The sequence below is a fragment of the Hypanus sabinus genome, chromosome 20 (assembly GCF_030144855.1).
Source record: "Hypanus sabinus isolate sHypSab1 chromosome 20, sHypSab1.hap1, whole genome shotgun sequence".
Taxonomy (NCBI): domain Eukaryota; kingdom Metazoa; phylum Chordata; class Chondrichthyes; order Myliobatiformes; family Dasyatidae; genus Hypanus; species Hypanus sabinus.
In genome coordinates, this window is record NC_082725.1 from 63,327,202 (window position 1) to 63,467,350 (window position 140,149).

The window sequence follows — 140,149 nt, forward strand, 5'->3', positions numbered from 1 at the left end:
TACAGTGACCCGGTACAGTGACCCGGTACAGTGACTTAGTACAGTGACCTGGAATGGTGACCAGTTCAGTGACCCGGTACAGTGACCTGGAATGGTGACCAGTACAGTGACCCGGAATGGTGACCAGTACAGTGATCGGTACAGTGACCCAGTATGGTGATCGGTACAGTGAAATGGTACGGTGACCCGGTACAGTGACCCGGTACAGTGACCAGTACAGTGACCTAGTACAGTGACCAGGTACAGTGACCCAGTACAGTGACCCAGTACAGTGACCCTGTACAGTGACCCAGTACAGTGACCTTGTACAGTGACCAGGTACGGTGACCCGGTACAGTGACCTGGTACAGTGACCAGTACAGTGACCTAGTACAGTGACCAGGTACAGTGACCCAGTACAGTTATCCGGAATGGTGACCAGTACTGTACAGTGACCCGGTACAGTGACCAGTACAGTGACCCGGTGCAGTGACCTGGTACAGTAACCCGGTAGGGTGATTATTACAGTGACCCGGTACGGTGACCAGTACAGTGATCGGTACAGTGACTAGTACAGTGACCTGGTACAGTGATCGGTACAGTGACACGGAATGGTGACCTGGTACAGTAACCCGTTACGGTGATCGTTACAGTGACCCGGTTCAGTGATCGGTACAGTGACCCAGAATGGTGACCAGTACAGTGACCCGGTACAGTGACCTGGTACAGTGACCAGAACAGTGACCTGGTACAGTGACCCGGTACAGTGACCCAGTACGGTGATCGTTACAGTGACCCGGAATGGTGACCAGTACAGTGACCCGGAATGGTGACCAGTACAATGACCCGGTACAATGACCCGGTACAGTGACCCAGTACAGTGACCCGGTACAATGACCCAGTACAGTGACCCAGTACAGTGATCCGGTACAATGACCCGGTACAGTGACCCGATACAGTGACCTGGTACAGTGACCCGGTACAGTGACCCAGTACGGTGATCGTTACAGTGACCCGGAATGGTGACCAGTACAATGACCCGGTACAATGACCCGGTACAGTGACCCAGTACAGTGACCCGGTACAATGACCCAGTACAGTGACCCAGTACAGTGACCCGGTACAATGACCCTGTACAGTGACCCGGTACAGTGACCCGGTACGGTGACCTGGTACAGTGACCCGGTACAGTGACCCGGTACGGTGATCGTTACAGTGACCCGGAATGGTGACCAGTACAGTGACCCGGTACAATGACCCAGTACAGTGACCCGGTACAATGACCCTGTACAGTGACCTGCTACAGTGACCCAGTACAATGACCCGGTACAGTGACCAGTACAGTGACCCGGTACAGTGACCTGGTACAGTGACCCGGTACAATGACCCGGTACGGTGACTTGGTACAGTGACCCGGAATGGTGACCAGTACAGTGACCCAGAATGGTGACCAGCTCAGTGACCCAGAATGGTGACCTGGTACAGTGACCAGTACAGTGACCAGGTACAGTGACCCGAAATAGTGACCAGTACAGTGACCTGGAATGGTCACCTGGTACAGTGTCCAGTACAGTGACCCGGTACAGTGACCAGGTACAATGACCCAGTACAGTGACCCAGTACAGTGACCCGGTACAATGACCCGGTACAGTGACCCAGTACAGTGATCCGGTACAATGACCCGGTACAGTGACCCAGTACAGTGACCCGGTACAGTGACCTGGTACAGTGACCCGGTACAATGACCCGGTACGGTGACTTGGTACAGTGACCCGGAATGGTGACCAGTACAGTGACCCAGAATGGTGACCAGCTCAGTGACCCAGAATGGTGACCTGGTACAGTGACCAGTACAGTGACCAGGTACAGTGACCGTAAATAGTGACCAGTACAGTGACCTGGAATGGTCACCTGGTACAGTGTCCAGTACAGTGACCTGGTACAGTGACCAGGTACAGTGACCAGTACGGTGACCCGGTACAGTGATCGTTACAGTGACCCGGTACGGTGATCGGTACAGTGACCCGGTACGGTGATCGTTACAGTGACCAGTACAGTGACCCGGTACAGTGACCAGTACAGTGATCAGTATAGTGACCCGGTACAGTGACCCGGTATGGTGATCATTACAGTGACCCGGTACAGTGATTGTTACAGTGACCAGTACAGTGACCCAGTACAGTGATCGTTACAGTGACCCGGTTCAGTGATCGGTACAGTGACCCAGAATGGTGACCAGTACGGTGACCCGGTTCAGTGACCCAGTATGGTGATCGGTACAGTGAAATGGTACAGTGACCCGGTACAGTGACCCTGTACAGTGACCAGTACAGTGACCTTGTACAGTGACCCAGTACAGTGACCCGGTACCGTGACCCGGTACGGTGACCTGGTACAGTGACCCAGTACAGTGACCAGGTACAGTGACCAGTACAGTGAACCGGTACAGTGACCCGGTACAGTGAAATGGTATGGTGATCTGTACAGTGACCCGGTACAGTGACCAGGTACAGTGACCCAGTACAGTGACCCGGTACAGTGATCAGTACAGTGACCTGGTACAATGATCGGTACAGTGACCTGGTACAGTGACCCGGTACAGTGACCCGGTATGGTGATCGGTACAGTGACCCAGTACAGTGACCAGTACAGTGACCCGGTACAGTGACCAGTACAGTGACCCGGTATGGTGATCGTTACAGTGACCCAGTACAGTGACATTGTACAGTGATCGGTACAGTGACCCAGTACGGTGATCGGTACAGTGAAATGGTACAGTGACCCAGTACAGTGACCCAGTACAGTTACCCAGTACAGTGACCCGGTACAGTGACCAGTACAGTGACCCAGTACAGTGACCAGGTACAGTGACCCAGTACAGTGACCAGTACAGTGACCTTGTACAGTGACCCAGTACAGTGATCGGTACAGTGAACCAGTACAGTGACCCGATATGGTGACCCAGTACAGTGACCCGGTACAGTAACCTGGTACAGTGACTTGGTATGGTGATTGTTACAGTGACCCGGTACAATGACCTGGTACAGTGACCTGTACAGTGACCTGGTACAGTGACCCGGTACAGTGACCCGGTACAGTGACTTGGTACAGTGACCTGGAATGGTGACCAGTTCAGTGACCCGGTACAGTGACCTGGAATGGTGACCAGTACAGTGACCCGGAATGGTGACCAGTACAGTGATCGGTACAGTGACCCAGTATGGTGATCGGTACAGTGAAATGGTACGGTGACCCGGTACAGTGACCAGTACAGTGACCTAGTACAGTGACCAGGTACAGTGACCCAGTACAGTGACCCAGTACAGTGACCCTGTACAGTGACCCAGTACAGTGACCTTGTACAGTGACCAGGTACGGTGACCCGGTACAGTGACCTGGTACAGTGACCAGTACAGTGACCTAGTACAGTGACCAGGTACAGTGACCCAGTACAGTTATCCGGAATGGTGACCAGTACTGTACAGTGACCCGGTACAGTGACCAGTACAGTGACCCGGTGCAGTGACCTGGTACAGTAACCCGGTAGGGTGATTATTACAGTGACCCGGTACGGTGACCAGTACAGTGATCGGTACAGTGACTAGTACAGTGACCTGGTACAGTGATCGGTACAGTGACACGGAATGGTGACCTGGTACAGTAACCCGTTACGGTGATCGTTACAGTGACCCGGTTCAGTGATCGGTACAGTGACCCAGAATGGTGACCAGTACAGTGACCCGGTACAGTGACCTGGTACAGTGACCAGAACAGTGACCTGGTACAGTGACCCGGTACAGTGACCCAGTACGGTGATCGTTACAGTGACCCGGAATGGTGACCAGTACAGTGACCCGGAATGGTGACCAGTACAATGACCCGGTACAATGACCCGGTACAGTGACTCAGTACAGTGACCCGGTACAATGACCCAGTACAGTGACCCAGTACAGTGATCCGGTACAATGACCCGGTACAGTGACCCGATACAGTGACCTGGTACAGTGACCCGGTACAGTGACCCAGTACGGTGATCGTTACAGTGACCCGGAATGGTGACCAGTACAGTGACCCGGAATGGTGACCAGTACAATGACCCGGTACAATGACCCGGTACAGTGACCCAGTACAGTGACCCGGTACAATGACCCAGTACAGTGACCCAGTACAGTGACCCGGTACAATGACCCTGTACAGTGACCCGGTACAGTGACCCGGTACGGTGACCTGGTACAGTGACCCGGTACAGTGACCCAGTACAGTGACCCGGTACAATGACCCTGTACAGTGACCTGCTACAGTGACCCAGTACAATGACCCGGTACAGTGACCAGTACAGTGACCCGGTACAGTGACCTGGTACAGTGACCCGGTACAATGACCCGGTACGGTGACTTGGTACAGTGACCCGGAATGGTGACCAGTACAGTGACCCAGAATGGTGACCAGCTCAGTGACCCAGAATGGTGACCTGGTACAGTGACCAGTACAGTGACCAGGTACAGTGACCCGAAATAGTGACCAGTACAGTGACCTGGAATGGTCACCTGGTACAGTGTCCAGTACAGTGACCCGGTACAGTGACCAGGTACAATGACCCAGTACAGTGACCCAGTACAGTGACCCGGTACAATGACCCGGTACAGTGACCCAGTACAGTGATCCGGTACAATGACCCGGTACAGTGACCCAGTACAGTGACCCGGTACAGTGACCTGGTACAGTGACCCGGTACAATGACCCGGTACGGTGACTTGGTACAGTGACCCGGAATGGTGACCAGTACAGTGACCCAGAATGGTGACCAGCTCAGTGACCCAGAATGGTGACCTGGTACAGTGACCAGTACAGTGACCAGGTACAGTGACCGTAAATAGTGACCAGTACAGTGACCTGGAATGGTCACCTGGTACAGTGTCCAGTACAGTGACCTGGTACAGTGACCAGGTACAGTGACCAGTACGGTGACCCGGTACAGTGATCGTTACAGTGACCCGGTACGGTGATCGGTACAGTGACCCGGTACGGTGATCGTTACAGTGACCAGTACAGTGACCCGGTACAGTGACCAGTACAGTGATCAGTATAGTGACCCGGTACAGTGACCCGGTATGGTGATCATTACAGTGACCCGGTACAGTGATTGTTACAGTGACCAGTACAGTGACCCAGTACAGTGATCGTTACAGTGACCCGGTTCAGTGATCGGTACAGTGACCCAGAATGGTGACCAGTACGGTGACCCGGTTCAGTGACCCAGTATGGTGATCGGTACAGTGAAATGGTACAGTGACCCGGTACAGTGACCCTGTACAGTGACCAGTACAGTGACCTTGTACAGTGACCCAGTACAGTGACCCGGTACCGTGACCCGGTACGGTGACCTGGTACAGTGACCCAGTACAGTGACCAGGTACAGTGACCAGTACAGTGAAATGGTATGGTGATCTGTACAGTGACCCGGTACAGTGACCAGGTACAGTGACCCAGTACAGTGACCCGGTACAGTGATCAGTACAGTGACCTGGTACAATGATCGGTACAGTGACCTGGTACAGTGACCCGGTACAGTGACCCGGTATGGTGATCGGTACAGTGACCCAGTACAGTGACCAGTACAGTGACCTGGTACAGTGACCAGTACAGTGACCCGGTATGGTGATCGTTACAGTGACCCAGTACAGTGACATTGTACAGTGATCGGTACAGTGACCCGGTACGGTGATCAGTACAGTGACCTGGTACAGTGACCCAGTACAGTGACCAGTACAGTGACCCGGTACAGTGACCAGGTACAGTGACCCGGTACAGTGACCCGGTATGGTGATCGTTACAGTGATCAGTACAGTGACCCGGTACAGTGTCCCGGTACGGTGATCAGTACAGTGACCTGGTACAGTGACCCAGTACAGTGACCAGTACAGTGACCCGGTACAGTGACCAGGTACAGTGACCCGGTACAGTGACCCGGTATGGTGATCGTTACAGTGATCAGTACAGTGACCTGGTACAGTGTCCCGGTACAGTGACCAGTACAGTGACCCGGTACAGTGACCCGGTATGGTGATCGTTACAGTGATCAGTACAGTGACCCGGTACAATGATCGTTACAGTGACCTGGTACAGTGACCAGTACAGTGACCTGGTACAGTGACCCGGTACAGTGACCTGGTATGGTGATCGTTACAGTGACCCAGTACAGTGACCCGGTACAGTGACCCAGTACAGTGACCAGTACAGTGACCCGGTACAGTGACCCGGTACAGTGACCCGAAATAGTGACCAGTACAGTGACCTGGAATGGTCACCTGGTACAGTGTCCAGTACAGTGACCCGGTACAGTGACCAGGTACAATGACCCAGTACAGTGACCCAGTACAGTGACCCGGTACAATGACCCGGTACAGTGACCCAGTACAGTGATCCGGTACAATGACCCGGTACAGTGACCCAGTACAGTGACCCGGTACAGTGACCTGGTACAGTGACCCGGTACAATGACCCGGTACGGTGACTTGGTACAGTGACCCGGAATGGTGACCAGTACAGTGACCCAGAATGGTGACCAGCTCAGTGACCCAGAATGGTGACCTGGTACAGTGACCAGTACAGTGACCAGGTACAGTGACCGTAAATAGTGACCAGTACAGTGACCTGGAATGGTCACCTGGTACAGTGTCCAGTACAGTGACCTGGTACAGTGACCAGGTACAGTGACCAGTACGGTGACCCGGTACAGTGATCGTTACAGTGACCCGGTACGGTGATCGGTACAGTGACCCGGTACGGTGATCGTTACAGTGACCAGTACAGTGACCCGGTACAGTGACCAGTACAGTGATCAGTATAGTGACCCGGTACAGTGACCCGGTATGGTGATCATTACAGTGACCCGGTACAGTGATTGTTACAGTGACCAGTACAGTGACCCAGTACAGTGATCGTTACAGTGACCCGGTTCAGTGATCGGTACAGTGACCCAGAATGGTGACCAGTACGGTGACCCGGTTCAGTGACCCAGTATGGTGATCGGTACAGTGAAATGGTACAGTGACCCGGTACAGTGACCCTGTACAGTGACCAGTACAGTGACCTTGTACAGTGACCCAGTACAGTGACCCGGTACCGTGACCCGGTACGGTGACCTGGTACAGTGACCCAGTACAGTGACCAGGTACAGTGACCAGTACAGTGAACCGGTACAGTGACCCGGTACAGTGAAATGGTATGGTGATCTGTACAGTGACCCGGTACAGTGACCAGGTACAGTGACCCAGTACAGTGACCCGGTACAGTGATCAGTACAGTGACCTGGTACAATGATCGGTACAGTGACCTGGTACAGTGACCCGGTACAGTGACCCGGTATGGTGATCGGTACAGTGACCCAGTACAGTGACCAGTACAGTGACCCGGTACAGTGACCAGTACAGTGACCCGGTATGGTGATCGTTACAGTGACCCAGTACAGTGACATTGTACAGTGATCGGTACAGTGACCCGGTACGGTGATCAGTACAGTGACCTGGTACAGTGACCCAGTACAGTGACCAGTACAGTGACCCGGTACAGTGACCAGGTACAGTGACCCGGTACAGTGACCCGGTATGGTGATCGTTACAGTGATCAGTACAGTGACCCGGTACAGTGTCCCGGTACGGTGATCAGTACAGTGACCTGGTACAGTGACCCAGTACAGTGACCAGTACAGTGACCCGGTACAGTGACCAGGTACAGTGACCCGGTACAGTGACCCGGTATGGTGATCGTTACAGTGACCAGTACAGTGACCCGGTACAGTGACCCGGTACAGTGACCCGGTATGGTGATCGTTACAGTGATCAGTACAGTGACCCGGTACAATGATCGTTACAGTGACCTGGTACAGTGACCAGTACAGTGACCTGGTACAGTGACCCGGTACAGTGACCTGGTATGGTGATCGTTACAGTGACCCAGTACAGTGACCCGGTACAGTGACCCGGTACAGTGACCAGTACAGTGACCCGGTACAGTGACCAGGTACAGTGACCCGGTACAGTGACCCGGTTTGGTGATCGTTACAGTGATCAGTACAGTGACCCGGTACAATGATCGTTACAGTGACCTGGTACAGTGACCCGGTACAGTGACCAGTACGGTGACCCGGTACAGTGACCAGGTACAGTGACCAGTACGGTGACCCGGTACAGTGATCGTTACAGTGACCCGGTACGGTGATCGGTACAGTGACCCGGTACGGTGATCGTTACAGTGACCAGTACAGTGACCCGGTACAGTGACCAGTACAGTGATCAGTATAGTGACCCGGTACAGTGACCCGGTATGGTGATCATTACAGTGACCCGGTACAGTGATTGTTACAGTGACCAGTACAGTGACCCAGTACAGTGATCGTTACAGTGACCCGGTTCAGTGATCGGTACAGTGACCCAGAATGGTGACCAGTACGGTGACCCGGTTCAGTGACCCAGTATGGTGATCGGTACAGTGAAATGGTACAGTGACCCGGTACAGTGACCCTGTACAGTGACCAGTACAGTGACCTTGTACAGTGACCCAGTACAGTGACCCGGTACCGTGACCCGGTACGGTGACCTGGTACAGTGACCCAGTACAGTGACCAGGTACAGTGACCAGTACAGTGAACCGGTACAGTGACCCGGTACAGTGAAATGGTATGGTGATCTGTACAGTGACCCGGTACAGTGACCAGGTACAGTGACCCAGTACAGTGACCCGGTACAGTGATCAGTACAGTGACCTGGTACAATGATCGGTACAGTGACCTGGTACAGTGACCCGGTACAGTGACCCGGTATGGTGATCGGTACAGTGACCCAGTACAGTGACCAGTACAGTGACCCGGTACAGTGACCAGTACAGTGACCCGGTATGGTGATCGTTACAGTGACCCAGTACAGTGACATTGTACAGTGATCGGTACAGTGACCCGGTACGGTGATCAGTACAGTGACCTGGTACAGTGACCCAGTACAGTGACCAGTACAGTGACCCGGTACAGTGACCAGGTACAGTGACCCGGTACAGTGACCCGGTATGGTGATCGTTACAGTGATCAGTACAGTGACCCGGTACAGTGTCCCGGTACGGTGATCAGTACAGTGACCTGGTACAGTGACCCAGTACAGTGACCAGTACAGTGACCCGGTACAGTGACCAGGTACAGTGACCCGGTACAGTGACCCGGTATGGTGATCGTTACAGTGACCAGTACAGTGACCCGGTACAGTGACCCGGTACAGTGACCCGGTATGGTGATCGTTACAGTGATCAGTACAGTGACCCGGTACAATGATCGTTACAGTGACCTGGTACAGTGACCAGTACAGTGACCTGGTACAGTGACCCGGTACAGTGACCTGGTATGGTGATCGTTACAGTGACCCAGTACAGTGACCCGGTACAGTGACCCGGTACAGTGACCAGTACAGTGACCCGGTACAGTGACCAGGTACAGTGACCCGGTACAGTGACCCGGTTTGGTGATCGTTACAGTGATCAGTACAGTGACCCGGTACAATGATCGTTACAGTGACCTGGTACAGTGACCAGTACAGTGACCTGGTACAGTGACCCGGTACAGTGACCTGGTATGGTGATCGTTACAGTGACCCAGTACAGTGACCCGGTACAGTGACCCAGTACAGTGACCAGTACAGTGACCCGGTACAGTGACCAGGTACAGTGACCCGGTACAGTGACCCGGTTTGGTGATCGTTACAGTGATCAGTACAGTGACCCGGTACAATGATCATTACAGTGACCAGTACAGTGACCCAGTACAGTGACCCGGTATGGTGATCGTTACAGTGACCCGGTATGGTGATCGTTACAGTGACCCAGTACAGTGACATTGTACAGTGATCGGTACAGTGACCCGGTACGGTGATCGGTACAGTGACCTGGTACAGTGACCCGGTACAGTGACCCAGTACAGTGACCCGGTACAGTGACCCAGTACAGTGACCCGGTACGGTGACCCGGTACAGTGACCCAGTACAGTGACCCAGTACAGTGACCTGGTACGGTGATTGTTACAGTGAAATGGTACGGTGAGCTGGCACAGTGGCTCTGGACAGGGCAGTTGGAGAAGTTGGGTAGTTACAGGACTGAGTTCGTTGTAGCACTGTGTGTTTACATCACTGTGACTGTTACATTGCTACAGTCATTGCATTCTAGTAATTACAATGAAGTGTTAGTTCCAACACTCCACTAATTCAACTCATTTATGTTCACAACACTGTCTATTTGGGCACTTGGGTCATTACAGAATTGTGCATACAGAAAATGCTGGAAGAACTCAGCCAGACGGATTGTGTCTATGGAGAGAATGTTCTGGACTGAGATACTTCATCAGGACTGGAGGTGAGGCCAGAAGCCAGAATAGGAAGGTTGGGAGAAGGGATGAGTAGAAACTGGTAGGTGAAGGGGAAGGGGAAGGTGGGTGGGTGGGTGGGTGGAAGAGGAGGATTAGGTAGGAATCTGGAGGTGATGGGAGGGGGAGGAGGATGAGGTAGGAATCTGGAGGTGATGGGAGGGGGAGGAGGATGAGGTAGGAATCTGGAGGTGATGGGTGGGGGAGGAGGATGAGGTAGGAATCTGGAGGAGATGGGTGGGGAGGATGAGGTAGGAATGTGGAGGTGATGGGTGGGGGAGGAGGATGAGGTAGGAATCTGGAGGAGATGGGTGGGGAGGAGGATGAGGCAGGAATCTGGAGGAGATGGGTGGGGGAGGAGGATGAGGTAGTGATCTGGAGGTGATAGTTGGGGACGAGGATGAGGTAGGAATCTGGAGGAGATGGGTGGGGGAGGAGGATGAGGTAGGAATCTGGAGGTGATGGGTGGGGGAGATGTAGGAATCTGGAGGTGATGGGTGGGGGAGGAGGATGAGGTAGGACTCTGGAGGTGATGGGTGGGGAGGAGAATGAGGTAGGAATCTGGAGGTGATGGTTGGGTGGAGGATGAGGTAGGAATCTGGAAGTGATGGGTGGGGAGGATGAGGTAGGAATGTGGAGGTGATGGGTGGGGGAGGAGGATGAGGTAGGAATCTGGAGGAGATGGGTGGGGAGGAGGATGAGGTAGGAATCTGGAGGAGATGGGTGGGGGAGGAGGATGAGGTAGGAATCTGGAGGTGATAGTTGGGGACGAGGATGAGGTAGGAATCTGGAGGAGATGGGTGGGGGAGGAGGATGAGGTAGGAATCTGGAGGTGATGGGTGGGGGAGGAGGATGAGGTAGGAAGCTGGAGGTGATGGTTGGGGAGGAGGATGAGGTAGGAATCTGTGAGGTGATGGTGGGGGAGGAGGATGAGGTAGGAATCTGGAGGTGATGGTTGGGTGGAGGATGAGGTAGGAATCTGGAAGTGATGGGTGGGGAGGATGAGGTAGGAATGTGGAGGTGATGGTTGGGGTGGAGGATGAGGTAGGAATCGAGGTGATGGGTGGGGGACGAGGATGAGGTAGGAATCTGGAGGTGATGGGTGGGGGGAGGAGGATGAGGTAGGAATCTGGAGGTGATGGGTGGGGGAGGAGGATGAGGTAGGAATCTGGAGGTGATGGGTGGGGGAGGAGGATGAGGTAGGAATCTGGAGGTGATGGGTGGGGGAGGAGGATGAGGTAGGAATCTGGAGGTGATGGGTGGGGGAGGAGGATGAGGTAGGAATCTGGAGGTGATGGGTGGGGGAGGAGGATGAGGTAGGAATCTGGAGGTGATGGGTGGGGGAGGAGGATGAGGTAGGAATCTGGAGGTGATGGGTGGGGGAGGAGGATGAGGTAGGGATCTGGAGGTGATGGGTGGGGGAGGAGGATGAGGTAGGAATCTGGAGGTGATGGGTGGGGGGAGGAGGATGAGGTAGGAATCTGGAGGTGATGGGTGGGGGAGGAGGATGAGGTAGGAATCTGGAGGTGATGGGTGAGGGAGGAGGATGAGGTAGGAATCTGGAGGTGATGGGTGGGGGAGGAATCTGATGGTGAGGACAGTAGACCATGGAGGAAAGGGAAAGAAGAGGGGCACTAGGGGGAGGAAATAGGCAGGTGAGAAGTGGTGAGAGAGGAACCTGAATGGACAAAGTGAAGGGGGGGAGGAAAATTTACTAGGAGTTATAGAGGTTTATGCTCATGCCATCAGGTTGGAGGGTACCAGATAGAATATGAGGTGTTGGTCCTTTATCCTGAGTTTGGTCTCATCACGGCAGTAGGATAGCCCTGGTCTGACATGTTGGAATGGGAATGGGAAGTTGAATTGAAATGGCTGGCCACGGGGAAATCCCATCTTCTGAGGTGGACAGAGCAAAGGTCTCTGACAAAGCAGTCCGAGGAGGCCGCATCATATACAGTAGGTGACTCTGACAGACTCCAAATTGAAGGGAGGACTGTTTGGGGCCTTGAATGGTAGTGAGGGAGGAGGTGTAGCACTTGTTCTTCTGTGGAGATGTGCCAGTAGGGATATTAGTGGGGAGGGAAGAGTGGACAATGGAGTCATATAGAGAGCGATCCCTGCAGAAAAAAAAGGGTGAGTGCAGGGGTGGGAGTAAAAGATGGGCTTAGTGGTAGGATTCTGTTGCAGATAGTGCAAGTTACAGAGAATGGCGAGGTAGGTAGGTCATACGAGAAAACCTTGTAGTCCAGAACTATCAAAGACTTGAGTATGCTGGATTATCAAAGGTTTGAAGGTGACAGGTGTAAAATTAAGTGCAGCTCTGTTAATAGTTTGCATCAAAATGTGGCTCTGTATTCATCCGTTATTCTGAAATAAATGGCCACCATTTGGTTATTGCATTGATTAAAATATTTTAATGATTAATACTGCTGCCAATAAAATACATTTGCAGATACGCGCTATAAAACAATCTTGATTTAATAATTTACTATTTACATGTCAAAAATAGTAAGTTAGTGGAGATTTGTTTAAAAGGTCCTATAACAGGGATCATGTGCAGTCCATGGGGATGCAGTGAAGAACACAGTTTAGACAGCATTATCAAAGTCTTTAGTAGCTTCATGAACCTTCAGTGTTCAAAGCCACACAGGAGGGGTGAAGATGGAACATTCTGAGATGAGCATTGCCTCAAATACCTCCCTGTTTCTGAATCCATCTGTGTGGGGATGATCTCAAGACCAGCCCCCACCACAGGATAGGGTCTCCTCCTCCCCAGGTCTACCTCTGCATGTAAACACAAAATACTGAGATACATTACAACCCAGAACAATCCACACCAACTCTTCTGCAAGATGAATGGATCCCACCTGTACTGTCAAGGTGCCCTGTTTTATAGATAATTGCTTATCCTGCTGATTATTATCTATTTTTAACAAGGAGACATTTTGTGCTTTCCAAAAATTAGCAAACCAGCTTGTGAATTCTCCTGCCAGAGCTGAGGCTCACTGGCAACTGATCCTTTCATGAACAGCTGGGTAAGAAGCTGCAATCAGAGAATAATGCAAGTATTTGGATTCCTTCATAAACTGACCCAGCCTGCAAACTGAATATTGTTATCCACTTCACATCTCGCTGTTGGAAACAAGAGGATAGATGAATAAGGCAAGGTGCAAGTCAGCCTCTTTTTAAATGTGCCTGGTGTCGCAATCACTCCAAGATGTCTGTTTCAAAGGGAACAAGCTGATAATAGGATAAGTTTGTAACGTAGGCGCTGGGATCATCGTCATTAAGCTCTTCAGTAAAGTCACTTCCGTTCTGTAGTCTGCAAGAGAGACAGGTTTACTCAGTGGGGTTGATGCGGACCCGATGCATGTAACAAGAACACAAAAATACAGCGATGTCAGCTAAATAACAGATCAATTTATAATTCCCCTGCAGCAGTTGCATATTTCATATAAAGATTTACATTGTACTAAGAAACAATTTCTTTCTTTCTTCCGTATATCGTACTCTGTATGACCTTTCAGACAATATAAATCTGTGCGAACCAGAACTGTGGTTTTATTCCCTTTCCCTCCTATCTGCCTCTTTAACTTGTAAACCTCTGCCACAGTAACTCAGTGATAAACCTTTTTCCTGCTGCCATGCTTCTAAGTGTCCCTCAAAGTCTTTCCATATTGTGATTAGCAAAAGAGATGTGGTGCTGGGTGAGCCCAGCACCCCCAGGGTTTTGTGTTTAGTTCGGCCGAAGTCTTTGATAGCCTCATCTGCTAACTGAGATTTTTAAAATCCCTCAGGAATTTCCAGAAGTGCGGGTTTCATTGAACCACAAGTGATAGCCACCGAGGTGAATTTAATGAACAAATACTAAATGGCTGAAATGCAGCTGGCCTCTCCATGTCAGAGCTGAACAAATCTCAAAAAATGACACACAAGTGACAGCAGATGCTGGAATCTGGAGCAGAAAACAAACGGCTGGAGGAACTTAGCGATTTCTCAATGCTTTGGGTCAAAACACTACAAGTTGAAGTCCTGATGCAGGGTTTCGACATGAAACGTCAACAGCTCCATTCCCGACAGATGCTTTTTCCTGCTGAATTCGTCCAGCAGATCGTTGTTCTAAAGACTCTGGGTGCCTGGTGGGTTAGGAGGTCTCTGATGTACCGAAAGGCTGACACCTTGGCTTCAGGATTCATTTGCTTTCCACCTAACGGAAAATTGACAGGACATGGTGGATGGTGGACAGTCTGTGAGAGTACAACCCTGCCAAAACAGGCTGTGACACTAATATCAATCGAGAATAAAAACTTCTACCAGTTGACAACCTAATTAAACAAACTAAAAAAAATCCCAATATGATGAAAATGAGTAATGTGCTTTCCACTCGGAGAAGGTATTTCATATCATAATATTAGCAGGTAAATCCAAAATATCTAATATTCTTCCTCCAGAGTTTACTTTCATCCTTCTCTCCTTTAATACACCAAAATAACTTTTGATCTCCTAATCGACCTTGTCATGCCCACCTGCACAGCACTTTAACTCCATATTGTGCACGCTTCCCTTTTTGTTGCTTTGATTTACTTAAGGATGGAATGATCTGTCTGGAAGGCAGACCAAAGCTTTTCCCTGTATCTTGTGACAAACACAAACCAATCCTAGTGAGCATATCACCAGTAGTTGGTGTCAGTGACAACCATACTGTTTGGCCCTGGCATCTCACAGGTCCAGGCAGCACCAGGAGAGAACGTGCCTTGTCCCTGCACTTTGAATGACTGTGTGCCTGCATTGTCCTCATCCACACATCCTTCTTACCTTGGTCCAGCAGTCCAAGTTCAGTTGTACAGGAATTAGTAATGGCACTAACAACTACCATCTCTATCATGCCATGGGCACAACACTTCTCACCATCATGGACACTTCTGCGAGGCAATGCCTCAAGAAAACAGCTTCATCACCAAGAACCTTCACAATCTGAGACAGGTCCTCTTCTCGTTGCTACTTTCAGGGAGCAGGTATGGCTGTCAGAAGACCCATACTCAATGATTCAGGAACAGCTCTCCTCCTCCACGAGCACTTCACTCCAATAACAGCACTCCACTTTTGGTACTTTATCTATTCGTGTAACTTATAGTAATTTTGTGTCTTTGCTCCACAATACAACAAATTTCACATCACATGTCAGTGATGATAAATCTGATTCTGTTACATCATCAACTGCCCAAAGGCCTTTCACTGAGTGTTTGCAATAAAGAGATCAAGAGATTCTAGCATCAAGTGCCTTAGTGTCCTAGTCAAGAGGGTATGAGATCAACTTACACTGAGAGAATTTGAACACAGTTCAGGCACATTGCACTGCTCAGCGCTCCCTCTGTACCACCTCTCCCATAGGGAATTTTCTCAGTATTGCCCCTCCCAGTGTGTTCCCTCAGTACTGCCCCTCCCACAGTGTGGTGCTCCCTCACTACTGCCCCTCCCACAGAGTGGTGCTCCCTCAGTCCTGCCCCTCACACAGTGTGGTGCTCCCTTAGTAATGCCTCTCCCACAGTGTGGTCCTCCCTCACTACTGTCCTACAGTGTGGTGCTCCCTCACTACTGCCCCTCCCACAGTGTGGTGCTCCCTCACTACTGCCCCTCCCACAATGTGGTGCTCCCTCACTACTGCCCCTCCCACAATGTGGTGCTCCCTCACTACTGACCCTCCCATAGTGTGGTCCTCCCTCACTACTGCCCCTCCGACAATGCCATGCACCTGTCAATCTCAGCATTTCCCCTGTAGGACCAGTGTGAACTTGCTCAACTCTGAGTTGGTACATGGGAATGGCATCCTTTTCTCTTTTTTATGACCAACCTCTGATGTACATATGAACATTGATAACAAATTCTCAGATCAGCAATGGTCTGTGAGCACTCTATTGTGACTCAGTGACCTCAAAGATGAAGGATAATTGGGCCCTGACACTTGCTGAGAGATGGCAAAATGGTGTGCAACTGCAGAGAAATACCCCTGAGCAATGGGACACTTTCCTGTTATGCACGGTCGAGTTAGCAATCAATAACAGACCAGCTTCAGCTGAGTGACCACCCGGAGCCTTTGGAGTTTATCACTCTCCTCCCACGGCTGTCTGCTGTGACAAGGATGGAATAAGTTGCAAAGCTCAGCCCCAGCCTGGGTGAATTACAACTGCAGTTTATCAGTGCACTAATGGATGGGGCAGTGAACTGGCTCCTGGGTACTGCCAGTGTTGTGGTGAGTGAGTGTCACTCCAGGGCAGAGTCACTTTGTAGCTGAGATATCATCGAGAACACGAGTAACAACCCAGACCCGACACAAAACTCACACCCACCAGGCAGTAATGATCCCTGCCCTCCTACCTGAGACCTGGGACCTGGTCTCCCTGCAGCAGGTACAGTGAGGCACCAGATAACACCAGCAACCCTGTCTCTGTAAAACCCTCCCAATTTAAACTCAGTACTGAGGCCCAGCTACTTTGGTCCACTTTGTTGATCTAAGGTCTCAATTCAAAGTGTCAACCATCATTCTGCCCTGCCAAGATGGCTCTGTCTGCCCACCATCTGCCCCCTCAGACTCTCCAGTCCTCTCCTTATACTCTGCACCAGTGGCTCTCAATATGGGCTTGCCAGATTTCATAGGGGCTACAAGTAACAAAAGAAACTGGGGGCCACAGGAGTACTGTTATAACAAAATATTACTAAACTATTTCAATAAAAAATACGTAATTTAATTGGAACCCTGATTGAAATGAAAGGGAAAATATGCTGGATGATGCACATGAGGCAACAAAGCAGGTTGTGTGTGTGTGTGTGTGTGTGTGTGTGTGTGTGGTGCAGCATATCAGTTGTTCTCTCTGCTCCCACACACATCACTGTTCACACTTTGCAGGGTGGCCTGCTGAGTCCACTGCACAACTACCCCCAGATCACAAACTGCAGACTGGGGGGGTCTGCAGCAAGGCCAGTCAGCAAGTATGGTTCTGTTTGCCTTCCAGCGATACTTGTAATATTTATAAAACGTGGCACGAAGACTGCAGTTACTGCAGTGGGGTCATCTGTCAGAAACTGCGGAGAGGTGAGAAGGTGTGATTCGTTTAAATCTATTTACAACTTCCATTAAATCCCTGATAATTACCATATTTTGAAAGGAAGTTCAGTTCACTTTCATGGTGAATATGTGCTCTTTATTGCCACAAAAATTTGCATATATAATAGCACTTTAAAAATATTTGTAAAATTAATAGTAAAAAGTTAAATTATTTTTAAAAATACTGCTTAAAAATCTATTTGAATTTTTACATGTATATTCAATACCGGTATTTTTGCACCTGAAATTATGTGATTATACTTATTATAATCCTCGACATTTGCTAATCTTCTTTCGAGCCTACTCAACAGTCACAAGGAAAAAATCTGCAGTCTCATATCCTGCAAAAAGGTTATTCCTACTTTTCTTGGAGCACTCTCAAACTCTTATGCAGCAATGTTGGTTGTCGTGAGTTTATGCAATTTCCTTCACTGGCCACAATTAAAATAAAATTGCAAGATTATATATTTGATTATATATACTGATCATATATTTTGATCATTTGAAACATCTGCACCCTGACATAGAATTTTGGTTCAGAGACCTGCTGGAGATACATATTCCCGATTGGGTGGTGGATCCACTTGGGGTGAATGTGAACAATATTAACATCACTTTGCAAGAGTGTCTTATTGAACTGCAGAGTGATAGAACAACACAAGCAAAATTTCTGAATAACTAGTGATATTCAAAATAAGTTTCCACAGCTTTGGGAGAAAGCAAAGATGTTTTAAATTGGACTTGCCACCTCTTATCTAGTTAATGTGGTTTTCGTCAAGATCTTCACCTGTGATAACAAGCTTACAACCGTCTTGATGTTGTGAAAGGGTACATCCAGGAAGATTTCTTAAATTAATATGTGAACAGTCCAATGAGAAGAGGGGCTGTACTGCACCTGGTGTTGGGTAATAAGCCTGGCCAGGTGACTGAAATTTCAGTGGGTGAACAGTTAGGGGACAGTGACCACAGCTCCTCAATTTTCAGGATAGCTATAGCCAAGGATAGGTATGGTCCTTGAGGGTTTTAAGTTAGAGTAGGGCAAATTACAAGGGACTCGGCAGGAACTAAGAAACATTAATTGGGAAGGAAGATCATTCAAGGATAAAGGGCGGACCATTTGTTTGGATGAGCCGGCTGGTGGTGTACTGGCATCAGCGCCAAACTTTGGAGCGAAGGCTCCCGAGTTCGAATCCAGCCGGCTCCCTTGCACGCTTTCCATCCGTACTGGGTTGAGCATTGAGCGAGCAACTGGGCCTTGTAAAAACAAGAAAGCCTGCTAAAAAAAATGCCGTCACGGCGGTGTCCCGATGACTCTATTCGGAGTTAAGGGCTTTCTTCTTCTTCATTTGCTTAGACATGGAGAATGTGAGTGAGGTACTTAATGAGTACTTTGCTTCAGTATTTACCAAGAAGGATATGGTTGACTAGGAAATCAGTGCTAAGTGATATGATAGGACGTCTAGAGGTCAAGGAGGGGGTAGTGCTTAGCCTCCTGATGAGTATTAATGAGGGTACATTGGGATTTACCCCAGGTAAAAGGAGGCAAGAGATGAGATTGCTGTGGCCTTGACCAGTATCTTTGTGTCCTCTCTAGCCACAGGCAAGGTCCTGGATGATTGGCAAGTGGCTAATGTTGTACCTCTATTTAATTAGGGAAGAAGGGAAAATATATAGACCAGTGAGTCTCATGTCAGTTGCAGGGAAATTGCTGGAGAAATTTCTTAGGGATGGGATATATGACATTTGAAAATGTATGGCCCAATTAGGGAGAGCCAGCATGGCTTTGCTGGTGGCAGGTCTTCCCTTACCAACTTGACTGAGTTTTCTGACAAGGTGACAAGAGAAATTGATGAGGGTAGAGTTGTGGATGTTGACTACATGGATTTTAGTAAGGAGTTGGACATAGATCCTCATGGGAGTCTAATCCAGAAGATTAAGATGCATTGGGTCTGCAGCAAATTGACTGGATTCAGAACTGGCTTGCACATCGAAGACAGGGTTGTGGTTGAAGGGACTTGTTCAAGCTGGAGGTCTGTAATTAGCGGAGTTCCACAGGGATCTGTGCTGGGAGCTCTGCTGCTTGTGATGTATATAAATGATGTAGATGGGTGGGTTAGTAAGTTTGCAGATGATACCAAGATTGGTGGAGTTGTGGATTGTGTAGATTTTGAATCGGGAGCAAGTTACAGCTTGTGATTCAGCTGGGAGCTCAGAGAATTCGACCGTGTAGGTAGGATTTAAGCCTACCTGGTCAATACCTGTGGAGGAGGGAGAACTGCGCAGGCGCGAGTGACGTCAGCGTCGAGCGCGCACTTTAAAAGGCAGGACTTCTTTTCAGAGCGGGCAGCGGAGTCCGTGGAAGCAGAGTCCTGGGCTTTGGCTAAGTGGGCTTCGGCGTAAGGGGACTTCGGTAAGCTTGTGTGATTGCTCGCTGAGGGGAAGAAGGTAAGGTCGCTAGGTGCTTTTTAGACTTATTCTATTAATCCAGTTCAGGTATGGGGGAGACAGTCAGAGCAGTGGTGTGCTCCGTATGCAGTATGTGGGAGGTCAGCGTCAACACAGTTGTCCCTGATGACCACACCTGCAAAAGGTGCGTCCAGCTGCAGCTCCTATCAGACCGAGTTAGGGAGTTGGAGCAGGAGCTGGATGAACTACGGATCATTCGGGAGGTGGAGGCAGAGATAGATAGGAGTTATCAGGAGGTAGTCACACCAAAAAACCAAGAAGTAGGCAGATGGGTGACGGTCCAGAGAGGCAGGGGGAGCAGGCAGAGAGAGCAGAGCACCCCTGTGGCCATTCCCATTAACAATAAGTATACCGTACTGGATACTGTTGATGGGGATGACCTACCAGGAATGAGTTGTAGTCGTCCTGCCTCTGGCACAGAGGTTGAACCCTCAACTAGAAAGGGGAGGAGGGAAGAGAAGAGAGCGATAGTTTTAGGGGACTCTATAGTTAGGGGGGCAGATAGGAGATTTTGTGGGGCAGATCGGGAGTCTCGGATGGTATGTTGCCTCCCTGGTGCCAGGGTCCGGGACATCTCAGATCGGGTGCAGGCTATTCTTGAGAGTGAGGGCATGAACCCAGATGTAGTGGTCCATGTAGGGACCAATGATGTAGGTAAGGTGAGTGAGGGGGTCCTGCTTAGAGAGTTCAGGGAGTTAGGAGTGAAGCTGAAAGGCAGGACCTCCAGGGTGACAATCTCGGGATTGCTACCTGTGCCACGTGCGAGTGAGGCGAAGAATAGAATGATTATGCACATTAATACGAGGCTGAGAGCATGGTGCAGGAAGGAAGGGTTCAGGTTTTTGGATAATTGGTCTTTGTTCCAGGGACATTGGGATCTGTTTCGAAGGGATGGTCTACATCTGAACCGGAGGGGTACTAACATTCTTGCAGGAGTATTTGCCAGTGCTGCTGGGGGGGGGGTTTAAACTAGATGTGCAGGGGGCAGGGATCCAGATCCAGAGGGTTGGTCAGAAGGTGCATGGGGTTAAATGTGTACAAGGTTTGGGTGATCTTGAGAAGGTCATCAAAATTCAGGGTGCAATTTGCCCAATGGAAGTTCAAGGAACTGGGTTAGGTACAGTAGACAGTGTTTTAAGCAAAGAGAGGAGGAATGGGCTAAGAATTCTATACTTGAATGCGCGTAGTGTTAGAAATAAGACAGATGAGCTTGAAGCTCAGATGAAAATGGGGAACTACGATATTGTTGGGATAACGGAGACATGGCTGCAAGGGGATCAGGCCTGGGAATTGAGTGTACCAGGGTATACGTGCTATCGTAGAGACAGAAATATGGGAAGAGGGGGTGGGGTGGCGCTGTTGGTGAGGAATGAGATTCAGTCCTTAGCAAGAGGTGACTTGGGAACAGGGGAAGTAGAGTCTGTGTGGATTGAGCTGAGGAACAGTAAGGGTAAAAAGACCCTAATGGGTGTTGTGTACAGGCCCCCAAACAGTAGCGTGGATATTGGGTACAAGTTGATTAGGGAGTTAACATTGGCATGTGCTAAAGGTAATGCAGTCGTTATGGGAGATTTCAACATGCAGGTGGACTGGGAGAATCAGGTAGGTGCTGGACCCTAGGATAGGGAGTTTGTGGAGTGTCTAAGGGATGTATTTTTGGAACAGCTTGTGCTTGAGCCAACCAGGAACGAGGCTATTTTGGACTTGGTGATGTGTAATGAACAGGAATTGATAAGTGATCTTGAAGTAAAGGAGCCATTAGGAAGTAGTGATCATAACATGATAAGTTTTTATCTACAATTTGAGAGGGATAGGGGCAGATCAGAGGTGTCAGTATTGCAATTAAATAGGAGACTACGGAGCCATGAGGGAAGAGCTGGCCAAAGTTAAATGGGCGGATGCCCTGGCAGGAAAGACAGTGGATCAGCAGTGGCAGATATTCTTGGGCATAATACAAAAGATGCAAATGCAGTTCATTCCAATGAGAAGGAAGGATTCAAAGAGGGGGAAGGGGCCACAGTGGTTGACAAAGGAAGTCAGAGATTGTATAGCATTAAAGAAAAAGAAGTATGACAGGGCTAAGATGAGTGGGAATACAGATGATTGGGAAAGTTTTAAGGAACAGCAGATCTTAACTAAAAAAGCAATACGGAGAGAAAAAATCAGGTATGAGCTCAGTCTAGCCAGGAATATAAAAGGGGATAGCAAAAGCTTTTTTAGCTATGTGAAGAGAAAGAAGATAGTTAATAACAATGTTGGCCCCTTGAAGAATGAATTGGGAGAAATTGTTATGGGAAACAGGGAAATGGCAACAGAATTTAATGCATACTTTAGATCTGTCTTCACCAGGGAGGACACAAGCAATCTCCCAGATGTATGGATGGGCCAGGGTCATAAGATATCAGAGGAATTGAGACAGATTGACATTAGGAAAGAAACTGTGATGAGTAGACTGGTAGGACTGAAGGCTAATAAATCCCCGGGTCCAGATGGTCTGCATCCGAGGGTGCTAAAAGAGGTGGCTCAGGAAATTGCGGATGCATTGGTAATCATTTTCCAATGTTCCTTAGATTCAGGATCAGTTCCTGAAGATTGGAGAGTGGCTAATGTTGTCCCACTTTTCAAGAAGGGAGGGAAGGAGAAAACAGAGAACTATCGCCCTGTTAGCCTAACGTCAGTCGTGGGGAAGATGCTTGAGTCCATTATTAAGGACGAAATAGTGGCACATCTAGATGGCAGAAATAGGATTAGGCCGAGCCAGCATGGATTTACCAAGGGCAAATGCTTGACTAATCTGTTGGAGTTTTTTGAGGGTGTAACAAGGATGTTAGACAAGGGTAAGCCAGTAGATGTTGTGTACCTAGAATTTCAGAAGGCATTCGATAAGGTGCCACATAGGAGATTGGTGAGTAAAATCAGAGCTCATGGCATTGGGGGCAGGGTTTCAACATGGATAGAAAACTGGTTGGCAGATAGAAAGCAAAGGGTAGCAGAGAATGGGTGTTTCTCAGACTGGCTGGAGGTGACTAGTGGGGTACCACAGGGCTCTGTATTGGGACCACAGCTCTTTACGATTTATGTCAATGATTTAGATGAGGGCATTGAAAACTATATCAGCAAGTTTGCTGACGATACTAAACTGGGTGGCAGTGTGACATGTGAAGAGGACGTTAGGAGAATACAGGGAGACTTGGATAGGCTGAGTGAGTGGGCAGATACTTGGCAGATGTCATTCAATGTGAATAAATGTGAAGTTATCCACTTTGGAAGCTGGAACAAGAGGGCAGAGTATTGTCTGAACGGTGTAGAGTTAGGTAAGGGAGAAATGCAAAGAGACCTAGGAGTCCTAGTTCACCAGTCAATGAAGGTGAATGAGCAAGTGCAACAGGCAGTGAAGAGGGCAAATGGAATGTTGGCCTTTGTTACAAGGGGAATTGAATACAAGAGCAAGGATGTTCTTTTGCATTTGTACAGGGCCCTGGTGAGACCACACCTGGAATATTGTGTACAGTTTTGGTCTCCAGGTTTAAGGAAGGACATTCTGGCAATTGAGGAAGTGCAGCGTAGATTCACTAGGTTGATTCCTGGGATGGCAGGGCTGTCTTACGCAGAGAGATTGGAGAGATTGGGCTTGTACACGCTGGAATTGAGGAGATTGAGAGGGGATCTGATTGAAACGTTTAAGATAATTAAAGGATTTGATAGGATTGAGGCAGGAAATATGTTCCAGATGTTGGGAGAGTCCAGTACCAGAGGGCATGGATTGAGAATAAGTCAGTTATTTAAAACAGAGTTGAGGAAGAGCTTCTTCTCCCAGAGAGTTGTGGAGGTGTGGAATGCACTGCCTCGGAAGATGGTGGAGGCCAATTCTCTGGATGCTTTCAAGAAGGAGCTGGATAGATATCTGATGGATAGGGGAATCAAAGGATATGGGGACAAGGCAGGGACTGGGTATTGATAGTGAATGATCAGCCACGATCTCAGAATGGCGGTGCAGACTCGAGGGGCCGAATGGTCTACTTCTGCACCTATTGTCTATTGTCTATAAGACTGGCAAAGAATACAGCGCACTACAGATCAGTTACAGATATGGGCAAAGAAATGGCAGATGGAGTTTAACAGAGATAAATGTGAGGTGTTTTACCTTGGTAGGGCAAATGCAAAGAGACAGTACGCCGTTAAGGATAAGATCCTTAATAGTGTTGCTGAGCATAGAGATCTTGGGATCTCAAGTTCATAGCTCCTTGAAAATGGCTACACAGGTCGATAGGGTGGTAAAGAAGGCTAATGGGATGCTTGTTTTTATTAGTTGGGGCACTGAGTTCAAAAGTCAGGAGGTCATGTTACAACTGTATAAAGCTCTGGTTAGACCACATCTGGAGTATTGCATGCAGTTATAGGAAGGATGTTGAGGCTTTTGGGAGGGTGCAGAAAAGGCTTCTTACCAAGATGCTGCCTGTTTTAGAGGGCATGTGCTGTCATGAGAGACTGGATAAACTTTGGTTGTTTTCTCTGTAGGCTGAGGGGAGATCTGAAAGAGGTTTACAAGATTACGAGAGGCATAAATAGAGTGGACAGAGAGTATCAGTTTCCCAGGGTCGAAATTTCTAATACCAGAGGGCATGCAATGAAGGGGAGAGGGGGTTGGTTCAAAGGGGATGTGAGGGGTAAGCTGCTTTTCTCAGAATGGTGAATGCTCGGAATGCGCTGCCTGGAATGGGGGTAGAGGCAAATACATTAGAGGCTTTTAAGAGACATTTGGATAGACACATGGATGTGAGGAAGATGGAGGGATGTGGACATTGTGTATGTAGGTAGGAGGGATTAATGTTTGGATGTATTCGATTTGCTTTTTTGCTGGTCTAGCACAACACTGTGGGCTGAATGGCCTGTTCCTGTTCGATGTTCTGAAGATGTGATCTTCAATTATTGTTAACCAATTTGCAATCAAAAATTTAAAGAACAAAGTTGAGCACCAATGCTCTACACTGTCAGTTCTGATGAAGGGTCTCATCTCCAAATGATGGCCATCCACAGCTGCTGACTTCTCCAGCAGTTTCCCTTTGTTCCAGCTTCTAGCAATGGCAGTCCTGTGTCTGACTCTTTGAATGGCTGCTGTTAGTGGTGGAACTCATTGCACCAGAGCTTCGGAGAAACATTAGGTCCAATAAGGCTCCACTTAGGCCACACCTGATTCCGAGTGGCTCATTACAGGTGGTTTTGGAGAGAGTGTAGAAGAGGATTACCAGGATACTGGCTGGATGTGGGAGAGGGAGAGGTTGGACAACTGGGTTGTTTTGTCTGGAGTGTTGGAGATTGAGGGGAATGTAATAGAAGTTTAGAAGATTACTAAAGGCATTGACAGAGTAGACAGTCATCATCTTTTCCTAGGGTCAAGGTCAAGAGCAGTGACCAGCTGCATCACTGTCAGCTATGGGGATTGCTAAGCATCAGATCGCAAGGCCCTGCAATTGACAGTGACACCTGCTAAAAACATCATGGGATCTCTCTCCCCCACCCCCATTCAGGACAAATGCCTCAGAAGTGCTGCACACGCAGTGCCGTCAGCCTTGTCAAAGACCCCTCCCATTCATCCCGCTGTCAGGCTGAAGGTATCGCAACATATGAACCAGAACTGTAAGGCTGGGTAACAGCTTCTCCCACAGGCTGTTGGATTTCTTAACACCCTGCTGTCATCAGGCACACACGAACACCCAGTGTGAACGCCCTATCACCTCCCCGCAACCCCCACCCCCATACTTCACAACTCACAGACACACTCTCATCCTGCACCGGTCACTTTTCACCTTTTATTGCTGCTGGTTCACATATTCATATAACTGCTCGTTTTAGTTCCAGTATCATTACACTGTCTAGATAAACATGCACCTCACACATTACGCCAACCTGTCAATATTCAGGCCATGCCACTCAGACGCTTGTGCTAATATTTTCTGTGACTATATGTACTGAGTTTTGCACCCTGACCCCAGAGGAATGATGTTTCGTTTTGTTGTATGGTTGAATGGCAATAGATTTGACTGGAACTATTGTTCCATGCACAGGTACAATGAAAAGCTTTCTCACAGAACAGAACAGGCACAAAGCATCACATAAGCACATTCACAAGAAAAGCTATTTACACTCTACTTTCAAGGAAAGGACACAATCAGAGAAACGTTGGAGGAACTCTGCAGCTCAGGAAATACCTATGGAGGGAAATGAACAGTTGGCTTTTCGAGCCAAGAGCCTTCATCAGAAAAAAGAATTCCATTTTGGATCAGAGTATCTAATATTAGAGGGCACACATTTAATGTAAGGGTGAAGTTTTATTTTACACAGTAGCAGTAGGTGTCTGGAATGTGCTGCCGGGGCTGTGGGTGGGTAGTGGAGGCATCAGATGGGCTTCTTGGTTAGGTGAATGAATGTGTAAAGAATGGGGATGGAACTTGTGACTGGAAAAGGGATTACTAGTTTAATTGCTTTAGTGCAACTTCATGAGCTGAAGAGACCATTTCTGTGCTGTATTATTCTGTGTTCCTTTGCCCTCCTTACAGTTCACACACCCCAGACTAACCCTTTTTCCCAAATAGAAACAAGCCACTTGATCTATCTCAGTTCTATGAGCAAAACCCTCAGTCCCACTCCCTTCATAACCTCCTCTCTCTCCCCTCCATCCCCTCAGTCCCACTCCCTTCATAACCTCCTCTCTCTCCCCTCCATCCCCTCAGTCCCACTCCCTTCGTAACCTCCTCTCTCTCCCCTCCATCCCCTCAGTCCCACTCCCTTCATAACCTCCTCTCTCTCCCCTCCATCCCCTCAGTCCCACTCCCTTCATAACCTCCTCTCTCTCCCCTCCATCCCCTCAGTCCCACTCCCTTCATAACCTCCTCTCTCTCCCCTCCATCCCCTCAGTCCCGCTCCCTTCATAACCTCCTCTCTTTCCCCTCCATCCCCTCAGTCCGACTCCCTTCATAACCTCCTCTCTCTCCCCTCCATCCCCTCAGTCCCACTCCCTTCATAACCTCCTCTCTCTCCCCTCCATCCCCTCAGTCCCACTCCCTTTGTAACCTCCTCTCTCTCCCCTCCATCCCCTCAGTCCCACTCCCTCTGTAAACTCCTCTCTCTCCCCTCCAACCCCTCAGTCCGACTCCCTTCGTAACCTCCTCTCTCTCCCCTCCATCCCCTCAGTCCCACTCCCTTCCTAACCTCCTCACTCTCCCCTCCATCCGCTGTCCCACTCCCTTCAGAACCTCCTCTCTCTCCCCTCCATCCCCTGTCCCACTCCCTTCATAACCTCCTCACTCTCCCCTCCATCCCCTCAGTCCTACTCCCTCTGTAACCTCCTCTCTCTCCCCTCCATACCCTCAGTCCCACTCCCTTCGTAACCTCCACTCTCTACCCTCCATCCCAATCCCTCCGTAACCTCCTCTCTCTCCCCACCATCCCCTCAGTCCCACTCCCTCCATAACCTCCTCCCTCTTTTACCTCCTCTCTCTCCCCTCCATCCCCTCAGGCCCACCCTCTGTAACGTCCTCTCTCTCCCCTCCATCCCCTCAGGCCCACTCCCTCCGTAATCTCCTCTTTCTCCCCTCAGTCCCACTACCTCCATAACCTTCCCTCCATCCCCTCAGGCCCAATCCCTCCGTAACCTCCTCTCTCTTCCCTCCATCCACTCAGGCCCAATCCCTCCGTAACCTCCTCTCTCTCCCCTGCATCCCCTCAGTCCCACTCCCTCTGTAACCTCCTCACTCTCCCCTCCATCCCCTCAATCCCACTCCCTCCATAACCTCCTCTCTCCCCTCCACCCCATGTCCCACTCACTTCGTAACCTCCTCTTTCTCCCTCCATCTCCTCAATCCCATTCCCTCCATAACCTCCTCTCTCTCCCCTCCATCCCCTCAGTCCCACTCCCTCCATAACCTCCTCCCTCTTTTACCTCCTCTCTCTCCCCTCCATCCCCTCAGGCCCACCCTCTGTAACGTCCTCTCTCTCCCCTCCATCCCCTCAGGCCCACTCCCTCCGTAATCTCCTCTTTCTCCCCTCAGTCCCACTACCTCCATAACCTTCCCTCCATCCCCTCAGGCCCAATCCCTCCGTAACCTCCTCTCTCTTCCCTCCATCCACTCAGGCCCAATCCCTCCGTAACCTCCTCTCTCTCCCCTGCATCCCCTCAGTCCCACTCCCTCTGTAACCTCCTCACTCTCCCCTCCATCCCCTCAATCCCACTCCCTCCATAACCTCCTCTCTCCCCTCCACCCCATGTCCCACTCACTTCGTAACCTCCTCTTTCTCCCTCCATCTCCTCAATCCCATTCCCTCCATAACCTCCTCTCTCTCCCCTCCATCCCCTCAGTCCCACTCCCTTCGTAACCTCTCTCCCCTCCACCCCATGTCCCACTCACTTTGTAACCTCCTCTCTCTCCCTCCATCTCCTCAATCCCATTCCCTCTGTAACCTCCTCTCTCTCCCTCCCTCCTCAATCCCATTCCCTCCGTAACCTCCTTTCTCTCCCCTCCATCCTCAGACCCACTCCCTCCATAACAACCTCTTCCTTCCTTCAGTCCCACACCCTCCGTAACCTCCTCTCTCTCTCTCTCCCCTCCATATCCTCAGGCCCACTCCCTCCATAACCTCTTCCTCCCCAGTCCTACTCCATAACCTCCTCTCTCCCCTCCATCCCCTCAGGCCCACTCCCTCCATAACCTCCTCTCTCTCCTCTCCATCCCACTCCCTCCATAACCTCCTCTTCCTCCCCTCAGTCCCACTCTGTAACCTCCTCTCTCTCCTCTCCATCCCCTCAGGCCCACTCCCTCCGTAACGTCCTCTCTCTCCCCTCCATCCCATTCCCTTTGTAACCTCCTTTCTCTCCCCTCCATAACCTCAGGCCCACTCCCTCCATAACCACGTCTTCCTTCCTTCAGTCCCACACCGTAACCTCCTCTCTCTCTCTCTCTCTCTCTCTCCCCTCCATAACCTCAGGCCCACTCCCTCCATAACCTCTTCCTCCCCTCAGACCTACTCCATAACCTCTCTCCCCTCCATCCCCTCAGGCCCACTCCCTCCATAACTTCCTCTCTCTCCTCTCCATCCTACTCCCTCCATAACCTCCTCTCTATCCCCTCCATCCCCTCAGGACCACTCCCTCCGTAACCTCCTATCACTCCCCTGCATCCCCTCAGGTCCACTCCCTCTGTAACCTCCTCTCTCACCCCTCCATTCCCTCAGTCCTACTCCCTCTGTAAGCTCTTCTCTCTCCCCTCCATCCCCTCAGGCCCACTCCCTCCGTAACCTCCACTCTCTCCTCTCCATCCCACTCCCTCCGTAACCTCCTCTTTCTTCCCTCCATCCCCTCAGGCCCACACACTCAGTAACCTCCTCTTCCTCCCCTCAGTCGCACTCCCTCCATAACCTCCTCTCTCTCCCCTCCATCTGCTCAGGCCCACTCCCTCCGTAACCTCCTCTCTCTCCCCACTATCCCACTCCCTCCGCAACCTCCTCTCTCTCCCCTCCATCCCCTCAGTCCCACTACCTCCATAACCTCCTCCCTCTCCCCTCCATCCCACTCCCTCCGTAACCTCCTCTCTCTCCCCTCAGGCCCACTCCCTCCATAACCTCTCTCTCCCCACCATCCCCTCAGTCCCTCTCCCACCGTAACCTCCTCACTTTCCCCTCCATCCCCTCAGGCCCACTCCATCCGTAACCTCCTCTCTCTCCCCTCCATTCCCTCAGGCCCTCTCCCTCTAAAACCTCCTCTCTCTCTCCTCCATCACCTCAGGCCCACTCCCTCCGTAACCTCCTCTCTCTCCCCTCCATCTCCTCAGTCCCACTCCCTCCGTAAGCTCCTCTCTCTCCCCTCCATCCCCTCAGTACCACTCCCTCTGTAAGCTCTCTCTCTCCTCAGTCGCACTCCCTCCATAACCTCCTCTCTCTCCCCTCCATCTGCTCAGGCCCACTCCATCCGTAACCTCCTCTCTCTCCCCTCCATCCCCTCAGGCTTACTCCCTCGGTAACCTCCTCTCTGTCCTCTCCATTCTATCAGGCCCACTCCCTTCGTAACCTTTCTCTCCCCTCCATCCCCTCAGGCCCACTCCCTCTATAACCTCCTCTTCCTCCCCTCAGTCCCACTCCATAACCTCCTCTCTCTCCTCTCCATCCCACTCCCTCCATAACCTCCTCTTTCTCCCCTTTGTCCCACTCCCTCCGTAACCTCCTCTCTCCCCCCTCCATCCCCTCAGGCCCACTCCCTCTGTAACCTCCTCACTCTCCCCTCCATCCCCTCAGTCCCACTCCGTAACCTCCTCAAATTCCCCTCCATCCACTCAGGCCCACTCCCTCTGTAACCTCCTCTCTCTCCCCTCCATCCCCTCAGGACCACTCCCTCCGTAACCTCCTCTCACTCCCCTGCATCCCGTCCATAACCTCCTCTTTCTCCCCTTTGTCCCACTCCCTCCGTAACCTCCTCTCTCCCCCCTCCATCCCCTCAGTCCCACTCCCTCCGTAACCTCCTCTTTCCCCCCTCCATCCCCTCAGGACCACTCCCTCTATAACCTCCTTTTTCTCCCCATCCCCTCAGTCCCACTCCCTCCGTAAACTCCTCACTCTCCCCTCCATCCCCCCAGGCTCACTCCCTCTATAACCTCCTCCCTCTCCCCTCCATCCCCTCAGGACCACTCCCTCCGTAACCTCCTGTCACTCCCCTGCATCCCCTCAGGACCACTCCCTCTATAACCTCCTTTCTCTCCCCATCCCCTCAGTCCCACTCCCTCCGTAAACTCCTCACTCTCCCCTCCATCCCCTCAGGCTCACTCCCTCTGTAACCTCCTCCCTCTCCCCTCCATCCCCTCAGGCCCATTCCCTCCGTAACCTCCTCTCTGTCCCCTCCATCCCCTCAGGCCCACTCCCTCCGTAACCTCCTCTCTCTCCCCTCTATCCCACTCCCTCCGTAACCTCCTCTCTCTCCCCTCCATCCGCTCAGGCCCACTCCCTCTGTAACCTCCTCTCTCTCTCCTCCATCCCCTCAGACCCACTCCCTCCGTAACCTCCTCACTCTCCCCTCCATCCCCTCAGGCCCACTCCCTCCGTAACCTCCTCACTCTCCCCTCCATCCCCTCAGGCCTCACTCCCTTCGAAACCTCCTCTCTCTCCCCTCCATCCCCTCAGGCCCACTCCCTCCGTAACCTCCTCTCTCTCCCCTCCATCCCCTCAGACCCACTCCCTCCATAACCTCCTCTTTCTCCCATCAGTCCCACTCCCTCCGTAACCTCTCTCTCCCCTCCATCCCCTCAGTCCCACTCCCTCCATAACCTCTCTCTCCCCTCCATCCTCTCTTTCCCACTCCCTCCGTAACCTCCTCACTCTCCCCTCCATCCCCTCAGGCCCACTCCCTCCGTAAGCTCCTCTCTCTCCCCTGCCCATTACCTCACCGACAGTTAGGTGTAATTTAACCTGCCAACCCTCTGGAACATGAGGAAAGCCACAGTCACGGGAAGAACACGCCAGCTCTGTACAAGCCACACTGCAGTTTGGTCTCTGGAACTTTGAGGAAGGGAGCCTCCAATTATTCCAGTGTGACTTCAACAGATAATCCACCAAGTTAAAGGCAGGACATACACAGCCCCTCCTTCTTCAAATTCTGTTGAATAATGCACAATACAGATCAATCCCCACTGCCCCTAACTACTCTCTGATGCCAGTTCAGCCCACCTAACATCGAGCAGTACAGCACAGGACAGACCCTTTGGCCCATCATGTATGTGTTGACCACGAAGATGAAACTAAATCTTTCTCTTGGAATATGATCCATTCCCTGTGTACTCACATGCTTAAACATCTAGTAACTTTATTATCATGCCTGCCACCAGCACTACTCCTGCTAGCATGTTCCAAGCACCTAACAGAACCTCTTTAAACAAAACCTCAGATATCTTCCTTAAATTTTACTGCCTTCACCTTAAACTTATTTGGCATTTCTGCTCAGGAAGCAGTAGTGTAATGGTTCGCACTACGCCTTACAGTTCCAGTGACCCGGGTTCAATTCCAGCTGCTGCCTGTAAGGAGTTTGTACGTTCTCTCCATGACCATGTAGGTTTCCTCCAGGTGCTCCTGTTTCCTCAAACAGTCCAAAGAGTGTAAATTGTACTATGATTAAACTGGGGGGTTGCTGGGTAGCGTGTCTCGAAGAGCTGAAGAGCGTATTCTACAATGTATCTCAATAAATGCATAAATGAAATTAACATTGCATGACTCACCTTGCTAGTCATTTAAACTGTCGGCTATTTTAAATAGGAAGAGTAATTCAACTATGAAGATGCCCACCACCCTGGCTATTTCTGTTCCTCTCTTCTCTCTCCTGGGCTTGAAAGCCTGGAATTCAGACTCAGAAACAGCTTCTTCCTTGCTGATATCAACCTCCTCATTCGCATCCCCTTCCCACTGGTGGTGGCACATTCTTGGACTCTGAATTCAACTTCTCTCAGTATCTCTAACATTAGTTTCTGCACTACAATGCAACCTTTGTGCCATTCGGGGGTTTGCACTTACTGTTGTTCTTATTGTGACCATGTACACTGCTCTGTGATCTTCACAGGAGCAAGGTATTTCATTGTGGATATGACAACTAAGGCAATACATGGAGAGATGCAGAACTAATGCAGGCAAATGGGATTACTGTAGATTGACCAAAGGGTCTGTTTCTGCTTTCTGTAGCTCTGTACAGACAGGGACATCAGCATGTGGTGTGGGGCTGAGCTCTGTAATCAACCCCTGCAGCCCGTGGTGGCATCCACACTGAGTGCGTGTCTGTACTTGATTACAGACCACTGTCTCTCCAGCCTCCCACAACTAGCCTGATAGAACCTACAGTGGAGCAAGAAAGTACTCACATCTCCTCCACGGGGTCTGCAGCCGGCTGCTGTTCCTTGCCATTAGGAATCCCTTGGTCAAAGACGACTGTTTCTGTGTTTGCCAAGCAAAATCCGTTTGACCGCATGATTTCTGTGGAGACGGTGAGAATGCATAGTGCTGGGTTATTTCAGAGGAGGATCAACTAATGGCCTCAATGCAAGGGGACATGGTTATCCCCACTGTCAGGCCAGGTTGCCCCGGCTCAGTGCATGCTTTGCCCCGAGGAAGGCCAGACCCCTACCCAGACTCAGACTCACAATATTCTCCTGGGTCCCAGTAGTTCCTTCCTACCCCACCTCTCGGGCCTCCAGTCCTTTCATCTCCCATCTCTCTCTACCCATATTCTCTCTACCCTCCTCCTCTCCTGCCCCCATTCCCTCTACTGACATGTTCCCTCTATTCTCTCACTCCCTCTGCCCATTCTCCCTGCCCACCTCTCACCCAGACCAGACTGCTCCCTTCTGCCTACCTCTCTTGCGTCATTCTCCTTGACAAGGGAATGCCAGTTCAGATTTGTTAGAGGGCAGGGACAATGTTTTATGATACAAAATATTGAGAACATGCATCATCTAGCTCAAGAATATTTGCTATCACACTGTTATGAGACAATTGAACAGCGCCTCAGTACAATAAAATGGACTCAACCTCACAATCTACCCAAATTGGCCTTTCCCCCTTATTGTCCACCTTCACGTACTGTCACTTTCTCCGTAATAGTAACAACACAGCCACAGAGTCACAGAGAAGTAAAACACAGAAACAGGCCCTTCATGTCTATGTCAAAACTATTTAATCTGCCTACTCCCATTGACCAGCCCTCCATACCCCTGCTATCCAAACTCCTCTTAAGTCAGGCTCACATGGACCTCCTCTGTCATCTGTACAGGGTCCATGAAGTTGATGCTGCCTTGCCTCACTTCTACAGACTGTGTCCACCTCCTGAGTAAATACTGATGCAAATAATGCATTTGAGATCTCTCCCATCTGTTTCGGCTCCACACATGGACTACTGTTCTGGTCTTCCAGAGGACCAAATTTGTCCCTTGCAAACTTTTTGCTGTTAACATACCAATAGAATCCCTTATGATTCTCCTTCGACTTGTGTGCTAGAGAACTTCATGCCTTCTTTTAGCCTTCCTGATTTATTTCTTAAGTGTTCTCTTGCATTCCCTGTACTCCATTAGCACCTCATTTGTTTCTACTTACCTATAACTGCTATGCACTTCCTTTTTTCTCTTAACCAGGGCCTCTATATTTTTTGAAAGCCAAGGTTCCCTACACTTGGTGTCTTTATTCTGACAGGGACATACAAGCTTTGTACTCTCAAACTTTCGTTCTTGAAGGTTTCCCACTTTCCAAGTTCTTCTTTGCCAGAAAACACCATGTCCCAATCTACACCTGCCAGATTATTCCAGATACCATCAAAATTGGCCTTTCTCCAAGTTAGAATCTCAACCTGCAGACCAGACCTATCTCCTTGCATATTTACTTTAAATCTAATGGTAGGTGTCAAGATGCATCTAGTGCAGTAGTGTAGTGGGTAGTGCTTGTTGTTCTCACTTTCAGCTTCCACCGCTGGCTAGCGATCTTCTGAACAGGAGAGCGGAATGTGCAAGTCTCTCCCTGCCAGTACATAGCCTCTTCAACAGCAAGCCTCATGTCGCGCCTCCTCGCTGGCGACACACGGAAACTGAACTCCTTTCAGACTCAGGCTGAATTAAAGAGGGCGGGGAGGAGGTCTGGCCCTGCATGTTCCCTTCTAATCTCTCACTCCCTCTGCCATTCTCCCTGTCTGCTCCCTACCTCTCACCCACACCAGCCTGCTCCCTTTTGCCTGCCCTCTCTTGCTTCATTCCCCCTTGTCAAGGGAATTCCAGTTCAGATTTGTTTGAGGACAGGAACTGTTAATGTTTTGAGCCCCGACAGAGGATTCTAAATTCCTTTCCTCCCACAGATGCTGTACAACCTGCTGAATTACCCCAGCAGATTGTTTGTTGTTAAAACGGCCTTGATGGGTTTCAGCCAGCCACTGATGTGCTCCCCCCAGCCCTGACCCCATCAGCCTCTGGGTTAAACACTGCCAAGCTGCCTCTCCCAACACCTCCCTCACTACTTTACACAATGGAGTGAATCCACATCCCAGCCAGAGCAGAACCCGAGGCTCTTTGATTCTTCCTTTTGTCACTTCCACTACCCTTGTGGTGTCAGCCTCAGTGCCAGGAAGCTACTAGCTACAGTCTCTGGTTTGCACTGTGTTAACAGGTCACTGCTGGAGGAAGTTGGCACTTTCATTGGCCACCATCGTCCCCGTGCTGAAGAAGTCTTCAGTGTCCTGCCTAAATGACCGCTGTCCTGTCGCACTCACATCCATCATCTTGAAGTGTTTCGAGAGGCTCATCATGAGGCATATCAAGACCCTGCTGCCCCCCTCACTGGACCCCCTGCAGTTTGCGTACCGTCCCAACCGCTCAACAGACGACACCATTGCCATCACCCTCCACTTGGCCCTAACCCACCTGGACAAAAAAGACACATACGTTCAGATGCTGTTCATAGACCTCAGTTCAGCATTCAACACAATCATCCCTCAGAAGCTGATTGGAAAGCTGAGCCTACTGGGCCTGAACACTTCCCTCTGCAACTGGATCCTAGACTTCCTGACTGGGAGACCTCAGTCAGTCCGGATCGGGAGCAGCATCTCCAACACCATCACACTGAGCACGGACGGGGGCCCCCCAGGGCTGTGTGCTCAGTCCACTGCTGTTCACTCTGCTGACCCACGACTGTGCTACAACACACAGCTCGAACCACATCATCAAGTTCGCCGATGACACGACCGTGGTGGGTCTCATCAGCAAGAACGACGAGTCAGTTTACAGAGAGCAGATGCAGCGGCTAACAGACTGGTGCAGAGCCAACAACCTGTCTCTGAATGTGAACAACCATAAGAGATGGTTGTTAACTTCAGGAGGGCATGGAGTGACCACTCCCCGTTGAACATCGACGACTCCTCGGTAGAGATCGTTAAGAGCACCAAATTTCTTGGTGTTCACCTGGCAGAGAATCTCACCTGGTTCCTCAACACCAGCTCCATAGCAAAGAAAGCCCAGCAGCATCTCTACTTTCTGTGAAGGCTGAGGAAAGTCCATCTCCCCCCCCCTCCCCCATCCTCATCACATTCTACAGGGGTTGTACTGAGAGCATCCTGAGCAGCTGCCTGGTTTGGAAATTGCACCATCTCGGAACGCAAGACCCTGCAGCGGATAGTGAGAAGATCATCGGGGTCTCTCTTCCTGCCATCACGGACACTTACAATACACACTGCATCCGCAAAGCAAACAGCATTATGAAGGACTCCACGCACCCCTCATACAAACTCTTCTCCCTCCTGCCGTCTGGGAAAAGGCACCAAAGCATTTGGGCTCTCACGACCAGACTTTGTAACGGTTTCTTCCCCCAAGCTATCAGACTCCTCAATACCCAGAGCCTGGACTGACATCTTGCCCTATTGTCTTGTTTATTATTTATTGTAATGCCTGCACTGTTATGTGCACTTTATGCAGTCCAGTGTAGGTCTGTAGTCTAGTGTAGTTGTTTTTTTTTCTCTGTCTTTTTTTACGTAGTTCAGTCTAGTTTTTGTACTGTTTCATGTAGCACCACGGTCCTGAAAAACATTGTCTCATTTTTACTGTGAACTGTACCAGCAGTTATTGTCGAAATGACAATAAAAAGTGACTTGATTTGACTTTTGTGAATTCTTTCCTCTTGTAACTGAAACTGGTGCAGCCACATAGATGCTATGGACCAAAAAACATTCCAGTACCTCTACTTCCTCGAAAGGCTAAGGAATTTTTCTATGATCCCCAATGACTCTCACCAATTTTTATAGATACACCATAGAAAGCATCCTATCTGGCAGCTGCTCTGCCCAAAATAGCAAGAAATTGCAGAGAATTGTAGACACATCTAAGTCCATCTCAAAAAGCAGTCTCCTCTCCGTGAACTCCTGTCTACATTTTCTGCTTTCTTGGGAAAATAGGCAACATATCAAAGATCCCACTCAATCCGGACATTTTCTCTTCTCCCCCACCCGTCAGGCAGAAGATACAAAACCTTCAGAACATGCATCATCCAGCTCAAGAACATTTACTATCACACTGTTCTGAGACCATTGAATTGTCCTTTAGTACAATAGATGGACTCTCGACCTCACAATCTACCCAAATTGGCCTTTACACCTTATTGTCCACCTTCACCTACTGTCACTTCCTCCGTAATAGCAATAATATAGTCACAGACTCTTAGAGCAGTACAACACAGAAACACATTTTGGCCCATCAAGTCCATGCCAAAACTATTTAATCTACCAACTCCCAATGACCTGCACCAGGACCATAGCCCTCCATATCCCTATCATCCATCTACCTATCCAAGATTATCTTCAATACTGAAATCAGGCTCGCATGGACCACTTGTGCTCATTCCAAGCTTTCCCTCTGAGTGAAGAAGTTTCCCCTGTTCCCCTTAAACTTCTCACATTTCACCCTTAACCCCTGACCTCTAGTTGCAGTCCCACCCAACCTCAGTGGAAAAAGCCTGTTTGAATATACACTATCTAGACCTCTCATAATTTTGTATACCTCTATCAAATCTTTCATTCTAAGGAACTTAGTCCTAATCTATTCAATCTTTCCTTATAACCCAGGTATTCCAGACCCAGCAACACCCTTGTAAAATTTCTCTGCACTTTTTCAACCTCGTTTACATCTTTCCTGTAGGTAGGTGAGCAAAACTGCACACAATACTCCAAATTAGGCCTCACCAATGTCTTATACAACTTATGAGGACCAATGTGTCTAAAGCTTTCTTTATGACCCAATCTATCTGTGACGCCACTTTCAACAAATTATGGACCTGTATACCCAGATCCCTTTGTTCTACCACACCTCAATTCCATACTGTTCACTGTGTAAGGCCTATCCTGGTTGGTCCTACTGGAGTACAACACTTCACACTTGTCTGCATTAAATTCCATTTGCCATTTTTCAGTCCATTTTTCCAGTTAATCACAGTATCACCCAGATCATTGATACAGATGACAAACAACAAAGGGTCCAGCACTGATCCATCCCTGTGGCACACCACTAGTCACAGGCTGCCAGTCAGAGAGGCAACTCCCTACTACCACCCTCTGGCTTTTCTAGCGAAGCCAGTCTAATCTAATTTACTACCTTATCCTGAATGGTAAGAGACTGAACATTCTTGACCAGCCTCTCACGTGGGTCCTTGTCAAATGCCTTACTAAAGTCCATGTAGACAACATCCACTTTCCTGGTAACTTCCTCGAAAAACTGTATAAGACTGGTTGTACATGACCTGCCATGCATGAACCCATGCTGATTATCCTTAATCAGTTCACGTCTATCCAAATACTTTTATATCTGACCCCTTAGAATACTTCCAACAACTTTCCCACAACTGACGTCAAATTCACCAGTTTATAAGTTCCTGGTTTCTGTTTAGAGCCTTTTAAACAATGGAACAATATTTGCTATCCTCCAATCCTCTGACACCTCTCCTGTCACTAAGGATGATTTAAATACCTCTGCTGGGGCCCTGGCAATATCTGCACTTGCCTTCAATAGCGTCCAAGGGAAGAACTTGTCAGGCCTTGGGGATTTACCCACCCTGATTTGCCTCAGGGTAGCAAACATATCCTCCTCTGTAATCTGTACATGGTCCATGAAGTTGATGGTATTTTGCCTCACTTCTATAGACTCTGTGTCCATTTCCCAAGGAAATATAGATGTAACAAATTCATTTAAAATCTCACCCATCTCTTTTGGCTCCATACACGGATTACTATTCTGGTCTTCCAGGGGACCAATTTTGCCCCTTGAAATCCTTTTGCTCTCAACATACCTGTAGAATCTGTTAGGATTCTCCTTCACCTTTTCTGCTGGAGCAAATTTATGCCTTCTTTTAGCCTTCCTGATTTATTTCTTAAGTGTTCTCTTGCATTCCCTGTACTCCATAAACACCGCATTTGTTCCTACTTACCAATACCTGCTATGCATCTCCTTTTTTCTCTTAACCAGGGCCTCAATATTTTTTGAAAGCCAAGGTTCCCTACACTTGTTATCTTTACCCTTTATTCTGACAGGGACATACAAGCTTTGTACTCTCAAACTTTTGTTTTGGAAGGCTCCCACTTCCCAAGTTCACCTTTGCCTGACCCAGTCCACACTTGTCAGATTATTCCTGATACCATCAGAATTGGCCTTTCTCCAATTTAGAACTTCAATCCATGGACCAGACCTATTTCCTTGCATACTTAATTTAATGCCATTGTAGTCACTGGATGCAAAATGTTCCCTTTCACAAAATTCTGTCACCTGCCCTGTCTCACTCCCTGATAGCAGATCCTGTATCGCTCGCTCTCTCACTGGGATTTCTACGTACTGATGAAGGAAACTTTCCTAAATACATTAGACAAACTCTATTCTGTCTAGTCTTTTTACAGTATGTGAGTCCCAGTCAATATGTGGAAGGTTAAAATTACCCACTAAAACAACCTTGTGTTTCTTGCAACAGTCTGGGATCTCTTTATAAATTTGTTCCTTTAGATCCCTAGGACAGTTGAGTGGTCTGTTATATAGCCCCATTAACATGGTCATACCTTTTTATGTCTCAGTTCCACCCATAACACCTCACTAGTCGAGTTCTCCAGTCTGTCCTGATTGAGCATTGCCGTGTCATTTTCCCTGATTTGTAATGCCACCCTCCTTTTTTAATCCCTCCTGCTCTGTCGTGTCTAAAACAATGCAATACTAAGCTGCCAGTCCTGCCTCTCCCCCATCCAAGTCTCACAAATGGCTGCAATATCATAATTCCATGCTGAGCTCATCCGCCTTTCCTACAATACTTCCTGCATTGAAATATGTGCAGCTCAGGACACTAGTCACACCATGTTCAACCTTTCGATTCCTAAAAGACCTGCTGGTGGAAAAGATTTTAGAAATAATAATCTGGTTGAGGAGTAGTAGTCACCCGAAGCAGCATCAATAGTGATAGTGACACTTCCTTCGAACCAAGGGTGTAACAATGGGTACTCACATGGATCCCCGTTATGCCTGCCTTTTTATTGGTTCTGTGGAACAGTCTATGTTGCAAACCTACAGTCCCCAACTCCTTCGCTACACTGATGACTACATTGGTGCTGCTTCCTGCACACATGCTGAGCTCTCTGACTTCTTCAACTTTGCCTCCAACTTCCACCCTGCCCTCAAATTTACCAGGTCCATTTCCGACACCTCCCTCCTCTTTCTCAATCTCAATGTCTCCATCTCTGGAGACAGCTTATCTACTGACATTTGTAAATCAACTGATCTTTTACAGCTACTTGGACCATACAACTTCCCACCCTGTCACTTGTAAAAATGCCATCCCCTTCTCTCAGTTTCTCCATCTTCACTGTATCTGCTGTCAGGATGAAGCTTTTCATTCCAGAACTAATGAGATATCCTCCTTCTTCCAAGAAAGGGGATTCCCTTCCTTCACCATCAATGCAGCCTCAACCACATCTCTTCCATTTCAAGCATGTCTGCCCTCACCCCGTCCACCTGCCACCCCACCAGGGATAGGGTTCCTATCATCCTCACCCACCACCCCACCAGCCTTCGCACCCAGCACGTAATTCTCCATAACTTCTGCCAAGGGGGTCCCACTATAAAGCACATCTTTCCCTCCACTCCTCACATGCTGCTTTCCATGACTCACTTGTCCATTCATCCCTCCCCACTCCTCCTGGTCTTATCTTTGCAAATGGAACAACTGCGACACCTGCGCTACATCTCCTCCCTCACTACCATTCAGGGCCCCAAAAAATCCTTCCAGGTGAAATGACCCTTCACTGTTGAGTTTGTTAGGCTCAGCAACTGTGTCCAGTGCTCCTGGTGTATACCGCCAAGACCTGATGCGGATTGGGAGACTGCTTTGCTGAGGACCTTCGCTTCATCTACCAGAAAAAACAGGATCTCCCAGTGGACTCTATTCTACATCACATCTCCATTCCAACATCCCTCCTCAATTCTACATCACATCTCCATTCCAACATGCCTCCTCAATTCTACATCACATCTCCATTCCAACATGACTCCTCTATTCTACATCACATCTCCATTCCAACATCCCTCCTCTATTCCACGTCTCATTTCCATTCCAACATGCCTCCTCTATTCTACATCACATCTCCATTCCAACATCCCTCCTCTATTCCACGTCTCATTTCCATTCCAACATCCCTCCTCTATTCTACATCACATCTCCATTCCAACATCCCTCCTCTATTCCACGTCTCATTTCCATTCCAACATGCCTCCTCTATTCTACATCACATCTCCATTCCAACATCCCTCCTCTATTCCACGTCTCATTTCCATTCCAACATCCCTCCTCTATTCTACATCACATCTCCATTCCAACATCCCTCCTCTATTCCACGTCTCATTTCCATTCCAACATGCCTCCTCTATTCTACATCACATCTCCATTCCAACATCCCTCCTCTATTCTACATCACATCTCCATTCCAACATGCCTCCTCTATTCTACATCACATCTCCATTCCAACATCCCTCCTCTATTCTACATCACATCTCCATTCCAACATGCCTCCTCTATTCTACATCACATCTCCATTCCAACATCCCTCCTCTATTCTACATCACATCTCCATTCCAACATCCCTCCTCTATTCTACATCACATCTCCATTCCAACATCCCTCCTCTATTCTACATCACATCTCCATTCCAACATGCCAGTCCATGGCCTCCTCTGTCTGCCACAATGAAGCCATACTCAGGTTGGAGATCCAACACTGTCTGGGTAGTCTCCAACCTGATAGCATTAACATTGACTTCTCAATCTTCCAGTAACTGCCGCCCACCTTTCATCATTCCCCATCCACTTTTCCCTCTGTCACCTTATCTCCTTACCTGCCTAACACCTCTGTTTGGCACTCCTCCCCCTTCCTGTTCCTCCATTGTCTTCTGTCCGCTCCTGTCAGAGTCACCCTTCTACTGCCCTTTATCTTTCACCAATCGACTTCCCAATTCACCCCTCCCCTTCTCCCGGTTTCACCTATGTGCTTCTTCCTTCCCTCCCCCTACCTTCTTGTTCTGAGTTCTCATCTCTTTGTTCCAGTCCTGATGAAGGTTCTCAATCCAGAAACGTTTACTCTTTTCCATGGATGCTGCCTGACCTGCTGAGTTCCTCCAGCATCCTGTGTGGATTTCCAGCACCTGCAGATTTGCTTTTGTTATGGATAGTAATAGATGGGTGCTGGATGTAAGTGGACTGGTGGAATGTACTGATGTACAGCTCAAAATTACACACAGGGAAGTGTGAAGTTACACATTTAACAGGAAGAATGAGGAGAGGCAATATAAAGGATATATAAAACTTAGAAACTTCTATAATGTGTGGCGAAGAGCATATTGACTAGTTGCATCATGGTCTGGTATGGAAACACCATTGCCCTTGAACAAAAAAGCCAACAAATAGCTGTGGATACCCAGTCCATCGTGGGTAAAGCCATTGAGAATATCTACAAGGAGCACGGTCACAGGAAAGCAGCATCCAGAATGAAGGACCCCCACCATACAGGCCACGCTCTCTTCTCGCTGTGCCATCCTCACAACCTACAGCACCAGGTTCTGAGCACGAGGCTTCTGTTGACCAGAGCTGACCATGGGTATTGCATCCTAGCTGCCTGGGCGGTATAATATGGAGAGCAAGCTGTTGCCCACGTAACAAGCTCCCCCTCTCCGCAGAACTGGTGAACACAAAGGAACAGCAGAGACCGAAACAGTTTGGTGCCAGCAGAGTCGCAGGAGCTGCCAGTCAGCGTTGATCTCAATTTGGGACTCTGCCTTAGGGATTCCAGTGCTGGAGTTTTCCCCTTGGGGTTTACTCTCAAAGTCTTCCCCATGAGTTTGAAATCAGAGTTTTCCTTCTCCTAGATGAGCTGCTAACCATGGCTGCCAAGCCCCATCTGTCAGGAACAGTTATTACCCCTCAGCCATTAGGCTCTTCATCCAAGGGGGTAACCCCCCTCACCCCAACACTGCACTGTTCCCACAACTCACTTTCAAGTACTCTTCATCTCACCTTCTTGATAATTATTGCTAACTTATTTTTTTTTCTTTTTGTATTTGCACACTTTATTGTAAGAAAATGAATCTCAAGGTCTACTTTGATAATAAATTTATTTTGAACTTTGGATATTGTAGAAGGTGCAGGAGCAAAGGAGATGGGAATGTGTGTGCACATTACATTGAAACCATCAGGGTAATTTTAAAATGTGGTTAATGAAACATCGACAGCTCTGGACCTAATCTACAGAGGCACAGAGAATAAAAACAGTGAGCTCTTGCTGAGCCTCTGTTAAACATGGGTCTGGTTTCATACGGAGGACTGTGTTCAACTCTGCTCACCCCATTACAGTAAACGTGAAAGTATTAGCACAGATTCAGAGGATGTTCCTGGAATGGACTAGTTACAAGGAGAGATTAGAGGAATTGCCACTGTTTTCTCGAGGGAAGACTGAGGAGCAATTTGATAGAGGTATGTCAGATGATTGAGTGATCAGGGTAGAGTGGACTGTGAGAAGTATTCAGGTTACCGGAAAGGTCACGGTCACAGGCATAAAGCAAAAGAGAAAACAAGTAGAAGTGATGTCATAGAGTCATACAGCCAAACAGCACAGAAACAGGCTCTTCAGCCCACCATATTCATTCTAACCCTCTAGGCCATCTACACTGATCCCATGTGCCCATATTAGGACCATGTCCTTTATGCCTTCCCTCCTTAAAATCAGAATCAGAATCTTGCTTAATTTATCACTGACATATGCCATGAAGTCCATTGTTTTGTGCCAGTAATACAGTGCAAGACAATAATAAACAAACAAACAGGTAAACATCCACCAGACAGAAGGAGGAGCTCCAGCCCAACATTTCATCTAAAAGACCCTCATCACTGCCCAGCAGTTCCAGCCTGGTTTTTTTTTCTCCCAATCGTTAGAATAGGGATCGAACTCTCTGATTTAGACCATAGACATTATCCACAAAGATGACTCCTCAGAATATCAAACTGGTTTATTATCACTCTCACAGGACATGAAAGTTGTTGTTTTTCAGCAAGGTGCAAAACTACTATAAGCGACTAAAGTAAATAGTGCAAAGAGAAAGGAATAACAGGATAGTGCTCACGAATTCATGGACCATTCAGGAATCTGACAGTGGAGGGAAGATGCTACAGTGGTGGGTCTTCAGGCTCCTGTACCTCATCCCTACTGGTATTAATGAGAAGATGCATGTCCTGGGAGGCGAGGCACTGCCTTTAGAAGATGTCTTAGATGGTTGTAGGGCTTACGGCCATGGTGGAACTGGCTGAATATACCATCCTCTGCAGCCTCTTGCAATTCTTTGCATTGGAATCTCCGGACCATTCAATCATCAGAATACTCTCCATAGTACATCTGCAGCATTATGCCTGAATCTTTACTGACATACCAATTCTCTTTAAACTCCCATGCCTTCTTCATGATTACATCGATATGCTGGGCCCAGGCTAGATCTGGAGATGCTGATGCTGAGGAATTGGAAGCTGCTCACCCTTTCTATTCCTGACCCCCCTCAGTGAAGATCATTCTCCTGCCTTCCCCTTCCTGAAGCCCACAGTCAATTCCTTGGTCGTGTTGACATGGAGTGTAAGGTGGTTGTCGTAACATCACCCAACCAGCCCATTTACTTTCTCCTGCTTGCCTCTTTATTACTTGTGTAAGTATCTTTTAAATATAGTGATTAATTCTACCACCTCCTCTGGCAGGGAGTTCTAGATATCAACAGTCCCTGTGTTAAGAATTTACCTCTCAGACCTTTTTAAAATGTTTATTTTCTTGCAATCTTACACTAGTGTCGCTAGATTTATTTTATCATGCTTTGTACGTGAGCAAGTAATGCATAATTTATGTTAATTTATGCACTTGTCCTAATTTTGTAATGTACTGTTATGCTGCTGCAAAAATATTTTTTCATTGGCACTTACCCCGTGTGTATGTTGGCCTATGACAACAATAAACTAACTTTAATCTCCTCCCTCTCACAAGCCACAGCTTGCTTCGCACCATTGGGTCAGTGTCAATAGATTGCTGAGCATTTTGTTGAATCTTTCCATCACTTGGCTACATCAAGGGGTGACATGGTAGAGATCATAAGGGGAATAGACAAGGTGAAAGCAGTTTTATATTCTCCAGGGAGGGATGCTAAACACAATGGGTATAGTTTTAAGATCAGAGATAGGAGATTTAAAAGAGACATTGGTGGCAGTTTCTTCATGCCAAAAGGGTAGTGGGTCTTTGGACTGAGCTGTCAGAAATAAAAAATGAGGTGGGCACATTAGCAATATTTAAAATCCTCTTAGATAAGTACATGGACAGCTGGCAGTCCCACCTGTTTCACGCTCTACGACTCTCTCTGAAGCAATACTGTGTTGGACATGCTTGCTTTTAGTCCAGCAGGTGGCAGCCAAGAGCTAGTAATAAATTCCCACTAGCAGCCGGCCAGTCTCCCTCCCCATCCTGGTGCCTTTGCAGAAAGCAGGCTTCCTTCCTTTCTGTTTTCTATGTCATGAGTGACCTATCACTTTGCACGCATATCAGTCGCACATCTTGAGCACAGGTACCTAAAAATGTCAAAAATAAAGCTGTACTCCATCTGTTAATCACATTTACAATGATTCGCTACAGCCCTGATTATATAAACGGCCTTTGAACAGATCCACAAGTTCACTTGCGTGGGTCCTCAAAATGGAATGGTGCACAGGAAGGCTTTTCGTGTGACACTTGTCCAGGTTTCCTTTTCTGGTGTCCGAACAACCCAGGGGAAGAGGGGGTTTTATTCTGTACAGCACACACCAATTCTAAAAGGAAACAATTTGACATTTACACAGCTGGACTTGTGAGGACTATTCTCTTACAGTCAACTAAGTTCTGGTGCCAATGCTCACAGATGACGCCCCCCCCCCCCCCCCCCACCTTCCACCACCCCAGCAGGTTGTTGGTGTTTAATGTGGCTGTGTGAACTCTGGAGAAAACCTGGATGTGTGAGAATGTTGCAAACACCCACATCCAGCAGACAGACCAAGTCCTCAGTCCTGGGAACAGGAAAGGATAATGTTTACTTATGAGCCTGGAGAATATCCAGAAAAATAAATGCCACAGCAACACACACAAAATGCTGGAGGAACTCAGCAGGTTAGACAGGATCGATGGGGGAAATGAACAGTCGACGTTTTGGGCCAAGACCCTTCATCAGGCCTGCAGAGCCCCTCCAGCATTCCATGCCTGATGCTCAATATATCCAGCTTCCACAGGATTTTGTGTCTCGAATGAATAAGTTCCTTCAACATTACCGCATTTTATAGGGTGTGCAGGGGTTTGCACATTAGTCTAACTCAGGTAGGTCACAAGATATTGCAGATGCTGGAGCAAAAATAAACTGCTGAGCAACTCAGCAAAATACGGAATCTGGGCCACAGGCATTGACCATCCCTTTGCCCCCATGGATTCTGTTCGACATACTGAGCCCCTCCAGCAGTTTGCTTTTTGAATGTGACCTGGTCTCACCCTGGGAAGTGGAGAGTGGATTGGGAGCAGCTCGAGGGGAAAGCAATATCCTTTGAGTGAGAGGTGTTGAAAAGTGAGATAGTACAAGTTCAGAGTCATGTCAGCCCCACAAGGGTAAGAAACAAAGATGGTAAGCTTAAGTAACCTGGATTAACAAAGCTATTGGAGGTATGGTCAGGGAAAGAAAGAAGCCTATGCCAGTTATAGGAAATACGTATAGAACAAGTCTCTTGAGGATGATCGGGGATGACCAGGAACACTTAAAAAACAAATTAAAGTTAAAAGGGCCATGAAATAACCTTGACAAGTAGAATGAAGAATTATATTTTAGAAGAAAGGGGGTGGTTAAGGAAGGAATAGATCCCCTGAGGAAACAGAGGAGTAATCAATAGACAATATGTGGAGCCCAGGGACAGTGGATGAGCGAGACGCTAAACAATACTTCCCTCCAGTATTCACTAGGTAGGATGTGGAGACTGGAGAGTTAAAGGAGGAGTTTTGTTAATATTCTGGAGACATCTATATCAGGAAGAGGGAAGTGCTGGAAATATTGGAGAGCAATATGGTGGATAAGTCCCCAGGGCCTTTTAGGCTCTATCGCAAGATGCTAAGAAAAGCAAAGGAGCTCTGGTGGAGACTTCTTTCTTTTTCATGATCACAAATGAGGAATCAGAGAACTGGAGGATATGCTATGTTGCCCCCACTTGTTTAAAAAGGGCAGAAGAGATAAGCCGGGAAATCACAGGCCAGTGATCATTACTTGAGAAGACAGAATTTATGCTCAGTTGGAAAGTCAGGGTCTGATTAGGAGGTGTCAGCGTGGTTCTGTAAAGAGAAGATCACGTCACACAAATCTGACTGAGTTTTTGACAAGATTAATTGATTAAAAATTGATTAATGCAGTATGGTAGATGTGGTGTACGTAGAACTTAGCAAACCTTTCCACAATGTCCTACACAGCATGCTGCTCTGGAGTTTAAGATAGCCAAGCAGTGCTGGTGATAGGAGGCAGAGGGCCATGATAGATGGTTGCATTTCCAACTGTATGCCTGTAACCAGATAGATTGTGTTGGGATTGTTGTTGATTGTAATATACATATATAATTGACTGGGATGAGAACGTAGGAGTATGATTAATAAGTATGCACTTGACACAAAAATTGGTGGAATTGTTGATAACAAAGGTTGTCTAAGGATATGATGGGACATAGAAAGTTGGGTGGAGCAGTGGCAGATGGGTTTTAATCCAAACAGCTGTGAGATTTGTGAGGTCTTTGTGAGGTCAGATTTGAGTAGGACAGAGAGTAGATGGCAGACATCTTAGCAGAGTTGATGTAGAGAAACAACAGGGTGCAAATTGATATCTCCCTGAAAGTGGTGACACAGCTGGAGAGGGTATGCTTGCTTTCATAAGAAGAGGTGTTGAGTATAGAGTAAGGACATTGTGTTGGAGCTGTGAGAGACATGTACGTATCATTCTGGTTGCCACACGACAGTAAGGAAGTGGCAGCCATAGAGAGAGTGCAGAATAGGTTCACCAGCATGTTGCGCAGAGTGAAGGGCTGTAATTATAAAAGGAAATTGGGTTAATTCTCACTGAATTGTAGGAGGCTGAGGGGTGATGTTATAGGGGTTTATAAAATTACGAGGGACGTAGGTAGGAGAGAGGTTCCATAATGTTGTTATAGCCAGGGGTGGTAATGGAGACAAGCTCCCAATACCTATTAAACACTTCCAATGGCGTGCACCTCTAATAGCCTCTGAAAACCAAGTCCAGCTCCTGGCCTTCGCATGTGGCTTAGCTACTAAGCCTGGTGGAACAATTTTTATTGACAGGAGAATGGACAAAGGCAGGTTACTGGTGCCTTAAAACCAGTCTCTTCAAGTCGATGAGGCTTGTTAACTGTGGTTGGCAGCTCATCTAGGAGAAGAAAAGCTCTGATTTTAAACCTCTACAGCTATACCCACTCACTCATAGCTTTGGGTGCAAATGCTGAGGGAGAAATCTGGAGCTGGAATCCCTAAGGCAGTTCTACGTTGAGTTCAATGCTGACTGGCAACTCCTAGGATGCTATTGGTGCCATTCCCTTGAGTTCATCAGCTGCATGGAGGTGGGGAGCTTGCTCTGCCCAGAATGCTACATCCATGGTCAACCCTGACCGAGGGAGGCCTCAGGTGGGAGATCGTCAGGAACTTTCTCCCAGAGCAGGGAAGTCTACAACTTATTTAGAACTAGAACTAGAAGACATAGTTGAAATTGAGAATTAAAGAAGCCCTGGGAGGTAAGTTTTCACACAGAAGGCAGCAAACATTTCCTGCCAGAGGAGGTTGTCAAGGCAAATATGATGACAATGTTTCAGAAGTGTTTGGACAGGTGGTTGGATGGAGAAGGTTTCAGGGATCTGGCTCAATATGGACAAATGGGACTGAAGTAAATCAGCTTCATGCCTGGTCTGGATAATGTGGGCTGAAAGGGCCCATTTAGAACATAGAACACAGAACAGTGCAGCATGGGAATGGACCTAATGTTGTGATGAACTAATTAAACGTTCCTTCGCCCAGCATACGGTCCATATTCCTCCATTCAGGTGCCTATCTAAAAGCCTCTTAAATGCCTCTATCTGTGATTCTGTCTCCTGGCAGCACACAGGTACCCAGCACATTGTGTGTAAAACCTGCTCCAAATATCTCCTTTGAACTTCCCCTTCACCGCTCCAGTATTAGATATTTTGCCCCTGGGGAAAGGATACTGGCAGTCTACTCTATCTCTGCCTCTCATAATTTTATAAACTCCTATCAGGATTCTATGAGGGAGAGACACCACCAGCACACAGAAGAGTTCGCACCAATAGGAAAGGACGTTCAGGCTAAGGAATTACTGGCAACACAGGGAGGAGGAAATAGAACCATAGAACATTACAGCACAGAAACAGGCCCTTTGGCCCTTCCTGGCTGTGCCGAACCATTTTTCTGCCTAGTCCCACTGACCTGCACCTGGACCATATCCCTCCATACCCCTCTCATCCATGTACCTGTCCAAGTTTTTCTTAAATGTTAAAAGTGAGCTTGCATTCACCACTTCAACTGGCAGCTCATTCCACACCCCCACCACTCTCTGCATGAAGAAGCCCCCCCTATTGTTCCCTTTAAACTTTTCCCCCTTCACCCTTAACCCATGTCCTCTGGTTTTTCTCTCCCCTAACCTCAGGGGAAAAAGCCTGCTTGCATTCACTCTATCTATACCCATCATAATTTTATACACCTCTATCAAATCACCCCTCATTCTCCTATGCTCCAGGGAATAAAGTCCTAACAGGTTCAACCTTTCTCTGTAATTCAATTTCTCAAGTCCCAGCAACATCCTTGTAAGCCTTCTCTGCACTCTTTCAACCTTATTAATATCCTTCCTGTAATTAGGTGACCAAAACTGCTCACAATACTCCAAATTCAGCCTCACCAATGCCTTATACAACCTCACCATAACATTCCAACTCTTATACTCAATAATTTGATTTATAAAGGCCAATGTACCAAAAGCTCTCTTTACAACCCTATCTAATTGTGACGCCACTTTTAGGGAATTTTGTATCTGTATTCCCAGATCCTTCTGTTCTACTGCACTCCTCAGTGCCCTACCATTTACCTTGTATGTTCTACCTTGGTTTTTCCTTCCAAAGTGCAATACCTCACACTTGTCTGTATTAAACTCCATCTGCCATTTTTCAGCCCATTTTTCCAGCTGGTCCAAATCCCTCTGCAAGCTTTGAAAACCTTCCTCACTGTCCACTGTACCTCTAATCTTTGTATCATCAGCAAATTTGCTGATCCAATTTACCACATTATCATCCAGATCATTGATATAGATGACAAATAACAGTGGACTCAGCACTGTGGCACACCACTAGTCACAGGCCTCCACTCAGAGAAGCAATCCTCCACTACCACTCTCTGGCTTCTCCCATTGAGCCAATGTCTAATCCAAATTACTACCTCAAATTTGCTAAACTGAAATAGTTTAGCATACAACATAAAATATTTGAGATCAAGATCTTTGATCACCCTCAACCTCCTGTACTCCGAGGGATAAAGTCCTAGCCTGCCCAGCTTCTCCCTGTAACTCAGGCCCTTGAGTCCTGGCAATATTCTCATCAATATTGTTTGCACTGTTTCCAGCTTAATGACGTCTTTCCTGAAACAAGGTGACCGAAATTGTACACTGTATTTGAAGAGCAGACTTTACGAAGCAAGTAAAAACATAACTATAAAAAGAGTGCAGGAGCGGTGTTTTAAGTTATTCCAGCAATAAAAAGAGTTTATTGCCAGAATGTCAATTGAAGGGCAAAGACTTAACAACTTAGCAAGGCTCAAGAGCCAATGCTGTAATCCTGTGATTGGGCCACAGGCCTAACCCACTGTTCAGCACTTGCTACACACTGGCATTCATGGTAGTGGTACTACCTCACAGCTCCTGAGTCCCAGGTTCGATCCCGACCCCAGGTGCTGACTGTTTCTGCAGTTTGCACGCTCCCCCTGTGACCACGCGGGTTTCTCCCAGATGCTTGGCTTTCCCCCACATCTTAAACCGACGTAGGTTAATTGGTTACTATAAATTGCCCCAGTGTGTAAGCCTGTGAGGGAATATCCGGGAGTGTTCATTACCACATAAGAGAGAATAAGGTACAGGTCAGGGCTGGATTGCTCTCTTGAGGTTCAGACTTGACAGGCTTTCTCTGTGCCATAGGAAAAGATGGAAATAATATATGAAAATAAAAATCAATCTAATTCCTCTGCAGCCCCTTCAAAGATCAACACAATACCACGATTGATCTGTTACCTCAATGTTACTCTCTGCCTTTGTATCCAGGAGTGTACCAAACTTTTGTATGAACACAAAATCACCAGTGGATTATTGACTGGAAGTCCAATGTAGACTGAGCTGCCAGCCCCCCACGGGCTTTGTGAGGATTTCCCAGCCACTGGTGTTATGCCTGTGAATAAACAAGTATCGATCGAATAGTCTGTGTACTCACCTGATACTTTCACTGGACTTTGGAAGGTCATCTGAACCTTTTGGACATTATCATTCTTTAATACTTGGTCTATGGATGATCTCTCAAAGAAGGTGAGGACAACCTCTGACCTGGAATACTGAAAACAAGTTTGTTGAAATGACTAACAGTATGCATTCATTTATTAGTGGAATGTTACTGAAAGTGACTGGATGTTTAATGACCATAGACCAATTGGTTTCCTCAGTCTTCTCTGGGGCAGCTAATAAGTGGAACGCTATTGCTGTGGGATTAGAGTTACAGGTCATGCAGACTGGGTTACAATGGAGGATTTCCTTTCTGAATGGGCTGTGGTCAATCAGAAAAGGTTTTGTCCTCAATACCTCAGTATCTACAAAGGAACATGAATCTTCATTTAGTTTCTCCAGCATAGGGGAGACCACATTGTGAACACTGACTGGAGGAAGTGCAAGTGAATCACTTGGAAACATGGCTGCAGGCCCTGGATGGTGGGAAGAGAACCGGTTGCATCTTCTGCAGTTGCATGAGACTGTGCACTTCAATATAGTGTCACTGGTGTAGATGGAAGAGTGAACATCGGAGCAACCCTTCTGAATTGTTCAAGGGGGAGGGGAGGGGAATACGTGTCAGGTGATGGGAATCTCCTGGCAGCTGGAAGAATATTGAAAGGATGATCCATGTGGAAGGTGGAAGTTTAAGAAATGGGGAGCTTTGTTGTTGCTCTGTCGAATGCGGAGAAGAGATATGGCAATTACATCAGATATGCATAAGACTTGAATTGGTGCCATCCATCCTGAAAAGATGCCGGTATCCAACTCAAGCCCTTTAGCCATGTGAAAATGTGGGAGTGTTTGGAAAGCATGAATCAACATTCAAGACTTTCACTTACACCACAATCAGCGTCAACAGTCAACATATAGTGATACTTACTTTGCAGGGCAAGTTAATTATAATCTTCAGGACCTTCTCGATTTCATTCAACCTTGTTTCTATGTCAGGAGCTTCTTTTACGGCAACTAATCCTAGAAAAGACAGCGGGAACATAAAAATGATCAAACCACCTGGTAGTGGATGCGAGCTTAGCTTAGCTTCTGGTTCATCCAACCAGTTATCAACAATCTCAAGCAGAAAGTTTGGAATCAAGCTGTAATTACGTCCTTCAGACTTAAGTCCTTAGAGTGATCCAATATTGAAACAGGCCTGTTGACCCACTGTGTCCGTGCCAATCAACTGCCTATAAAACTAACCTCATTTTTTTTCCCTCCCTTACTCCCAGCAATTCCTTCCAGATGTTACCACCATATTGCACACCAGCAGCAAATGACAATTGCTGTCTTTAGGACCCATGAAGAAACCCCCATTGCCACAGGGAGAAGATGTAAATTGCACCCAGACATTGCCCAGGGTCAGGATTGAACCAGGCTCTGGGTACAGGTGCCACAGTGCAGCCCTGGTTGTCGATAAATTCCATCACTTCAATGACCTCCCACTCCATAAACATAGGTTATTGTTTCCTGCACTCTTTCTGTGTGATAGAGCTCACTGCTATGACTTTATTAATCTCTAGCTGAAGGTTACAATAAGAATGAGGAAGGGTCCCTGGAATCTTTCCACCTCATGAACTTTATTAATTTTGACTGGTTCCATTCCTAGCAATCTGGTTGTGGCAAAACCATAGATTAGGTACTTCTGCTCATCAAGTCCATGTCAACAATTAATCACCTCGAGGTACAGTCCCCTCCCCCCCTTTACTGTCTTGTATAATTTTATGGGGTGCTTTGAGAGATTGGTCAGGGCACACTTTAACTGCAGCCTTCCAGACAGCTGCGACTCCTGCAATTTGCCTACTGCCAAAACAAGGCTATGATCTCCTTGGCCCTACACTGATCTCTGGAGCATCTGGACAGTAAAGGCATCCATGTTACACTACTGTTTACTGACTACAGTTACACCTTCAATACAATAAGTCCAAGCAAACTCATCACCAAACTCTTGAGACCTGGACTCAATACAACCTTTGCACCTGGATCCCTGATTTCCTGACCAACGTTCAGTAAGGATAAGCGACAACACCGCCACAATCACCTTCAACACTGGCACCCCAAAGGCTGCACCCTGAGCCCTGTACACTCATGGCTGCATGGCCAGTTTTTCTCTAGCTCTATTTACACATTTGCAAATGACGCCATAGTTGGCCATATTGCAAATAGTGATGGGTTGGAGTACATGGTGTCAGGACAACAACCTTTCGCTCAACGTCAGCAAACAAAAGAGCTTAAGAGGGGTAGTACATGTTTACATCAACAGTGCTGGGGTCGAGGGAGTTCAGAGTTACAAGTGTCTAGGAGTGAACAGCACCATCATGATCCAGCCTCTGACGTCTCTGCCAAGAAAGTTCCTCAGCACCTCCACTTCCTCAGGAGGAGAAAGAAATTGGGCGCATCCCCGTCGACACTCACTGGTTTTTAAATTGATACACCTCAGAAAAGATACTGCCCAGATGCATCACGGCTGGCATACCAATTCCTCTGCCTGCAACCACAAGAAGAGCAGAGAGGCGCTGACAACACAGCATATCGCAGAAGCAAATGCCTTGCTGCCTCTGTAAAGCAGCCAGCACAATCAAAGCCCTCCCCTTCCCACCAGACGCAGCTTCTGTCCTAACGAATGGCTCCCCAATACCATAAGATGGACTCTTGACCTTTTACAATCTACCTGGTTATGACCTTGCACCTTTTTGTCTATCTGCACTGCACAGTAGCTCCATATTCTACAATCTGGTATTGTTTTAGCTTGTACTACCTCAATGCTCCGTGTAATGAACTAACCTATATGAATAATTTGCACGACAAGCTTTTTGCTGTACCTCAGTATGAGACAATAATAAACCAATTTGCCAATTTATGTTCACCCTGTTTATACCTGTGGTTCTGAAGCTGTTGCAAGGTTTTCATTGTACCCGTAGCTCATCATACCCACGCACGTGACAATAAACTCAACTTGCCTTGATCCGACCATCCTTGGGGCTCTCCAGTCTCAGATTCACCTGTCCACTGTCAGCACCAAATTCAGAACCACCATCTCTCCGATCCCATCAGTCTATCCATTGCTTACAATTACTCATTGATAGGGTTATGTCTGACTGGAAGCTATGGGCCAGGGATGGGGGCAGATGCCATCTTGATGCCCTGCTCCAGTTCACCTGTATCTGGAGGTTTTGGTGTTTGCATTCCTAACCCTTGCTCACCTCTCCAACCTTCTGCAAACCTCAAAGCCTTCTCACCTAAATGACAGTACTTGTCCATGTGCCCACGGGCACCACCATAACCCTGTGCCAACACGAGCCTGTATCCCCATGCACGAGCCCACTCTGGCTCTGAAGCTCCAGGCCTTGCCACATAGTCCTGTCAGTGTCTTTGGACTGTGTGCACGAGCCCACACACCCTTCTGCCCCGAGGTGTGGGACTGCTCACACAAATGTCACCTCTATCAGGCCAAGATCACCACTCTTACCTTTTACCTCTTCATCTGCCTGTTACATTGCCTCCCCACCCCCCCCCCCCGGTCCCCTCCTCCTTCCCTTTCCCCTATGATCCACACCCCTCTCCTATCTCCTAGATTCCTCCCTCTCTAGCCCTTGACCTTTCCCACCCACCAGACTTCACCTATCACCTTCCAGCTAGTCTCCTTCCCCTCCCCCAGCTTTTTATTCTGACACCTTCCTGCTCAGAAGAAGAGTCTTGTCCTGAACATCAACTGTTTATTCATTTGCACACATGCTGAGTTCCTCCACCATTTTCTGTGTGTCGCTGTCAACAGGGAGGATTTCATGGGACAGTTTATGTTAGGTTTCACTCTCTTGTATCCAAAGACTTCAGAAATAGATGCAGGAAGAGGACATTTAGCCCATCAGCCCTATTCCACCATTTAACAAGATCATGACTAATCTTCCTCCTCAGCTGTGTTCTCCAGTCCATCCTAAATACCGCAACTCCTCTGATATTGAGAAGTCCATCGATCTCTGATTTGAATGCCATCAGTGACTGGCCTCCACAGCTCTCCGTGGTAAAGAGATTCAAAGTGACAAAATTTCTCCTCATTTCAATCCCAAACAACCAGCCCTTTACTTTGAGTCTAGTTGGTGATTGCCAGCTCTAGTCTTCTCAGCCTGTATCTGAAACTGGTCGTTTGAAATTTGGAATTAAGACAGTAAATGCCAGATTAAGCAGAATCTGGGGAGAGATAGGCATGGTTAACATTTCAGGCTATTCACAATCAAAATCATTGATTTGGCCAATGTAATCTCTCCACAAAGTGAAAATGGGAATGTGAGTTGTGAGGGGAATGGCAAGTGGCTTCAAGGTGATGCAGTAAAAGTTGAGTTTATTGTCATATGTACAATTACATGCAGGCACAGTTGCAATAAAATCTTACTTACAGCAACATAATGTATCTAGCATTATATCAGCAGCGTTCACAAGAGAAAATATAAATTAAATGTAACCCAGACTTTTTCTTTTTGTTAATCAACTCTCAATCTATGTTACTAAATTATTATGCTCAATTCCATTTACCCTTACCTCCTTATTACAAGGTTTCTGAAAATTCAAATACAACATATATCCACTGTTCTCATCTACTCTAGTAGGTATGCCTCCAAAATATTACATACTCCATGACTTCCCATTCGTAAATTCATGTTAACGTTGCTCAGTCTTTTAAGTGTCTTGATACCTACACTTACTATAAATTATGGCATCATTTCTACTTTTTCCACTGACTAAAGGTCTCCAACCTGAAACATTACCTCTATTTAACTTTCTAACAGATGCAGCCTGACCTACTGAATACTTACTGCATTTCCAGCAGTTGCTTTCCCACATTCACTCTTCCTCCTTCCTTGGCATTTGCTACCTCTAACCTACAGGTATCAAACTAGAATCTATAGAAATTTGGAAGATAATAACCAGAATAAATTAAACAGTGTATCAGAGTTAATTTGTTGTAACTCTGGATTAACATTCCAGACCATTTATTGTTTGAGGAGGTTCCTGGCAAAAAGGAAATCTCAAATTTAGTAATCTCAGGATCAAACCAGAATTGTCCTGTGATTATCTAAATTGTTCTGGCTTTGCATCAGAATCAGATTTATTTTCAACAGCATGTGTTACGAAATTTGTTAACTTAGCAGCATCAGTATAATGATAAACACAGAAAGAAAAATAATAATAAATTAATTATGGTATATTGAATAGATTAAAAGTAGTACAAAAACAGAAATAATATATTTACTTTTAAAATGACGTAGTGTTCATGGGTTCAATGTCCATTTAGGAATAAGGTGGCAGAGGGGAAGAAGCTGTTCTTGAATCGTTGAGTGTGTGGCTTCACCTCAACTTTTATACTTCTTTCCTGACTGTAACAATGAGAAGAGGGTATGCCCTGGGTAATGGGGGTGCTTAATAATGGACATCTCCTTTCTGAGGCTTTTCTCCTTGAAGATGTCTTGGGTACTTTGGAGGCTAGTGCCCCAGATGGAGTTGACTGACCTTACGACTTTCTGCAGCTTCTTTCGTTCCTGTGCAGTAGCCACTCTCTACACCCCCTCACCCATGAAACAGTGATACAACCTGTCAGAATGCTTGATGAGTACATTTTAATTTCTGCTACTTTTGCTCTGTTCTCCTGTCCTCATCCTGTTATCCTGTGCTCTAAGAAACACGCCCACCCTTCTCTGTATCTTTAAACCTGTTGCATCTCTTAATGTATCTCCAATTCTTCCCAGTTCTAATGAAATATCACACTGAAAATTAACTCTGTTTCTCTCTCCAGATGCCATCTGCCCTGCTGAGTGTTTCCAGCAATATCTGGTTTGATCAACCATTTCCTCTGCTTTCCTCTCCCTCTCCACCACTCATTCCCTGTGGGCTTTGTCCTGTGCCTTCCTCCCCACCCCTGCATTGTGTCCTGCCTTCTCTCCCTCCTGTACCATTTTCCTGTTACACTGCAGATCCCACTGGTCACTGCCTCGCCACCCCTTCAGCAGTACTCCCTGTGAAATGAGGTGAAGTTTCAGTCCTGCACCTTTCCCTCTGACCTTGAAGTCTATCCCTTCCTCACATGGATCAGGCTGGTGTACTTGTTACTGAATGGTCTTGGCATGGTTGGTGGCTGCTGTACTGGGAAGGGTGAACTGTATCATCACCAAAAGTCTGTAAATACCCGCAGCCCATGGCTCCAGGCCTGGTAAGGTGAAGGTATATAGAAACATAGAAAACCTACAGCACAATACAGGCCCTTCAGCCCACGATGCTGTGCTGAACATGTCCTTACTTTAGAAATTACCTGGGGTTACCCATAGCCCTCTATTTCTATGAGTTCCATGTACCTATCCAGTAGTCTTTTAAAAGACCCTATCATACCTTTCTATGCATTCCTATACTTGCCCAAGGGACAATTAGGACTGGTATCGCTTAGGGCAGAGGTACCCTTCCAGACATGAGTGAGTGATGCTCCAGATACGCAAGGTCCTGCGGAAAGAGTCCCGTTAGGTAGAACCAACATGCTCCTGACAACTGGGAAGAACCTCAGGCACATTCCTTTTTACAATACGCATTCACCTTCACACCAAATTATCCTGTGGCTTGTTCTGATTTTCTCACACCTCTATTCTTGAAGAAAGGTTTCTGAATATGGACACTTAAAGCAAGCTCAGAGTGTGTGTTATTCTGCCAAACATTGGGTCATCCTAGCTATTTAACTCAATCTTAGAGTGCAGAATGAGGCACCCTGCAAAGTTTAATAAAGTTAAGTGACTGAGCCATTTGAGGTAAAAAAGCCCCATGTTTAACCTTTGTTGGTGGGATCTGCTCCGGTGATTGATGACGATAGTGTGGTTCAATATGAGCCAATGTAATGTGATGCAGCCAGTCAAAGCCAAGGGATGTCATCAATGTAACCAGTTCAGCAGACAGAGTTACAGAGCTGAAGGAATTCAGCTTAGTGGAGCTCTGAATACAGGATCAGTGCAAGTTCCACCAATGGCCCTGAGTAACAGTGGAACAATGGGGATGAAGATAAGATCAGTTTAATTCTAGCATTCAGCATCCATAGCCAAGGCTCTGGAGCTGAAGTGCATTTATTTGGACAGAGAATCAAAGATTTACACAGGCGATGTGATTAAGCGATCAGGAAGAGAGGAGAATAAAAACATATTAGACCAGTTTATGGGGCAGGTTCAACCAGTGAAACATTTGCCCTTTAGGTTTTTCAAAGAGTTGTGGGTCATTAATTATCCACAAGTTTACCTCAATCTTTTATGAATTGTCTTGTAATGGGTTAGCAACCAATACCTTCCTAAATTAAAAACTACTCACTGAAACAGGAGAATCCTGGAACCAATTACTTAATTAGCTTCCAGAATTGATTGGATTTCCACCCTATCAGGTTCCCTTGCTGAGACAAAAGCTCCTGAAAGTTTCTATCATCTGACTCAGAAGTTTCAACATCATATGAAATTGAAATTAGCCAAAATCCACAGCAGATGGCCAGGAGCCTCCCCAGCCTCCACTGTGGGCTGCTTCAAGAAGGCAACATCTATCATTAAACCAGCACACACAAAACTCTGGAGGAACTCAACAGACCAGGCAGCATCTACGGAAATGAATAAACAGTCAGCATTTCGGACCAAGACCCTTCTTCAGGACTGAGAAGAAAGGGGGAAAATGCCAGAATAAAAATGAGGGGGAGAGGGGACAGAGGCTAGCTGGGAGGTGATAGGTGGAGCTAGATGGGTGGGAAAGGTCAAGGGCTGCAGAAGAAAGAATCTGATAGGAGAGGAGAGTGGACCATGGGAGAAAGGGAAGGAGGAGGGACTCAGGGGGAAGTAATAGGCAGGTGAGAAGAGGTAAAAGGCCACAGTGGAGAATAGAGGAAGCAGGGCAGGAATTTGTTTACTGGCAGGAGAGATTGATATTCACACCATCAGGTTGGAGGGTACAGATGGAATACAAGGTGTTTTTCCTCCCCAGTCAGGCCATCTACCTGCTGGGCAGGAGGTCTGTAATATCTGGTCCCATATGGCCAGGTTCAAGAACAGCAACATCCCTTTAGGGCAACCTTAATCACTGTAGATCTCTTTGCACTAATTCTTTTTTGTGTTCTAATTGTGTTTAATGCATGTTTATCTTGTGAATGCTATTTATATGATGCTGTGTGCCTGTGATAGTGCTGCCAGCAAGTATTTCATTGCATCTGTGCATCTATGTACCTGTGTATATGACAATAAACTGGACTTTGGAAATAAATCAACTCCCTTTAATGGAGTAGAAATTGATCAAAAAGTTCAGTGTTAGAGAACTGGGGACAGCACAGGCAAACTGCAGGGCGTGCATTGAGAAGAGCATCAGGGAGAGGGGCTTGGGAGCACAGGGGTTGGTTTACTGGGAAGAGCTGTTGGGGGTGGGATGTTGCAGGGATGGTGAAAGGGTACATCATCACGTGAGTATATGTTGATTTCAGGAACTGCCCAGGCACTTAGTCCACTCCAGGTACCACAGGGGCCAAACTGCCCCCACTCTGGTCATTCAGAACAGATGGAAGCCAGACCCACTTCAGTTCTTTGTGTGAGCTCCTACCTTTCTGAAAAACGACCTCAGCATCTTTCAGACAGAACCTCACACATACCAACTCAGAAGCACCAAGCACACCTGTTGTGTTACAGAACTTGGGTATATTGAGGATATCTGGAACAGACTTTTCTCAGAGAGGTAACACCCATTATCAGGGAGCCTGAACCATCTGGGCCATGTCCTTGTCTCATTCGGCAGGATATCCAGCTCAACACTGAACGTTCAACAACACCTTCCTCCCCACTGCCATCTGGTTCTTGAACCAGTCTGAAAACCTCAGCCTATATTTCTTTTCCTCTCTCTGAATCTTGCATGTGTCATTATGTTTATTTTATTGATTATTTTAGCACACATGTAAATGTATAATTTAAATATGTAATGTTATGTTAGTTTATGTTTGTGACGTACTGTGCTGTTACTGCAAAAAGCTAACTAAGTAAACTCATCAAAAAGACTGGATCCATCCCTGGCTACAACCCAGACTCTTTTAAGTTAGAGGTGGAGAGGAGGTCACTAAACAAACTTATCCATTACAGACAATCAGGCACATTCTCTCCATGAGCTACTGAATAAGCAGCAGAGCTCCCTTTCCAACAGACTCATTCAGCTCCGCTGTCACAAGAATCATAAAACAGTCAGTTTTATTATTTCATACATTATTACTGCACATTAGTAAATTATTATTGTGTAGATTATTATTCTGGATTTTATTATTAGTTAAGTCTGTACACTGCTAAGTGTGGTTTGAATTGTTACTGCTGCATCAAAAGAATTTCCCACTCAAAAGTATTTATTATTATTATTATTATTATTTTCTTGACATTTATACCCTATGCATACATGCCTGTGATAATTCTAAACTTGAACTTAAGCTTAGGATTGTAAAAATGGCAGTGGTCAAGGGAGGCAGAGGAGAGCTTACAGGATTGCTTTGAGTTGGTGAACAGGAAAATATTCAGGGATTCATCTTTGAATTTGAATGAATACACCACAGTTGTCACCAACTTAACCAGTACCTGTGTTTGGGCCTTCGAGAATATACTCGTCATACCCAAATCAAAGGTGTGGATGAACCAGGAAATTCGTAGCATACTCAGGGTTAGAACTGTGGCATTCAGGAGCAATGATCCAGACCTATACAAAAAGCCCAGTTACGATCTATGCACGGTTATTTTAAGAACAAGAAAAGAACAATTCCAATTTGAAGTTAGAGATGGAATCGGAGAGCATCAGCTCTAGCAGGTGGCAAGAGTACCAGTGCCCAAGAGCAAGGTGAGCTGCCTCAACGATTATTGAACAGTGGCACCGACATTAATGGTGATGAAGGGATTTGCAAGTTTGGGTCATGGCTAGAATCAACTCCTGCCTAAACAAGGACCTGGACCCAACTGCAAATTTGCACAATAGATCTATAGGATGCAATCTCACTTGCTCTCTACTCAGCCTTGGATCACTTGGACAATAGTAATACCCATGTCAGACTGCTAATTATTGATTACAGCTCAGCATTCAACACAATCATACCCTTAGTTCTAATCAACAAGCTCTAAAACCTGGGCCTCTGCAACTGGATCCTTCATTTCCTCAGTGTGAGATCACAATCTGTGTGGATTGGAAATGACATCTCCTCCTTGCTGACTATCAACACAGGCACACCTCAACGATGGTTGCTTGGCCCACTTCTCTACTCTCATGATGATGTGGTTAGGCACAGCTCCAATACCATTATAAATCTGCTGATTACACAACTATTGTTGACAGTATTTCAGATGGTGACGAGGTGGTGCACAGGACCAAAATAGATCAGGTGGTATGTGGTACTGCAACAACAATGTTGCATTGATCATACTGGACTGTGGATTTCAGGACGGGGAAGTCGAGGGAACACACTCCAGCCCTCATTGAGGGATCAGCAGTGGAAAGGGTGAGCAGTTTTAAGTTCCTGGAAGCCAGTGTCTCTGAGGATCTCTCCTGGGCCTAACATTCCGATGCAATTACAAAGAAGGCCCAACAGCAGCTCTATCTCTTCAGGAGCTTGAGGAGACTTGGTATCTCAGCAAAGACACTTACAAATTTCAATAGATGTACTGTGGAGAGCATTCTAAAAGGTTGCATCACCATCTGATATGGAGGCACCACTGCACAGGATCAGAAAATCTCCAGAAAGTTGTAAACTCAACCAACTCCATAATGGGCACTAACCTCCCCAGCAGTAAGGACATCTTCAAAAGGCGATGACTCTAAAACACGGCACTATAGACTCTCATCATCTAGGACATGCCTTCTTCTCATTACTACCATCATGTACAGAAGTCTGAGACACACACTCAATGAACAGCTTCATCCCCTCTGACTGGACATTGAACTAGCTCACTATTTTAAAATTTTTTTAAAAAGAGAGGGGATTAAATTGTATTTACGGTAATTTACTTATAAATGACAGTTTTTTTTATTATTATGTATTGCAACGTACTGCTGCTGCAAAACACATTTCATGACATATGTCAGTGATATTAAACTCAATTCCGATTCTGAAATGGCCCTGCCCTCTCTCCAGACTTCCAAATATTGGCTCCTGACTCTTCCATCAAATCAGTTTCAAGCTACTCTTCAAAAATATTTTAAAATCATATTTCCTTACAACAGAAAGCCAACTGGCCCATCACTCCGATGCCTGCTCTCACATCAAATGTCATTCCAGTACTTACTTCGGCAAATCTACAGTTTTTATTTATTGGGATACATCCTGGCCCGTTGAGCTGTGCTGCCCAGTGATTTAACCCTAGCCTAGTCATGGGACAAGACAATTTGCAATGAACAATTAACCTGCTAATTGGTGGTGACAGGGAGAATGTACAAACTCCCTACCACAGCGGCATGAATTGAACCCCGGTCGTTGGTACTGTAAAGTGTTGTTCTAACCACTATGCCACCCCTCTCTGAGATGAGTTGTAAAGAACTTTGAGGTATTCTGAGGCAGTAAATAGGGGTACAGAAACACTGTTTAACTACTCTGGAGCAGCTTCTGCCCAGCACTCACAAGGTTTCTAAAACACTGCCTGGTGTTATGCCACAGCACACTACAGTGTTTGTAAAGATGAAAAAATCCAATGTATTTAACCCAAGTTAAAAAGGCAATGAGTGAGAAAGAAGTGGAAGGGAAAATCTGAGTTGTGAAAGTCATCCTCCAAATGCAGCAGAGAGACAGAGAGAGGGGGAGAGGGAGAGGGGTGGGATTGAGGGGGAGTAGGGAAAATGGGAGAGGAAGATCAAAAGGGAGGGAAGAAGAGAGAAACAAAAAGGGGAGAGACCAAGTGAAAGATGGTAAAGAAGGTATGATGTAGATAGAGGGAGGTAGAAAGCGGGCATAGGCATAGTAAATGAGAGACCAGAGACAGAAAGGAGACAGAAAGAGAGATACAGAAAGAGATGGATGGAGAAAAAGAAAAAATAGGCAAAGGACCAGACAAAGAGAAAATCTGAAATAAGAATGGAAATAAATACAGAGAAAGGGAGATGTAAAGACTGGAGCATTGAGGCAGCAACAGAACAGAGACACAGGGAGAATTAGAGAGACAGGATGGTAGAGAAACTAGAAAAGACAAGGACAGTGGGGCAAAGAAACGTGAGAAAAAGGCAGCAACAGTGAGAAGCATGATCAGGGAAAGGAGCAGAAGGGAAGCACAAAGATGAGAGAGATTGAGAAAGGGAATCAAAGAGGCAAACAGAAGCAGAGTATCAGAAACAGAGCTGGGGAGAGCAAGACTGATAGGCAAAATCTGATAGGGAGAGAGAGGGAGGGATACTATATATATATATATATAGTATCCCTCTCTCTCTCTCTCTATATATATATATATATATATATAGTTATTATAACTATAGGTATAGTTGCGGCTGCATTAACTATAGTCTGGAGATCCTAGACAGATTTCAGTGCGGCCTCTGGGTATACCCAGCCGGTGATGGAATGTGCACCGGCCCGACCCCCGATCAGTAGCGGGCGGGAAAGGTAAGATCGCTCGGCCTGAGCGCCCCTCCGGGGGCAGATGTGCACCCCGCCCCACCAGCTGGAATGTACGGAGGGAGGACACCGGACAAGGGGTCCGCTTCACAACGTTGCAGCGGCGGAGAGTGGGGGTCAGTGAGAGGGATGGGGGGTGGGGATCGGAAGAGAGCGTGGAAAAGGGTGGAAGGGGACGGGGGTGGAGAAGGATTAGGGGAGGGGAAAGGGGATAAAGCGAGAGACTCTTCCGTCACCTTCGCCGGTCAAGAGGGAATTTTTAATCTTCTCAACCCCTCCTTCCCACGCCCAGGGACAACTGCAGTGCCCACCCCGACCCCATTTCGGGTGGACAGAACCCGGTCTCCGGAAACGGGGTGGGTAAATGCGGTGAAATGACTGGTATTTATCCAAGTTGAAGGCGTTTCCAGTGTTTTTCACTTTAACCACCCACAGTTAGCTTTTAACGCGCCAAGTTGCAAAAGAGCCAAACCTTGGAGCAGAGAGCGGGACAGGGCGCCCTGATCCTCGGGGAAGGCGTTCGTCAGCCTGCGGAAGACGCGAACCAGTTGGGGGTAACTGCGGTGCAAGTACAGCACGTTCCTGTCCGACCACTCGGTCCTGATCTCGAAAAACTCTTCCTCCCGCCGGTTGACGATGATCTTCCGCACGCCGTTCACCCAGCAATCCCTCACGAACATGTTCACCAGCGAGGTCCCCTCAAACACCGCCGAGGCCATGCTCTAACAACTCGACATGGGCGCGGGGTCCAGCCCGCTCCCGGGGCACCGGCTCTCGTCGCCTGTGGCCACCGACCGTCCCAACAACCGGCAGTGCACTGCCCTCCCACTCCCTCTCCTTCTGCTTCTCTCACCCCTCTTTCTCTGCCTTTCGCTCTGTCACACTCCTCTATCGCACAATTTCCCCTTTTCTCCCTCAAGCTCCCACTTTCTTTCTCTTCCCCTCTTTTCCTCCCCTTACCTTCCACTCCCCCCCTCTCTCGCCCTGTATCTCCCTATCCCCTTCCCTCTCTCACATTCGTTTGATTTTCTTTCCCCGTCTCTCCTCCTCTTTACCCCTCTCCCTTTCCTTTCTCTATAACATATAGATCTGTATACTTTACTCTCTCCTTTCTCCCTCTGTCTCAGACGGTCTAGCTAACCCCTCCACCGCGTACACTGTCTCCCTCTACCTCTCTCCCTCCCCCTACTCCAGTACAGAGTCTCCTGCCGTCGGGGTTACTAACGTCCAGCCACGTCCCGTCTCAGCTGCTTCAACTTTTCCTCTAACACGTACTTCCAGGGACGTGAGGTCTCTTCCGCAGGATCCTTGACATCATTCCTAGGAATGTCTCTCCCACTCACTGTGATGTCACCTCAGATCCAATTCACTGATGAGCGCTCGGTCCCAGACAATCTTCCAGTCAGTTGTCTGTCTGCTGTGGCTCCCCCCCCCCCCGCCCCCACTCATTTTGCCAGGAATCCTGCCAGATGTGGGAATGATTTGCCTCTTGTTTGTGTTGTTCCTCATGGGGTACGCATTTAATTCAAACAATAGTCCCGAGAGAAAGATAAGATTTTAAACTTCACTCACAATTTATACACTGGGAATGGTTACAAGTAGATGGTCCAGAAATCCAGGATTAGATGAATTCTGAATTCAAACTGTTGAAGTTTCAGTTTGTTATAGAATGAACCATTCGGCCCACAATGTCTGTGCTGGCCAAATGAAACTAAATCTCTTCATCCCCTGTCTGTTTATATGTCTAAAGGCTCCTAAACTTTGCTATGGCATCTACTCCCACCACTTACCCTTCCAGTGAGTTCAAGGCATGTGCCGGCCTCTATATTAAAAATATGTTGTAATTCTCCTTTACATCTTAAGTCTTTTACCTACAAATATGTCTTCTAGTATTTGACAATTCTACCCTGGGAAAAGACTCTACCTGCCCTACCTTCACCTCTCATAACTCAGTAAGCTTCTATCAGGTCTCTTCTTGGACTCTCAGACTTAAGGGAAAACAGTCCAAGTTTGTACAACCTTTTCTTATATGCCCTCTAGACCAGGGACAATCCTGGTAAACTTCTGCTGTTTCCTTTCTGCACATATTCTTATTATATTGATCAAATACCCGTTTTAAACTGATGTTTTGAAAAAAGTTGGATTCCAGACTGCAAGAATTCACATTCATGGTGGTAATATTTAGATTCTAACAAAGAGATGAGAAGAATAGAGAGATGGATGGGTGGGGATGTGGATGGGAATAAATCAGGATGTTAGTGTCCAGTAATAATGATTGCAGATGCTGGTACTGGGGTTTGAATGGGTTGACCAGGTTCAGGGGGATGCATGAAGATCAGGACATTTCCGCAGTTTCCCAGGGAAGTGACCGTGTTACTTCCAGCCTGAAATAAAAACTGCATTTTAAACTGCTCCCTGCCAGGAAGATCAAATTTGTTTAACTTAACAGCTTCAGTTGGAAACATCAAACAGGACCTCAAGATACACGTGTTTTAAAACACCCTTCATCCTCTGATACAGCAGATCCTATCAGAATGAGGAGTAATCCTAGATCTCCAGTTTGTGCCTTCAAACAATACCTAGAGGTGACACAGATTGTGGTTTTGATGCAATATTACAGCAAGGGGTTTCTTCTAACTTGCAGGATTCACTGAAACTTGTTAGGTTTATCACATAATTATTTCTGAATGAGGGCTGTTCAGGCCTACAGGCCCATGAAGATCAACTTCAGCTGACTGCCTGCCAGAGTGTTGCTGCCATCATGGTCATATCGTTACTGGTTGTATCATGGCCTAGTATGACACCTCCAATGTACAGCAACACAAGGCTGCAGAATTGTGGACACAGCCCAGTCCATCACAGGCCATCTCACCCCGCTAGTGACAACATCTACAGGAGGCACTGCCTCAGGCAGGCTGTATCTGTCATCGAGGGTCTCCACTGTCCACTCCGTTCCATCTTCTCGTTGCTTCCAGCAGGCAGGAGCTCCAGAAACCTGATGTCCCACACCACCAGGTTCAGGAACAGCCACATTCCTATGACTATTAGATTCTTGAATCCACCTGCACAATCTCAGTTCTACTTAGCAGCAGAACAGTATGGATCACCTTTTGCACTACCGTGGAACTATCCTCTAACCTGATGGCATGAATATCAATATCTCCATCCAGTAAACAAACTCTATCCCCCCCCACCTTCTCTGATTCCCCACTGTGACCTTTCACTTCTTCTCACTTGCCATCTTCTCCCTGGGTCCCCTCCTCCTTCCCTTTCTCCTATGGTCCACTCTCCTCTTTCCTCAGATTCTTTCTTCTGCAGCCCTCGACCTTTCCTCCACCTTGCCCAGCTTTTTATTCTGGCATCTTCCCCCTTCCTTCTCAGTCCTGTTGAAGGGTCTCAGCCTGAAATGTCGACTTTATTCATTTCCATGGATGCTGCCTGGCCTGCCAAGTTCCTCCAGCATTTTGTGTGTGTTGCTATGGATTTCCAGCATCTGTTTGGACTTGTCGCTGATTGTATTTTGTTATGCACTTACGTTTTGTTTTGCTCAGTCTTCCTTTTTCCCTCTTCGCTACCTTTTCTAAGGCCCACAGAGTCCAACCATTACCCACGTCAGACCCAGTGCAATGTATGCAATCTAATCAGTGTAATGCATGAGACACAGTTCAAACACATTTTGTACGGTAACATGTACTCTTAACCTCTCAGCCTACTGAACCTCATCATGCCCTGCACCTTCCTGCTGCTTTCTTTTGAACTGTAACACTTCATTCCTATTCTGATTTTCTTTTCTCATGCACTACATCAACAGTACAGCAGAAGAGTAGACCCTATGCCCCACATTGCAGTGCCAAATTAACTAAAGCAATCAGAAACACCCGAAAACTAATCCCCCCCTCTCTGTCCATATTCCTCCACCTTCCTCACATTCATGTTCCTATCTAAACGTCTCTTAAAACGTCTCTAATGTATTTGCCTTTACCTCCACACCGGGCAGCATATTCCAGGCATCCATCACTCTCTGAGTAAAAAACTTACCCCTCAAACCCCCTTTGAACCTATTCCCTCTCACCTTCAATGCTTGCCCTCCAGTATTAGACATTTCTACCCTCAGAAACAGATACTCCCTGTCTACTCTATCTGTGCCTCTCATAATCATGTAAACCTCTATCAGATTTCTCCCCTGCCTTTGGCACTCCAGAGAAAACAGTCTAAGTTTATTCAAACTCTCATGATAGCACATGCCTTCTAAATCAGGTAGCACCTGGTAAACCTCTTCTGTGCCCTCTCCAAAACCTAAACGTCCTTCAGATAGTGAGGTGACCAGAATTGCATGCAATACTCCAGATGTGGTCTAACCAGAGCTTTATAAAGTTGTAACATAACCTCCTGACTTTTGAACTCAGTGCCCCAACTAATAAAAACAAGCAACCCATAAGCCTTCTCTGTGCAAAACAAAGTTTTTCAGTGTACTTTGATACATGTGACAATGATAAACCAGTTACCAATATCAGCCAAGGTAACAGCACTCGATGAAACCTTAACTTTAGCTGATGGGGTTGTATGTTTTCCCAGAATATCAGCTGTTTCCTTTCAACATTTCCATTGGCAACCCTTTGTGACCTTTTCCCCATCACTCCAGATTCTCCTGTCTAATGTGCAGAATTGATGGGAACTTCAGACCAAGAAAAGCAGAGCCAAAATTTTACTCAAAACTGAGAAAAAGGTTTGGGCCTGTGGTGAACTATGTGCCTGTCTGGACACGCCCCCTGCTGACTGCTCCTGTGGCTCCTCCCACAGGCCCCTGTATAAAGGCGATCTGAGGCCTGACGCTCGGCCTCAGTCTCCAGGTCATAGTATGATGGACACTCACTCCTGGTTCCTTCTTCCAGTCAATAAAAGCCGATATCTCGCCTTACGTCTCAGTGTGAGTTATTGACGGTGCATCAGGGCCATAATTAATCCCTCCCCCTCTAATCACCCACACACTCTCTTCCAGACACTGAGGCATATTTCCTCCATGATTTCTGACTCCCTCAGCTCCATCTGTGTACAGCGATGAGAGTAGAGATACCCACCTGTAGCACTGTCCAGTGACAGAAATGCCACCAGCAGTGAGGTAATCACTGAGGAATGAGGTTATGTCACTTCCTGATCACAGTGCAATGAGACATGCTGGAATCAGACAGTGTCTTTGGGAGCTTGAGGATCAATGTCCAATTTATGTGGTTGTAAGATGCTCTCCATGTTTTAAAATTGCAGCTAATAAAATTGATGCACCATCAATAACCCTTGGAGATGGGAGGCAAACGATAGGCTTTTATTAGCTGCAAGAAACGACCACACAACATCCTGGAGACTGAGGGGGGAGCAGTGCCTCCAACCACCTTTATACCGGGGTCTGTGGGAGGAGCCACAGGAGCAGTCAGCAGAGGGGCGTGTCCAGACAGGTACACGTAGTTCACCACACAGAGAGTGTGACACGATCACAAGGAAGGCATGCTAGTATCTCTCACAAACAAGAGAAACGCTGCAGATGCTGGAAATCCAAGCAATACACACAAAATGCTGGAGGAACTGTATAAGTTTGTCAGCATCTATGAGAAAAGACTTTCCCACAGCTTTTTCCATAGATGCTGCCTAGCCTGTTGAGTTCCTCCAGCATTTTCTGTGTAATACTAGTATCTCTACCTCCTCAGAAGCTTAAAGAAGTCTAGTTTGTCACATGAACACCGTAACAAGCTTCCACAGAATCCATGGTCTGTTATGACAGTTTGATAATGTAGGATGTAAGAAGCTGCAGAGAAATACAGACTCAGCTCAATACATCGCAGGAACATCTCTCCCAACCACTACATATGTTACTGTCTCAAAAAATCAGCATCAATCATCAAAAAATCCCCACAACTGTGTCATGCCACTTTCTCACATGTTGTGCCACTGAATGCTATGTGCTGTAACTCTTCTGAAATGGTTTTTTATTGCGCAGTGACCAGACTCCCTGTAAGAATACATCAACTGTTAAATGACTAGGAGATTGTTGTGCAGATTTGTATTGAAGCCATAAATCTGAATTTCTTCACCATTCTGTTTTCTGGGACAATCTTTAAGCTAATTCCTTCAGTGTGGTTTCCATCCATTTGTCTGCTTCATGTGCATTATCAGAATTCAGAATCTTCTTCCCCACACTGAGGCAGTAGTTTCACTTATGTAGATTTAACAGGTCATCCTTGTTCTAATTTGGCCAACGTGCTCCTTTCCTGACAAACACCTCAGGCTTGATCAAGATCAGAAGTAGTCCCCAGAGAGAATGAGAGTTCCTTGCTAGATAAAATCAGAAAAATGTCCAGCCCTTAAGGTGGCATAATTTTGAGTATATTCCTCAGCCAGGAATTCTTCAGGCAGGGAATCTCCTAAAATGTTTTGAAAAGATCAATCCAAACATTGTTTTGAAGTGAACATGATACCATATTGGAGTTGTACTGGTTCAAACTGTGTCCACTGTGTGCTTTGGAAGCAAAATTGTAATGTCTGTTCGAACGAAGTCAAAAGAGAGTTTATTATCACCAGCACTGTACATGTATGCACAATGAAAAACATAGATACTGTAGCATCAAATAAACAGCATACACAAGAAAAATATAAATTATAGACAATTTTTACAAGAAAGAATGCATTTAAAATAAAAAAGCGAATTTTATTGCAAAGTGTTGCTGAACTGCAGTGATTAGAGTTGTGTCTGCTGGTTCATGAAACAAAGGAAGTAGCTGCTTTTGAACCAGGTGGTGTGGGATTTCAGGCTTGTGTGCCTCCTGTTTAGTGGTTACCTTCTTGAAACAGTTCCTCCTGTAGTAGTCGTAGGCAGCCATCGATCCCAGTGGATAATGGCTTTGTGCCTCTGATGGACTGTGTCCTCTCCAGGGTACTTGGAGGCACATGATAGAGTAGGCCAAAGTCAGCATGGTTTTCTTAAGAGAACATCTTGCCTGACAAATCTGTTGGAATCCTTTGAGAAATAACAGGCAGAATAGACAAAGAAGAAGAGTCACTAGACGTTGGTTACTTGGCTTTACAGAAGGTCTCTGATAAAATGCTTATGAAGATAAGAGCCCATGGCATTACAGGAATGATACTAGCATGGATAAAGCATTGGCTGATTGGCAGAAGTCAAAGAGATGGAAAAAAGGGGCCAATAATGGTTGGCTACCTTGTGGTGTTTTGCAGGGGTCAGTACTGGGATAGCTTCTTTTCACATAACATGTTAATGATTTGGATGACAGAATTGATGGCTTTGTAACCAAGTCGGCAGACGATACAAAGGTAGGTGGAGGGGCGGGTAGTGTCGAGCAGGCAGGGAGTCTGCGGAAGGACTTGGACGGTTTGGAAGAATGAGTAAAGAAGCAGCAGATGGAATGTAGTGTAGGGAAGTGTATGATCATGCACTTTGGTTGAAGAAATAAAGGCGTAGACTATTTTCTAGATAGAGAGCAATTAAAAAATCAGAGATACAAAGGGACTTGGGAGTCCTTGCAATGCACACAAAATGCTGGTGGAATGCAGCAGGCCAGGCAGCATCTATAGGAAGAAGTACAGTCGATGTTTCCAGCCAAGAGAGGGTCTTGGCCCGAAACGTTGACTGTACTTCTTCCTATAGATGCTGCCTGACCTGCTGCGTTCCACCAGCATTTTGTGTGTGTTGCTTGAATTCCCAGCATCTGCAGATTTCCTCGTGTTTGGGAGTCTTTGTGTGGGATTCCCTGAAGATTAACTTGTAGGTTGAATCGGGGGGAAGGCAAATGCAATGTTAGCATTCATTTTGAGAGGACTAGAAGGTGATTCTGGGGCTTTATAAGGCATTGGTCAGACTGCACTTGGAGTATTGTGAACATTTTTTGGGGCCCTTATCTAAGAAAATATGTGCTGGCATTGGAGAGAGTCCAGAGGAGGTTCACAAGGATTATTCTGGGAATGAAAGGTGTATGAGGAGCATTTTATGGTTCTGGTCCTGTATTTGTTGGAGTTTAGAAGAATGAAGGAAGACCTCATTGAAATCTGTTGAATATTGAAAGGTCTAGACAGAGTGGATGTGGAGAAGATATGTGAGTCTGGGACCAGAGGGCACAGCCTCAGAATAGAGGAACATCCATTTAGAATGGAGATGAGGAGGAATTTCTTTAGCCAGAGGGTGGTGAATCTGTGGAATTCATTGCCATAGACAGCTGTGGAGGCCAAGTCATTGAGTATACTTGAAGGTTAATAGGTTCTTGGTTTGTCAGGGCATTGAATCAAATTCGATAGGCCCAGTAGCCTAACTCTGCTCCTTTGTCTTATGATCTAACGAGCACACGTGCAAGTATCGTCTGTGTACAGCAGCTCGATGACTGATTCTGGTTCTGGAGCAGAGACAATGTTGGTTGAAATTTTCTTGCTTCTATAGATATTTCCACTCCTGAGGGAAACTGGTTGGAGGTGAGGAGAGAAGTATTGAAAAAAACAAAACAAACTTGTTAATCGTAGTGTCTGTATAGACTGGACCTATTGATTAAGATCACAGATTGCAGACATGTGTGGAGACAAACTTCAAGTGAACTTGAGGAAGATGCTCACAGTTCTTCTTGACTGATGGAGTTAGGCTTTAATGGTCACTTAAGGCCATGTTCGGTGACTAACGCTGATCCTGTGTTTCTCATATAGTTGCATGGTAGAGATGCTGTCCTCTGTACTTCAAAATGGATGGGATTTGAGGAGCAGTCCTTGGCCACTGGAAGAAGATATTTGAAAAGGATTCTGAAGGTGACTTACCCTGTGACAGACAATAGAAAATCTATAGTTAACACAATTGCACTTGCTTCCCTTTTTGAAGATGGCCCCAGTCTCACTATCACTGTGTTCCCATGGCAAGTCCTTCTCTTCCCAGCTACAGGGGTAGAGTGTGTTGATTTGTGACTGGTATATCTTGCCATTAACTGACAGATCAATGACTCATCGCACTCTCTCACACACACCTGCCTGTCTTCACCATTAATAATGACTCTGATTTATCTGTCTCAAAGGTCATACTTTGCCCTATTGAATACCACAGGTTTGCCGATGAAGGTGCATTTGTAATCATGAAGATTATGCCATCTGAAATGTCAGTCCAATGAAGATATGTCCTGGAAGAATTATAAAAAAACAGCACATACTGTAAATCTGAAATAAAAACAGAAATCTGTTCAAATTTTCCTGAAGGGTTTAGTGCAGTGACAAAATTGTTCAGTGAAGCTTGTGGTTACCTGGGCAAAATTCACAGACAGAATAAAACAGAATGAACTCACATTCATGTATAATAACACAGTGTTGTATTACAGACTGGTTAAATCAAACTCTTGTCCAACTCCATACCCTACTGCTCCAAACATATATAAATGTTCTGTAAAATTGAACATTAATGAAAAAGCTTTTGATTCAGAGAAAAATCTTTGCAGGTCATCTTTTAAAATAATTGAAATGGCACAAGTACGGGGTTTGAAGTATTAGTGGAAGAGTCTGCTGTCACGGACAGGCTTGGGAGGGTGGTATTCATAAAATCTTCATGTTCTGCATGGCATCTGGTCACTCTCCAAGGACAAGTTGTGAATATCAAACATTTAAAGCTCAGCTTGTATTTATTTTATTTATTATCGTTGGGTGACAGTCAGAAGGGGGGAAGCAAAGGTGAGTAGACAGGTGGTGCAGAGCACCCCTGTAGCCATTCCCCTGAATAATAAGTTTACCGCCCGGGATACTGTTGGTGGGGACGACCAACCAGGTGTGAGCCACGGTGGCAGGGCCTCTGGCACTGAGTCTGACCCTGTGCTGCAGAAGGATGGGACGGAGAAGAGGAGAGCTGTTGTCATTGGAGACTCTATAGTCAGGGGAGCAGACGGGAGATTTTGTGGACGTGAGAAGGACACCCGCATGGTTTGTTGCCTCCCAGGTGCTAGGGTCCGGGATGTCTCTGACCGGGTGCACGACATCCTGGTACGAGAGGGAAAGCAACCAGAAGTCGTGATACATGTTGGGACCAGCGACATAGGCAGGAAGAGGGATGAGGTCCTGAAGTGTGAGTTTCGGGAACTAGGCAGAAGGCTGAAGAACAGGACCTCAAGGGTGGCGTTCTCAGGATTGCTGCCAGTGCTACGTGATAGTGATGGTAAGAATTGGAGGAGATGGCAGTTGAATGCATGGCTGAGGAGTTGGTGCAGGGGGCAGGGTTTTTGGACTATTGTGATCTCTTCTGTGGAAGGTGGGACCTGTACTGATTGGATGGGTTAGACCCGAACTCGAGGGGGAGCAATATCCTTGCTGGTAGGTTTGCTAGCATGGTTTGGGAGGGTTTAAACTAATTTGCAAGGGGAATGGGACCCGGAGCAATAGAGCAGTGAAAGAAGTGCATGGAGTTAAGCCAGATCTAACATATAGAGAGGCTTTGAGGAAAGAGAAGCAGAATAAAGGGTATAAAGGTAGTAAGGTGGAAGGGCTAAAGTGCATGTACTTCAATGCAAGAAGCATCAGGAACAAAGGTGATGAACTGAGAACTTGGATACATACATGGAATTATGATGTAGTGACCATTACAGAGACTTGGCTGGCACCAGGGCAGGAACGGATTCTCAATATTTCTGGATTTCAGTGCTTTAAAAGGGATGGGGGGGGGAGGGGAGGAAGGGTGGCATTACCGGTCAGGGATACTATTACAGCTAAAGAAAGGGTGGGTAATGTAGCAGGATCCTCTTTTGAGTCAGCATGGGTGGAAGTCAGGAACAGGAAGGGAGCAGTTACTCTACTGGGGGTATTCTATAAGCCCCCTGGTAGCAGCAGAGATATCGAGGAGCAGATTGGGAGGCAGATTTTGGAAAGGTGCATAAATAACAGGGTTGTTATCATGGGTGACTTTAACTTCCCTAATATTGATTGGCACCTGATTTGTTCCGATGGTTTAGATGGGGCAGAGTTTGTTAAGTGTGTCCTGGATGGATTCCTGTCACAGTATGTTGACAGGCCGACTAGGGGGAATGCCATACTAGATCTAGTATTAGGTAACGAACTGGGTTAGGTCACAGATCTGTCAGTGGGTGATCATCTGGGGGACAGTGATCGCCCCTCCCTGGCCTTTAGCATTATCATGGAAAAGGATAGAATCAGAGAGGACAGGAAAATTTTTAATTGGGGAAGGGCAAATTATGAGGCTATAAGGCTAGAACTTGCGGGTGTGAATTGGGATAATGCTTTTGCAGGAAAATGTACTATGGACATGTGGTCGATGTTTAAGGATCTCTTGCAGGGTGTTAGGGATAAATTTGTCTCGGTGAGGAAGATAAGGAACGGTAGGGTGAAGGAACCATGGGTGACAAGTGAGGTAGAAAATCTAGTCAGGTGGAAGAAGGCAGCATACATGAGGTTTAGGAACCAAGGATCAGATGGGTCTATTGAGGAATATAGGGTAGCAAGAACGGAGCTTAAGAAGGGGCTGAGAAGAGCAAGAAGGGGGCATGAGAAGACCTTAGTGAGTAGGGTAAAGGAAAACCCCAAGGCATTCTTCAATTATGTGAAGAACAAAAGGATGACGGGAGTAAAGGTAGGACTGATTAGAGATAAAGGTGGGAAGATGTGCCTGGAGGCTGTGGAAGTGAGCGAGGTCCTCAATGAATACTTTTCTTCGTTATTCACCAATGACAGGGAACTTGATGACAGTGAGGACAATATGAGTGAGGTTGATGTTTTGGAGCATGTTGATATTAAGCGAGAGGAGGTGTTGGAATTGTTAAAATACATTAGGACGGATAAGTCCCCGGGGCCTGACGGAATATTCCCCAGGCTACTCCATGAAGAGAAGAGATTGCTGAGCCTCTGGCTAGGATCTTTATGTCCTCGTTGTCCACGGGAATGTACCGGAGGATTATAGACCAGTGAGCCTTATGTCTGTGGTGGGAAAGCTGTTGGAAAAGATTCTTAGAGATAGTATCTCCAGGCATTTAGAGAATCATGGTCTGATCAGGGACAGTCAGCATGGCTTTGTGAAGGGCAGATCGAGTCTAACAAGCCTGATAGAGTTCTTTGAGGAGGTGACCAGGCATATTGATGAGGGTAGTGCAGTGGATGTGATCTACATGGATTTTAGTAAGGCATTTGACAACGTTCCACATGATAGGCTTATTCATAAAGTCAAAAGGCATGGGATCCAGGGAAGTTTGGCCAGGTGGATTCAGAATTGGCTTGCCTGCAGAAAGCAGAGGGTCATGGTGGAGGAAGTACATTCAGATTGGATGGTTGTGACTAGTGGTGTCCCACAAGGATCTGTCCTGGGACCTCTACTTTTTGTGCTTTTTATTAACGACCTGGATGTGGGAGTAGAAGGGTGGGTTGGCAAGTTTGCAGACGACACAAAGGTTGGTGGTGTTGTAGATAGTGTAGAGGATTGTCGAAGATTGCAGAGAGACATTGATAGGATGCAGAAGTGGACTGAGAAGTGGCAGATGGAGTTCAACCCGGAGAAGTGTGAGGTGGTACACTTTGGAAGGACAAACTCCAAGGCAGATTACAAAGTAAATGGCAGGACACTTGGTAGTGTGGAGGAGCAGAGGGATTTGGGGGTACATGTCCACAGATCCCTGAAAGTTGCCTCACAGGAAGATAGGGTAGTTAAGAAAGCTTATGGGGTGTTAGCTTTCATAAGTCGAGGGATAGAGTTTAAGAGTCACAGTGTAATGTAATGAAATATGAGTGAGGTTGATGTTCTGGAGCATGTTGATATTAAGGGAGAGGAGGTGTTGGAGTTGTTAAAATACATTAGGATGGATAAGTCCCCGGGAGCAGTATGCAGTAGGCCACACTTAGAGTACTGTGTCCAGTTCTGGTCGCCTCACTATAGGAAGGATGTGGAGGCATTGGAAAGGGTACAGAGGAGATTTACCAGGACGCTGCCTGGTTTAGAGAGTATGGATTATGATCAGAGATTAAGGGAGCTAGGGCTTTATTCTTTGGAGAGAAGGAGAATGAGAGGAGACATGATAGAGCTGTACAAGATATTAAGAGGAATAGACAGAGTGGACAGCCAGCGCCTCTTCCCCAGGGAACCACTGCTTAGTACAAGAGGACATGGCTTTAAGGTAAGGGGAGGGAAGTTCAAGGGGGATATTAGAGGAAGGTTTTTTACTCAGAGAGTGGTTGGTGCGTGGAATGCACTGCCAGAGTCAATGGTGGAGGCAGATACACTAGTGAAATTTAAGAGACTACTAGACAAGTATATGGAGGAATTTAAGGTGAGGGTTATATGGAAGGCAGGGTTTGAGGGTTGGCACAACATTGTGGGCTGAAGGGCCTGTACTGTGCTGTACTATTCTATGTTCTCTTTAATTAGCAACATCCTGGGTAATTATTAGCTTCATACAAATTGGTTTTAATCAAGATTTCACAAAGGAATTTGAAAAGTGGGAAGGGAACTTCTAGGTTAATGAACAGGGAAGTGGGCTTTTCTCTAATTTAAATCATCAATGGGAAGATACCTTCAGTTATTGCTAAGCAAACAAGCACTATAAAAATAGGGGAAGAATAAGCCCTTCGCAAGGGAATCTCAGTGATCGAAGATCCTGTCATTGGATTATTAACATCGTCAGTTATAAGAAGCTCCTTTAATTTTCTAGCATTTTCACTAAAATTGAGTAAACAGCCCATTCCGATGCATTTCAAATCATAATCAGAGAATTCAACCAGGCTAATCCCTGCCCAATTACCATCAGCGTATAAACTGTGCACCAAAAGTCCCAACAGTCTAGACCACTGTTATACTAAGATAAGGAATGGCTATTGTTTCATTCCCAGACCACATTTCGGTAAATCGGATCATTTGGTTTTCTTCTTCTACTTGCATGCAGACAAAAGCTAAAGAGCAAGGCCCCAGAGATTAAAACAAAGAGATGATCACTGGAGGCAGAGGAGTGGTTACGGGATTGCTTCAGTCAGTGGACTGGGCCGTGTTCAAGGACTCATCTGTGGATCCGAATGAATACACCAAGTTTGTTACGGACTTTATTAAAACAGCTGAGTATGTCCCCACAAAATCATTCACAGTCTTCTTCATCCAGAAGCCCTGGATAAACCATGAGATCTGCAACCTGCTGAGGGCCAGATCAGAGCTATTCATGTCTGGTAACCAAGGACATTCCAGGAACGATCTCCAGAAAGCCATCTCATGGGGCAAAATGGCAATTCTAGACTAAACTTGAATCAATGACAGATGGTCGACAGTTGTGGCAGGGCTTGGAAGCTATCAGCTCCTATAAAACAAAATCAAGTGACACAGGTGACAACAGGCTTCACTTTCAGATGAGCTCAATGCCTTCTGTACTCACTTTGACCCTCAAAACATGGAGGAACCATCACAAACTCCCACAGACCCCAATGACCCTGTGATTTCGGTCTCTGAGGCCGACATGCGAGCACGCTTTAGGAGGGTGGACCCACGAAAAGCATCCGGCCCAGATGGGGTACCTGGCCGAGTATGAGAGACCTGTACCGATCAACTGGCTGGAGTGCTCATTGAGATCTTTAACCTCCCGCTTTGGCAGTCTGAGATACCCACCTGCTCCAATTATACCAGTGCCTAAGAAGAACATGGTAACCTGCCTCAATGACTATCATCCAGTAGCACTTACATCCACAATGATGAAGTGTTTTGTGAGGTTGGTAATGAAACATATCAACTCCTGCCTAAGAAGTGACTTAGATCCACTCCAAATTGCCTACTAGAGCAACAGATCCACAGCTGCTACTATCTAATTGGCTCTTCACTCAACTCTAGAACATCTGGACATGAAAGATGCATACATCAGGATGCTCCTTCTCAACTACAGCTCAGCATTCAATAGCGTCATCCTCTGAAAACTAAACAATTAGATTCAAGACTTTGGCCTCATACCTCTTTATACAACTGGATCCTCAATATCCTCACTTGGAGACCCCAGCCAGTTCAGATTAGCAACAACATCTCCACAATCTTCATCAACACAGTTGCACCACAAGGCTGTGTGCTTACCTCCCTGCTCTACTCACTTCACACTTATGACTGTGTGGCTAAGCACAGCTCCAGTGCCATATTCAAGTTTGCTGATTGCATGACTGTCGTAGGCTGAATCAAACGTCATGATGAATCAGCATGTAGGAGGAAGATTGAAGTTCTGACTGAGTGGTGTCACAACAACTTCTTACTCAATGTCAGCGAGATCAAGGAGTTGATTATGGTCTTCTGGAGGAGGAGACCAGAGGTCCGTGAGTCAGTCCTCATTGGAAGATAAGAGGTTTTACAGATATGTGGTGGTGAGTATATTAACTGGCTGCATTAAAGCCTGGTATGGAAACACCAATGGTCTTGAATGGAAAATCCTACAAACGTAGTGTATATGGTCCAGTGCATTATGGATAAAGCTTCACCCCCACCCCACCATTGAGCACAACTACAAGGAGCATGTCATAGGAAAGCAACATCCATCATCAGGGACCTCCACCTCCCAGGTCATGCTCTCTTTTCAACGCTGCCATCAGGAAGAAAATACAGGAGCTTCAGGTCTCACACCACCAGGTTAAAGAACAATTATTACCCTTCAGCCATCAGCCTCTTGAACCAAAGGGGCTAACTACATTCAACTTCACTTGTCTCATAACTGAAACGTTCCCATAACCTATGGATTACTTTCAGCAAGTTTTCATCTCATATTCTCAATAATCTTGCTTATTTATCATTATTATTTCTCTCTTGCTGTGTTTGAACAGTTTTTGTCCTTTGGACACTTGTAAATACCCAATTGGTGCAGTCTTTCATTGATTCTATTATGGTTATTATTCTATTATGGATTTATTGCCAGTAAAAATGAATTCTGTAGTTGTATATGGTGACATATGTGTACTTTGATAATGAATTTACTTTGAACTTGGAGTGTTTTATCCTTGTAGATAATTCTCACTCATAAAATAAACATGGCCCATCCCAGGAGAATAACCTCGCCATGGACAGTTCCAAGCCTGGGTATGAAAGGAGGAGGGTTGGGCATGGGGCTAGCTACCCCATCCCGTAAAAACCCAGAGCTACAGAAACACCAACAGAAGCTCAAAGACCTCATGCTAGGGAGAGGAAGGATCTCCAAAGATGGGGTACACTTGGGGTTAACTTGAAAGATTAGCCTAGGACAGAGGACTTTGTCATTGGCCTATGCACAAGTAGGGGTGATGGGCTAAGGGAGAAGAAGAATCCTAAAATAATATTTTCTCTACAGGAAAAGTGGTGGTTGTCATCAATTCCTAGAAACAGAAACAAACTGGCCGGTCACTTTATTTCCATTTGGGATTGTGGATGCTTCTATTTGATGAATGGAGAGGGTATTGCAAGTCTTTGAGGTTAGTTACAATCCACTGTCTGCTTCCAGTATTACTCCAGGACTTCAGGACTGTACCCTCCTCGTAGCTGTCTTTCCCACCTCACCTGTCTTAACAAACCTGAACATATCATAACAGGTTCCTCCAATCAGGATCTTCCATCAGCATTGCCTGGACTGCAGGAAAACAGGAGGCTGGAGAATGATCTATCACAAGGTACGCTAGGCTTTCCCAGAATAATGTCAGGGACTGACATTGCGAGTTGGGAGGAACTTATTTCAAACTTGTACTATACCTTGTTAACAAGCATCAGTATTCTAACAGCTGAGTGTGAGACCTCATGCAACCTACAAGTTCTAGCTCAACTGTCTCTGTCAGAAACACTGACAACAAGTTTGAATAAGATTCAAATTTCCATTTGTCCCATGACAATGAGGATCTGCAACATGTGGAGCAGCAGTAACAAGTTATCAAACTTTTCAAAGGTCAGTCTGAAGGTCCAGGTAGACGTGGCAGTGTGAGTCAAATAATGATTATAGACGACGCCTTCAATGGACACTAGTTCAACTGCATCTCAATTATTATCACTGAGAACTGGTTCAAGTGTTATTTGACACACTCAAACACAATGATCTAGGTTGCCATTCCAGTTGCCTACCAAGGCAGGGGCAGTACTGAGGGAACTTGGCCCTATCAGAGGGGTAGTACTGAGGGAGCACCACTCTGTGGGAGAGGCATTGCTGAAGAGATGCTGCACTGTGGGAGGTGCAGTACTGAGGGAGCACCACACAGTGGGAGGGGCAGAACTGAGGGAGCACCACGCAATGGGAGGGGCAATACTGAGGGAGCACCACTGTGGGAAGGATGGTGTTGAGGGAGTATCACACAGTGGGAGGCACAGTACTGAGGGAGCACCACACTCCGGGAGGGGCAGAACTGAGGGAGCACCACACAATGGGAGGGGCAGTATTGAGGGAGCACCACACAGTGGGAGGGGCAGAACTGAGGGAGCACCACACAATGGGACAATACTGAGGGAGCACTACACAGTGGGAGGGGCAGTACTGAGGGAACACCACACTGTGGGAGGGGCAGTACTGAGGGAGCACCACACAGTGGGACAGTACTGAGGGAGCACCACACTGTGGCAGGGGCATAACTGAGGGAGCATCACACTGTGGCAGGGGCAGAACTGAGGGAGCACCACACAATGGGAGGGGCAGTACTGAGGGAGCACCACACAGTGGGAGGGGCAGTACTGAGGGAGCACCACACTGGGGGAAGGGCAGTACTGTTAGAGCGTTATAAAGCGTTCAGACTGGTATGGAAGCTCCAGTGTGCAGGGTCACAGGAGGCTCCAGAGGGCTTTAGCCAGCTCTATCGAGGGGCAGCCCTCCCACCATCAAGAAGTGGAGCCCCATGAAAGATGCATCTATCACAAAGTACCCTTATCATCCGGAACGTGCCCTCTTCTCATCCTTGTCACTACCAGTCTACTGCTTTCGTAGTGAGTGTGTAGGTAGGGAGTTAAACACCTTCTCAAAAATCACCCAAGCCAGAAGCTTCCTTCCGGGTTTTTAATGAGTCCTTGCTTATAAAACTGCAGAAGGTTAAATAAAATACATATTAAATTCAACACAGAAACGTTGTGCTGCTGAATATATTATTAATTATTAACCATGGTAATACACACAAGTAACATTCCTTCATTGTAGTGTAATCCTCTGTATAGTCCAGAGTGAACTCATGGCGTAACAATAACTTAATAGTGATAAATGATATGATAATTCCTTCAAAATACATCTACTAAATGTTCACCAATATTAACAAGACTTAAAGCTCACAGATTTTGCATTTTCAGGAGCAAAGAAAGAGTGGATGGAGATGGATGTCTTTCTACCATGTTTGTTCCAAGTTGAAATACAAATTAAGATGTGTTGGAATTGATATAAAAAACAGCTTACGTGCAGGAAGTGATGTTCATGCAAAATAAACTAAATACAAAATGAACATCATCTCCCTGCCTGACATCTACAAGATGCCAAACTTAGCTTCTGAAAGTAAAAGTCAAATGATCATTTTATTAAGTATTTAGCAAAAGAACGAATAGTCTCAGAGACCAGTCTTGAAGTGGTCTTACTTTAACCAAGCAACACACACAAAATGCTGGAGGAATTCAGCAGACCAGGCAGTATCCATGGAAAAAAGTGAACAGTTGACATTTTGGGCTGCGACCATTCTTTAACCATTTACTTTAATCATTCTCACTTCAAAAATGTTGTTCTTGACGCTTTTTTCCAGGGCTGAACTGGCTAAAACAAGGGGGCATAGTTGTAAGGTGCTTGCAATTAGGTGTAGGGGGATGTCAGAGGTAAGTTTTTCACATAGAGGGTGCACTGGCGGTGATGGTGGTGGAGGCGGATACAATAGGACCTTTTAAGAGACTCTTAGATAGGTACATGGTGCTTAGAAATTCTAGGCAGTTTCTAGAGTAGGTTACATGGTCGGCACAACATTGTGGGCCGAAGGGCCTGTAATGTGCTGTAGATGTCTGTGTTCTATACTTGCTCGTGCTAATGTCTAATGAGCAAAGAGGTGACATGGTGTTTACCCAGAATGACAATTGGGTCAGTTACTTCTGAAGTGAGTTTTGCCTTGTTCAGGATGAATCCAGCTTCACTATGCCCAGCAGTGTCTGTTGCCTTGAGATACCTGCAGTATGCAGTACAGAATTTCTTCTCTCCCTCAATAGCTGTCCTCTTAAGGTCAAAGATTGCCACAGCTGGTGAGGGACAGTTACCAAATACGTGAACCCTCATGCGGTACTCCAGAATCTCATTGTCGATTTGGTGGTCACAAAAACCACAAGAATCTAAGGTAGACTGTGCTATGTTTTGTAACTCCAAAACATTAAAAACAAATTGGAAGGAAAACAAGGAAGCAGGGAGATAGCTCATGTAGGTTTATATTGACTTTAAGTGAGCCGCACACGTATCACGTGGTAGCATCATAACGTATGGAATTCACTTTTTTTACATGTAACCAACAGTGAATTACTTAAATGGACAAGAATGCTTAATCAAACAATATATTTACAATATTACTCAAATATTACTGCAACATTAAATACACAACACTTCACTCTGCTTAGTTATAAACTTCGACTCAACTGTATACACAGTATACTATACAATACAACTGTATACACAGTATACTATATAATACAACTACTATACAGACATCCACAGCATAGTCAATTTTAAATTGTCCCATTCACTCCTAAAGATTTAATCACCATGGAGGCGCTCTTACTCTTGTGGGATAATGTCTTTGCTGACAAGGGGTTCACTCTGCTTGGCAGCTGAGATTTGTGGCTGTGTAACAATCACAGTTCTAGGGCCTCCTCCATAGTGGTTGTAGGAGTTGACTCTGGGACTGCAGGAAGTTGTTCTGACAGCTCTGACCACCTTTCTTCATTGACTATGCCCTCCTCAAGTGATCGATGTGTCATCTGTAGATGATACCAGGTGCAATCTCTACTGTGTAGTTCTGTCCTTTATCTTTGTGATCACCTCTGTAGCTCCTTGCCAAGACTACTGGTCCAGCAGTGAAACATCGAACCTCCTTGTTTGAGAAGCCTTCAATTCGTCTCAACTGTTAGTCTTGCATACGCCTTCTGAGATTGGGTTTGAGGAGATCGAAGCATGAGAACAGGGGTCGACCCTGGAACAGCAGAGCTGGTGAGTTGTTGGTGGAGTGTGGTGCATTGTGATATGCAAAGAGGAAATGACTGAGCTTCTGATTCAGTGTCAGTGTGGTGTGTTCTGCTGACATTGGTCGCAGTGCTATCTTTAGACTGTAGATAAATCTTTCCACCAAGCCGTTTGTAGCTGGGTGATATGGTGCAGACGTAATATGTCTTATTCCATTGATTTTCAGGAGCAACTGAAACAGTTCCACAACAAACTGTGGTAGATTGTCACTTAGTAAGTGTTCTGGATCACAGTCCTTAAAGAGGTGCCTTCTTAACGCTTAACAGTGTGTGAGACTGTAGCTGAGGCTGTTGGGAACACTTCTGGCCAGTTTGTAGCTGCATCCACTACTACCAAGAAATTTCTGCCCATGAATGGTCTGGCAAAACCTACATGAAGCCTCTGCCAGGGCAATGCAGGGATGGAGAGGCATGGCTCTTGGCATCTTCTGGACGTGTTGGCCTCCCGAACAGTGCAGAGCAAGTGCTCGATCAGCTGATCTATCCCAGGCCAGCAGACAAAGCTTTGATTTTGACCACACCAAGATGACCGGCATGTAGCTCCTCCAACACTTTAGCTCTCAGCTTGGATGGTACAGCAACTCTCAATCCCCACGTAAGCTGAGCCCTGTTAAGGACAAGTTCATCCCAGCTCTGGTAAAAATGGGGAATTTCTGCTGGACATTCCAGCCACTTTGTGTGGCCATGTAGATCTGAGACAGTGGGGGGTCTTTTCTGGTTTCCCATTGGATCATCCCCGTCATAATAGAGAGAATTTGATTTGCGTTATGGAAAATACATCAAGAGGAGTGTCCCCTTTTGTAAATTTTTCAGTTATTTCCTTTTCCAAGGGTCAACAGGACAATCCATTAGCATTTCCATGATTAGACATCCTTTTGAACTTGATCTTGTCCTCTAAGAAACAGAGCCCTTCTCTGTATTCGTGCAACTGCCGTTAGTGGAAGAACCTTCTATGGAGTGGAAATGAACTCTAGTGTTTGATGATCTGTAACGAGGGTAAACTTTCTCCTATACAAGTTCTGGTTGAAACATTTTACACCCCAAACCAGACTCGAGGCCACTCTGTCAATCTGTGTGTAATTTTTCTCTGCATCAGTAAAGGAATGTGATGCAAAGGCTATGCGGCGTTCACTTCCATCACTCATAGCACGTGACATGACTGCACCTGTATCGTAAGGTGAGGAGTCACAGGCAAACTCCACTGTCTGACATCACTGTTTCCTTTGCTTTTTGGAAAGCCACCTCACACTGCTTTGTCCTTTGCCATTTCTTCCCGATCTGTAGTAATGAGTTTTAAGGGGTAGAGCACATTAGCTAGATTTGTCAAGAACCTGGCATAGTAATTGACAAATCTTAAAATGGACCTCAACTGTGACACGCCCTTTGGCCTTGGGGCATCCGCCACTGCTTGAATTTTCTCAGCACACTTGTGTAATTCTCGTGTGTCAATGGCATGATCACTGTTATCTACCCCTAGGGTTCATTTTTTCTGTGGGTCTGTCACTTTAAAAAGAATTGAGAATGACTTTTGTTTTTTGGATTTCTGCTGACTAGGGTTGCTGGGTTGCTATGGTGAGCAGCGTGTTTATGGTTTCTCACAGCTTCTTTTCAATAAGCAAGGTCAGATGATTCTTCTTACAGACACACAGATACTCACAGCTCAGAGCCAAGATGAACTCAGTCAATGGAAGACACCAGTGAGTCGGTCGCTGGTTTAAACTTTCAGTAGCCCAAAAGGGGTGAGTTGAGATCGATCCAGAGTATTGATAAATGACTCTCACAAGTTTCTGCAACTAGAAGAAGTTTGCAAGAAGAGAAGAGAGGAGAGGAAGGTTTGCAACAGAAAAAACCTAGTGACAAAGAGATCACTGTTTGGACTCTCTTTCTAAGTAGCCCTAAGGGTGAGTTTGTTTCATTCGGCTACGGAAGTGTGATTGTCACTTAGTTAATCCACAGGAGTGGGTTCTCTGGAGAAACCTTTGTTAATACCACGTGTGTGTTTACCCTTTGTCTGGGTGTGGTAGTTCACTGAAGAAAGGCATCCATGTGGCAAATCACTGTTGGAGTTACTTTGCTGTGGAACTGGATAAGTGGCCATCACGTTGTGTGATTGGGGTAACCGTGTGGAATCTACCGGTGTGTTGACCCTTGCCTGGGTGGTGGTTCCCTTGAAGATGGTCCCTTTGTGATGAGCTACTGTTGGTGATAATCCCTACTTGGATTCTGTTTGAGTATCCTGTAGCCACCACTTTGAGATGACCTGTAGCTGAATTCGGATGTGGTACCACTTGTGTTGAAAGGATATTCGTTGAAGATCACTGTCGGTGATATTTCGTGTGTGGAGTGGAAGAACTTCAGAGATAAAACCTACTGCTATTGTTATTTTGTATTGCTGTTGTGGAATCTGTGGAATATCGACATAATTGCCTTCTCACAACATACGCCTTTGGATTACAAATCTCTCTCTCTTACCAACAACAGCAACCTTATGCATTGAACTAAACTTTCTCACATACTATCATAAGACTGTATCACTTACCACCTAAGCTTGAATGAGTTTGGGAAACAAATACTCACACCTATATATGTGTATATGTGCCTAACACTGTTAATCCTTGGTTTATCTGGTTTTAAATAAATAGTGGTTTGTTAGTAGAAAAATCAGACTCCAGGTGTGTTCCATTTCTGCTGGTTCTTTTAACCCATTGCAGGGTACATAACACCACAGTAATTGATGCTTTGTTTAAAGAATTTGTACTTGTTGTGTCGTGCCCTGAGGCCATAATCTTCAAATCATTCTAACACTGTCTTGAGATTCTGGAGATGTTTCTTGTTATCCTTACTGGTAGAAATGATGCCATCCAGGTTAACACTGAGTGCCTGGTCCATCTTGTAGCACCTGGTCCATAGCTTTTTGCCATAGTGCTGGGGTAGATGCAACTCCAAAAATAAGCCTATTAGCAATAAAGACCTTTGTGAGTGTTTATGATGAGAAACATTTTGGACTCTTCTTCTATCTCCATCTGTGGGTAGGTCTCAGCTAACTCCACCTTGCTGAAGAGTTTCCCTCCAGAAAGGTTTGCAAAGATATCCTCTACCCTGGGTTGATGGTGACCTGAAAATCACCACAGACCCTGACAGCTCCATTCTTCTTGGCTGCTGGGACCCCTGGTGTTGCCCATGGGCTCCACTCAACCTTGGAAAGAATCCTTTTAGCCACTGGTCTAGCTCACTGGCTTTTTTATCATGGATGATATAAGAAACAGGGTGTGAAACTTGGGTGTGGCATTTTTATTTAACACTATTTTACTCTTAATATATTTGAGTTTTCCGATCCACTGTTGAATACTGCTGTGGCATCATCCGGGATCTTTTTAAATTCATTTTTGATTCGACTCTATTGCGGGGATGTGGCATACAAATGGTGGATGGATCTCCAATCAAGCTGTGGTTGTTTCCACCAAACATGACCCCATAACGCTCACCCTCCTGTTTTACCACACACAAGCCCAATGTGGTTTGTTTGTGTTCTATTTCACAGTTACAAATGTCAAGCCCACAGAAGTTACCTTTTCACCAGTGTATGTATGTAGGCCTCCATTAGTCTCGATAGACCATGGATTTGCACCTTGGAAAGTTTCCAGGGTACAAGCCTGGGCAAGGGTTTTTTTTATGGAAGACCAGCAGTTGCCCAAGCTGCAAGTCTCCCCTCTCCACGCCACCAACGTTGTCCAAGGGAAAGACATTAGGACACATACAGCTTGGCACCGTTGTCGTCACAGAGCAATATGTGGTTAAGTGCCTTGCTCAAGGACATGCACGGTTCGAACTAGCGACCCTCAGATAACTAGACGAACGCCTTAACCACTTGGCCATGCGCCAACACTCATCAATATAAGTTCTTAGCTGGAGAACTTCAAGCTTCAGTCTAGTATCTTTGAAATGCCATTCAAAATTGTTTTCTGGAATGAGTGAAACAGCTAAGCCAGTTCCAATTCCATTTTAATTAATTTGCCATTCACTTCTGGTGTAAGCCATTTTACTTGTCTATTGTTAGTTTTCACATTTTAAATCTCAAGGCTACACAGTCTTGTGGCACCCTCATCAGATTTTCATCAACAGCATGCAGGTTAGTGCTCTTTTTGAAACTGCAACTTGATTATTTAGTCTTTTCTTTTCCCTGTGCAGATCAATTATTTTTGCCTGCACAACATGCTCTTTGTATGTGTCCAACTTTGTTGTATTTTCTGCAAGTTTCCCCTTTACATCTGCATTGGTCTGGTGTATGTGAGCCCCTGCCATAACAGTAACACAAATTGTTCAGCTGTGATAGTTTCTGTTTAGACATTGCAATTTTGTTCACGCTCACTTTCATTCCTGACTACAACTCAATTGTTTCTTTGTCTGCTGTTTCCATTGATACAGCAGTTTCAACTGTTCTTTTAAGGGTAAGTTGTTCTTCAATTGGGGGCCATTTTTGAATGCTTTCTTGTAAGATTCCACTAGCTAATGTCTCAGTGCTCCATTAAGCCAATTACCAAACTGACAATGCTCAGACAACTTCTTCAATTCTGTCATGTATGCTGAAATAGACCCCTCCCTTCCTTTGATTCTGCCTATGAACCATCTGCAATCAAGAATGGTTTTGGGTCTAAATGTTCCTGCATTTCTTTCAAAATATCAGCAAAGCTCCTTTTGGATGGCTTGGCTGGAGCAGTCAAATTTCTAAGCCTTTAAACCCAATGCACTCAGCAACATTAACATTCAGTTCTTGTTGGCTATTCCATTTGCTTTAAAATACTGCTGGATTTGCTCAGTATACAATGTTTAGTTATCTGTTGTGTAATCAAACATCAATTTTTTGATATAGCCAACCATTCTGCTCTTTATTATTATTATTATCATGCAATCCTCACTGTTTATGAACCTGTGAATTTACTCCCTTTTTTAACTTGACAGTCTCTGTCTGATCCTGAAGAAGTACATACCGCACAGTTTTTTTTCTATTCAACCATTTCTTGCTGCATTTTTTTAAAACTCAAACATCTTGCTGTGCTTCAACAAGTAGGTGGTCATTTCAGGTTCATTTAAAACTTCCTCATTGCCACTGCTATGTTTTATAACTCCAAAACATACAAAAAATGAATTGAAAGAAAAACAAGTGAGCTGGGAGATAACTCACTTTTACTTTGTGAGGCATGCACGTATGACATGATAAGGTCGTGACGTATGCACTTCACTTATTTTTTATATATAACTGATGATGAATTATTTTAATGAATAAGAATGCTTAATCAAACAATATATTTACAATATTACTGAAATATTAAATATACTACTATCTCAATGATTTTCTCTGACTAGGAAGCTGTGGAACTGTTGTTCCATGTCTGCCATCACTGCGATGGACTCAGTTCTGAAGCACATGAGGATGTGAGCAAGCTGTTACTGGATTCTACAATAGCAGATTGTTCAGCCTTTGAACTGTGCACTTGAGTCAAAGGCAATTTGTGTTTGTGCAGGTTTCTAAGGGAGTCAAGCACCAGTTTTCTTTGTCGGGATCTGGTGGAGGCGCTAACTCCACATGATTGTTCCTGAAGTGTCTCTTCCTGAACTCCATGTAATGATCTCTCATTTCTGGTTTCCTTCTCAACGTGTGTCTGAGGGCCTGCTCTCTGTTAATTGGTAGAAGCTGTTGTGGAGAGCAGAAAGGAAGGGCACTACCTAACTGTTTGTCTGGTATTTGCTAAACTCTTTGTTCGTGATTCGAAGGAAGACCTCACCTTTGATGGAAGGTCCCAGCTTATAATCAACTTCTGAGCAACAGAAGACTAGCTTGCCTAAATCTGTTTGAGCAGAGTTAAGTAAGCCAGAGTGTTAGATTTGCTTATCTACAATCTTGCCTTTCACATAGATTCTACTCTCACAGGGTCTGAAATGGCTTGGGTGATGAGCACTATTGAGACAGACTTCACTCACTATGACCCAGCTCGGGTCCAGTCATTGGGCATAAGGTGCATTGTGCCTCTTGTGCACGGGTGGTGTCTCAGTCAAGCAAGAAGAGAATCTCAGCAGCAGAGTCAAGTGGGGAATCTTGTCAGCCATGTGAGTGACCATGCTTCAGGCACTGGGAATATGATTACTCTCAGTGAGAATTGGCAAGGGTAAGCAGACTTCTCCTGCTATTGATGCCTCTGAACATCTTATGCACATCTATCAAGTTACTTCTCATCTTCTTTTGCTCCAAAGACAAAGAGTTAACTTGCTCAACCTTTCCTTATAAGACATGCTCTCGAATCCAGACAGCATTCGGGTAAGTTTCCTCTGCACCCGCTCTGAAGCTTTGTCAAACACATTTGCTCTCTCGTGACAAGTGGGATGGCCAACCATTTTAATTCCACCAGTCATTCCCATTCTGACATACTGGTCAATGCCCTCCCCTGCTGGCATAAAAAGGCCATGCTCCAACCCGATGACTTTAAAATCCATTTGTCTAACTTCCGACAATTTCTCCCCCCCTCCATCTTTCTCCATTCCCAATTCTGGCTTCCTTCTTACCTCTTCTCTCCTCCTCACCTGCTTATCACTTCCCTCCAGTGTCCCTCCATTTTCCCTTACTCCCAAGCTCCACTCTCCTTTCTTATCAAATTCCTTCTTCATCAGCCCTTTACTTTTTCTACATATCAACTCCTAGCTTCTAACTTCATCTCCCTTCCCCACACACCTACCTGCCCCCATTTGGCTTCACCTGTCACCTAAGTTATATTCCTTTCCCTCTCCCCACCTTCTTGTTCTGGCTTCTTCTCCTTTTCTTTCCAGACTGATGAAGGGATTCAGCCCAAAATGTTGACTCTTTACTCCTTTCCATTGATGCTGCCCAGCCTGCTGAGTTCCTCCAGCATTTTGGTATCTCTCCTATACTTTCCTACAATCACCTTAAAATTATGCCTTGTCGTATTAGCCATTTCCATCCTGAGAGAAAGCCACTGGCTGTCCACTCCATCAAAGCCTCTTACCATCCTATACTCCTCTATCAAGTTATCTCTCATCTTCTTTGCTCCAAAGCCTGCTTGACCTTTCCTTATACGACACGCTGTCTAAACCAGTCAGCGTTCTAGTAAATCTTGTCCGCACCCTCTCTAAAGCTTCTCAGTCCCTGCTATAATGATTCAACCAGAACTGAACTCAAAACTCCGAGTGTGGTCTAACCAGAGATTTATCAAGCTGCACCATTACCTCACAGCTCTTGAATTTAATCCACCAACTAATGAAGTCCAACATACCATCTTCTAACTAATCTCTTTCACAACATTTCAACATGGGTTGGAGGCAGACAGTTCACTGCAGCTGTTGGTTTTATCTATGACCCTTATCCAATCTGCCCGTGCTGGGAAGCACCTCCACCTCAGATGGACCACCTTTCCATGAGCACCCACCGGTTTCACCCACATCTGTAAAATACCCTGCTGGTGTTCATCAGAGCTTTCTGCAAGTGGAGGGGGCTGGGGGTAGGGGAATACTGCCATTACATAGTTACAAAACACTGACATGCTAATGAAAAACAATGGAAGCATTCTACAGAAGCACTGGTGAGACAGTCTACAGGAAGACCATGCCAGAAACAAACACTGAGCTGATTTAGATTCATTTGTCAAACCCTATCAGATAATACGAGTTAAAAAGGCAGCAGGTTCTATAATTGTGACACCTCTGGGAGTGAGAGCAGGAGATCTGGGCAGAACGAACACTGCCTTTTTATTTTGTGTCTGTATCTTTCATCTTCATAATAAAAGAAGCCTTTTTGTGTTCAATACTTAATTTGTTTCAAATTTATGTTTCAGTGGGGATTGGGTTATGTCTGTAAAGGGATTTAAATCTGCCCGAAACCATTGGCAGAAGCCACTGGTAAGATAATAAGTCAGCATTTTTCATTATGAAATGTGTTTATAGATGAAGTTATACAAAGTGCATTTTACCAGCTGCATAGAATTAGACTAGCAATTATACTGATTTTCCAGATCTGGTAAAACCTCTCTCTTCAGAGTTCTCTTCGAAAGCAAACATAGTCTTGCTAACCTTTCCTTAGAGTTACCCTTCTCTGTACATGGTAATATCCAGGTAAATCTCTGTACCATCTCCAGCACCATCACATCCTCCCTGACCAGAATTCTACACTGTGTTCCAGATATGGCCTAATCCATGTTTAATGCACTTCCAAATATGGGCTCCCTGCTCTCCTGCAGTCTAAGCTTAAGCCAATAAAGGCAGGGATCTGGAATGTCTTCTTATCTATTTTGTCTGCTGGAGTTGCTCCAAGGTCCCTCTCTCCACGTACTCTTACAGTACCCAGCCATCTACTGCACATTTCTTTGCTCTTTCAGAATTGTACACCTCTCCAGATCGAGCTCTATTTGCCACATTTCTGCTCCCTGGGTGATTCTACAACTCCATTCCTCAACACCAACCAAACTGCCTTATTTTTGTGAAGTTTGTTTTCCTTTCCAGTCCTGTTGAAGGGTCTCAGCCAAAAATGTTGACTGTTTATTGATTTTCATAGACACTGCCTGGCCTGCTGTCTTCCAGCATTTTATGTGCCTACCACCAAACACATCTTTACTCCCTCTCCTAACTCCCAAATCTCAGCTTTCTCTGGGGATCACTCCCTCTGTGATTCTCCTGTCCATTCATCCCTCCCCACTAATCTCCCTCCTGGCCCATATCCTTGCAACTGGCAGAAGTGCTACATTTGCCCATTCGCCTCCTCACTCACATCCATTCAGTGCCCCATATAGTCCTTCCAGGTGAGGAAAAACTTCACCTGCAAAGCTGTTGTGGTTGTCTTTTGTATCCAGAGCTTGCAATGTGGCCTCCTCTACATTGGTGAGACTCAATGTAAATTGGGGATTGCTTTGTCGAGCACCTCCACTCCATCCACCAGAAGCAGAATTTCCTGGTGGCCAACTATTTTAATTCTGATACCCATTCCCATTCCGACATGTTGATCCATGGCCTCCTCTTCTATCACACTGAGGCCACTCTCAGGTTGGAGAGCAAAACCTCATCTTCTGCCTAGGTAGCCTCCAATCTGATGGTATGAACATTGATTCCTCCTTCCAGTAATTCATTTCCCATTCTTTTTTTCTTTTGCTCTTCCCCTTCCCTCTTCTCCTCACCTGCCTCCCACCTCCTCCTGGTGCTCCTCCAGCAATTTGTGTGTGTTTCTTCTATCCTTTCCATAGACACTGTTGTAAGAGTGAAAACTGAAGGTCATCAGCTGGATGCTGCTGCCCAACCAGATGAATGTTCCCAGCATTTTCTATTTCCCTTTGCTATTTCCAGGATCTGTGATCTTTAAAACTTTCAGGAACTGATTCTACAGTTGTCAATCTCTGACACTGAACTGCAAAATTGTAATGAAGTACCAACCACAAACCATTAAGAGGGACCAGAATGAGGAGAATGGAGCCGCCTTTCCAGGTTTACTTATGACTAAGGTTGCACTGATCAGCCATGGGTCAATAATATTCAGGAGGGGTCAGAGGGGTTATGGGGTTGTGTGGTGTAATGGTGAGGGCACACAGTGAAGATGTGTGGGAAGTGGGGAAGGTGGAGGTACTGGGGATGAGGGGATGTGAGGGATGAGTGGGGTGGATGAGGGATTGGACTTTTAGATCCTTTAGTCTCACTCAGAGCTTGACAAATTGTGAGTTACCACTGTGGTGAACTATGTGCCTGTCTGGACACGCCCCCTGCTGACTGCTCCTGTGCCTCCTCCCACAGGCCCCTGTATAAAGGCGATCTGAGGCCTGACGCTCGGCCTCAGTCTCCAGGACATAATATGATGGACACTAACTCCTGGTTCCTTCTTCCAGTCAATAAAAGCCGATATCTCGCCTTACGTCTCAGTGTGAGTTATTGATGGTGCATCAACCACAAGAGAAGGTCTCACTTGCACAGGACATAGACCTTAGACTAGTACAATAGCCCTGTGGCCCAAGATGTCTGTGCCAAACATAATGCTGAGCTAAAGTAAATCTGGAAAGATGGAGCCAGCAGTTTTTGCAAACCCCCAAGCGACTTCTTCCCACAAAACAAATTATTCTTCTTTCTTATGTCTTTCATTTCTTTTCAGAGTGGTTGGGGTTCTGTTGGAGTCTGTGGTCTACAGTTCAAACTATGGTTCTATGCAAGCAGTAGGTTTTGGGCAAGTTCTGTGGCCTACTGCTTCACTAACTCCGGGAATGGACTGGAAGACGTGCGCCTTTGGGGGAACAGCCCCACAGCTGACCCAATCCCTCCCCAACTTTGCTGACTGAAGCATCATGGGAGACTGAAACATCGAGACAGCAGGTGAATCAACACGTAGAACACTCTGGAGGAACTCAGCAGGTCGGGCAGCATCTGTGGAAACGAGCCGTCAACGTTTCGGGCCGAAACCCTTCGTCAGGACTGAAGAGGGAGGGGGCAGGGGCCCTATAAAGAAGGAAGGGGGAGGGTGGGAAGGAGAAGGCTGGTGGGTGTCAGGTTAAAAATCAACCTGATCAAGGGGTGGGGGAGGGGAAGCAGGGAGGGGATAGGCAGGAGAGGTGAAGAAGGAACATAAGAGGAAAGCACTATGGGTAGTAGAAGAAAGCAGAATCATGAGAGAGTTGATAGGCAGCCGGAGGAGGAGGCAGAGTGGACGTGGGATGGGGGAAGGGGGAGGGAGGGAATTACCAGAAGTTGCAGAATTCGATGTTCATACCTAGGTACATCGTTTTTCACCTGGCACCTTCCACCCTCCCCCCACCTTCTTTATAGGGCCCCTGCCCTCCCGCTCTTCAGTCCTGATGAAGGGTTTCGGCCCGAAATTTTGACTGCTCGTTTCCACGGATGCTGCCCGACCTGCTGAGTTCCTCCAGCTTGTTTGTACCACAGCATCTGCAGTGTACTTTGTGTTTATGATTCAGCAGGTGGGGTATTTGCTAGTCACTGGCTGTTAGACAATTGCCCTGTACTTGAGCAATCCCTCTCCCTTTCGATGGAAAGTGTGAAGCTGTCAGTCCTTGAGATGAGAGCTTGGCGAAGTTTTGCAGAAGGTTGTAACATCAGGACCGCAGGTGCGGGTCTCCACTCTCATTGTCACAGGAGCAAGCACAGTCTCCATCACGGCAGAGAGAGAGAGCTTATCTGAGACACCAAAGAGCTGGGTTATGAACTCTGGTTCTGACGGACTCTGGTTCAAGATCTCTTTGGGGACCTTTGCTGTTACTTGCACGTTTGGGGTTGGGGGGGTTGGTGCTTCTGCTGGCATGAATAGGGGAGGGTGGTTGATGTGTATGCTGGTGCTTGTGCAAAGGGTGGGTGGAGGGGTCTTCAAGGCTTTGCTGTTTCTATCGTTCATACTACGGGATCTCTTGTTTCATGGATGTCTGTGAAGAGTACGAATTTTAGGTTCTATTTTGTAGACGTTGTAGATATTAAATAAACCTAAATGAATTTTCCCATTCTTTGTATATTCTTGTATTTATCTGACAGCCTTTTAAACACCTGCACAGTATCTGCTTCCACAACAACCCCTGGTGACCTTTCCCAGGCCCTTCCAATTTACTGCACACATGACCCCCTCGCCCAAAACGTACTCCAGTATTTGACAATTTGTGCCTGGGAAAAGAGATTTAGTCCAGTCTATCTATGCCTTTCATAATTTTATGAACTGTCAGATCTCACCTAAGCCTATGAAGTTCCAGTGGAAACAGCCCAGGTTTCTCTACCCTCCCTTATAGATTATACCCTCTAATCCAGGCAAACCTCATCTGCACCCCTTCTAAAGCTTCCACATCCTTTCAATAATGGGAAGACCAGGACTGCACAGTTCTCGGCCTAGTACAGCTCGCCCAAAGTTTTACATGGCTACTGGTATTCCCATCAACAGAGTCCCTTTTAAATCCTGCAGACTGCTGGTTTTGCATTGCTGATTTCAAACCTGATCCACTAACTCACGCCAAATTAAGTGGTATTTTTAAGAACCTAATCTCTCTCATTTTAGAGCAATTCCGTTGTTACAAATTCAGCTCACGTGTATTTCTGAATTCAGGAAATCAAAAAGTTAATTTTCTTTAACAAGAACAACTCGTGTTTCCTGAATTACTGGCGACAATGTACCCTGTGTCTACAAGCAGGGCTTTGTTAAAGGTAATGACATAAGTGAACATTGGCAGGATAGAGTTAAACAAGGGGCACATTCTTCCAATTTGTAAGCCAACTATGTTCTTCCAAGCTGAAATAAGTACAACTATGTTTTAACCAAAGGAATAAATATTTTCAGAGTGTTGGAAGTTTAATGAGATCAAAATATTGATGCTTGTGCTTATTTGAATCAGGATCAGATTTATTTTCACTGTCTTAAACAAAGTGAAATTAGTGAAATCCAACATATCAGTCGATGGCCTCCTCTACTGCTGTGATGAGGCCACACTCAGGCGGAGGAGGACCAACTTACATTCTGTCTGGGTAGCCTCCAACCTGATGGCATGAACATCCATTTCTTGAACTTCTTGTAACTCCCCGCTCCACTTCACCATTCCCCATTCCTGTTTCCCTCTCACACCTTATCTCCTTACCTCCCTCTGGCATTCCTCCCCCTTCCCTTCCTTCCATGGCCTTCTATCCTCTCCTATCAGATTCCCCCTTCTCCAGCCCTTCATCTCTTCCACCTCTTAGCTTCACCCTCCCAATTTCACCTAAAACCTACTATCTTTACTTCTTTTCCCTCCCTCACCTTCTTAGTCTGACTTTTCTCTTTTTGTCAGCCCTGCTGAAGGGTCTCGGTCAACTGTTTACTCTTTTCCATAGACACTGCCTGGCCTGTTGAGTTCCTCCAGCATTTTGTGTGTATTACTTTGATTTCCAGCATCTACAGATTTTCTCTTGTTTGGAATTTGCTGTGTTGTACAGTGCAAAGACATAAAATTGCTATAAACAACAAAATAAATAAGTAGTGCAAAAAGAAAAGAAAAAGTGTGTTAGTGTTCAGGGGTTCAAGGGCTGTTCAGAAATCTGACGGCAGGGGGAAGAAGCTGTTGCTAGATCACTGAGTATGCCTTCTTGCTCCTGTACTTCCTCCTTGATGTTATTAATGACAGAATTATCTACCCCAGATGGTGAGTGTCCTTAGTGACGGATGCCATCTTCCACAGGCACTTCATTTTGAAGATGCCCTTGGTGGTGGGAAGGGTTGTCCCTGCGATGCATCTATCTGAACCTACAAACTTCTCCAGCCTCGTCTAATACTGCGTATGGGAGCCCCCATCCCAATCAGAAACCTGTCCACAGTATATCCACAGTATAGACATTTGGAAATCTATCAAGAAAGCAGATGAAGTCAACATGGTTTTGTGAAGGGAAAGTCAGGTTTGACCAATTTGTTTGAGGGACTGGAAGAAGTAAAGTGCTGTAGATAAAGGGGAAGTGGTGGTATCTTCTCCAAACCCTCTTCAAAGGTTAGCACATCTTTACTTCCATAAGGGACGCAAAACTATTCACAATACTCTGAATGAGGCCTTATTAAGTTTCAACATTACATATTTACTTTTATATTCTTGGAATGAATGCAAACATAGCATTTACCTTCCTCATCACCAATTCAACATGAAAATTAACCTTTAAGGAATCCTATACGAAAATTCCCAAGTCCTTTTGAACCTGAGATTTTTTAATTTTCTCACCATTTAGAAAATACACAACTTTCATTTTTTCTACAAAAGTACATGACCATACACTTCTTGACACTGTATTCTATTGCTGTATTCTAATTCTTCGCCGTTCTCCTAATCTGTTTAAGTCCTTCTTCAGCCTCCCTTCCTCTTCATCACTACCGGCACTTCAACCTATCTTTGTATCATCCACAAACTTGGCCACAAAGCCATCAAAAACTTCATCAAAATCTTTGACATATAATATAAAGAAAAGTGGTCCCAACACAGACCCCTATGGAACACCACTAACCACTGGTAACCAACCAGGAAAGATTCCCTTTATTCCCACTCTTTGTCTTCTGCCAATCAACCCTTACTTTATCTGTGCTAGTACCTTTCCTGTAATACCATGAGCTCTTGTTAAGCAGCCTCATGTGCAGCACCTTGTCAAAGGCTTTCTGAAAATCCAAGTACCCAACATCCACTGATTCTTCTTTATCTATCCTGCTTGCTATTTATTCAAAGAACTCCAACAGATCTGTTAGGCAGGTTTTTCCCCTAAGGGAACCATGCTAACTTTAGCCTATTTTATTATGAGCCTCCAAATAGCTCAAAACCACAGCCTTAACAAGTAACTCAAACACTAACATCAGACTAACTGGTCTATAATTTTCTTTCTTCAGCCTCTTTCCTTCTTGAAGAGTGGAGTGACATTTCCCAGCAACGTGGGCACAACCTCTTTCCAATGAACTTTAGAAATGTTCTGAAGGCCAGTGTGTAAGTTCTCCTTCTTTTCAGCTGATATACTATGTAACCCTTAGGTTCGACCAGCATGCGTTCGTCTAGGGGAAGACAGCCTCTGGCCCAGCCAAACTGAGAAATCTCATCTGTGTGGATGCTGGGTGATGTGTTGCCCGGTTACAAATCCGAACCATAAAATATCCGACAGTACACCGTATGCAATTAAACAATTGAGCCTTATAATTCTTAATCTGACTATAGGTTAGTAAATAAAAAAAAAGAAAAAGGGCCCATTCACATGAAACAGTCTAATGTGCACATTGGAGCTCACACATAGAACACTACGGCACAGTACAGGCCCTTCAGCCCTCCATGTTGTGCCAACCCATATAATCCTCTAAAAAAAGTACTAAATCCGCACTATCTCATAACCCTCCATTTTTCTTTCATCCACGTGCCTGTCCAAGAGGCTCTTAAATACCCCTAGTGTTTTAGCTTCCACCAAGTCATTCCAGGCACTCACAACCCTCTGTGTAAAAAACTTACCCCTGATGTCTCCCCTAAACTTCCCTCCCTTAATTTTGTACATATGCCCTCTGGCGTTTGCTATTGGTGCCCTGGGAAACAGGTATTGACTATCCACCCTATCTATGCCTCTCATAATCTTGTAGACCTCTATCAAGTCCCCTCTCATTCTTCTACACTCCAAAGAGAAAAGTCCCAGCTCTGCTAACCTTGCTTCATATGACTTGTTCTCCAAATCAGGCAACATCCTGGTAAATCTCCTCTGCACCCTCTCCATAGCTTCCACATCCTCCTTATAATGAGGAACCCAGAACTGAACACAATATTCTAAGTGCAGTCTTCACCAGAGATTTGTAGAGTTGCAACATGACCTTTCTACTCTTGAACTCAATCCCCCGTTAATGAAGCCTAGCATCCCAAAGGCCTTCTTAACCACCCTGTCAACCTGTGCAGCGACCTTGAGGGATGAACCCCAAGGTCCCTTTGTTCATCCACACTCCTAAGTGGCTGACCATTAATCCTGTATTCAGTCTTCTGGTTTGTCCTTCCAAAATGCATCACCTCACTCTTGTCCAGATTGAACTCCATCTGCCATTTTTCTGCCCAACTCTGCAGCCTGCCTATATCCTCGTGTAACCTTCGTCAACCTGCAGCTCCATCCACAACTCCTCCAATCTTCGTGTCATCTGCAAACTTACTCACCCATCCTTCCACCTCTACATCTAGGTCATTTATAAAAATCACAAATAGCAGAGGTCCCAGGACAGATCCCTGCAGCACTCCACTAGTCACCGACCTCCAGGCAGAATACTTTACTTCCACAACTACCCTCTGCTTTCTTCCTTTAAGCCAATTTTTTATCCAAACAGCCAAGGTTCCACTTATCCCATGCCTCATGACTTTCTGGATGAGTCTCTCATGAGGGACCTTGTCAAATGCCTTGCTAAAATCCATGTAGACCACATCCACTGCCCTACCCTCATCAATTTCTATTGTTACCTCTTCAAAAAACTCAATCAGGCTCGTGAGGCATGATCTTCCCTTCACAAAGCCATGTTGACTATCCATGAGTCGACTGTACTTCTCCAAATGCTCGTAGATCCTATCCTTAAGAATCTTTTCCAGTAGTTTGCAGACCACCGACGTAAGACTCACCAGTCTATAGTTCCCAGGTTTCTCCCTATTACCTTTTTTAAACAAGGGAATTACATTTGCCATTCTCCAGTCCTCCGGCACTTTCCCTGTAGACAAAGAGGATTCAAGGATTATAGCTAATGCTCCTGTGATCTCTTCTCTCATTTCCTACAACATCCTGGGGTGTATCATATCCGGCCCTGGGGATTTATCAATCTTAATGTTTTTAAGAAGATCCAGCACTTCTTCTTCCTTAATCTCCACATGATCCTGCTCAACTTCGACCTCATCCTGATCAAGATCCTTTTCACTTGTGAATACTGAAGCAAAGTATTCATTTAGGACCTCCCCAACCTCCAGGCACATGTTGCCCTCTTTATCCTTTAGCGGTCCCACCTTCATTCTTGTCATCCTCCTATTCTTCACATATGCATAAAATGCCTTGGGGTTCTCCTTAATCCTACATGCCAAGGCCTTTTCATGCCCCCTTTGAGCTCTCCTAAGTCCTTTCTTTAGCTCCTTCCTAGCTACCCTATATTTCTCATAAGCCCTTCCTACTTCCTGCTTCTTATATCTAACATATGCTTCCTTTTCCCTCTTGACGAGTTGTCTCATGTGTTTCGTCAGCCACGGTTCCTTTTTCCTACCATTTTTTCCTTGCCTCAGTGGGACAAACCTATCCTGAAGCCAGCTCAAATGGTCCCTAAACTTCTCCCATATTACTTCTGTGCTTTCCCCTTTGAACATCTGTTTCCAATTTTCTCTCGCTAGTTCCTGCCTCATCTCTTCAAAGTTAGCCCTTCCCCAGTTAAGCACTTTACCATTTCGTCTGATTTTATCCCTTTCCATAGCTATGCTGAAGCTAAAGGAGTTGTAGTCACTCTCACCAAAATGCTCCCCCACCAAGAGGTCTGTCACTTGACCAGGTTCATTATCCAGAACTAGATCCAGTATAGCCTCACCTCTCGTCGGCCAGTCCACATACTGTGTCAGGAATGCTTCTTGAACACACCTGACAAATTCAGCCCCATCTATCCCCCTTGCACTCAGGAGGTGCCAGTCAATATGAGGGAAGTTGATGTCACCCATAACTACTACCCTGTATTTCCTGCTCCATTCTAAAATCTACCTGCTTATCTGCTCTTCGGTGTCCCGAGGGGTATTTGGGGGCCTATAGACTACTCCCAGCACAGTGATTGATCCTTTCCTATTTCTGACTTCCACCCAGACTGACTCTGTGGACTCTCCTTCTGCAGTGTCCTCCCTTTCTATAGCCATGATACCATCCCTGACCAACAATGCCACTCCACCCCCTTTTCTACCTCCCATCCTATTCCTTTTAAAACACCTGAACCCCGGGACCTGCATCATCCAATCCTGCCCTTCCTCCAACTAAGTTTCAGTAATGGCCACAACATTGTAGTTCCACGTACTAATCCATGCTCTAAGTTCATCCTCCTTGTCCTAATACTCCTAGCATTGAAATAGACACATTTCAACCCCTTTAACTGGCTACAATTACGTTCTGTCCTCTGCCTGTCCTTCCTCATCAACTCTGAACTCTTAGCATCATGCCCTTGTCCTTCTACCTTAATCCCTGCACTCACATTCTGATTCCCACCCACCTGCCAAACTAGTTTAAACCCTCCCCAACAGCTTTATCAAACCTGCCCGCCAGGATATTGGTCCCCCTGGGATTCAAGTGCAACCCGTCCTTTTTGTACAGGTCACACCTTCCCCAAAAGAGGTCCCAATGATCCAGAAATCTGAATCCCTGCCCCCTGCTCCAATCCCTCAGCCACGCATTTATCCTCCACCTCATTCTATTCCTATTCTCACTGTCATGTGGCACAGGCAGTAATCCCAAGATTACTACCTTTGAGGTCCTGCTTTTCAACTTCCTTCCTAACTCCCTGTAGTCTTCTTTCAGGACCTCTTCCATTTTCCTGCCTATGTCATTGGTACCAATATGTATCACGACCTCTGGCTGTTCTCCCTCTCACCGCAGGATATCTTGAACATGATCAGAAACATCCCGGACCCTGGTACCTAGGAGGCAAACTACCATCTGAGTTTCTTTCCTACATCCACAGAATCGCCTGTCTGAACCACTGACGATAGAGTCCCCTATCACTACTGCCTTCCTCTTCCTTTCCCTACCCTTCGGAGCCGCAGGGCCAGACTCTGTGCCAGAGTCTCGGCCACTGTCGCTTCACCCAGGAAGGCTGTCCCCCCAACAGTACTCAAACAGGAGTACTTATTGTCAAGGGGTACAGCCACAGGGGTACTCACTAGTACCTGACTCTTCCCCTTCCCTCTCCTGACTGTGACCCATTTCTCTGTCCCTCGTGGCCCCGGAGTGACCACCTGCCTGTAACTCCTCTCTATCAACTCCTCACTCTCCCTGACCAGACAAAGGTCATTGAGCTGCAGCTCCAGTTCCCTAACACGGTCCCTTAGGAGTTGCCCCAAATCCGTCCATTCATTCCCCATCAACCTCCTCCGAGTGTCACAGACACTCGGACCCTCGCTTCAAGTCCACTCTGTCCAGCGGTTTACCCACTCTCTCCACTCGCATCTTCTCTCTTCATCTCTCCCCAACAAAAGAATATGAATATCTTCTGTCAGACCCACAAGAAAGTAACAACACGCCTCTTACTGGATGGTGGACTCTAGTCATAACCCAAACACTGCTGCTACAGAGAAACCATTACATCAGCAGTGAAACACTGCAGAGCATTACACTTCCCCCCCCCCCCCCCCCCACCAAATTTAGTCAGGTCCTCATGACGTTGAGATAATTTGCCAACCATTCCTGTAAAGCACAAAGTCCAACCCAGGTGTTTAAGGCAGTGACATAGCTCCCCAAAATGGTAGGGGTCACACTTTGTTCCCTCGGTGCTACATAGGCCAGCCTATACGGTGATTCTCTGAGACCTCTGTTTCCCCTCATCTCACTCCAGATTCTGACACTACTGGGGATACTTCTGTTCTACCTGGCAAGTCCTCCCCGGCTGGTAGTCTTACGGTATCTCTTCTGCAGCTAACAGATATGCAAATATCTCCACGAGGGCCCCAGCAATCTCCTTCCTGGATCTAGACCTGAAAGCCAAGAGCGGGACAGTAAGTTCATGATGTAAGCATGTGGACGGTAGTGTTCCACAAGGTCCATGTTGGAAGTTTGCATTCATAATAGAATCAAAATCACAACTTTGAAATTTGCAACTGATTCCAATTTGTGGGAATATTTAGTATCATCAGTACTGGGAAGGATTTCCAATAAGTTTCAGGACAGTAATAGACTTACAGAAAGGACAAATAATTGGTAGATAAGGTTCTACACAACTGAATGCATGGTTGCATATTTTGATAAGTTACTTATTAATAAGGAAGTGCAGCTCAGGTGAAATAAAGCATTTCAATGTGCCGAGATATCCATCACTAAAAGTTGCACCACAGGTTAGCAGGGATAGAAAATGATTAAGCCAAGCAGTCGTGTTCATTTCTAGAGGGAAGAAATTGAAAAGTACAGATCAAACATTGGTTAGATCACATTTAGAGTCCAGCATACATTTCTCGTGATCACATTTCAAAAGTATACAGAGATGCCACATTAAATGGAAGAACCAATTTAACTCCCTGACTAGCAACAAATGGTTCCCTAGAACCAGAGGACTAATTCTCGGACGTTAACTTCGCTTTCGCTAGCTCAAAATCCCTTTTGCTCTCTGCAGCTTCTAATCGATTTTGTTCCAAATCACCTTCTGATTGTTTTTCTAATGCTACCTGTTCCAGGTGCAACTGGATCACTCCCTTACTGATAGGGAACTTATCTAACTCCGCTTCAGCAAAATCTCCCAAATATGTATAGTTTTCCGCAATTGTTCTCTGAATTACTGGCTTAGTTTTAACTGTTGGTGTTCCTTTAAGCTTCAGATCTTTAGCAATTTCCTGCACCACCCTGTTACTGCATACACTAATGCCGCAGGGGTTGGTGATTCCAGAAAATTATTAACATCCATTGCTGTCAACCCACACATCAATCAAGCAAAAGGAATCGAGTATCTCCCTTTTCCAAATCAGATCGATAATTAAACAAACAATTAAGCTCAGAATGGGTTCAAATTTGGACGAGCCCCCACATTTGTTACGAATGCAGCAGCAATGAATATGAAACTGAAACAGGGTTTAAAACAAATCCTGAGATTTATTAACCTCTGCTCAAACTTAGAAAAGTAAACAAAAAACTAACTTAATCGGAAGTTAACAGTTACGCAGCACAAACATTCAAACTTAGAAACTGTTTTTAACAAGTTCTCATCCAAGCACAGACTATTTCAAAAGTCCATGTGATTTATATCATTAGTAAGGAGAGATTTCCCTGAAATAAACAATTCCTTCGAAGTAATGACGATCTGCCAATCCCACAGCCGAGAGATGCCTTGTTCGAAGAAATCTCGGGGAAATAAAAGGAACTGACCTTTTGACTGGAGGGTGGTCACTGCACAAACCTTCCCCACCTTGCAGGGGTTTAACTCAAATGTGCATGCCACAATTCCTGAACGCAGTCACAAAGGTCTATCATTCCCAAGATGCTGAACGCCAGTAACTTTATTCAATCCTTTGAACTCAGATAACTCCAATAGTGCCTTCACTCTCCGATACTGGACTGTGAGGGAAAAATAAACATGCAACAAACAAAACTGGTGGAGCCTCCACACCTCCGACTGACAACAACAACGTTGCACAAAAATAAAAATGAGAACTACGTCACAGATTGCGGATTGGTTTAAATACAGTTTGGAACATGCCATCTAATGACATCACATCACCCCACGGTCAACAGACAATTACATCATCCCACTCACAAGATCATTACATCATCCCACTCTCCTGGTTTCAAACTGTGGGTATGTAACAGGGAGGTTATAGAGAATACTTACAAGGTGTGTGAAGATATCCATGAAAGGCTGATAGACTCTTTTCTGTTGAAAAGAAAGCTGTGGGCTGACCGAATGGAGACATTAAGCTGCTGATGGCTTTGAGAGTACATTCCTGCATGGGGAAGAGGAGGATGGGGGGCCATCAAAACAAGATAGTGTCCTAAAGTTCAATCAGGAAATGAGAAGAGAATTCATTATTCGAAGGGCTTTGATAATGTGGGGCAAGCTCCTGTAGTGAGTGGTTAAAGCGAATTGTATGTATCTGTGGAGAGGTGGACAAGCCTTTGAGGGAGAATGGAACAGGGTCACACTTAGATGAGGAATGCTCAGGTGGGGTATAAATGTCAAATGGCCTGATATCCTTTGCAATACTCTCAATGAAAAACATCTGTTTGAAACACAACCATGGCTTCCAGGCTTGATTTAGAAACCTTTCAAAGTGAAAGGTATTTCTCTATCAGATGGTTTTATTATAATTAAACATGGTCCTACTTAACAAAGGAAAGGTGGTTTCTCCTCTGTCAAAAGTGCAATTGCCCATTCAATATTATCACTCTAAATCTAACTTAAGCCAAGAATGCACAATCAATGGATCTTCATAGTGTGTGAGACCACTCAGCCCATCAGCTCTCCGAAATAGCACATTCATTTCTCCTCCTTAGTACTTAGTTCTTTATCCTCAGGTACAGAAGATACAGAATATCTAATTTACATCATGAATGGCTGTCAAAATAATCTAGAGCTTGGAGATATTGTGAGGTCTCTTGTATATAGTTAGTGAGGAATTCTAGAATTAATTACTTAACATCACCTGCTCATATCCCATAGGATTTTATAGTGAAATAAATCAATATAGCCCACCAACATAGTAAAGGCTAAGGCATCAGCTCATGTTCTGGTCTGCCTTGTCAAGGAGGATTCAGTGGTAATTTTGCAATGGAAGTTAGAGGTTGGAATGTTTCAGTGAAAGTAACAAACAAAAATATATTCATGCATGTAGATGTTTCTGCTAATGATACCCAGCTGATTTACACAAAATATTTAAATAAGTAATCACAAGTATGAGATCGTACCAAGTGGAAACCACTGGGTCAAGAACTTGTTCTTTAACAGTTCCTTCACTCAGACGACTATAATTGCTTAGATTTCTCTGTGTCAGTGCTCAGGCACTGAGGAGGTCCATGACAGAGAGGGTATTGGACAATGGGAGAATGGGATATGGTGGGCAATCAGCACGATCTTACTGAAAAGTCCTGAAAAATTTGATGGAGGGTTTTGACCCAAAACGTCTATAATTCTTTTCCTCCCACAGATGCAGCTCGAACTGTTAGTTCCTCCAGTAGATTCTGTTGCTTCAAATTCCAGCATCTGCAGTCTTTTGTATTTCCACTGTTCCTTCATTGTTCTTGATTAATAATCTGAGCAATGTAATGCCAACAAAGAGGCTTAGAATGTTGATATGACTGAGCTGTATAAATTTTCAAAGAAAACTTTAAGCCATAAATTTTGATATTCCATCTCTACAAAAGGTCATTGTCTGTTATCACCAGTGATAATTTCTCAGCAAAAGAGTATCCATTTTGTGAAGGGGATGGGTGTAATAAAAAGCAAAGACCTATTATTTAATCTTCAATGTCATTTCCAAATGGAAGCTGCATTTGATTTTGCTTCTGCTTCTGTGTTCTACCGGTAACCTGTGTTGTTCCCAGTTTCAGTACAACAGAAGAATTGAAGCCACTGATGGCTAGTTCTTCATTCAGCTTTGCCAGAGCAGTCTTTCAGATAGAACAGAAAGATCCCCTTCCCACTGTGAGGTGTGAATCAATCACAGGTCTCTGCTGGTATGGGAAACAAACAGAAAAACAGAGGGGAAACCTCCAGCCATTCCAGTCCTCTTTCAGGAGGAATGATTCATATAAAAGAAGCCAGGTTTATAATCCTGCAGTGTGCCAGATGCTCTCTCTCTGAGGGGGCTGCACTATTTCTGTGTCAGGCCATAAAACAGCAAACACAAAGAGAAGCTGCATCTGCTCAGGCACAAAGAACATCTGTCAGGTCATAACCTGGGAATCCTGAACTGACCACTCTGCTGCTGCAGAGACACTGCCCTTTATTAATCTTTATAAAGTCTCCCGTTCAATCAATGGAAAACACTAAAGAATAATGTGGATCTGAAGGGAACATGTGGCAGGTTTCTCTTGCCATTCTAAACCGTTGTTAAAGGTCGCCCAGCACTGGAAGGGTGTAGAGGCTTTGGAGAGAGTGCAGAATAGTTTCTTAGGATTCTGACTGGATTGGAGGGCTCGAGCTACAAGTAGAGCTTGGACAAACTTGGGTTGTTTTCTCTGGAGTGGTGCAGGAAGAGGGGAGCCCCGATAAAGGGTTATAAAATTATGAGAAGTGTGTAGGGTAGACACACTGAATCCTTTTCCCAGGGCAGCAATATTGACAGAAAAATTGAAAGCCCTCAAGTACTAGAGGACATTCAATTAAGAAGGTGAAAAGGATAAAGCTTCAAGGAGAGAGAAGTTTTTTTTAAAAAATGAGAGTGGTGGAACAGATACAATGGTGATGCTTAAGAGGCTGTTAGAAAGATGTGAGTATGCAGGATGTGGAGGAATGTGTAAATGCACAGGGAGAAGTTCAGCACAAAGAAACTTCATGAAAATCTGTTTCCATTCAGCAAGATAGAAATGTGCTTGGCATGGATGTCTCTTTGTAAATTACCAAATAGCTCAGTTGCTTCCGTAACCTGACAGGTTCATCACTTGCTGCCTGGCTTCCTGTGGTCAATCTGCCATCTAATCCCCATCATGGCCCAAACCAGATGATACATTTATTTGTTTGGTTCCAGACAGCCAGTACGATGTGATGGATTCGCTAAAAGTGTTGGAGCTAAGACATTCCAATATTTTGTATCAAAATTGTGGCCCGTTTGCACTATTAGCTCTTATTCAGAGAACTGTAGCTTCTGGACCTTGTTACCAACAGACCACTTGGGTTCTTTATCACTGCAAATGTTTTCCTAATTTCTAGCATTCCTCCAGATAACCCTGTAAAATCAGGTTCCAAAACTTTATTGAGCTTGGGTAAAAATACAACTGAGCTACCGTGTGTGGTGAACTATGTGCCTGTCGGGACACGCCCCTGCTGACTGCTCCTGTGGCTCCTCCCACAGGCCCCTGTATAAAGGAGACCTGCGGCCTGAAGATCGGCCTCAGTCTCCAGGACCTTGTATGATAGACACTCACTCCTGGTTCCTTCTTCCAGTCAATAAAAGCCGATATCTCGCCTACGTCTCAGTGTGAGTTATTGATGGTGCATCACCGTGCATGGATACAAAAGAGAGTTTTTGAGAATGTGGAAGATGTATGGAATTTACAGAGGTGGAAGTTTGCAAAGTTTCAGTACGTCATCTAAAATTTTGACAAGTTTCTATTGACGCAGAGTGGTTGAGTCATGGTCTGGTATGGAAACACCAGTTCCCCGAATGGAAAAGCCTACAGCCCAAAGTGGATACGGCCCAATCCATTGCCACCATTGACACATCTACAAGGAGTAATGTCACAGGAAAGCAGCATCTACCATCAAGGAACCCACCATCCAGGCCAGGCTCTCTTCTCGCTGCTGTCATCAGGAAGAAGGTAGAGGAACCTCATGAAATACACCACCAGTTTTAGGAAGAATTTTTATCACTCAGCCATCAGGTCCTTGAACCAAAGGGAATAACTTTACTCAATTTCACTTGTCCCATCATTAAGTGTTCCCCCAAACTGCGGATTCACTTTCAAGGACTCTTCACCTCATGTTCTCTATATTTTTTGCTTATTTATTCATTATTATTATTTATTTCTTTTTGTATTTGTATAGTTTGTTAACCTTTGCATGCTGGTTGAATGCCCAAGCTGGTGCCGTCTTTTATTGATTCTGTTATGGATTTACTGAGTATGCCTGCGAGGAAATGAATCTCAGGGTTGTATAGTGACATACAGTATGTGTACTTTGATGATAAATTTACTTTGAACTTTAATGATTGTTTGTTATATAGATTTAAGGGAAAGTAATGTAGTATAAGAACTGTGTTGTCAATTGAGAATTGACTGACTCCAGTAAAGGGTGTTTCGAGGTAGCTCTGTCCTCATTAGCTACCTTAAAGAACAGCAACACTGAGAGCCTACAAATATGATGGACATGAGGCCCCTTTAAAATGTCAATATTCCTTAGAAGCTCTAATGGTGAAACAGTAAACAATGAACAAAATCCAAACACACAGACGTCATGATTATTAGAATTAATTAAAAATGCAGTCTTTTATAAGACTGTATGGTAGTTCATCATTGTAAGACTGGCTCCTCATAGATAATGCACTGAGCCAAGCTCCATTGAGAAGTGACTTGATATTTTGGACACTGGTGAATGTTTGTGCATGTGACCAGTCTGATAGAACATGCACGTGGCAGCTATTCGTGTTCCTAATAAGCTGGCAGTCTGACAAAAGAGTAAATAAGACAGAAGCAGGATTGTGAGGATGATCAAACTGACTCAATCTCCTACAAACAGGTGTCTGTTCATCTAGCTGTGGCTTGCCAAAGAAAACCATGTAACAGATCATTCATAAAAAGTCATGTTGAAATACAAGGACCTGTATCCACATTGTATAGTAGAAAGGAAAACGTGTAAGGTAATTTAAATGTCTGTGAATCCATTCACAGGATCTGGCTCTTTGAGACACCACATGCTGAAATACTCACCCTCAGCTTTTTATTCTTTCACTCGAGCTCATTATCTATCCTTCTACACTCACCTTTTTCCTTTATTTTTCTACTTACGCTCCCTTTTTTGTTCTCTAATTCAGGCCTTTGTTATTCATTTTCTTTGCTGCTTGTTGTTCCTTTCCCCCTTCTGAACAATTCATTTTTTTCTGAACAGACAGTAGCTCTTGGAGTCTGGACCCAACTTCAGAAGCTATGCAACCAGGCCAGTCTAGAACCAGAACAATCACATGTCAATCATTTTACCTCCTTCTCTCTCTCATGTCATGTCATTAATTCAAAAATAAAATACACAGCAAAAAGAACTGATGATGAGAAAGGAACACAGTCCTGCCTCTCCCAGGCAGAAACCCAGAGACCATAAGACCTAGGAGCAGAATTAGATAAAAAGGAAACAATGAGCCCTCGATAAGGCTGTCTACCTGATGCACCATCAATAACTCTCGGAGACGTGAGTTGAAATAGGCTTTTATTAGCTGGAAGAAAGCACCGTCAGCAGCAAGAGACCATCATACAACATCCTGGAGACTGAGGGAGGAGCAGTGCCTCCAATCGCCTTTATACCGGGGTCCGTGGGAGGAGCCATAGGAGCAGTCAGCGGGGGGAGGGGGGCGTGTCCAGACAGGTATATGTAGTTCACCACACTACCTTACACAGAGATTTTGTGTGGTGAATGGGATTGGTGTGACTATGTTGACATGGATGCAAATTGATTGACAGACTGCAAGTCGAGAATGGGAAGAAATGGGTCTTTTTCAGGGTGGTAACAAGGATGCTGCAGGAATCAGAGCATGGGCTACACAAGACATTGGAGCAACAGGTAATTTGCTGGAAGAGAGACTGGCTCTTCAAAGCGTGGATTCATAGAATAAAAAGAATGAGAGGAGATTTCATTACATGTACAAAATGTTGATAGACCGCAACAGGTTGGATGCTCCCACTGGCTAGTGGATCTACAGCGAGGGATCAAGGTCTCAGGATACAGAGTTACTTCACTTAATCTTCTCTCAAAGGGCAGTGGAGCGATTGGGCCAGACCCAGTGACCTGGTGATCGAGAAAGGGAAGTCCAGAGTTGTTTGCATTTCAAGCTGAGCGTCAACCCGGTGCTGCGTACTGTATGAATAGAAGACATTTTTGCATCTCTGGTAGGCAGGGAAAAGTTTGCAAAGACTGACTTGTTACAGGACTACCTGCAAATGGAGATTGAGGAGTTGAGTTCACAATCAACTCTCACAAGGGACTGTTCCAATATAATTATCTCGTCTTTAGCATTGTATCAGCTCCAGCAATTTGGCAAAGAGCAATGGACCAGGTGCTCCAAGATATCCCAGGAACACAATGCTACCTCGATGACATCATCAGGAAAGGCAAGGATGGTGAAGAGCTTGGTGAAGTGCTCACCAGACGGAGTGAGTGTGGTCTGTGCGCAAAGAGAGAGAAATGTGAGTTTTTCAAGAGTGAAATCTCATATTGTGGATGTGTCATTGACAAGCCTGGCTTACGTAAGTCACAAGAGAAGACTGAAGCAGTGCTACAGGCACCCAAACTGGAAAGTGTGTCACAACTTGGGCCTTGTAAACTACTACCACTGATTTCTTCCAAACATTGCTACTGTGCTGCATCCATTGAATGCACTGTTGCAGACAGGAGCCAAGTGGGAATGGTCAGAAAGACATGAAAAAGCATTCAAGGAAACAAAGAAGCTAATAACATCAGATGAACTGTTCACCCACTATGACACATTGCTGCCCATTAGACTGACGTATGATGTGTCTCCTCATGGTATTGGAGCCATCTTGTCACATAGTATGAAAAATAGATCTGAACGCACAATTGTGTTTGCTTCAAGATCACAGATGAGCACAGAACATAATTACACACAGATCAACTGAGAGGGCCTTAGTCTAGTATGGGGAATAAAGAAGTTCCAGCACTACCTCTACAGAAGAAGTTTATGCTAGTGACATCACCAGCCCCTTGAGCCCATCTTCAATCTCAGGAAGGGAATTCCAGTGACTGCTACCTGGTTACAACATTGGGCACTATTCCTCAGAATAGAATTATGACATAGAATTCAAGGATACCAAACAACACAGCAACACTAACAACTGAAAAAGAAAAGCCTTCATACTGTGGCCCAGCAGAAGTGGTGGACCAGTTACATACAGTATTGGTGGACCATTTCCCGGTAGCTGATTCTCAAATACAAAGAGAGATCAGAAATAACCTAACATTGTTGAAAGTCTATGAGATCACCATGCAAGAATGGTCAGCTCATGGTAACCATACACTTCTAGAGTTCTCAGTGAGATGAGACCAATTTCAAAGAACGCTGATGTGTGGAGCTCATGTTGTGTTTCCCTCTAAACTGTGTACCAGAGTGTTAGAGAATCTGTATGGAGGACACCTGGGGCCAGTCAGGATGAAGAGTCACCCAGAGCTATGTGTGGTGGCTGGGAATAGATGAACAGTTTGAAGACTTGACCAGATGCTATTCAGGATGCCAAAAAAGTTCAAAATGAACCCTGACATGCACCGGTTCACTTGTGGGAGTGGCCATGATCACCACGGCACAGAGTACATATTGACTTTTCTGGGCCATTCATGGACTCCTTGTTTCTAATTGCTGTGGATGCTCATTCGAAGTGGCTGTTGATCATACCCATGAAGTCAATCACATCAGAAAAGACTGCTTCCACTTTGAGGACTATCTTCACCAGAAATGGCTTACCTGCACAAATTGTGAGTGATAATGGACCACAATGCATGTCAGAAGAATCAGAATGTTCATGAAGAAAAATGGCACCAGACATTTCAACTTAACTCCTCACCACCCAGCAACAAACGGGTTAGCAGAAAGGTTTATCCAAACATTCAAGAAGTTCATTAAAGCCATGCACAAGGTAGACAGCTTTTGTTTTATGTATCAGAACTCTGCTCAATCAAACACCTGCAATGTTGATCAGGAGTAGGAATCTGAGATATAGCATAGACCTCCTGAAACAGGCAAAATTCAAAAGGGTGAAGAATGCAGGATTGAAGGTGCTGTATTTAAATGCACGTAGCATTCGGAATAAGGTAGACAAACCCATGGCACAATTAGAGATTGTTCGGTATGATGTTGTAGCTGAAAGAAGGCCATAGTTGGGAGCTTAACATCAAAGGATATACTTTGTATCAAAAGGACAGGCAGGAAGGCATAGGTAGTGGTGTGACTCTGCTGGTAAGAGACAGAATTACACCTTTAGAAAGAGGTGACTTTACCTCCATCATGGCCAAACGATTAGAGGAGTTACTACCCATACTGATACGTAATGATCAGACAGGTTTTCTACGACAACACCAGACACAAGACAATATACAAAGGACACTTCACATTGTGGATCATATACAAAAAAAATAAAATTGAAGCAATAGAGATAAGCGTGGACACTGAAAAAGCATTTGATTCGGTTAATTGGAATTTCCTTTACAGAGTTTTACATAGATTTGGTTTCCAAGACACAATTATTAAAACTATATGGACATTATATGACAATCCTACTGCTAGGATTAAAATCAATGGATATTTATCAAATAGTCTTACCCTAGAAAGGGGCACGAGACAGGGTTGTGCATGGTCACCACTACTCTTCACATTATATCTGGAACCATTAACTCAATACATCAGACAAAATGAAGATATCGGGGGAATTACTATTAAAGGGACAGAGCATAAATTGGCTTGTTATGCGGATGACTTCTTGATCTATCTAGGCAACCGACATACTCTTAGCCTAAATTGATGCAATCCTTTGAACAATATGGTCAGTTATCAGGATACAAGATCAACATAGATAAAACCCAATTACTTTCATATTACTATAGCCCACCAAGAGAAATTGAAAGTCGATACCCCTGGGCATGGCACACAGAGTCTTTCAAATATTAGGGCATTATTATACCAAAAGATTTGGCAAAATTATCAGAATGTAATTATCAGCCTTTATATAAAGAATTAAGAAAGTTGTGGCAAGATGGAACCTGATTCCTTTTTTCAGTCTCAGTTCAAGGATTGAGTCTATTAAAATGAATATACTGCCCAGACTGTTATATCTCTTTCAGACCCTACCAATAGAGATTAACCAAAATCAATTCAATGAATGGAACAAGATGCTATCAAGGTATATTTGGCAGGGTAAAAGGCCTAGAGTTCATCTCAAAACTTTGCAATTAGTAAAGGAAAAGCGGGGATGGGGCCTAACTCCTCTTAGAAATTATTATTTTGCAGCATAGTTGAGAGCTGTGATATGTTGGTGCAACCCATCATATGACGCTCAATGGAAAAACATTGAGGAGCGGGTACTTCCCATCCCGATACAAGCAATTTTAGCTGATAACAACCTGCAAAGGTACATAAATACTATTGATAATCCATGGGTGAAATTGACTCTTAAAATACGGAAAACTACTAGAAAAGAATATAATCTAGAGGGAGATATTGCAATTCTTAAATGGTGTGCATATGACTTGGATTTTACACCAAATAAATTGGATACTAGATTTAAGGACTGGACAGCTAAAGGAATAACAGTTCTTTGCAACATAATGAAAGAAGGAACACTGTTCAGTTTTGAAATGCTTAAAGAGAAACACTTATTAGAAAAACAAGATTTTTATTGGTATTTACAGATGCGACAATTTGTTAATAAGGCACTTAAACATGTAACCAAGACAATTACATGCTTGATAGAGCTCTTTAGAAAAGCATATAATTCAGATAATGGTAGTAGAATCATCTCAAGCATGTATAAGGGGTTGTCAAATCTTAAAACACATTCGACTTCATACATTAAACCAAAATGGGAGAAGGAAGGAGGGATAATTATATCTGAGGAAGAATGGACAACAATATGGAGATATCAATGGAAGTGTATCAGTTCACAGAAATGGAGGGAGTTTGGATGGAAAAACTTGATAATATATTTAATTACACCCTCTCAGAAATCCCATTATGATAGTAACCTCCCTGTTTGCTGGAGAAATTGTGGAAATCAAAATGCAAATCATTATCATATTTTTTGGGACTGCCCTGTTATCAAAAACTATTGGAGGGGGATACACAATGCCCAACAAGACATCTTTAAATGTGAAAGACCCTTAGAGAGTAAGACCATATATTTTGGGTAGATACCTCAAGAATGGTTGAAAAGAGATAAATATTTAATGAATATACTGTTGGTGGCTGGTAAAACGACTCTTACTAGGAAATGGTTATCACAGGAGAGCCCAACTTTAAATACATGGATGGAAATTACAATGGACATTTACATAATGGAAAAGATAACAGCATCTGTTAATCATAAACTGGAACAATTTGATTCATACTGGGGAAAAATAGTTTAACTACTTAATGCCTCATAGGCTTGATTTTATTCTCACAAATCAATGAATCTGTTGTAAAAAAAAGATCACTCCCTACTTGTACGTAGTTCTTTCCTTTTGCTTGTTTTTTTCTTTCCACTCTTTTCTATAAGTGTATACCTCAGATAAATACTATGCGGAGATTTTGTGATATATATGATTATATGATATATATGTACAATGTCTGAAATACATCTTATGGAAATGTTTGTTTGATGATGAACTTCAATAAAAAATAAATTACAAAAAAAAAATAGAAAGAGGTGATATTGGGTCAGAGAATGTCGAATCTTTGTGGGTTGAGTCAAGAAATTACAATGGTAAAAGAACCACCATGGAAAACATATATAGGCCTCCAAATAGTAGCCAAGACATAGGTTGCAAAGGGAATTGAAAAAGACATGTAATAAGGGTAATGACACAATTGTAATGGGAGACTTCAATATGCAAGGGGATTGGGAAAATCAAGTTGGTGTCAGACCACAAGAGAGGGAATTTGTTGACTGCCTATGAGATGGCTTTTTAGAGCAGCTTGTGCTTGGGCCTACTCGGGAAAAGGCTATCTTAGATTGGGTGTTGTATCCTATTAGGGATACTATCCAGATCCTATTAGGGAGTTTAACTTACAGGAACCCTTAGGAGGCAGTGGTCATAATATACTTGAATTCAGCTTGAGAGGGAGAAGCATAACTCACATGTATCAGTATCACAATGGAATACAGGGAATTACAGAGGCATGAGAGGGGAGCTTGCCCGAGTGGATTGGGGGAGGATACAGGCGGGGATGACAACAGAGCAGAGATGGCTGAAGTTTCTGGGAATAGTTCACAAGATGCAGGATAGATATGTCCCAGAGCAGAAGTTCTCAAATGGCAGGGGTAGGTAACTGTGGCTAAAGGAAGTTAAGGACTGCATAAAAGCCAAGGAAAGGGCATATAAGGTAGCAAAGGTGAGTGGGAAGTTGGATGATTGGAAAGCTTTTAAAATCCAACAAAAGGCAACTAAAAAAGCTGTAAGAAGGGAAAAGATGAAATATGAGGGCAGGCCATCCAATAATATAAAGCAGGATACCAAAAGATTTTATAAAGAGTAAAAGGGAGTTGAGAGTTGATATTAGACCACTGGAAAATGATGCTGGTGAGGTAGTAATGGGGGACAAAGGAATGCCAGATGAACTGAATGGGTACTTTGCATCTATCTTGACTGTGGAAGACACTAGCAGTGTTCCAGAGGTACATGACTGTCAGGGAGCAGGAGTGAGTGCCATTGCTATTAAAAAGGAAAATATGCTGGGCAAACTCAAAGGTCTTAAGGTGGATAAGTTACCTGGGTCAGATGGACCACATCCCAGAGTCCTGAGAGAGGTTGCTGAAGAGATAATGGATACCTTGGTCATGATCTTTCAAGAATCACTTGATTCTGGCATAGTCCCAGAGGACTGAAAGATTGTAAATGTCATTCCGCTCTTTAAGAAGGGAGGAAGGCAAAAGAAAGGGAATTATAGGCCAGTTAGGCAGTGGTTGGGAAAGTGTTGGAGTCTATTATCAAGGATGAGGTTTCAAGGTACTTGGAGACTAATGATAAAATAAGTCAAAGTCAGCATGGTTTCTGTAAAGGGAAATCTTGCCTAACAAATTTGTTAGAATTCTTTGAGACAGTAATAAGCAGAATGGACAAAGAAGAGGCAGTGGATGTCATTTACTTGGATTTTCAAAAGGCATTTGCTTAGGTGCCACACATGAGCCTGCTTAACAACATAAAATCCTATGGCATTAAAAAAAGATATTGGATGGATAGTGAAATGGCTGACAGGCAGGAGGCAGCGAGTGGGAATAAAACGAGCCTTTTCTGGTTGGCTGTCAGGGACTAGTGGTGTTCCTCAGGGTCAGTATTGGGACTGCTACTTTTCACATTGTTTGTCAGTGATTTGGATAATGGAATTGATGGCTTTGTGGCAAAGTTTTCAGATGATACAAAGATAGGTGGAGGGGTAGGTAGTGCTGAGGAAGCAATGTGATTGCAGCAGGACTTAGACAAATTGGAAGAATGGGCAAAAAAGTGGCAGATGGAATACAGTGTTGGGAAATGTATGATAATGCATTTTGAGAAAAGGAACAATGGTGCAGACTATTATGTAAATAGGGAGAAGGTTCAAACATCAGAGGTGCAGAGGGACCTGCAAGACTCCCAGAAGGTTAATTTAGTTAATTTTCAGGTTGAGTCTGTGGTAAAGAAGGCAAATGCAATGTTGGCATTATTTCAAGGGGAACAGAATATAAAAGCAAGGAGATAATGCTGAGCCTTTATAAGACTCTAGTCAGGCCACACTTGGAGTATTGTTAATAGTTTTGGGCCCCATATCTCAGAAAGAATGTGCTCTCATTGGAAAGGGTCCAGAGGAGGATGATTCCGGGAAAGAAGGAAGTAGTGTATGAAGAGTATTTGGCAGCTTTGGGCCTGTAGAAGAATGTGGGGAGATTTCATTGAAACCTACCGAATGTTGAAAGGACTAGATAGGGTGGATGTGGAGATGATGTTTCCTATGGTGGGGGTATCCAGAACCAGAGGGCCCAGCCTCAAATCTGAGAAGTGACCCTTTAGAACAGAGAGTGGCGAATCTGTGGAATGTTCTACCACAGACTGTGGCAGAGGCCAAGTCTGTACATATATTTAAGGCAAAAACTGATCATTTCCTGATTTGTTAGGGCATCAAAGGCCATGGCGAGAAGGCAGGTGTATAGAGTTGAGTGGGATCCAGGATCAGCCATGATGGAATGACAGAGCAGACTCAATGGGCTGAATGGCCTAATTCTGCTCCTATGTCTTATGGTCTTAACCAGATCTACAGAGGGAAGTGCAAAATAAACAGTTCAGCCAGTTGCCCAGTGAAGCAGCAAAGAGTTTCGAGGTTGGACAAGAAGTCCTTGCACGTGATGACTGTGGACACCCAGGAGGATAGCTACAAGAACGAGACACTGATGTACACAGTGAATGCTGGATATCATACATGGAGACATCATGTGGATCAGATACTGGATATTCAACTGAAGAACACATCTGAGTCAACCACATCCAATGAGACAAGCACATTACAATCACTGGACTTACCTCTCAGTGATGATCATAGCAACATGACACTGTTGACTGAGAATTCTGTCTTTGACAAGACACCTGTCAGACCTGATGCCACTCCACAGAACCAGAGGCGCAATGAAGATGTTGTCTTTGACAAGACATCTGCCAAACCTGAGGTCAGTCCATGGATACAGAGGCACTATCCTGAAAGAAACAGAGTGACACCCAAAAGACTGAATCTTTAATATAGAGAAGTTAGTTATTAACTATTATTGTGAAGCATGTTTATTTGAACAGGATTTATGAAAGGGAAATTGAATGTTTTGTACATATACAGTTTTATTTTACATTAATCTAAAGGAGGAGGAAGTGTAATGCATGGATCTATTTCTTTAGAGCAATGACTCTCCTTAACACTACGTATGGACTGATAACTTACATACCCCATGTGCATTGATCTGTTGTCTATGTATGTGTAATGGTCTGCTCTCTCTCTCTCTCGCTGCAATGTGAATACACCAGTTAAAGCCATCTCCCGTGTGTGTGCTTTTATTTCATTGACAAGTGGTTGCACAGACACAACAGAATGTTTTCAGGAAAAGGAAAGGATACATTTCACAAGGCACCAAGGGGAGTGTGGAGGGTGGCACTATGGATATTGAGATACAAGACCTGCCATGACATTGAATGGTGGACTAGGCTGAAAGGGCCAATTGGCCTATATCTGTTCCTACTTTTTACTTTTCTATGACCATGGATTGTTTTCCTTGGATGACCATTGATTTTAGTTTTACGAGATTTTCTTAATGCTGAATTGTTTTTGGAAAACTGTCTGTTCAGAAGCTGAGTTGAACAGTTCAGTTTTTAATAAGAGCTTCAAATATTTTCTTCTGATGTTTTATTTCAAAAATTGGTCTTTTTCAGAGATCAGATTCAAACCATTTTTGTGGGGATTTTCTGATAGAGTCAGGAAATTGAGCAGTATGTTTCCTACAGTCTTAATTAAAATGTGATGTCTGTTTTTGCCAGCCTTAGTCTCGATCATCTCTCGTTTGATCAGCCCACCAGTGGAAGTCATGCCATGAGTCACCAAGGTCCTGAACACTAAACTCCTATCTCACCCTCTGTAAAAGGCTTTTTTTCCTCTTTCAAGGTCCTTTTGCTTACCCTAAGGATATCCCTCTTGACCTCAGCCATCAATTTTGTTGGGTGCTCAGAGGGTGCTGCTGGAGTATTGCACCAGTGCAGGGGGAGGATATGGTGCGCCCAGTGACAGATGTAGCAGCTTGTTTAAAACATGCTACTGTGGTCTAACTGCTTTCAGCCATCTCATTCACCATCAGAACAATAAAGCCTGTATGGTAAAACAGCTCAACCATCTCTTTAAACAGGTCATGACAGGAAAATTGTTGAGATCAAATTATCCTAAGAGCAAAGGGATATTTTATTTTACTGTGTTATGTGGGTTTGGAAACTGAAACATGGTTTCCTTCTCTTATTTAAAAAACAAGCAACCCAGAGAAAACTAAATTATTTCCCTTACCTATTCTAAAGATTGGTGATAAACTTCTTTTGGGATGATACTTCACATCTTATGTAGTTGAAGGAATGTTTAAACTAATCCAATAAAAGCGGAGAAATTCCTGAATGCCAATAAGGAACATGATTAGAAAATGTTCAATATTGACAACAATTAGATAAACCTATCAAACACAAGTGGTCCTAGGATACCAAGTAACAATGCTGTTTAAGATGCTCCTGGAAGTAAAATGTTAATTCACAATAATTTGTTGGGTTTCCTGTTAACATTCTGCCCACCGTACATCACTAGATGTCGAAGCACGTGCAGGGGCAAGCGGTTCCAGCTGGGACATTCTGCATACCGCACCTTGCTAGGACTGTTGGAGTGTGTATAATTAAACACTTGGCAAGGGGCAAAATAAAGAAATTAGGTTTAAGCAGAGCGGCCACTGTGTGAGCGACCATTGTGTGAGCGGGCCAGTGAGAGAGTGCAGAGTTGAGGCCTTGGCTCGTAGAGAGTTTGGTGAGAAGAGGTGGAGGTTGTTGGCAACTTTTTTTGTTTAATTTTCTTTCCTTCTTATTGCACAGTTATTGCACAGTTAGATGTTAGGCAGGACAGTGGAATGCTTCCCTTGAAGGATGTAGGAAGGCAGGTAGACCTCCAGCGTCCCTGACAACTACACCTGTGAGCAGTGCATCCAGATGCAGCCTCTTACAGACTGTGTTAAGGAACTGGATGTGGAGCTGATGAACTGTGGATCATTCAGGAGGTGGGGGTGGGGTTGATTGACCGACAATACAGGGAGGTAGTTACACCTAAGGACCAGGACAAAGGAGATTGTCTGGGGGAACGGGGATAGGCAACCAGTGCAGAGATCCCCTGTGGCTGTCTCCTTCAACAACAGATATACCACTTTGGATACTGTTGGGGGTGGTGGCAGGGGGGTGCGGGGGGGGGGGGTGACCTAGCAGAGGATAGCCACAGTGGTCAGGTCTATGGCACTGAGTCTAGCTGTGTGGTTTAGAAGGGATGGAGGGGGGAGAAGAGGCGATTTCTAATGGCAGGTGATTCAGTGGTTAGGAGGTTCTGTGGATGAGAACAAGATTCTCAGATGCTCTGTTGCCTCTCGGATGCCAGGGATTGAGTCCACAGCACTCTTACATGGGAGTGTGTATAGCCAGAGGTCATGGTCCACATTGGAACCAATGACATGAGTAGGAAGGGTGATTAGGTCATACAAAGTGAGTTCAGGAAGTTAACTGCTACGTTAAAGGAAAGGATATCCAGGATTGCCACCCACACCATGTGCTAGTGAGCCCAGACAGGAAAATAATACAGTTTAATACGTGGCTAAGGAGATGTTGTAGGAGGGAGGGCTGCAGATTTTTGGATCATTGGACTCTCTCCCAGGGAAGGTGGGACCTGTACAGATAGATGGTTTGCACCTGAACTGGAGGGAGGGGGTCTAAATATCCTTGTGGAAATGCTGTATGGGGTGGGGAGGGGGGTCTGTTTAAACTAGAGTTACAGGGAATGGAATGAAACACCAGAGCAGATAGCGGAGCGGATGTGGGGAAATATATTGTTAAGCCTATATACAAAGTCAGGAATCGAAAGGTTGAGCATGGTGGGAGTACTATTTTGAGTTTGACCTTTATTGATAATGCTGCTTGGACAATCTGTGAACTCTTCCCATGTGGGAGGGGCTAACTGAGTAACGTAGGAATAACACTTAACTACCACTATATCTCCCATTCTTGAATAAAAACAGAAAAACTAGGTACAGTATATACAAAGAACTGCATTAAAATTGTAGTCACTGAAATTGAGCGATTCAGTTAACTTTACCCACAGTATGTAACTTATGGCCTTACAAAAACATAAAAAAGAATTGCCATCCTTATAACTGTCTTTCTCTTTGTTATTTAATCCTTTCTCTCTCTGATTTCTCCTATTTTTCCACCAGTTCCTGTTTTTATAAGAACAGTCTCATTTTTCTGAAAGGTTTTCAACATTAGAACTCTTTTTAAAAACACCAAAGCTAATGGAGGTCAGGGTAGAGTAGCTGAACACTCCAGCAAGGTGAGAGGATTATTTTGCCTTGTTAGTCACTTCTGCTTGGCCATTAGGCTATGGAGTATATCTTTCTGGTGAGACCACTGTATCTGGGAAAGTTTCTGGAAGCGTTGGAGCAGATGATGATTCTTGAACAGGTTCGTCTACCTGAGGTAAGCGGTCCTCGTCATAAGACCATAAGACACAGGAGCAGAATGAGGCCATCTGGCCCATGGAGTCTGCTCCGCCATTCAATCATGGCTGATCCTTTTCTTACGTCTCCTCAACCCCATTTCCTGGCCTTCTTCCCGTAACCTTTGACGCCATGTCCAATCAAGAACCTATTCATCTCTGCCTCAAATACACACTATGACCTGGCCTCCACGGCTGTATGTGGCAACAAATTCTACAAATTCACTATCCTCTGGCTGAAGAAATGTCTCTGCATCTCTGACTTGAATGGACGCCCCTCTATCCTGAGGCTGTGCTCTTATCCTAGACTCTCCCGCCATGGGAAACATCCTTTCCACATCTCCTCCGTCTAGGACTTTCAATATTCAAAAGATTTCAATGAGATCCTCCCGCATCTTTCTAAATTCCAGCAAGTACAGACCCAGAGCTATCAAATATTCCTCGTATGATAACCTTTTCATTCATGGAATCAACCTTGTGAACCTCCTCTGGACCCTCTCCAATGCCAGTACATCTCTTCTAAGATGAGGAGCCCAAAACTGTTCACAATACTCAAGGTGAGGCCTCACCAGTGCCTTATAAATCCTCAGCATCACATCCCTGCTCTTGTATTCCAGACCTCTTGAAATGAATGCTAACATGGCATTTGCCTTCCTCACCACCAACCCAACCTACAAGTTAACCTTTAGGGTGTTCTGCACAAGGAATCCCAAGTCCCCTTGCATCACAGATTGTTGGATTTTCTCCTCGTTTAGAAAATTGCCCACACATTTATTTCTACTACCAAAGTGCATGACCATGCATTTTCCAACATTATATTTCATTTGCCACTTTCTTGCCCATTCTCCTAATCTGTCTAAGCCCTTCTGCATCCTACCCATTTCCTCAACACTAACTGCCCCTCCACCAATCTTCATATCATCTGCAAACTTGGCAACAAAGCCATCTATTCCATCTTCTAAATCATTTATATACAGCATAAAAAGAAGTGGTCCCAACACCGACCCCTGTGGAACATCACTAGTCACTGGCAGCCAACCAGACAAGGATCCTTCTATTCACACTTGCTGTCTCCTACCAATCAGTCAATGCTCTAACTATGTTAGTAACTTTCCTGTAATACCACGGGCTCTTAACTTGGTAAGCAGCCTCATGTGTGGCACCTTGTCAAAGGCCTTCTGAAAATCCAAATATACAACATCCACTGCATCCCCTTTATCCATCATACTTGTAATCTCTTCAAAGAATTCCAACAGGCTCGTCAGGCAGGATTTTCCCTGAAGGAAACCCTGCTGACTTTGTACTATCTTGCCCTGTGTCACCAACTACTCCATCACCTCATCCTTAACAATTGACTCTAACATTTTCCCAACCACTGAGGTCTGGCTAACTCATCTATAATTTCACTTCTGCTGCCTTCCTCCTTTCTTAACGAGTGGAGTGACATTTGTGCCAGAATCCAATGATTTTTGAAAGATCATTTCTAATGCCGCCACAATCTCTAACACTGCCTTTTTCAGAACCCTAGGCTGCAGTTCCTGTGGTCTGGGTGACTTAGGTGCTTTTAGGTCTTCAGCTTTTTGAGCACCTTCTCCCTTGTAATAATAACTGCACTCACATCTCTTCCTTCACACACTACAACATCTGGCACACTGCTAGTGTCTTCCATAGTGAGGACTGATGCAAAGTACTCATTTAATTTATTAGTCATTGCCTTGTTCCCCGTTATTATTTCTCCTGCCTCATTTTTAGCGATCCTATATCCACCCTCATCTCTCTTTTATTTTTTACATACTTGAAAAAGCTTTTACTATGCACTTTGATATTATTTGCTAGCTTGCTTTCATATTTCATCTTTTCCCTTCTAATGATTCTTTTAGTTGCTCTCTGTAGGTTTTTTAAAACTTCCCAGTTCTCTGTCTTTCCACTAATTTTTTGCTTTGTTGTATGCCCTCTCTTTTGTTTTTACATTAGCTTTGACTTCCCTTGTCAGCCATGGTTGTACTATTTTACCATTTGAGTATTCCTTCATTTTTGGAATACACATGTCCTGCACCTTCCTCATTTTCCCCCAGAAACTTGCACCATTGCTGCTCTGCTGACATCCCTGCCAGCAGCTCCTTCCAATTTACTTTGGCCAACTCCTCTCTCATATCACTGTTATTTCCCTTATTCCACTGAAATACTGCCACGTCAGACTTCGCTTTCTCCCTCTCAAATTTCAAGTTGAACTCAATCATATTGTGATCACTGGTTCCTAAGGGTTCTTTTACCTTAAGCTCCCTAATTGCCGCCAATTCATTACATGACACCCAATCCGGTAAAGCTGATCCCCTAGTAGGCTCAACAACAAACTGCTCTAAAAAGCTCTCTTCGGTATTCAACAAACTCACTCTTTTGAGATCCATTACCAACCTGATTTTCCCAATCGACCTGGATGTTAAAATCTCCCTTGACTACCATAACATTGCCCTTTTGACTCGTCTTTTCTATTTCCTGTTATCATCTGTGGTTCACATCCCAGCCACTGTTGGAAGGCCTGTATAGAACTGCCATCAGGGTCCTTTTACCTTTACTGTTTCTTGACTCAACCCACAAGGATTGAACATCTTCCTATCCTCTGTCACATCTTTCTACTGATTTGATGCCATTCTTTACTCGTAGAACCTCGCCTCCCCCTCTGCCTACCTTTCTATCCCTCCAATATAACGTGTAACCTTCGACCTCAGCTTCCGACTACAACCATCCTTCAGTGACGGCCACAACGTCACATCTGGCAACCTGTAATAGTGCAACAAGATCATCCACCTTATTTCTTATACTCCATGCATTGAGATGCATCACCTCATGTACCATATTTGCTACCCTTTTTGATTTTGCATCCCTAATGTACTGATACTCACCCTGTTGGTTGCAACTATGTCCCATTGCCTGCTTGTCCTTCCTGACAGTCAGACTGCACCCTATCTTTACCTTTTTACCATCCGTCTATCCTGAGTCCCTTCACTCCGGTTTCCACCCCTCTGCCAAATTAGTTTAAACCCTCCCCAACAGCTGTAACAAATCTTGGTCCCCCTTGGGTTCAGGTGCAACCCATCACTTTTGAACAGGTCATATCTCCCCCAGCAGCAATCCCAATGATCCAAGAACCTGAAGCCCTGCCTCCTGCACCAGCTTCTCAGCCACGCATTTATCTACCAAATCATCTTGTTTCTCAGCTTTCTACCTAGCTCTCTAAATTCTGTTTTCAGGACCTCTTTGCTTTTCCTTTCTATGTCACTGGCACCAATATGTACCAAAACATCTGGCTGCTCCCCCTCCCTCTCCAAAATGCTGTGGCCGTGATCTGAGACATCCCTGACCCTGGCACCTGGGAGGCAACATACCATCCGGGTGTCCCATTCACGTCCACAGAATCTCCTGTCTGTTCCTCTGATGATTTAGTCCCCTATCACTACCGCCCCCTTCTTCTCTCTCTTGCTTAATGCCAATGACCCAGTCGCCATGGCATTCCTCCAGGAGGTTATCCCCACAAAATTATCCAAAGTGGTATACTTGTTTTTGAGGGGAATGGCCACAGGTGTGCTCTGCTCTTACTGCCTATTTACATTTACATTTCTCCTGGCATCTACCCAGCTACTCGCCTCCTGCAACTTCAGGGTGACTACGTCCCTGTAAACTCTGACTGATTATCTCCTCACTCTCCCGTACAAGCCGAAGGTCATCCAGTTGCTGCTCCAGATCCCTAACACGGTCTTTCAGGAGCTGCAGCCAGATGCTCTTCACACAGATGTAGTTCCCTGGGAGACACTTGGTCTCCCAGTTCTCCAACATCTGGCACAAAGAACACACCACAGCCATTTACTATACTAGGTATAGTAAGAGAAAGACAAAAAAGAAACCTTAACAGAAGCTTACCCAGAGCCAACGCCTCATCTGAGCCAACGCCTGACGCTTCTACTTGTGCCACTGGCTTACTCCCAACAATGGCCACTCCACTTGGCCCTCCTATAATTCTATTTAGTTTGCAGTGCTCTGTTCCTGCTGTCGATAGGGCCTCTGCAAAGGCCAAAGGCTGTGAAGCTCTCTTTTTAAACAAGCGTTGCCAACCTGCGAGAAACCTCTTCACAGTGTTCTGCTCCCACCACTGATAGGGCCTCTGCATAAGGATCAGGCCACTCTGTTTCTGCCTCTACCTTTCATGGACTTTGAAGGCGCACCAACGCACGCCTGTTCCACCTGATTTCACCTTGTGATGTTCTGATTACAAACGATTGTGGTGCATGCTGCCAGAATTTCGTTCCTTTGGTGAATTGGTCTGAAACCCATACAGCTTCATTCACCACTCCTGAGCGGTGACAAAGATTTTGCTCTGTGTCTGAGATCATGCATATTCTTCATTTTCTCTCTCTGTGTTATACCAAAATTTCTCATTTTGTTTAAGTCTGGTAAGCGAAGTTGAAGGAGGACAGGCAGACTTGTTCTCAGTCTCTGGTCCGTTGACAACTCCGATGAACTGCAGCCACTCACAAGGGCTGTGGAGCAATAAGAAACAGTGCTTTGTAGGGGCTTTTGCCTCCAGTGAGAGACTCTTAACAGTATGCACTGCTCTTTCCACTTCTCCATTTGCCTGTGGATACTGTGGACTGCTTGTCCATGTCTGGTCATCTAGCTACAGGAAATATATCAATAAGATTGAAAGAATATAAAGAAAATTTACAAGGATGTTGCCAGGACTTGCAGACCTGAGTCATAGGGAAAGGCAGAATAGGTAGAACTTCATTCCCTAGAGCGTAGGCAATTGAAGGATGATTTGACAGAGGTATACAAAATTATGAAAGACAAAGACATGGTAAATGCAAGCAGGCTTTTTCCACTGAGGTTGAGTGAGACTAGAACTAGAGGTCATGGTTTAAGGGTGAAAGGTGAAATGTTTAAGGGGAACACGAGGGGGATCTTCTTCATTCAGAGGGTGGGGGTGAGAATGTGGAATGAGATGCCAGTGGAAGTGGTGAATGCAGGTTCAATTTCAACATTTAAGAGAAATTTGGATAGGTACCTGGATAGGAATGGTTTGGAGAACTATGGTCCAGGAGCAAGTGGGTAGGACTAGGCAGAGTAATAGTCCAGCGGGCTGGATGAGTTGAAGAGCCTGTTTCTGTGCTGTGGTGTTCTATGACTCTAACATGCTTATAGGTGTACCTTCAATAGAGAAACCCCAAATGTGCATAGACCAATATGACACTGAGATTTTACAGAGCAACGAGCTTTGACATCAGTTCTTGGTCTGGACTGCATTTTTTGAAACACTGGATAAATAAACCAGTTTTATATTTCTACAGAACCTTTCTTGCAGGAAGTAGTTTTCTCAAGCTGAAGGGGAAAGGGAATCAGTCTGCATTCCTGTTCTGCATTTCCTCTGACAACTAATAAGCATTAGTTGAATAATATTAGTGAATAACATGAATGATGAATGAGGAAAGATTCAGATGTGACTGTGATAATCCCTCCATTCACTCAATTAAGACCGGAAAGGATTTGTGAAAGTAGCTTGATGTCAGCCTTTGTGAATGGAAAATTGGCATCCTGTACAAAGTATAATATACAAAATCTCCTTACCATGCCCTTCCTTGCCAGCACATCATTTGGTAAAATGTTGACCTTCACCATCGAACCCAAATTGTTTCTAATTGAGGAAGTGTGGACTCATTTTCTCTGTGTTGCTGAATTGGATGAAATTTCAGTAAACAGGCATGAGATTGGCAATTTCACTATAATAACATGGAATTATCCAAAGAACCATAAATGCCATGTCAGCAACACACAGAAGCATAACCTTGCTACTGGGGTGAGGGACAGCTTTATTTTTGGAACACATGGTAAATAATTATTTGTGTTTAAGTCTGAGGATTGTGGAAATTGCAAGTCTGTAACACTGCATGAATTAGTAGTTGAAGAGTTATAAGTTATGGAGCATTTTAAAGAACGGTCTTCAGAAGAAGAGCTTTGACCACAAACATTAACTCTTTCTCTCCCCACAGATGTTGCCTGACCTGCTGAGTGTTCCCTGCATATTTTCTGCTTTTGTTTGGCATTTTTTTTGCATTTTCAGACCACAGCTGGAAAGTGGGTGGAACCAAAGTAGCTTCATTTTTAGCCAGCTGGAAATGATGAGTCAAATGGCCTCTTTCTGTGCAATAAACTCCTGTAATTCTATTATTGAAAGCACACAGGATCACCTATTTCATAATGTTCATGGGCTGGAATCTCACATTATTAATTTGCTTCAGTGTCACTGAAGCAGCAGCTCTGCTGGGCAAACCTCCTCATGCCTATTTCTAGGCTAATACCTCCTAGCCAGACGCTAGTCTCTGCTGGGCTATTCATGTGACTCCCTCATTAAACCTTACAAAAAGGCAAAAATTAATTTAATATTTAAATTTGTCAGTCTGGTGTCACTAATAAATGCTTCTGTGAATGTTGCTGTTTGGGCTGTTGGTCTAGTAAGTAGCAGTAGCACAGCTACAATACTTGTGAGCAGAACAAGTGCTACACCTCCTCCCTCACTTACATTCAGTGCCCCACACAGTCCTTCCAGGTGAAACAAACCTTCATTTGGAAGTCTGTTGGAGTCATCTACTGTATCATGTGCTCCCGGTGTGTCTTCCTGTGTATCAGTGAGACCTGATGAAGATTGGGAGACAGCTTCACCAAGAACCTATGCTCCGTCTGCGAGAAAATGTGGGATCTCATTTCTACTTCCCATTCCTTTCCCAACATGTCAGTCCATGGCCTCATCTACTGTCACAATGTGGCCACACTTGGAGAAAAACCTTATATTCAGTCTGGGTAGCTTCCAAACTGATGGCATTAACATCATTTTCTCAAACTTCTGGTAATTGTCCCCACTTTGTCATTTTTCCATTCCAATTTCGCTCCTTCACCTTATCTCCTTGCCTGCCCATCACTTCCCTCTGGAGTTTCTCCCCTTTCTCTTCCTTCCATGGTCTTCTGTCCTCTCCTATCAGATTCCCCCTCCTTTATCCCTTTCGCCAATCGACTTCCCAGCTCTTTACTTCACCCCTCCCCCTCTCCCAGTTTCACCTGTCACCCACCACCTTGTACTTCTTCCTCTCTGCCCCCATCTTCTTAGTCTGACTTCTAATCTTTATTTGCCACATCCAGTGGGTTTCGTTTCCCATTTGTTGGATGCAGAACAAAGAGTATTGTCCTACCAAAGGCTGAAGAGACCTGCCCTAAGGAGCCATTCATATAGATATATTCCAGTCCTTCAGACAAGGACCATGGTAGAAATAGCTCAGTTAACATTTTAAGGTAAACACGTAGGTCGCCACCTGTACTACTGAATTGTTTCTTACAGCAATGGAAAGTGGATGGCAAATTTTACAACAATGCACCAGCTTATATGCTGAATGAGACATTTTCTGGGTTGGTCATTTCTCATTTAAGTGCCCAAAAACACCATGATAAAACCCACATATATAAAATACACTAACCAATTGATATCCTCTACCTTCTGTCAGTCACCTAACCACGTTTATGACTTCTAAACATACTTTCATTCAATGGCTCAATCCAGCATTAATTTGTGTGATTTACAAGGCTGTGTCACTGGCTTGTGTGTTCTAGCGAGGACACTGGTTCACATCCTTTTGTTCTTTTATACAATGGTCCAGTTATACAATGTATAATAATATACATTGGTCTACACGTTGCTTACGAGGCTATTTGCAACTGCTCAGTTTCTGGCATGAATTGTATCCTGAAAATGCATCTTTGCTGTCCAGATGTTCCAGAGTTAAGTGAAGAGCCAATGAAATGGCATCTGCTGTTGCCCTGTTGTGAAGGTAGGCAAATTGGAATGGATCCAATTCAGCTCTCAGACAGGAGTTGTTATGTTTGATGGCCAACCTCTCAATGGACTTCATCCCAGCAGATGTAAGTACTACTGGATGATAGTCTCTGAGGCAGGTTACTACAGTATGTTCTTCTTAGCCACCAGTATAATTGAAGCCTGCTTGAAGCAGATGGTTACCTCAGGCTGCTGAAGCAAGAAGTTAAAGGTATCAGTAAACACTCCGGTCAGTTGATCTTTCATACCTGGCCAGGTGCTTTCCCTAGGTTCACCCTGCTGAAGGATGCTTTCATGTTGTGAAGATTCCTCCATGTTTTCACAGTCAAAGTGAGCATAAAAGGCATTAAGCTATTCTGGGGGCGAATCCGTGTTGTCACCGATGTCACGTGATTTCAGTCGGTAGGAGGAGATAGCATTCAAGTCCTACCACAGCTGGTAAGCATCTTCAGTCCACAATTGCCACCTCACACATGATGGCTTTCCAGAGATCGCACCCGGCTTTCATGTATTCTACAAACTTGGCTGCCACACCTGAAGGCCTCTGATCTGGCCGTCAGCAGATCTCACTGTTCATCCAGGGTCTTTGGTTGCGGCAGACTTGGAAAGATTTTGTGGGGACACACACACATTTACAATAGTTTTTATAAAGTCCATGAGAAATGTGGTGGAGAACTCTGATGAACAGGCCCAGTCCACTGATTTGACACAATCCTGTGCCTCTGACACCTCTGCCTCCTGCGACCACCTCTTTGTTGTCCGTTTCTCTGGAGCCCTGCTCTTTAGCCTCTTCTGTATGCAGGTAGGAGGAGGAGGAGGACAGCCGAGGGATCAAATTTCCAGAAAGGCAGTCTAGGTGTGGAACAGTAGGCACTCTTAATTGTAGTATATCACTGGTCAAATATGTTGGGACCCCTGGTGCTGCAGGTGATATGTTGATGATAATTGGGCAGAGATTACTGGGAGGTGACCCTCAATGACAGGAGCCTCAACTGTTCCCCTACCTTTTCAATTATGTTGTGCCTGCCCACCCTGTAGCAGAACTATAGATCTCACTCTGACTTCATCACCACCTCACGTCAAGGGATGCCCAAGAAGCTGCCCTTGCCTCGTTCATCTCACAGTTGATTGCTCTGTAAGAGATATTTTCAAAGAACTTGTGAGCAGTGGTGACACAGAAATTACAATAGCACCACCAAGACATTAACTGAAATGTGACATACAAATTGCGGCTGCTTTCTCTGTATAGTTTTGAATACAGCTTGTTTCTCCAGTTGATCTAGTGAAACAGCGGCCCCAATTACCATAGCACCCACGCATCAATGAAGTTATAAACTCTGTGCGGTCTAAGGTCAGATCCACTCTACACTTCTGCTAATTCGTTCCTTGTCACTGTCTAGCCGTTGCCGTCCTCACTCGGATCAGTTAAGCTGATCGAAGATCCCTTAAGGTGGTGATGTCACTCACGCAAGAGATTGATTGTATACATACATTGTGCAGGATCCATGGTCTCACGAGACTAACGGATGCCACACACACACATTGAGCTAGCATGGGCCTGGCACGTGCATTATTTTGGCCGGCGTGAAAAATGGATCGATATTTAGTGAGAAAACGACCTCATCCAGAGGAATCAGTGGTGTCTCAGCCTGAGCCTGTCTGAATTGAAAGTGACATGCAGAAAGAAGTGAGTGAGGATGAGGACAGCAGTCCATCGAAGGAGTGTGAGGGCGAAGTAGAAGAATAGGAATGGAGCGGGATTCGGAAGAGAACGTGGATGAAGCTGCTCTTAGTGCTAGTGGGAATACTGTTAGTGATGTGAGCCAGCAGCCTGAGGAAGGACCCCGTCAGCCAGCATTGAAAAAGTACCCTTCGCAAAAGTTTAGCAATCAGCAAAGGAGTTTTATTTGTGGTTGGTTTGGCCTGTACTCTTGGCTGGAGTATTCGATCGCGAAAGATACTACGTTCTGCTTCGCATGCAGACATTTCCTGTGTGGAGGCCATGGGTTCCATTCCGAGTCTACCTTCACTGTCACCGGTTACCGGAACTGGCAGAAAGCTACAACAGCTTTCAGAACCCACCATGTAAGTGCAGCTCATGAGTTTGCTGTAGAGGCGTGGGCCGAGTTCAGATAGAGAAAACAAGATGGTTCAAGATTGGGAAATATGCTTGATAAAGGACAACCAAAGATTGTCCAAGAAAATCGTGAGTATAATATTACATTTACTGCTATTAAGCCTACTGGCTTTGCTTAGACTTCCAAGCGGTGATTCTGTTGATTTTTGTTTTAAATTCAGTAGCCAAATTATTTGAGGTATCGCATAGTCAGAGTTGTAAAGCCTTTCATCTGTTGTTTGCCTGATTTGGCTTTAATAATGGTGTATCTTTTGGCATTGTCTGTCTTTGTAATGTGAATAGCAGTGGACATTGTGGGTTAATGTTGCGTTTTTCAGTTGACACTGATTGCGGGACTGGGGCGTGATTCATGTTGTGCGCTGTGGGTCAGATGCTCTGTCGGTTTGTTTGTTTATGCTCTGTGTAGCCCGGGTTGTCTCCAATGCTGTTGACGCTGTCACAGTTCACTTCTATATTAGATCTATCAATTGCCGTTGCTTGTGAATCAACAGAGGCATTTATAGTAGGCACAACATGCTTGAAACTGACTTTTGAACGCCTCGCGTCTGGCCTTGCAAATACATAGTGTGTATTACAATACAGTACATCCCTCAGCCCCATCATTGAATAATTCAGCCCCACCGTAGTACCAGCAAGAAAAAATCTCTGGCGCTGCCAGTGCTTGTGAGTAAGGTTCGAGGGTACAACATGTTGAAGCAAGTTTTTGCACAATGGAGGTGAAACAAATTTTGTTCTGTAATGTGACTAAGAAGACAATGGCCAACATTCTTTCAAGACATACTTTTGAATTCGGGTGTATTCTTGATGAATATTTCTGGTGTACTTACTGTTTGTTTGAAGTAAGGCAGACAATTTTCACACAGCCAGAAACAACAATAGGTTAATGACCAGATAATCTGTTATTGTGATGCGGATGGAGAAATAACTCTTGGCTCAGGAGAGTACAGATAAATCCACTTGCTCATTAGAACAGAGTCATGGGATTGTTGGTATCCATCTGAGAGTGTGAGCAAAGTAGAAAATGATTCAGGAAAGAACAAAACCCTGAAAAAGTGAACAAACCAGTACAATGCAAAAAATATTCCTTACACAATTACTGGGAAGACATAATTATATGCAGTATGTACACACCCAACAAAATTACTGCGAGTATATGAAGGCAAACCGTGGTTAGCAATGCGTCACTGAGAAGTTCCAGTGTCCGTCAGTAGCACGCAGAGGGCAACATCAATGGTGGAAGGAGCACATTACCTTCCAAGCTGCTCTTTTTAAGCTTCACTGTGCCAGCAGCTCCAAGCTCCTAATGTCATTTCACACATGCCATGCATGCCTGTTTCCAGAGACAGATAATTATTATTTACTAGGACACAGCCCACCAAGAGACAACATTGATTCTGAACACAATTCCTTACCACACATCTGTCTACATTTACCAAAGTTTATTATTGTTTAAATAATCAGAATCAGAATCAGGTTTATTATCACTGACATGTGTTGTGAAATTTGCTAACTTAGCAGCAGCAGTTCAATGCAATACATGATAAAAAAAAGAAAAAATCAATTACAATAAGCATATTAAATAGATTTAAAATAGTGAAAAACCATAATAATATAAAAAAGTGAGGTCGTGTTCATCGGTTCAACGTCCATTTAGGAATCGGGTGGTGGAAGGGTAGAAGCTGTTCCTGAATTCCTCAGGTTTCCGTATCTCCTTCCTGACAGTAACAATGCGAAGAGAACACCCCCTTTTGAGGTCCTGGAAAGGAAAGCCTCATCCTGGGAACAGATGTGGCAGAGACGAAGGAACTGAGAAAAGGGAATGGCATTTTTACAGGAGACAGGGTGAGAAGAGGTACAGTCAAGATAGCCATGGGAATTGGTAGGTATTTAAACGATATCAAGACAGTTTGTCTCCAGAGAGATTGAGAAAGGGGAGAGAGGTGTCAGAAAAGAACCAAGTGAACAAGGGCAGGATAGAAGTTGGAGGCAAAGTTTGATGAGCTCAGCATGGGTGCATGAAACAGCACCATTGCAGCTGTCCAGGTGGCACAAAGGGAGATGGGGAGCACTACCAGCAAAGGCTTGGAACATGGACCAGCAAAAGGGCAGGCACACCTGGAATCCATGCAGGTGCCCACGGCTACCCCTCAAGTCAGGAGGAAGTAGGCGGAGCTAGAGGGAAAATTGTTGAGGGTGAGGACCAGTTCTGCCAGATGGAGGAGGATAGTAGTAGAGGCAATATGGCCGGGTGCCTTATCACGAAAGAAATGGAAAGCTTTAAAACTTTCTTGATGGGGGAATGGGGACTGCACATCCATAGTGAAAATGAGTTGGTCAGGGCCAGGGAATTAAAAGTGGTTGAGGAGGTCGAGAGTAGGAGAAGTGTCACAGATGTAGTTGGGAAAGGGCTGAACCAAGGGGGGATAGAACAGATTCGAGGTGTGCAGACACAAGTTCATTTGGGCAGGAGCAGGCAGAAACAATGGGTTTGTGGATCTTGGGTAGGAGGTAGAAACGAGCAGTGCGGGTTAGGGAAACTATGAGTGGGTGGAAGATCTGAAATGCTGAGGTTAGTGATGGTGCGGGAGACAGTGGCCTGGAGTGGGCTCCTTTTCAAGGGGCAAGAGGAGGTGTCCTAAGAGTTGCTGCCTGGCCTCAACAAGGTAAAGGTCAGTCTGAGGTCAGTTGTGTTTATGCACTACTACTTAAATATAGGTTATGACACAATGAAATATGTGAGCAAGATTTTCCTTTTCAACTTGCTTTTTCACAAATTCTGGACTTTTTAAGTGCTTCATAGTTAGTTAAATACTTTTAAGCATAGTGACTAGTGTGACATGGGACATGATTCCATAAACAAGAGTGTCATAATAATAATCTGTATACTAGTGATGCTTGTTGAGGGGTAAATATTTGCCTTAGGACACTGGGCAGAATTCTCTGATGCTCCTCAAAATAGTGTCTGGTATTTTTGTTTCCATACCAGAAAGATTGTGCAGTTTCCCTTTAAAGTTACATCCACAGGTGACATATCAACCTATCTGGTGATGTGCTAGAGTGTTTCTGTCCTCGAGTCTCTGGAATGTCAGAGCCATTTGATTCAGAGGCAGCAGTTCTACGAATTAAGTCATGTTTAGCACTCAAACATATAGTGGCATGCAGAAGAGCAAACACGAGGAAATCTGCAGATGCTGGAAATTCAAACAACACACACAAAATGCTGGTGGAACACAGCAGGCCAGGCAGCATCTATAAGGAGAAGCACCGTTGACGTTTCAGGCCAAGACTCTTCATCAGGACTAACTGAAAGGAAAGATAGTAAGAGATTTGAAAGTAGTGGGTGGAGGGGGAAATGTGAAATGATAGGAGACTTCTCTAACTTCCGTTAATGCCCCTTCTTACCTCATCCCTGACATATTTAGTTGTTTGCCTGTTCTCCATCTCCCTCTGGTACTTCTCCCACCCCACCTTCTTTCTCCTGAGGCCTCCCGTCCCATGATCCTTTCCCTTCTCCGGCTCTGTATCACTTTCGCCAATCACCTTTCCAGCTCTTAGCTTCATCCCACTCCCTCCAGTTTTCTCCGATCATTTCACATTTCCCCCTCCCCACACTACTTTCAAATCTCTTACTATCTTTCCTTTCAGTTAGTCCTGATGAAGGGTCTCGGCCCGAAACGTCGACAGCGCTTCTCCTTATAGATGCTGCCTGGCCAGCTGTGTTCCACCAGCATTTTGTGTGAGTGGTATGCAGAAGTTTGAGCACCCCTGGTCAAAATTTCTGTTACTGTGAATATCTAAGTGATGACCCGTTTCCAAAAGGCATGAAGTTAAAGATGACACATTTCTTCAATATTTTAAGCAAGATCACTTTTTTATTTCCATCTTTTACAGTTTCAAAATTAACAAAAAAGGACCCGAAGCAAAAGTTTGGGCACCCTGCATGGTCAGTATGTAGTAACATCCCCTTTGGCAAGTATCACAGCTTGTAAATGCTTTCTAGCCAGCTAAGAGTCTTTCATTTCTTGTTAGGGGGATTTTTGCCCATTCTTCCTTGCAAAAGGCTTCTAGTTCTGTGAGATTCTTGGGCCGTCTTGCATGCACTGCTCTTTTGAGGTCTATCCACGGATTTTTGATGATGTTTAGGTCAGGGGACTGAGAGGGCCATGGCAAAACCTTCAGCTTGTGCCTCTTGAGGTAGTCCATTGTGGATCTTGAGGTGTGTTTAGGATCATTATCCTGTTGTAGAAGGCATCATCTTTTCATCTTCAGTTTTTTTTACAGACGGCGTGATGTTTGCTTCCAGAATTTGCTGGTATTCAATTAAATTCATTCTTCCCTCTACCAGTGAAATGTTCCCCGTCCCACTGGCTACAACACAAGCCCAAAGCATGATCGATCCACCCCCGTGCTTACAGTTGGAGAGGTGTTCTTTTCATGAAATTCTGCACCCTTTTTTAACCAAACATACCTTTTCCTCATTGCGGCCAAAAAGTTCTATTTTAACTTCATCAGTCCACAGGACTTGTTTCCAAAATGCATCAGGCTTGTTTAGATGTTCCTTTACAAACTTCTGACACTGAATTTTGTGGTGAGGACACAGGAAAGGTTTTCTTCTGATTCTTCTTCTTCTTCGTTAATTTTTTACGACAGTTGGCATCCACACTGTTGCATTACTGCCATCTTCAGTACTTACTGTCCCTCATTGTCCATTCACTTGACTGCCTAAAGTCGTCTTTCCAGTCCCGTCGTCCTTAAAAAACTAAATAACCATTTCCTCCCCTGATCAATCTCCCCAAATTCCAATAAACCTTTAACACTGTTCTCTACCAGTCTTATTTTGTATAATTGTTGTAGCATTTGTTGTCTTTCCTGTGCAAATTTCCTGCATGAAATAAGGATATGCTCGACTGTTTCAGTCTCCTGACATAGATTGCAAAAACTTGTCTGATGTTTATTTATGATGGTCAGAGTACCATTAAGGTTGCTGTGCCGAATTCTCAGTCTACTTATAATTGCTCCTTCTGCTTTACTCCCCTACTCCTTCCCATATCTACTCTCTTTTGAATTGAATGTAAATGTCTTCCTTTTATTGCTCTATCCCAGTGCTGCTGCCATTGTTGATTTATCCTTCTCCACACTATGCTCTTCCCCTCTGATTTTGATAGTTTAAGATTGACCTCTACAGGTCCTTTTTTGACTGCTGCTTTTGCCAGCTTATCTGCTGTCTCATTTCCCATAATACCTGAATGTGCTGGAACCCACATGAATGTGATATTTTTTGCCTTGTCTAGCCAGTCTTGAATTTGCAAACAGGATTTCATAAAGCAGATCCTGGTATCCTCTAGCTGTACCCGCCTTAATGCTAACAAGGGCTGATACAGAATTGCTACATATCACAATATTATTACAATCAACCTGCACACTCCATTCTAGTGCTAACAATATAGCAAACATTTCAACTGCATAAATGCTCAAGCAATCAGGCATTCTCTTGCTAATTTCCACTTGATAGCTTGGCACAACAATTGCAGACCATGTTGCACCCATTTCTGGATCCTTTGATCCATCCGTAAAAATCTGTACGTCTTTATATTTACATTCCCTTTACCTATGATATTCACTGAGTATATCAGCCCTTTTATTACTGCATTTAATCTTAAGCAATTCCAAATCTACAGAGGGATTTTCTAATACCCAGGAAGGTCTGACAGGCCACACCACAACTGGACAAAACTCTTTATCATATACACCCATATCTTTTGCTCTCCTGTCCAGCCAAAACGTTCTTTTTGTGTCCGTTCCTTCTCCCAGTGTGTCTCCAACACCCTTTTTGTAGGACGGCTACCACCATGCCCCCTTAAATTAATCCAGTAACTGGCCTCCAGTTGTTTGCGTCGCAGCCCCAATGGCATTTCATTTGCTTCAACTTGGAGTGCACACATGGGGAAATTCTAACCACTCCCAAGCACACCGTTACAGCCTGAGCTTGCACGATATCCAGTTTTGCTGGCAAAGATTTTGCTGCTGACCTTTCATAATCTAATCTTGATTTTATTAATGCTACATAAATATACTTCAGTGATGCAAAATCAGCACCCCGTTCCAAACCAGCAAGACACCTCATGACATTTATCACATTTTTACACTTAGCAACTACATACCTAACATGTTCTCTCCATGTTAATCTCAAGTCAAAGTGCACTCCCAAAAGCCAAAAACTTTCAATTCTGTCCAGGTTACTTCTATATTATTCATATTCAGATTAAGTCCCCTGAGCTTTTTCCTTGTAAAGAACATGGTTTTTTGTCTTCTCCACTGAAAATTTAACACCCCACAGGCCATCGATCAATATTCCCACAGAATGTCCCCCACAACACCCCAGCAGTCAGCAGTTCCAGCCACCTTCCTCTCCTCTCCTCTCAAAAAGTTACTAAACCAGCTGCCACCAGCCCAGCAATTCGCACCTTCTGATGACTCTTCTATAAAGGTCATATTTGTGCAGGTGTCACTGCACAGTAGAACAGTGCACCACCACTCCAGACTCTGCTAAATCTTCCTGAAGGTCTTTTGCAGTCAAACAGGGGTTTTGATTAGCCTTTCTAGCAATCCTACAAGCAGTTCTCTCGGAAAGTTTTCTTGGTCTTCCAGGCCTCAACCGTTCCTTTGAACTGAGGTAACAACTACCTGAAAATGCTTTGCTATCTTCTTATAGCCGTCTCCTGCTTTGTGGGCATCATTTATTTTAATTTTCAGAGTGCTAGGCAGCTGCTTAGAGGACTCTGCGGCTGCTGATTGTGGGGACAAGGTTTGAGGAGTCAGGGTATTTATAAAGCTTTGAAATTTGCATCACCTGGCCTTTCCTAACTATGACTGTGAACAAGCCATAGCCCTAACAAGCTAATTAAGGTCTGAGACCTTGGTGAAAGTTATCTGAGAGCTCAAATGCCTCGGGGTGCCAAAACTTTTGCATGGTGCTCCTTTCCTTTTTTTCACTCTAAAATTGTACAAAACAAAAATAATACACTAATCTTGCTTAAAATTTTGAAAAGAATGTTTCATCTTTAACTTTATGATTTTTGGAGATCAGTTCATCTTCTCCTCACTTAACTACTCACAGTAACACAAATTTTGACCGGGGTGCCCATGCCACTGTACATACATGAGAAATAATTTCCTTGTAGTTCCTCTTATCATTTCATTAAGCAATAGAAATTATTTTTAACTATTTGAATGATGAGACATTTATTTTACAAATGTTGTTGGACCTGCTGATTATTTCCAAAGTTTATTTCAAATTTCCAGCATCTGCTGTATTTGGATTTTCAACAATGGCTAGAGGTTATGTGTACTACTGATCCATTGGCCTAATAAATCTTCCTAACATCACACAACACTCTTTCGAGGAGCAAGTAAAGGGTGATGCTACAGAACCTATCCCATTTGATTCTGAAAACCATAGTCCACTGCCTCACAGCCTGCTACTCACAGGTTCTACAAAATGTCAGTCGATCAAAAGTAAGTTAGGCTTACATCTTAGCTCACGATAACTAAATCTGGTAAGGACAGGGAGTGGTGAAGAAGGGCAGAAAGCTAAGTGGACAAGACCTATGCCTGGTCTTAACTAACAGCTGCCTCTCCAGAAAAACTGATCAGATTGGCTCTGGATTATAATTCACATAATAATTCTTGTTGACTGATCGGAGGAAAAAAA

The 140,149-nt window shown here is 45.2% G+C and overlaps 1 protein-coding gene across 2 annotated transcripts; it reads right to left on the reverse strand.

The window, feature by feature from the left end:
• Positions 1-12,773: 12,773 nt before the first annotated feature.
• pxdc1b (PX domain containing 1b) lies at positions 12,774-65,510 on the reverse strand. 2 transcript variants are annotated; one of them, XM_059945660.1, is made up of 5 exons: positions 64,701-65,505; positions 52,505-52,596; positions 51,575-51,692; positions 32,831-32,942; positions 12,774-13,700 (listed from the first exon to the last, which is right to left on the reverse strand). In XM_059945660.1, exons 1-5 carry the CDS (start codon positions 64,945-64,947, stop codon positions 13,586-13,588), a joined length of 684 nt encoding a protein of 227 aa, XP_059801643.1. In that variant the 5' UTR covers positions 64,948-65,505; the 3' UTR covers positions 12,774-13,585. The 2 variants fall into 2 exon arrangements, with proteins under 2 accessions (XP_059801643.1, XP_059801644.1); XM_059945661.1 differs by lacking the exon at positions 32,831-32,942 and having other exon boundaries at positions 64,701-65,510.
• Positions 65,511-140,149: the final 74,639 nt, after the last annotated feature.

What these genes read in the sequence shown, in the direction of transcription:
- pxdc1b (XM_059945660.1), bottom strand. Translation starts at nt 64,947, where the DNA reads ATGGCCTCGGCGGTGTTTGAGGGGACCTCGCTGGTGAACATGTTCGTG. An exon ending in AAGTCCAGTGAAAGTATCAG is followed by an intron (nt 32,943 to 51,574) that starts GTGAGTACACAG and finishes CCGTCTCCACAG; the next exon opens with AAATCATGCGGTCAAACGGA. An exon ending in GCAGACCCCGTGGAGGAGAT is followed by an intron (nt 13,701 to 32,830) that starts GTGAGTACTTTC and finishes TCTCTCTTGCAG; the next exon opens with ACTACAGAACGGAAGTGACT.